Genomic DNA, 144,179 nt, shown 5'->3' with positions numbered 1-144,179 from the left:
GAAACAAGTAACAGAAAAAACATAAGCATGGACATATGAAAAAAAATGGCACAAAAAATGGATATAAATAGGCAAAACACATAGAATGATTACATATAATTGGGAACAGTAGGACAGGCATGGTAGGCATGCTGGTGTGCTTATGCACGCCCCCTTAGGGACCCCTTAAAAACATGAAATGTCCAGTTTAAGGTAAAAGGTATGAGGATTAGCGAAACTAACAACAGGATCAGGTATAGTGTTCCAGACATTTACTACTCTATTGCAGAAGTCATATTTCCTACAATCAAGATTGGAGCGAATTACATTGAGTTTGAATCTATTGATAGCCCTTGTGTTATTACGGTTGAAATTAAAGTACTCATTTACAGGTAGAACATTTTGATAAATAATCTTAAGCACAGGTCAGAATGTAGACGGCATAGTTCAAGGCTATCCAGATCTAAAATTTCAAGCCTGGTGGGATAGGGAATTTTATTTTGAGCAGAAGGGTTGAGTACTTTTCTAGTAAAATATTTCTGGACCCTCTCTAATGTATTGATGTCTGAAATACAGTGAGGGTTCCAGGCAGGTGAGCAGTATTCAAGTATAGGTCTGTCAAAGGTTTATTTATACATGGATCTGGAGCATATCTATTTCAACAGGGATATTATAGGGTGGGAGAGAGTAGGAGAAACAAATGGCTGATGACATATGGTAACAGGAAGGCAGAATGGATGCATGGAAGAAGTGGGGAAACAGAAGTTGTGGCTGGGTTGGGATGTATGATAAGAGGATGCGCAACAACCATAGGCAATAAAATATATGCCATGCTTGAATGCCAGCGTGGTAGTGGAGGGAGGGAGAGAGAGAAGGGAGAAGAAGATATTGGGAATATTGGCAGGCAGGGTAGCAACAGGCCATATGTAGGAAGAGAGCGGGAGCTTACTAATCTTGTTCCATTTTCCAATAAAGGGTTCTTCAGATATACTTCCATCAAAACCCAGATCACCCTCAGCGATTCATTTTGAGTAGGCCTGATTGAATGGTCCCATTGAATTTAGGAGATTCAGTGTGTTTGGTCTATATACAAAGAAAGCCCATTTTTCACTCTGTGCACATTCCTACTTGATATTATAATGATTTTGCGTGAAATAATATCTGCTTATTGTATACTTTCCTATCAGAAAAGGCATGAAGCTACAACATTCTTGCTTTGTTATCAGGAAGACGAAACTACTATGTTTCACTGTTGTTTTTTTGGGTGGGGGGCAGAGGTGGGTTTTGGCAGGTTCTGACCAGTTCTGGAGAACTGGTAGTGGAAGTTTTGAGCAATTCGGAGAACCGGTAGTAAAAATTCTGACTGGCCCCACCTCCATCTATTCTCTGCCTCCCACGTCCCAGCTGATCGGGAGGAAATGGGGATTTTGCAGTAAGCTTCCCCTGGAGTGGGGACAGAATGGAGATTTTATAGTATGCTTCCCCTGCCACGCCCACCAAACCAAACCACACCCACCAAGCCACACCCACAGAACCAGTAGTAAAAGATTTTTGAAACCCATCACTGGTGGGGGGTGATTCATGCGCTCAATTGGAGGAACTATGACCCTCCAGAGTGGAGAATTTCTTTAAAAACACCCCCCCACACACAAAGCAGAGTGAATAATCGAAAGTAGTACAACAGTCCCTTATGCTTTGGAGATAAAGTGAAGCATTGTTTGACCTTCTGAATTCGGATTCAAACAGATGGAAACTTTGCTTGCGTATCAGCACAATTTTTAGATATGTACTGGCTTTGCAGTAAACTGCTGCTGATGGTGTCATTCGAAGACGTGTAAAGCGCCAGCCCTCACAGTTATTTCTGGTCTGACAACAGTGTTTGTGGACATTGGAAGAAGAGACAGAGGAAGGCAGAGGCTGCATAGCACAGATGCCACAGATTGACGATGAAATGCTTTGGCAGGACAAAGATGAAAAACTTGGCACCTGTCCGCTGCATATGAACCTCTTAGTTTCATATCCACAGCTTAACATTCTAGAAGGCAATTAAACCGTAACTGATAAATTTCTCCCACTTTCATATAACCTCAGATACAGAAGTCCATTAATGATACCTCTTTATGTAAAACATGGTTTTTAGTTCATTAGTTCAACCCTAACCCTAATCCTAACCCTAACCCATCTCCTTCCACTTATGACTGCATGACTGTAACTTTGTTGCTGGTAATCCTTATGATTTATATTGATATTGATTGTTTCCTGATTGCTTATTTGTAGCCTATGATTATCATTAAGTGTTGTACCTTGATGAAGGTATCTTTTCTTTTATGTACACTGAGAGCATATGCACCAAGACAAATTCCTTGTGTGTCCAATCACACTTGGCCAATAAAAATTCTATTCTATTCTATTCTAAGTAGGGTGACTTTTCCTGGAATTTTTTTTTTTAATCCCCCCAAAAGGGACAAATCTGAAATAAGTTCAGGATAAACATTTCATTGTTTACAGCTTTGCTTTACAAAGGAAAATTCAAGAGCAAAACCAAGGAAAACTGTACAAAAACATATCTACTAAAAATATATGAAATCAAACAGCATATGTAAATATATTTAAAACAGACAATTCAGTTTCTATATTTTTCACATGAATGTGAAAGACTGTAGTAAGTGGCACCATTTGTACGGTAAAAATTAAATGAACACAATAAAGGAGAAAAATGATTTTTTTAAAAAAAATAAATAAATATAAATGATCTTTCTGAGATAAAGGACTATCCTTTATAATAAAAGATTTATGATCACTGGGATTATAAAACAAAACAAAGATTAAGTTCCAAGAAGCTTGCATTCATTCTTAAAGATCTGTCTATTTGTGGATTTATAAAAATGCTTAAAAATTGAGTAGATTTCTCTGTAGAAACAGGACATTAACTTTCTTCAAAGCATTTAAAATATGACTGTAACCTGGTTGCTGGTATCCTTAAGATTTATATTGACTGTCTCCCTATGACCAGTGGTGGGATTCAGCCAGTTTGCACCACTTCGGGAGAACCGGTTGTTAACTTTCTGAACAGTTTGGTGAACTGCTTATTGGAAGAAATCATTAGGGCAGAGAACCGGTTGTTAAATTATTTGAATCCCACCACTGCCTATGACTATCATTAAGTGTTGCACCTTATGATTCTTGATGAATGTATCTTTTCTTTTAGGTACTCCGAGAGCATATGCACCCAGACAAATTCCTTGTGTGTCCAATCACACTTGGACAATAAAGAATTCTATTCTATTTTATTTTATTCTATTAATTGTAATTGCATAAATCAGACAAGATGGTTAGGACTGGCAAATTAATGAACTATATCAAAACCCACCAAGTTATAACTTGGTGTTATTTCCTGCAATAAAATGGTTTAAACCCATAATCCTGACTTTGACACAAGAATACTTACATTTTTATGCTAGCAAGACCCATTTAGAGTGTTAAAATGTAGGAGCATATGTTTGTCTTGTGCTACAGTGATGTAATTATATGGCATGTGAACAGAGCTCCATATGTTCAAATGCATTGCCTTTTCCTTATATAAGTTTGCGACATTTTTCTCTGCACAGATATCTGAAAAGTTGCTTTCCAATTAAACTGTATAATCATTATTTTTGGCTGCTGTAATGAGACATATATTTATGCAGGTCTGTGGCCGAAATAAAAAAAAATCATTTGATATGCAATTCTGTGGATACAAACTCATTAGCTATTCCATTTTGACATTTTGCAAATGGCACAAAGAGTAATAAGGAAAAGAGATTAGATGGATAAAGGGGAAAGAACTAATTAGTTTATATCTCTCCGTAACTTTGTATCCTTGAAAATTATCCTTGTTTCTACTTATGCCTATATTGTTTTCTGTTCTTTAAATTTCTCACTATAATGAGTTCGGACTGCTGTAAATTCAGCTGGGTATTTTTTGTAATTGCTAATCGTAACCCAAGTGATAAGATGTAAGATTAATTGCCATTAAAGCATTTCTATTATTCTGACAATTTTGGGGACTGAGTTGGAAGGATCTGGAACAGGGCTGTCAAATTCCCAGTCCACAGGCCGGATGTGTTATGCACTGGCCACGCCCGGTTTAGCAAAGGGGTGGGGGAGTCCTGATATGTCATGTAACACCGCCGTGACACAGCCAATTTGACACCCCTGATCTAGAAATAAGAAAAGGCAATAAATATTACCAGAGCTTGACAGTTCGAAGGTTAGCAAGCAACTAAAATTAGATCATTACTTATGAGCAAATGCTTTGAGAGTGTGACTTTTCCTAACAATTTCTCATCTCATCCAACTATGATTCCCTTTCAGTCTACTCACTCTTCTGTCATACATTTGTTCTGTGATTCAGTTTTAATTCATTCCCTCATTATGATATGACCAAACCACCTCAATTGTACTCAGTCATTTATGTATTTGGTTCACATTCATTCATTTAATGTGGGCCATATCTCTTGTTGTTTTCCTTCACACCAACTGAAGTATTCAGTGCATTTGTTTGTTTGTTTTCTCCTGACACACCCAACTCTCATTTACAAATAATAAAGACAAAAACACATGCATATATACAGCTCCTTTTAATTTCATATAATTCAATCACTCATCCATCATATGGGTAAACAGGAAGTTGTGATTAAATGGCATCAAAGCCTTGTACATAGAATCCACCAGGTGGCACTGTGTTGTAGTTTTTAATACTTTCTGTGTGCTTTTCTTTTTAAAGACTGCTTTTATGAATTGAATACCAAGAAGAAAAATACTGAAACAATACAGAAAGTTATAAAGAAAAGAGAAAGGAAAAAAGGGGGGGCAGTGGTGGGTTTCAAAAAATTTTATTACCAGTTCTGTGGGCGTGGCTTGGTGGGCATGGCAGGAGAAGGATACTGTAAAATCTCCATTCTCACCTCACTCTGGGGGGAAGAATACTGCAAAATCCCCTTTTCCTCCCCATCAGCTAGAACTTGGGAGGCAGAGAATAGATGAGGGTGGGGCCAGTCAGAATTTTTACTACTGGTTCTCCAAATTACTCAAAATTTCTGCTACCGGTTCTCAAGAATGGGTCAGAACCTGCTGAAACCCACCTCTGGGGTTGGGGGGGAGCGGGGAAGGAGAAAGAAAGAAACCAAAACAGATGACAGCCAGTTTGGTGTAATGGTTAAAGGTACCATGCTAGAAACTGGAAGATTGTGAGTTCTAGTTTGCCATGAACATCTCAATGAATTATAGTCCTATTTCATTATTATCACACATAGCTCATTTTCATTAATAATGATTCATTCATACATATCTAATAACATTGTTTCCATATTTTTCTTATGCCGAAGTGTAAGTCTTTGAACCAGTGATGAAATCCAAATTTTTTTACAGCCGGTTCTGTGGGCATGGCTTGGTGGGCATGGTGTGGCTTGGTGGGCATGGCAGGGGCAGGATACTGCAAAATCCACATTCTCTCCCCACTCCAGGGCAAGGATACTGCAAAATCTCCATTCCTACCCCACTTTGGGGCCAGCCAGAGGTGGTATTTGCTGGTTCTCCAAACTACTCAAAATTTCTGTTACTGGTTCTCCAAACTGCTCAAAATTTCCGCTACCAGTTCTCCAGAACCTACTGGATTTCACCCCTGCTCTGAGTAGGGTATTGAGAATCTGCTTTCTTTGTCCATTATTATTTCAATAATGCATTCCTGAGGGGGAGGGAAGCATGCATGTCTCATGAGAATACTAATTTGCAGGATATGTGGGTGTACTACTCTGCCACATGACTGTGGTAACAAGAAAGGTACAAGGTTCCCACTTGGAAACCACTTCTGACTTTTCTACTCTAAAGAAATAAAAAATGAAAATTTGATTTTGGGTTCTGATGATTAAATAGGTTGTTGGTATATTAATGGGTAGAAGGGACGCAGTGGCTCAGGGGCTAGGACGTTGAGCTTGTCAATCGAAAGATCGGCAGCTCGGTGGTTCGAACCCCTAGTGCTGCCGTGTAATGGGGTGAGCTCCCATTACTTGTCCCAGCTTCTGCCAACTGAGCAGTTCAAAAGCACATAAAAATGCAAGTAGAAAAATAGGGACCACCTCTGGTGGGAAGGTAACAGCGTTCCGTGCACCTTTGGCGTTGAGTCATGCCGGTCACATGACCACGGAGACGTCTTCTGACAGTGCTGGCTCTTTGGCTTTGAAACGGAGATGAGCACCACCCCCTAGAGTCGGCAATGACTAGCACGTATGTGCAAGGGGAACCTTTACCTTTTATATTAATGGGTAGTACTTCACGCAAATAAAAAGCTGAGATTATAATTTTATTATGTAATTTGCTTATTTATAAGTCACTGCTTTTTTCCCTTCTCTATTTCTCTTTCCTTTTCCCCTTACCATATTCCCCATTGTTTTTATTTTTGTAAGAAAAAAATTAATAACAATAATCACATTAAAAAAGAAAAGTGTGCGTAATCTTTCTCATTTCTTGTTGTTTCCAGGAATAGATGGATATAAAGAGTGTTTTTTTTTAAGTTGCAGAATGTGCATTTTGTTCCCTGTGCAGTCACGGAATTATATCGTATTGTTGTGCAAATCGACATACATGACCTCTTTCATTCCTGCGAGTGTGATGCAATTTGATTTCTATAATGTTGGTTCTTTTTCATAGAAATTTACTTGTTTAGTTCCATGGAAAGAATCATTCATATCATTTTGCCATCTCTACATTAAACTTTTTTTTCCTGGATATATTCCATATAAATACATAATTTGCCTCTTGAGAACTGTATAACTTAACCAATAACACTGTAGTATTCCATTTCTTTTTCACATTTGTGAAATACCTGAGTGGCAAGCTACCATACATACTTGCAGATAAGCTAAAATTTCAGGTGCCAAAATACACTCAAAATACATGGATTCATCTTATCTGCAGATGTGTTATCAACAAGTACAGGTAGTCCTTGACTTACAACTGTTCATTTAGTGACCATTAAAAGTGACAGCACTGAAAAAAGGGACTTATTTTTCACACTTACGACCACTGCAGCACCCCCATGGTCAAATTCAGATGCTTGGCAACTGGCTCCTATTTATGATGGTCCCGGAGTCCTGTGATCACCTTTTGTGACCTTCTGACAATGGGGAAGCCAGATTCACTTAACAACCGTGTTACTCACTTAACAACTTCAGTGATTCACTTGACAACTGTGACAAGAAAGGTCGCAAAATAGGGCAAAATTCACTTATTAAATGTCTCACTTATCCACAGAAATGTTGGGTGAAACTGTGGTTATAAGTGAAGTACTAATTGGTATATAGCAGTGATGGCTAACCTTTTTGCCATCATGTGCCAGGAGCAGGGGAGTCCTACCGGAAGTTGGCAAATAGGCCATTTCTGGCCTCCGAAGGGCCTCCGGGGTAGTGGTGGGGAAGACCATTCTCGACCTCCCCAGACTCCGAGAAAGGCTCTGGAGGCAGGGAACAGAAAAAAACGGATCTTCCGTTCCCACCAGAAGTTAATATACTCACCATAAACCTCCCAAATAGGTCAGACAGGAAACATGACAAGATGAATTAATTCTATTTTATTGTAAGGATACATTAATAGAATCTTACACGTCTGACAGTACAAATCCCCAGTCTTTTTTTACTACCATCTGATAAGTGGGCTGCTCTTCATTTTAATTGATCCTTCCTGCCCCTCAGCTGCCAGTCTTCCAAGGTCATTCTCACGTTCCATCACACTCATAGATAATTCAATCCATGTATAATCAAACTCTGCCATTGACAAATAAGCCTATTGTGAAAATGGAAACATTAAAATTCTGATGGTTGGCTTCTGCCTTTATTATCTGTCAATGAGAGTTAGTTATGTCAGGAGAAAAAGGAAATAAAGGCAGTGGAAATATATATTTCAGTCTAATTGGAGGAGAGCAACAGGATTTTGTCCTGTATTAAATGGATAGTGAATAAGAGTTGATACAAAAAGTTATTGACTAGTGATTAAAACAGTACATTGAGGTGATCTGGCCATATAGATGAAAAGAATGAATGAAGATTGAATTACAGAACAAATGTATGACAGAAGAGGGAGTAGATTGAAAGATAATTCTGAAAAAAAAATCGTAGTTGGATGACATGGGAAATTATTAGAAAAATACACTCTCAAAGTATTGTTCATAGAACAATAGAAATGATAGAAATGATTTAATTTTGGTTGCTTCCCAATATTAAGAGCTGTCAAGCAATGCTCTAGCAATGCAACACATGAATTGTTCATGGCGCAAAGTGCAGCCAAAGGAAGCTTTAGCAGAGTGTAGAGGAGGGCTAGGAACCCAGCAGAAATCTCTTCTAAATAATTGCTATGTATATTCTAAGAAAAAAATGTACCACTGCAACTTGAGAGTGGCAGTGTTTCCTATTGATCCTATTGATCTGATCCTATTGTCAATGGTATATTAATTCTTTCAAAGTCCAAACTTGGTAACCGTATTCTCCAAAAGTTATATATACATATAAAATATGTCAACATTCTAATGCAATGTTGGCATGTAATGCAAAATATGAATTCATCCAACCATTCTATTGATTTACTTATTTCTTCAAAATATTAACTACATTTTATGACTAATTTGCCTAGGATGATTTATCTATAATTTTGAAATAATTACTGTTAGCCTCTTGTATTGTTATTTTAGCAATTAAGCCAACTTTTGTAATTTATGGTACATTGGATCATATAAACTGCAATAGGCCACTCCACTTGATCTTTGATACGTTAGTTTTCAATCCATATCCACATGCAATCTGACTTTCATTGCAAATCTATCAGTTTTGAAAATAGATTTTCATGTCCTCAGTCAAAAAATATTCTGTATACGTTTTGTCCTAAATGCATTAAACCACCAAGGGGATGTCATACTTCCTTGTAATACACCCTGATCAGTTAACCATTTTCTAAGTATTGCATTTGTTCTCATATATGCTTTATTTTATTTAATCAAAATTATATAGCTACCCATCTCATTAATGTGATTTTGGGCAGTGTCAATAAAAACAGAATAAAACACAGTTTACATAACTATAAAATTATTATGATGGCTTTCCTTCCATCATAACCTTCTTTTTGCACCTATCAATTAATTCTTCATAAGCATGCCTAACATTCTATAATTCAAGCTTATTCATTTTGATAAACCAAAAGGTATCCAGTAAGCTTTCTCACATTCATCCATTGCTAAGATCTCCTGAAGATCTAAGATATTCACAATCTCTGACTGGCATGAAGTCACACGGTACTTTCCATCCTTTGCTCATTGTTTACTTCACATACTCTTCAGATCAGAATTCTTCCAAACTCTTTTCAGGCATTTTTAACAAGTCAGTCCCCCATGTCGTTTTTACACTCACTCTTACTATTTTCTACATTGTAAAGGATCAATAATCTTATTCTTCCAATTGCCAGACACAAATGTAATCTTAAAAAGCTGTCCAGGTCTTCCATAAACATTCCTATTTTAATGCTTGTCCAGTTATATCAGTTATACTCACAGCCTTAATTTTTTTCAGTAAAAAGCTATTATTTTATGGTTTTAATCCGGGTCACAGAGAACTGTAGAACAGGAGACGTCCTTAGGCTACCCTATAACGGGGATCAAGCGGGAGGTACATTTCCAGTTATAGATGAGATATCTATGTTCTTTTTGCATTCATGAAAACTTCGAAGGATTAAAGTGTGACCAGGCAGTTTTTAAAATGGGATTACCAATCACAGAAAAACTATGTCATTCTCTTAATGTAATCCAGAAGGACTGTTCCTATTAGGGTATTGTGGAGCAGCCATTCTGAGTTATGATACTATCTATTAATAACATTTCTGTCTCACTATTTTTAACTTCAGAGATAAGAAATGAAGTCCCTAGCATCCCTCTGCTTTCACTGGCTTTACAGTGAGAGAGATGTTAACAATGACAGTGTCATCAGTAAAATGTTTGCTAATCCAGAGAGCTGGCCTCAAGCATGACACTGCCTGATCATTACTTCCTGTTTACTTTGAACATGGCAGTTTTTGGAAATGAAGTCAGAACTTGTGCTGCGTCTCTGTAGTCATTCTCCATTTATCCAGTGTCTCAGTCATTTTAATATTTTTATCTGATGATTTTTAAAATCCACTTGATATTCTAAGACAGCAATGAGTACAAAGATTCAAAGGCACACTAAAGGATTACAACATTCATGTAGAACAGAAAACCTTGATCCACACCCTCACGTATTGGTCACAGTTCAACAGAAGCGCATAACGTTTTGGTTGTTCCAGGTTTTGACAGAAACAAAATTGGGCAGAACTCTGGGAGATTTGCTGGGCAAGTTGGAAAGACTAGAATGTGCCAACCCTTTCCCCACATCTCTAGGGATGCGGTGGGGCAGAAGTTTAATGATGTTGGATGTGCTGAGAAATTGCCAGCACTCAGGTGGTTCGAGTCCAGTTCCACAAGACAGAGTGAGCTGAGCTCCCATTTCTTATCCCTAGCATTTACCCACCTAGCAGTTTAAAAGCATTGTTTGCAAGTAGATAGATAAGTACCCCCATTTTGGTGGTAGAAAACTACAGGGGGAGTTGGAATCGGTGCTGGATCTACCTGGATGCAATCAGTGGAGGAACATGGAAGAAGTCCTAGATGAGCTCCCTCTGAGAATGCTGCAGCCCAACCAGTATGAAGCTAGTTTTCCCTCTTGTGGTGCACCGGTGCAACAAACAGATTAGATTTCTACTGTGTGCATAATATTGTAGCTTCCCTGGCCTTGTAGGCCATACCCTAAATAAATAAATCTGTTGTGGCTCGCCCGCTGCCAGCTGAGCTGGTGGCAGACTCGGAGGATGAGAAGGTTGGGGAGGAACTTGGGCCAGTTCTGGAGTGTGGGGAAGGCTCTGATGGATGCTCTGCATCAGACGCAGAGATAGACCCAGGGCTGTCCGACATTTCCCAGCCACTGGAGAGGCAGCTGCCTTTGGAGGCTGATATAAGTGAGGAGGAAGAACAGCTGGGGCCTGTTCCAGATGCATGTATGTGCAGAGCAGTTAGGAGAGGTGAACAATGGAGGACAAAGAGTCAACTCGGGAAGCAAAGCACACATGGATGCTGAATGGCCCCTCCCTGGCTGGGAATAAATAGAAGGAAAGGGGAGAGGTTGTCATAGGAGACAACAGTTAGTATTTCTGAAGATTTTGCTCATTGTGTTTTGTGCCACAAGGCTGCTTGCCAGAACTTAATTGCGGCCTTTCGGCTGGGAGCTCACGGCCTTACAATGATCGCAAGGAACTGATAAGGTCTGTTACTGCAGTTAACTCCTTGCAGAACTATTGCCTGGACTTTTCGGTGGGTGAATGCAATTAATTCACAAGAGGTAAATAAAGAGGAGTCTGTTTCTTGCTTCTGCTAAGGCTGGGTCAAAACAACCCCTTTGCCCTGCTGTATGCCAATCCCTATATAATCAATAATTATAATTTATATCTTAAATTATAATTTAATCAATATTAAAAACTTCCTACCAGGAACATACAGGTAGCCCTTGGTTAGCAACCACTTTTTCAGCAATTGTTCAGTTATGACAGCTAACCGGTCCTTGACATTGCAGTTGTCAGTGCCTCCCCTGAAGGCACTCCCCTCAGTTCAGGAATTCAGCAACCAGCATGCGATTACGAGTCACTGTTGTGACTTAGTCTTCCTGAGTCATGAAAACACATGAGTAGTCCCAAAAACCTTTTTTATTGCAATGGCTGTGAATTACGTTCATTCACAGCTGAGTCCCAATTAGTTGCAAAAAGTCCTTCTGGAGAAGTCTTTAGAAATAACTACCAACCTTTATCTCCCTTGACAATCTGCTAAAGACCTACTTGGCAAAGCCCCACAGAGTCCAGAATCAAACAGAGATGCCGACTGGGAACAGAATTAACAACGTTGCTTTCCTGCAAAGTGCCCACGTGCCTTTGCTGCTCTTTTAAGCCTTATGGGAGGGGCCAATCATCTCCAGGTCTTACTCCAGAGTCATCCCTTTTGTTTTAACTGTTTGTGCCTTCTGGCAGCTCTGCACATGCACGCTCTAGGAACAGGCTCCTCCTGTTTGTCTGCCTCTCTGCTGTCTGACTCTGGAGGCTGCAGAGTCCATACATTACTCTCAGATGGCCCTGGCCCCCTCTCTGCCTCTGACGCAGAGCCCTTGTCTGGGCCTTCCCCAGACTCCAGGACTGGCCCATGTTCCTACCCAGCCTCCTCACTATTGAACTCTGCTGCCAGCTCCGCAGGCTGCTGGCGAACCACAAAAGTCACATCATGTTGCAATTATGTGATCGCGACTATCACCGTTCACCCAAACCGGATAGAACCAGCTGAATACCACCACTGCTGTAAAGCACTATGAAGCAGTATATAAGTCTTATTGTTATTTCTATAAAGCAGCAAGAGTTGCTAGTCCCAATTATGATCAGTAAGTGAGGACTATATGTAATTCATCATAGGGGTGGAGGGGTGGCGGTTGTTATTAAAGAGAGTCTAGAGCCGAGGGAGACCACTGTACCTCAGATTGCCGGGTGTGAATCCCTCTTTGTGAGGTGGGGTCGTAGATGTCAGTTGGGCTTGCTGGTCGCGTACCTGGCTCCTTGCTGCGTGACAGCTGCCCTGCCCGAGCTTCTAGAGGTGCTTGCCGGGGTGGCAGTGGAGACCCCCAGACTTTTAGTCATGGGGGACTTTAATCTGCCATCTGCTGGCTCGTCATCGACGGTAGCTCGGGAGTTCTTGGCTTCCATGACGGCCTTGGACCTGACTCAAGTAGTGGATGGCCCCACTCACATCGGGGGAGGCACACTGGACCTGATTTTTGTCTCTGGTCAGTGGTTGAGAGATCTGGACTTAAAGGAAATAGTCATTGAACCTTTGTCATGGTCAGATCACTCTCTCCTTCGCCTGGACTTTCTGACCGCTACCCAACACCGCGGGAGGCGGAACCATTACGTTGGTACCGTCCCAGGCGCCTAATGGACCCAGAGAGGTTTCAGGCGGAGCTTGGGCCACTTCCTGAGGTCTGGCTCACGGCACGGCGGAGGACCTAGCGGCGGCCTGGGAGCGGGCTGCGGCTGGGGCCTTAGACCGTGTCGTGCCTTTGCGGCCTCTGACCCGGCGCAGATCCCAACCGGCTCCTTGGTTCTCCGAGGAGCTGAGGGGATGAAACGCCGGAGAAGGCGCCTAGAGAGTTCCTGGAGGTCCAGCCGTTCAGAGGCTGATCGGACACTAGTTAGATCCTATACTAGGACCTACCTAGTGGCACTGAGGAAGCGGCGTTGCTCGCCTCCTCCCTCATTGCGTCGGCAGATAACCGCCCAGCTGCCCTGTTTGGGTGACCCGCTCCCTCCTTCACCAGGGGCGGGATGACCCGTGCAGGGGCGTGCTGAGAGTTTAACGGTTATCTATCGATAAAATCGTTCAACAGGGCGGTCTGGACCAAAATTGTGGCGATTCGGATGGGGCGTCCGAGGCGGTCTTGGTGATGTTGTCTGGGATGAGTTTGACCCTGTGACTCCGAGGACATGGACAGGTTGCTGGGTAGACTGAATGCCACCACGTGTTTACTGGACCCGTGCCCTCCTGGCTGGTGCTGGCCACTCGGGAGGTGACACGAGGCTGGCTCCAGGGATTACAGTGCTTCCTTGTTGGAGGAGTCTTTCCGGCCGCCTTGAAAGAGGCGGTGGTGAGGCCCCTCCTCAAAAGCCTTCCTGGACCCGGCTGTTTTAGGTAATTATCGTCCGGTCTCCAACCTTCGCGGCGAAGGTTGTAGAATATGGTGGCATATCAGTTTCCCCTGCACCTGGAGGAAACTGTCTATCTAGACCCGTTCAGTCCGGTTTCCGGCCCGGTTACAGCACTGAGACGGCTTTGGTCGCGTTGGTGGATGATCTCTGGAGGGCCAGGGATGGGGGTTGTTCCTCTGCCCTGGTCCTATTAGACCTCTCAGCGGCTTTTGATACCATCGACCATGGTATCCTGCTGCGCGGTTGGGGGATTGGGAGTGGGAGGCACCGTTTATCGGTGGTTCTCCTCCTATCTCTCCGACGGCATGACGGTGTTGACGGGGGCAGAGGTGGGCCCGCGGCGCCTCACTTGTGGGGTGCCGCGGGGTCGATTCTCTCGCCCTTCTGTTCAACATCTATGAAACGCTGGGTGAGATCATCAGTGGTTTGTGTGAGGTACCAGCTGTCGCTGATGACACTCAGCTGTACTTTTCCACACGGGCCACCCCAATGAAGCTATCGAAGTGCTGTCCGGGTGTTTGGAAGCCGTCGGGGTCTGGATGGGGAGAAACAGGCTCAAGCTCAATCCCTCCAAGACAGAGTCGCTGTGGATGCCGGCATCCCGGTACAGTCAGCTGAGTCCACGGCTGACTGTCGGGAGCGAGTCACTGGCCCCGATGGAGAGGTGCGCAATTTGGGCGTTCTCCTGGATGAGCGGCTGTCTTTTGATGAACACCTGGCGGCCGTCTCCAGGAGAGCTTTCCACCAGGTTCGCCTGGTGCGCCAGTTCGCCCTTTCTAGACCGGGATGCCCTATGCACGGTCACTCACGCCTTGTGACGTCTCGCCTGGATTACTGCAATGCTCCCTACATGGGGCTCCCCTTGAGGGGCATCCGGAGGCTACAGTTAGTCCAGAATGCAGCTGCGCGGGTGATAGAGGGAGCCCCTCGGGGCTCCCGAATGACACCTATCCTGCGCAGGCTGCACTGGCTGCCTGTGGCTTTCGGGTGCGCTTCAAGGTTTTGGTGAACGCCTTTAAAGCGCCCATGGCATAGGGCCGGGCTACTTACGGGACCGCCTGCTGCTACCGAATACCTCTCACCGACCCGTGCGCTCTCACAGAGGGACTCCTCAGGGTGCCGTCGGTAGCGACAGTGTCGTCTGGCGGCGCCCAGGAAGGGCCTTCTCTGTGGGGCTCCCGCCTCTGGAACGACCTCCCCAGGACTTCGTCAACTTCCGGACCTCCAGACCTTTAGCATGAGCTTAAAACTTACTTATTTATCTGCGCTGGCCTGGGTTAGTTTTTAAATTTATGGGTTTTTAAATGGGTTTTAGTTTTAAATTTTAATTGTGGCCAATTTTAATAAGTTTTTTAAGTGTATTTTAAACTGTATTTATATATTGTCTATTTTACTTGGCTGTGAACCGCCCTGAGTCCTTCGGGAGAAGGGCGGTATACAAATTTAATAAATAAATAAATAAATAAAAAATAGCAATAAGGAAGCATGAATGCATGCTTACATTGTGCTCATCTATCTGGTCTCCATCATTACCCAGAGGAAGACCAAAATACAATGATGGCATATTCCCTGTAGCAGCAATTGGTATCCCCATTTAGTTACTTCCTGTTCACCTGAGTCACTTACTGGAGCTGTGAATGTCTGCATATATGCCCCACCTTACCTTTTCATCCCTTATCATAAAATAACAAGGAGTACACTTCAATACATTTTCTAGCCCAGTTGAAGGATATATTTCTTTGAAAGAAGCAGCCAGATTTTAAGCTGAATTTCGAACACTCCTCATTTCCTGGCATCTGGGTTCCCTTTCTTGCCAGTTGCAAAGACTGAGTGTGATACTTCTTGTAAATATTTTTACATTAGGTGTAGGTATTCTACAATACTTAGAGATATGTCTTTGAAAACAATGTTCTTTATCTTTACTTCTACATAAGCACTCTTAGCTGTCCAAGGACAGTCTGCTCCAATATCAGTAACTAATCATGGCAGTATGTTGACATGTTCAATCCCAATGGTTCCTCTAGACATGCATGAGTTTAGAAACTCCATTGTGAATATGTGTGTGTGTGTCAGGGTTCCAGAAAAACCTCTTCTGCATAAAAAAACCTCAGAAACCATTGTCTTTCAGAGTTCTTTACTAGCATAAGGAAACTGGCACACGATGAGTGAAATTCCAAAACTGAACTTCCGGATTCTTTTCCCAGTTATACAAACCCCAAGAGTCCCACCCACCTAACCCCTTTGCTGGTCACATGGTCCCACGTTCTCCCAGTTCATTCGAATATCTTCCCGCCACTCCTCCTGCAGATGTGAACACCATCCGACCTTGACTGCTTGAAGAATGTTACCATATCCCTCAACCCCCCTTCTTCCCCTCAGGGGAAAAATGTGGCAGCGTCTGGAACCCTAAGGCCTAGTATGGGTTCCAGGCCTGACAGGGTGTGTGTGTGTGTGTGTCATAAAGAAAAAAGTAGAAAATATTCTGTGTGAAACCTGAGAAAGCTATCAATTTAATGAGCCTTTGTGATTAGCAGAGAAAATTATAGAGCTGGCCCGAGTGTTGCTGCCAAGGCTGTCTGGAGGTCACAAGAAAATAATTATTATTTTTTTCCGAGAGAACATTCAAATTAGTCATCCTTGGAGCAGCACACAAACGTGTTTCCTCCTTTAAAAGCCAAAGTTCAGTGTTTTGTCTATGATAGTTGGATGTCCTTCTTCCATTGGAAGAACGGAGGCGAGAGTGTGAAGGTGTTTTCGGTCAGGGGTCTCCAACCTTGGCAACTTTACTACTTGTGGACTTCAACTCCCAGAATTCCTCAGCCAGCACATGTTTGACTTTACAAGTTGTAAAGTTTACAAGTTGTAAAGATGCCAAGGTTGGAGACCCCCGTTTTAGGTCCATGCAGGTATCGAAGCTTATAAATGTGCCACCAGATAATAATAATAATAATAATAATAATAATAATAATAATAATAATAATAATAATAATAATAATAATAATAATAATAATAATAATAATAATATTTTAATTTGTATACCGCCCTTCTCCTGAAGGACTCAGGGCGGTGCACAGCCAGAATAAAAAACAAAGAAAACAGTACATATAATATTAAGATCAACCCCTTAAAAAACTTATTCGATTGGCCAAAAATTTTAAAATACACCCTATAAAAATTTATAAAATTTAAAACCCATAAGAGCCAATTAAAAATTTTAAAATCAAGCCAGTCCAGCTAAACGGAATAAATAGGTTTTAAGTTCGCGGCGAAAGGTCCGAAGGTCGGATGGTCCAGAGAATACATTTGTTTCAGTTTTTCTCTAATGCCAATGATAAATTAAAACTGATTCTGATTTTTATGATGTACATTATGACTGTTGATACTGAGGCATCTCTTATCTTATTCCATCTCTCCTCAGCTACACTACAAATGCTTATCAATAATTTGTCCCACGGAATGAGAAGAGAATGAGAGTCAGTTTGGTCTTGAGATTAGGGCACCAGGCAAGAAACTGGGAGACTGGCAGTTTTAATCCTCCCGTAGGCCTGAAAACCAGCTGGGCGATCTTGGGTCAGTCACTCTCTCTTTCAGCCCAACCCACCTCAAAGGGTTGTTGTTGTGGGGAAAATAGGAGGAGGAAGGAGTATTGGTATGTTTGCTATCTTGAGTTGTTTATAAATATAATAAAAATTAGATATAAATAAACAAAAATAATTAAGGATGAGAGAATAATCTGCAGATCAAAATGCACTTGTGCTATGCAAATTAACATATGCTTATCAAAATGTACAAGACATTCCTAACAGTAAAAATCAGTGTGAGTATTACAATTGGAATTTTGTCTATAAAAATTTTGGAGGCATAAAATGATTTCTTCTATATTTTGAATGGTTCAAACTCAGCTATCATCACATTTCTTTTGTATCTAAAAAAAATCGACATGAAAAGAGTCACAATTTCCAATGTCCATACTCTAGCTGCCAGGTTTCCATGGTTTGGCAGCCAGATAACTATTCCAAAAGAAATTTAACATTTCTTCGCAGTACATAAGCGGCTCACAATTCTGAATTTAGGCCTACCAGAGACGAAAAAAGTGAACAAAAAACTCCTTCAGGAATTTCAGCTGGTTTTGCAACTGGCTAGAGTGATGAAAAGCACCAATTAATTCTTTGGGGTCACTTGGAAGATACAGATTACAAAAAGTTTAGTGCAAAATGTTCATAGTCTTACACATTAATGCTCAGCATAAAGAAAATGAGCAAGATGAGTGTGAGCTCTTTAAGTCAACAATCATATTTAACAGATAAAAAACAAAGACTTTGTGGGAAAATTCCCACAAAGTGAATAGTGGGATAATGCAAATAAAGTGAATAGTGAATAATGCAATTTTTTTCAAAACACACAGAACCAATTGTTTAATTTCAGTTTCTGTTTCCAATTTAATAAAGTCCAAAGTATTTGAAAGCATAACTGAGCCCCATAAATGTTGTCTGTTATTGACTTGACATATTGTGCAAGGAGAAGAGAAGTGAAACCTTTCTCTAAGAAAAAAGCCATTAAGTAAGGCATGAGATTGTGTGTGTGTGTATTTGTGTGCATGCATCTGGGTGTTATGGCTAGTAGAACCCTATTGTAAATTGGTATTAGTCTCTTTCCAAGATGGCGCCGACAAAGGCTGCCTCGGTGAAATGCTCTCTAATTGTTTCTTTATTTCTAATTGTTCTCTGTGACTCACTACGGATTTCCTACTCATGAGACCATCTGCTAAAAATTAAGGAACATTTCTTTAAGGAGCAGCTTTCTTTAATCTCACCCCCGCCTGTCTTTACAAACACGGAGGAGATTCTAACACAGGAGGAGGCAATTCCCACGGAGCCATGGATTACTAAAAAAACCAAACGACGGAAACAAAGGAAAAGAGGTAAGCGATCTGGGATCTTAAACAGATTAAGAAGTCGCATTAAAACTCCTCTGCCTTCAATTTTCCTAACAAATATACGCTCACTTGCAAATAAGATGGATGAAATACTCCTCTTAAACAAATACTATTCTGATTTTTGCAATTCAGCAGTCCTATGCTTCTCTGAAACCTGGTTAAATGAATCAATTGAAAATAGCAGCCTGAACATTCCAGGATTTCAAATTGAACGATCAGACAGGATTCCAGAAACATCTGGTAAAAAGAAAGGAGGAGGCTTATGCCTATATATTAATTCAACCTGGTGTCAAGATTTTAACATAATTTACAAATTCTGTGACAACAATTTAGAGACTCTAATTATCAACTGCAAACCTTACTATTCGCCTCGTGAATTTTCCTCATTTCTTCTAATTGCTGTTTATGTCCCACCACAAGCCTGTGTAAACAAGGCATTACGAACTCTAGCTGACCAAATCATGGAGGCTGAAGCCAAACACCCTGATTCACTGGCCATTGTTTTGGGAGATCTAAACAAGGCAAACTTAAGGAAAGAACTACCAAAATACTTTCAGCATGTCAATTGTCCCACCAGAGGCAAGAATACTCTAGACCACTGCTACACAACACTAAAAGATGCCTATCGGTCTTTACCACGTGCAGCTGTAGGACACTCTGATCATTGCATGATTCACCTTGTACCTGCTTACAGGCAAAGACTTAAAGCCACAAAACCAATAATTAAATCAGTGAAAACCTGGACGGAGGAATCAGAATTAAAGCTACAGGCATGTTTTGACTGCACTGATTGGAATATTTTAAAGATACCTCTGCAGACCTGGATGAACTCACAGATACTGTAACATCATATGTCAGCTTCTGTGAAGACCTATGTGTACCTACAAGGAACTTGCGAATACACAGTAACAACAAACCTTGGTTTACACCTAAACTTAAGCAGCTACGACATTCCAAAGAGGAAGCCTACAGAAAAGGTGATAAAATGCTGTACAATCAGGCCAGAAATGCACTAACAAGGAGATAAGAGCAGCAAAAGAAGCTACTCTGAAAAGCTAAAGAATCAATTTTCAGCAAATGAACCAGCAAACATGTGGAAAACTCTTAAAAATACCACCGGCTATGGCAAACCTCCTTCCCAGGCTGAAGGTAATCAACAACTGGCAGATGACCTGAATGAGTTTTACTGCAGGTTTGAAAGGAAACTACAGCCACCTATCTCCACAACCCCCATCTCAGACACACCAACAACAGCCAAGCCTCCTACAACTGACCCCATTTCATTGGGTTCACAACCCCTAGTGATCACAGAAAAGGAAGTGCAGGACCTATTTCACAGACAAAAGCCAGGAAAAGCTCCAGGCCCAGACAAGATAACTCCTTCTTGCTTAAAAGTCTGTGCTGACCAATTGGCCCCATCTTCACCCATATTTTCAATAAATCACTAGAGATGTGTTATGTTCCTTCTTGCTTCAAACGCTCTACCATCATCCCAGTGCCGAAGAAGCCCACCATCAAGGAACTGAATGACTACAGACCAGTTGCTCTAACATCTGTAGTCATGAAAACCTTTGAAAGGCTAGTGCTTTCCTACCTGAAAACCATCACGGATCCGCTGTTAGACCCCTTGCAATTTGCATACCGAGCAAATAGATCAACAGATGATGCTGTTAATATGGCTCTGCACTACATCCTACAACATCTTGAGTCTCCAAAGACCTATGCAAGGGTCCTTTTTGTAGACTTTAGTTCAGCATTCAATACCATCATTCCAGACATTCTCCTAACTAAGCTAAACCAGCTACAGGTACCGGAACAGACATGTAAGTGGATCACAAGCTTCCTAACAAACAGGAAGCAGCAGGTGAAGCTAAGCAAGATCACATCAAATACCTGTACAATTAGCACAGGGGCCCCCCAAGGCTGTGTGCTCTCCCCACTTCTCTTCTCTCTGTATACCAATGACTGCATCTCCAATGATCCATCTGTTAAGCTACTGAAGTTCGCAGATGACACAACAGTGATTGGTCTCATTCGAGACAATGACGAATCCGCATATAGGCGAGAGGTCGAACGACTAGCCTTGTGGTGCAACCAAAACAATCTGGAACTGAACACACTCAAAACCGTAGAAATGGTGGTAGACTTTAGGAAAAACCCTTCCATACTTCCACCTCTCACAATACTTGACAACACAGTATCAACAGTAGAAACCTTCAAATTTCTGGGTTCTATCATATCGCAAGATCTCAAATGGACAGCTAACATCAAAACATCATTAAAAAGGACAACAAAGAATGTTCTTTCTGCGCCAACTCAGTAAGCTCAAACTGCCCAAGGAGCTGCTGATCCAATTCTACAGAGGAATTATTGAGTCTGTCATTTGCACCTCTATAACTGTCTGGTTCGGTTCTGCAACCCAACAAGAAAAACACAGACTTCAGAGGATAATTAGAACTGCAGAAAAATAATTGCTACCAACTTGCCTTCCATTGAGGACCTGTATACTGCACGAATCAAGAAGAGGGCCGTGAAAATATTTGCAGATCCCTCGCATCCTGGTCATAAACTGTTTCAACTCCTACCCTCAAAACAGCGCTATAGAGCACTGCACACCAGAACAACTAGACACGAGAACAGTTTTTCCCGAAGGCCATCACTCTGCTAAACAAATAATTCCCTCAACACTGTCAGACTATTTACTGAATCTGCACTACTATTAATCGTTTCATAGTTCCCATCACCAATCTCTTTCCACTTATGACTATATGACTATAACTTGTTGCTGGCAATCCTTATGATTTATATTGATATATTGATCATCAATTGTGTTGTAAATGTTGTACCTTGATGAACGTATCTTTTCTTTTATGTACACTGAGAGCATATGCACCAAGACAAATTCCTTGTGTGTCCAATCACACTTGACCAATAAATTCTAAATTCTACTCTATTCAGTTTTTCTCAACCTGGTGTTGGAATTGGACAATTCTCCACACCTTCTCTAAAGTTGTCCAACTCTTAAGTCTTCAATGGTGGAATTCCTCTATATTTGCTCAATTAGGCGAGTACTTAACAAGAAGTTTCCTGCCCTAAACCTCCTTTAAAAGGTAAAGGTTCCCCTCACCCATATGTGCTAGTTGTTCCTGACTCTAGGGGGCATTTCCATTTCAAAGCCGAAGAGCCAGGGCTGTCTGAAGACGTCTTCGTGGTCATGTGGCCGGCATGACTAAACGCCAAAAGTGCACTGAACGCTGTTACCTTCCCACCAAAGGTTGTCCCTAATTTTCTACTTGCATTTTTTACATGCTTTGGAGCTGCTAGGTTGGCAGAAGCTGGGACGAGTAAAGGGGACGTTACACGGCAGTAGGGATTCGAACTGCTGAACTGCCAACCTTTCCATCGACAAGCTTAGCATCTTAACCACTGCGCATTCAAAAAAGTTAAAAATAACAAAATTATTTTCTGTTTAAATTATGTTTAGACTGGCAGTCACATTAGCCTGTTACAAAGAGAAAAAAAATTGCTAATGTGTATTCTGCCATAAGCTTCAGCTTTGCAAAGGAAACTCTGCCTTGATGTGTAGAACAGATCAAACGTTACTTTAAGTCTTTAAGTCTTTAAAGTTGTTACTTTAAGTAACTTTAAGTTACTGTGTTTAACACACAGAATCATCTATTGCAATGTCCTTCCTGTTAAAGACTACTTTAGCTTCAATCGCAATAATACAAGAGCAAACAATAGATTCAAACTTAATGTTAACCGCTTCAATCTTGATTGCAGAAAATATGACTTTTGTAACAGAGTTGTTAATGCTTGGAACACACTGCCTGACTCTGGGGTCTCTTCTCAAACTCCCAAAAGCTTTAACCAAAAACTGTCTACCATTGACCTCACCCCATTCCTAAGAGGACTATAAGGGGCGTGCATAAGAGCACAAAAGTGCCTACCGTTCCTGTCCTATTGTTTCCTTTCATTATATATACGCTTGTATGTTGTATGGTTGTCTTATGCTTATGCTTATATATACTGTTGTGACTAGAATAGAGAATAGAATAGAGAATAGAATTTTTTATTGGCCAAGTGTGATTGGACACACACGGAATTTGTCTTGGTGCATATGCTCTCAGTGTACAACGCTGTTGATGTTTTCGTACGAAAAAAAAAACCGAGTCCCCTCCCGCCCCTCCACATCTTCTATCTAAAGCAACCCCATTTTATACCACGGAAAGGGAACGTGGTTTTATCGCAGTGGGATCTGTGTGTGTGTATGTGTGTGGAACAACCTCGCAAGTCCGTCCAGCCGCCCTGCGACTCATCGCTTGGGTAGCGCGCCGCGAACCTTTCGGGCTTGCAGCCCCGCAAACACCAACCTTCCGCTCCCGGGCAGCTAATTCAAGGGGCGATGGGGAGGGAGGGGAGAAGAGGTTGCGGAGGGAGGGGCTGCTCTTTCCTTCACTAGCGGTCGCCCCCCTCCCTAATCCCACCCGCCCATTTCGTCCACTCTCCCGGGGCTTGATAGGTCTTTGCCCCGGGCAGGCGAGAGCCGCGAACGCGCGCGCGCAGGAACTGCTGCTTTTTTTCAGCCTTGGGTCAGCTTCCCCAAAGGCTCTTTCCTCATCCTCCCCCCCCCACACACACCACTCCGCCGCCGTCCCGAGGGCGGGTGGCCCAGCCAGTCGGCGAAGAGAGGAGGAGGTGCGGAGGTGCCAACGCATCCCTCGCTCAGGCGCACCAGGGAGACCGGCTGGAGACCGGCGAGGCAGGCCCAGGAGAAGCTTAGCGCGCCTTTTCCAGGATCCAGGCGTTGCTCGGAGGGCAAAAAAGCCCGGTTCCTTCTGGGCTTTCTCTGGTGGGTAGGCACGCCGAGCTGTCGAAGGCTGGGCTGGGGTCGGGCGAGGGAAAGATGCTATTTATTTACTCGCGGATCACGTGTATAAGCTATCGACCCCGTGCGCTCTGCGAACGTGCCCTCTCCGAGTCAGCAGCGATTTCTTGAGAGGAGTGGAAGGACGGGGTCGAAAGGTTTTGGGCTCGACTCTTTTCTCCTCAGGGTTGGGATTGGGGGAGGCTTCCCCGAGGCTCAGATGGAGCCTATCCCGATTTATCTGCTCTTGCAGCCTTCTCGCCCTCCTCGGGAATCGGCGGTTCGGTTCTTCGCGTGGCTGATGCTACTCGGATGGTTCCGCGCTTTGGAAGAGCCGGGAGCCTTCGGGCGAGGACGCGCGCTGCAAGATGCTTCTTTGCAAGATGTCTATGGAGGTTCTCAGTCATCTGGGTCCCGGGTGTCTCAAAGGTGTTTTTTTTTTTTTTTTAAAGAGGCGACTGGATTTGGGGGGTTTTCCTCCCCCTTTGGGGAAGATGTTTCACTTCTCATTCTAGAAACTTCGTCAGTTCTGACTGGAGGGTGGGGTGGGGTGGGGTGTGGGGAGTGGAAGGATTTTGACCAGATCCCTGTAAAGGAGGTAGTCCTCGACTTTCGACCACAATAGAGCCCAGAATTTATGTGGCTAAGTGAGAAATTTGCCAAAGTGAGTTTTGCCCCATTTTACGACTTTTCTTGTCACGTTTATTTAAGTGAGACAATCGCTGCACTTGTTAAACTAGTAGCAAGGTGGTTAAGTGAATTTGGTTTCCTCATTGACTTTGCTTGTCAGAAGGTCATAAAAGGTGATCATGTGACCCGGGGACACTGCAACCATCATAAACGTGACCCAGTTGTCAAGCATCAAGTGACCATGGGGATGCTGCAAAGGTTGTAAGTGTGAAAAAATTGTCATAAGGCACTTTTTTCAGTGCAGTTGTAACTTTGAATGGTCACTAAATGAACTGTTGTAAGTCGAGGACTACCTGTATAAATCCTTCCATTTCCCCCCCTCATCCCACCCCATCCAATCAGAAATGAAGAAGCTTTTTGGCTGAGAAGAGAAATGTCTTCCTCAAAGGAAAAAAAAAACGTAGTCCAGTTGCCTTTTGAAAAAAGCACCTTTGAGACCTTTTTATAAGAGTGCCTGCTTAGGAGGTGTGTTATAATGGTGAAAGAGGCTATCGCTACAACCTCAGTGCAACTGGGGCAAAGAGCCACTCCCTGAACTTTGACCCTTTTCTCATTACATTTTCTAAGACTATTCTTTTTTTTTTAATGATTTTATTGGTGTAGTAATGAAATGCTGACCCTAGAATTTTAGTCCCATCGTAGGCATGAAAGCCAGGTGATGATTCTGTTCAGTCACTCTCTCTCAGTCCAATTCACCTCGCAGGGTTGTTATTATGGGGAAATTAGGAGGCAGGAGTAATAGGTATGACCATCACCTTGAGTTGCTAATAAAGTAATTAAAGAGTAATAAATAAACTCTTTAACAATCTAAAGAGTGAATGAAGAGAGGTCTTTAGTCATCCAGGTCATGGTGGTCCCAAAAATGCATTTTCAAGAGGCAACTGGACTTTCTTGTTTTTCTTTGAAGACGTTTTACTTCTCATCTAAGAAGTTTCTTCAGTTCTTGGATGAGAAGCAAAACTCCTTCAAAAACAAAAACAAAAACCAAGAAACTCCAGTTGCCTCTTGAAAAAGCACCTTTGGAGTAAAAGGTGATATATAGATATCTTTATGAGAACTCTCTAAAGGGATAGTGAGGAAGACAGCAGCTATCTCAAAATCTTGCTGATGTGGGCTCTTCCATCTCAGGGCCATTACCAAAAATGGTGTCCTGGGAAATATCATAGATCTTTGCTATTTGCTTTTAAATAATATTGAGTGCATTTTAATTATTATTTATACTGCTTATAAGTCTCTTTTGATAGAATATAACAAGATATAAATAATTATAAAAATGAATAAATAAAGTATCCATCTGCATCAGGTACTATTGAAATTCCCCTAAATTGCTTGTTGGTACTTGAATCTTTTCATCATATATTTTGGATTAAAAACTTTGGTACTGAGATGCAAGCCAGGACTAATACTCAGGACAAATTAAATCCTTCACTTGTGGGTCAGAATCAGGGGCGGGTTCCAAATTCCGTTGCTACCTGTTCACTCGCAGACTCGTGTGTGCTGTGCTTCTGCACAGGAGCGTCTAGTTGGGTGGGCGGAGCCTCCCACTGCTTACACTACCAGTTTGCCCGATCTGGTGCGAACTGGTAGCAACCCACCACTGGTCAGAATACTTTAGACTCAACTATGAATTAAATTTGTCACATATATGTTGAATGGTTGTACGGTGGGAATTGTCCATAGGAAGACAATGGTTCTTGAGCTAGAAATGTGACTAACAGATTCAAAAACAGATACATTTGGAGTATTTTGTAATTGCCCTGATTGCAGATATCACAGATGTTCCTTTGTAGCCAATTGTACATGTTGTTACTTTCATGGAGATGGAAATTGGAGAATATCCGTGTATAAGAAAATCTACGGTACATAAGAAATTAGCTTTTAGGATAGGGCAGTATCTCTGCCCTTTAGCAACTAAGATGCTAAACAAAATGTAAGTAGGCAGTAAAACTGTAGAGGAACACTTTTAAGCATTTATAATTAAAAAGAACATTTAGTACATCTTAAATATATAAATACAGTTCAGTTGTCCTTTATATTTGTGGATCAGACTGATATTCAACCCTGCCTTATGCCACGGTAGCTACTCATTTCCTCAAAGAGTGAGTTTGTTTTTATGTAGCCAAAATGGCACCATTCACTCAAAGATGGTTAGGCTTTATCTTAAGAAGGTACTTCATATTGTAGAGATTAACAAGGGACTTTACATCATTTCCATCTCAAAATCCCTCTGGCAATCCTTGTATGTGCAAATATATGCTGAAACATCTTCTACTTAATGGAACTCAGGAGCTTGGGGAAATCAAATAAGATGCTTTGATGTTAGAAGAAGAGTTGCATACAGATAGCCCTCATTAGTTTTTCTTCCTGGCCTGTCCACCTTGGTTCCTTTTGGACAGACTCTGGTACATTAGCAACTATAGTGGAGCCTGGCAACTCAGTTGTTAAGCAAAGCAGTTGCCAAGTGAAACTGCATATGTGTTTATGATCTTATTTTTTTAGCTTTCCTTCGCTTGCAGACCTGCAAGGCAAGGACTGGTCATAAAGTTACTTTTTCATCACTGTTGGAACTCTGGAGAGTCATTAAATGAGTCTATCACTAAACAAGGACTACCTGCAGATGTTGCTTCATGCAACAATTTTAAAACCATGCAAAAGGATGGTATTATAATATGGCTTGGTTTGCAGAAATCACCCAAAGAATGGAGGGAGGCAAGAGCCTGTAGGGCAACTATCCTCCAAAAGAACTTACATGTTGAATGGCAAGCCCAGTGGTAGATATTATATGTATCCATGTGAGAAAAGAGAGATGGGAAAAAGAAAAGAGATTTGAATATTTTGTTGGAGCTGGAATTCTGAAAAGAAAATTTCAGTCTTGCAGCATTTTTGAAGGTTGCTGTTAATGTAATGAGTTCCAGCTTTTTGAAGAAAAAGCTAGATTAGTATTCTTAGAACTTGAATGAGTCATCTTCTTGGCTTTCAGTACCGATCATCTAATATCAGAATGAGGATTTGGAAGTTCTCTTAGAACATGTTCTTGCTGGGAAAAAACTAAGATTGAGGTTTTTGTTTCTGGTCTGTAGAGAATCATTGTAGCAGCTCTGAGGATGTTTCTGCTTAGCTCAACAAGGCAGCTTTTCTTGCTGGCTCTTCTGGGCATGGTCTTTTCAGCTCCTGCTTCAGACAATAAGAAAAAAGAACAACCCCAGGAGATAGTTCTAAGCTTTCCAAAGGATGAAACTAGCCTGAATGAAATGCTCCAGGAAGTCGAGGAGTTGATGGAAGACACTCAATACAAGCTGACCAATGCAGTCAAAGAGGTAAGACTTTTGTCCCAAGAGTTGGGAAAAGAATTTAATGTTTTAAGCTGATGGGGAATCTTACTACAGTACAGAGGTGGGTTTCAGCAGGTTCTGACCAGTTCTGGAGAACCCGTAGTGGAAATTTTGAGTAGTTCGGAGAACTGGTTGTAAAAATTCTGACTGGTCCCACCCCCATCTATTCTCCTGAGTCCCAGCTGATCGGGAGGAAATGGAGATTTTGCAGTAACTTTTCCCTGGATTGGGGTAGGAATGGAGATTTTACAGTATCCTTCCCATGCCATGCCCACCAAGCCACGCCCACCAAGCCATCCCATGCCCACCAAGCCACACCCACAGAACCAGTAGTAAAAGTTTTTGAAACCCACCACTGCTACAGTATGCTTTTTAAACTCAGGGGTTTAGATTAACAACAAGAAGATTAAAACATAACATAACATACTTGTGCTCCTGAAATGATTACCATTTAATTGATAATTGAAGAAAAGGTATGTGTCTGTCTGCATAATGAGAATAATGAGGTGTAATAAAATGGTGGAGAATCTACCTGCTCAGCCTAATATGGTTGTGTAGGTTAATTTGAGTGACTTGCAGACAGGGTGAAACATTAAGGGTGTGAATATTTTATTTATGTATTACCAGTATCAACTATTTTTATTCGGCTATTTATATAGTTTTAGACCTCCAGGGGTTAATTCATACTACAGGGCATGCTTTATAGTCAGTGGTATTTTTGAAGGGCTGAAATGTAACAGCATTTTCTAATCTGATCAAAAGATTTAATAAGTGTCAAAGGCAAAGACAGTAGGGAGAATGAGGCAGAATAAAAAGAGTATGTGTAACTCTAAAATGCACACCAAAAGAATTTATTCATCTTATATATGTAGAAATTTAATTGCAAATCTCTTACAAAAAAAACCATTATGGTAAGTTTTGTTTGTCATTCATAGAGTAGGCCTGCAATCTTGTCTTATCTGTGCTTTTATTTTATAGAAAAATACAAAGAAAAAAATATCACTTTCAGCTTGTCTTTCATTTTTCTTCCCCGGGAATCACACACATATTTTCGGGCCAGTAATATTAAGGTGGAGTATAGTTTGAGCTTGTTTTCCATCCTGATTAACTGTTTTCATGATGTGAAAAATTGAAACAGAGTTTTCAAGCATTTTTATGTATTGAAAAACAGATCTAATTTGGCACATTTTCCTGTTGCTGATCTTCTAATGTTAAATCAGTAACTATGTGGAAGGAAATCCATCTGCTTCATTAAATAGTACTGGCAGTTGCTTTACAGACTAATTAAATATACCGTATATACTCGAGTATAAGCCGATCCGAATATAAGCCGAGGTACCTAATTTTACCACAAAAACTGGGAAAAACTATTGACTCGAGTATAAGCCGAGGGTGGGAAATGAGGCAGCTACTGGTCAATGTAAAAAATAAAGATAGAGCCAAGTAAAATAACATGAATATTTATTTGAACGAAAAACAATAAAAGTGCAAAAGGGGGTCCCCAAAAAGAATATGGTATCAAAAATACAGTATCTTTAAAAGTAACAGCAACCAAGCTAACGAGAGCTAAAATCCCTCAAAACTGGAGTTCTCCTCCTCATCATCTGTTTGTCCAAACAGAGCTTCAGCTACTTCAGCTTCTGTGATGTTATCCGCATATACGTTGTCGTCATCACTGAGTTCACAGTCGTCATCATCACTGCTGTCACTCTCATACAATGCGCTGTCTTCACTGCCATCCATAGCATTACTAATGCCACATTTCTTGAAGGCACGTTGCACCATGTCCTCTGGAATATCTTCCCATGCATCACGAACCCACTGTGCTATTAGTTCTATGTCTGGCTTTCTCAGATTTCCAACTTTTGTCAGACGAGCTTGACCAGATGTCATCCATTCATGCCACATCCTTCGCACATGGTCCTTGAAAGGTTTATTTAAACTGACATCTAGGGGCTGCAATACAGATGTAAGCCCACCTGGAATAACGGCCAAAGTGACTTGAGATGACTTTGCCAATTTTTTTATGTCATCAGATGTGTGGGCTCTGAACATATCCCAAACTAACAGTGATCTTCTAGTCCAGTCCCCACTCCTCAAGCAAGAGATCCTATACTGTTTCAGACAAAGGATTGTCCAGTCTGTTCTTTAAAAACCCTCCAGGAATGAAGTGTCCAATAAGGTTCAAATTGCAAGTACCGGTAGTCCTCAATTTAAGACTGCAATTGAGCCCAAAACATTGTTTTGTTATTTTCCCTAACCGTGTATGTATCCCCTGCCCCCATTTCGTCAGGCTGCCATCAAAGCGAAGCACGGCTGAATATTATTATTATTATTATTATTATTATTATTATTATTATTATTATTATTATTATCATTATCATTATCATCATCATCATCATCATCATTATTATTATTATTATTATTATTATTATTATTATCATTATTATCATCATCATTATTATTATTATTATTATCATTATCATTATTATCATTATCATTATCATCATCATCATTATTATTATTATTATCATTATCATTATTATCATTATCATCATTATTATTATTATTATTATCATTATCATTATCATTATTATCATTATCATCATCATTATTATTATTATTATTATTATCATTATTATTATTATATGATGATGATGATTTTTACATTGGACAGAGCGAGCTTCAGTTTACCAAACTTTGTATCTTTTAATGAAACGTGTTAGTCTGGAAGGGACTGTTTGAACTCACAAAACACTTGCAACTTTTAGTTCCGTGCTGAGGATTTTTGGAAAGCAGCCCAGCAATATTTATTTATTGCTCGGACTGCTCTTATTTTCACTCCCCCTTTTCTTTTCTTTTCCTTCCTCCTCCCTCCTTCTCTGCCTCTCTTTCGTCCCCCACCTCCCGGGATCCTTGCGGGTCGAAGGTTCTGCCCTGCCTTACACCAGCCGCCCACCTATGCCAAGGTCTCCCTGGCTCTTTCGCTCTCTGTAAGCAGCGGCTTCTCGGCAGCGTCGCCCCCCTCCCCTCCATGGATCGGCTCCTTCCCCAGCACTGAAGGCATCCTTAGGAATACACCTCCACCTCCAGGAAAATAAAAGAGGCAGAGAAGGTAAATCGCCCGCCCGTTCGGAAAGGAAGGAGAGGACTCCAATGGAAGAAGGAGAGGAGAATTACCAATAACAAACACAAAGCGCTGGGTTAGAGGTGCCTTGTCATGTACAAGGAGATCAGAGAGGGCAACCACCGAAACAATAATCAGACTCAAAGCAGGCTGCTTATTTGCCATTTGCTCTGGGTAGAACGGGTTTTTAAAAAATTGGTTTGGAGAAGGAAAGCTAATTTGCTGATCTGCGCGAGGTCGGTTTCTTTTGCCTCCTTCTTCTTCCTCCTCCTTCTTCCCACCCTAGCTTGCAATGCCCCATCTCTCCTCCTCCTCCTCCTCCTGCCCCCTCTCGGGAGAAATTGTTTGTTCTTGCCGTATTTCTCCGCTTTCCAAGAGGCTTTTCTTTTCACCTCTTTCTCCCCACCTCCCCAATTTCCATAGGGAAAAAAAACCCTGGGAAAACTTGGCAAAAATAAAATAAAATAAAAAGTACTGAGTGCAAATGTTTTTTTTATACTGTAGTTGGAGTTTTCCACGTTTCTTTTCACATTCAAGGCAGCATTCTCCCCATCCTCGCTGCTTTTCCAAAACATGCTTTGAAACCTTTGCATTTTATTGGGATGTATTCGTGACAACGCCCCTCCGCCCCTCCGAGGCGAGAGGAGGACGAGTAAGAGGAGGCGAGTGACAAACAAATAAAAGAGAGTTCTTCTCGCCTTGGCGTTTGACACACTCGCCGTCCTCTCCGAAAAGCCGAAATTGAGTGCGGCGGCAGTGGGGGTGGGTGGGTGGGTGGGGAGGCCGCCGTGAAGTGCCGGCTGGGGAGCCGGGATTGAAGTGCCGGCATGCTTTGCCAGCTCGGCCGGCTCGTTTTGGGCGGCGGCTGGCCTCAGCGTTTTCTTCCGCCGCTTTTGATGGCGGCGGCGGCGGTGGTCGGCGGAGGCGGAGGGGCGTTCGACATTTCGCCCCTCTCACTCGTCCTCCTCTTGCCCGCGGTGGGCGGAGGCGTTGTCACCTCGCCCTCCTCTCCAGCCGAAATTGAGTGCGGCGGCAGGAGGCCGCCGTGAAGTGCCGGCTGGGGGCCAGGGCCAATCCGGGCTCCCCAGCCGGCACTTCACGGCGGCCTCACCCCACTGCCGCTCGCACTCAACTTCGAGAAGGCGTGCAAGCGAAGAACTCTATTTGTTTGTCACTCTCGCCCAGCGGGCGTTGTCACCTCGCCCTCCTCTCCAGCCGAAATTGAGTGCGGCGGCAGGGGAGGCCGCCGTGAAGTGCCGGCTGGGGGCCAGGGCCAATCCGGGCTCCCCAGCCGGCACTTCACGGCGGCCTCACCCCACTGCCGCCGCACTCAATTTCGGCCGAGAGGAGGCGAGTGACAAACGCCAAGAAGAACTCTATTTGTTTGTCACTCTCGCCCAGCGGGCGTTGTCACCTCGCCCTCCTCTCCAGCCGAAATTGAGTGCGGCGGCAGGAGGCCGCCGTGAAGTGCCGGCTGGGGGCCGGGATTGGCTCCGGGCTCCCCAGCCGGCACTTCACGGCGGCCTCACCCCACTGCCGCCGCACTCAATTTCGGCTGGAGAGGAGGCGAGTGACAACGCCCCTCCGCCCCTCCGCCCCCTCCGAGGGCGAGAGGAGGACGAGTGAGAGGGGGGCGAAAATGTCGAACGCCCCCTCCGCCCCCCGCCCCCCCCCCCGGCCACCGCCCCCGCCCCCCTCAAAAAGCGGCGGGAGAGAACGCCGGGGGGCCGCCGCCGCCCCAAAACGAGCCGGCCGAGCTGGCAAAGCATGCCGGCAGCATTTGGGCTCGTCCTGCCGGCCCAGCTGTTCCCGAGGGCAAAAAACCCTCTCCCTGGGTCGGCTCTGCAAGGGTAGACTCGAGTATAAGCCGAGGGGGCGTTTTTCAGCACAAAAAACGTGCCGAAAAACTCGGCTTATACTCGAGTATATACGGTACACACGTGGAATTTTGAAAACTTTTTTGTGTTTCCCCCCTTTTTTGATATAGGAGAAATTTATTGTCTAACAATCTTGTATCTCGTATTTTTCCCACCTCCAAAATTCCCTTTCACAAACATCTTGAACGTGCCATTTTGGAAAGAAATGGATCTGATTTTTTTTTTTTTTTTTTTGCCAACCTACAATTGACTATGCATGGACAGGACTGGAAGCCATACATCCTGGTTTACAAAGCACAGTGGTTTGTTCATATAATCTGTATCTAAATAAACTAAACTGACATAGCACAATGTGCACATCAAGCTAGTGAGTTTCCAACCCCATTTGATTTGATTTGGAGCACTTTCATACTACTGGTAGTCAATTTTGGAAAAATAGGCTGCATGCCAAACCCTCTTAGAAGAAGTAAATCCTGTTAAAGAGACACTTTATACAATAGTGTATTTTCTAGTTGTTGCCTAACTGTCTGTGTCTTTTTAAATGTTTGCCTTTTTTTTTTTTACTTCTGAATCCTAGACCTCTTATTCATCAACATTGCGGGAGGGCGGGCTTAGCTCATTGTGTCCTTAAGCTGCTGCTTTCAGGTGCTCATGTCAACTTCTCTTAGCCAGCTAAGAAAATTCTATCTGGAGTGAGATACTTGGGCAACAGCTTGCAAGATATTTAGTCCAAACATCTTCCTACTCTTCTATACCTCGGAATTAATTACTGGAGCCTAGCTGCTAAGAAAATAACAGCTGAAGCATAAACTGAAGCAACAGCTTGGAACAGACCCAGTGGCTGGCTTCAGTGTGGCTTAGATGTTACTGTTTTATAAAATACATCACCCACAAGATTCAATTACCGTATATACTCGAGTATAAGCCGAGTTTTTCAGCACGTTTTTTGTGCTGAAAAACGTCCCCTCGGCTTATACTCGAGTATATACGGCTTATACTCGAGGTTTTTTTTTCTTCTTTTTTTCACATTATACCGGCCGGCGCGAACTTGGCGGGCTTTTGCTTTAGCGCGGGGAAGCCCTGCCGGTGCAGTGAGAGGGCGGGGCGGGGGAGCCGCCAGCCTTCTCGGCCGAGGGAGGGAGGGTTTCGCCGACCGGTAGCTGCCTCATTTCCCACCCTCGGCTTATACTCGAGTCCCCAGTTTACCCCAGTTTTTTGGGGTAAAATTGGGGACCTCGGCTTATACTCGGATCGGCTTATATTCGAGTATATACGGTAAACTCTTTATTTTTTAGTAATTTTTGTATTAATTCAACAACTTGCCCGCCACTTATTCTTAGGCAACAATATTTTATGTAATTAGTCCAAATAATTAAGCCATTTTCTTGGTGGCATAATAAACAAATCTCAAAAATACGTTACAACTGCAGCAAAATAATTTCTTATGATAGAAGTCATTACTCAATTTTCTGGATTTTCTTATTTATTTGAAACTTCTGTATACCACATTTCATTTAAAAACAAACAGCTCATCCCTTGATGTGGTTTTTGAATAAAATCCAAACAATTCAAATACATTAAAAATAACTGGAAGTATATACTAAAATATTTTATTAAACATATAAAGGAAAAGACAAAGAGAAAATAATAAAACAGTAACTAGATCGAGTAAAAACTTCAGTAAGGAAGTAAGGCTCTAAATGAAACAAACAAAATGTTAAAAAGTGATGATACTTACGTAGTTACTTACCAAGCACATCTAAATTATATTAAAGTAACCCAAATATCTTTACAATCCCCAAGGCATGTCACAACTTTCGAGCACCCCTAATGTTTGGAAATAGAAAATAGAAAAATTTGTCAAAATTGTCAAAAATTTCTTTTTGTTTTTAAAAAATGCTTAATTTTTTTTTAAAAAAGAAAAATTTGACATGCCCTACTTGATGCTGGGAAAGAGATGAGGAGCTTGATCCAGGAGCAAGGTGATTGAACTCAATTACAGGGACAATGACTGCACCATTGAGATACTTGAAAGAACAGATTAGGGATAGATCTTCATGGAGAAGATCTGTCTATAGCAGGGGTCTCCAACCTTGGCAGCTTTAAGACTTGTAGACTTCAACTCCCAGAATTCCTCAGCCAGCTCTGATCTATAGGGTCTCCTGCTTGAGCAGGAGGTTATACAGATTAACAGAGTTGGAAGGAACCTTGTAGGTCATCTAGCGCAACCTCCCGCCCAAGGAGACCCTATACCACTTTTGACAGATGGCAGTCCAGTCTCTTCTTCAAAGCTTTCAGTGATGAAGCTCCCACAACTTCCAAAGGCAAGTTGTTCCATATATTGATTGTTCTCACTGTCAGAAAATTTCTCCTTATTTCCAGGTTTAATCTCTTCTTCAAAGCTTTCAGTGATGAAGCTCCCACAACTTCCAAAGGCAAGCTGTTCCATTGATTGATTGTTCTCACTGTCAGAAAATTTCTCCTTATTTCCAGGTTTAATCTCTCCTTGTTCAGTTTCCATCCACCTGTCTGGCCTTCGGGTGCTTTGGAAAGTAGCTTGACCCTCTCCTTTCTGTGGCAGCCCCTCAAATATTGGAACACTGCTAGTTGGACTAGAAGACCTCCAAGGTCCCTTCCAACTCTGTTATTCTGTTATTTATTTCTCTACAAATCAGCTAGAGGGGATATTGCTTGAATATCTGCCTTGGACACGTCAACCCCTACTAACATGTGCACTATTTATGATACTTGAGTAGGAAACTCATTCTTTTCTGTTTGGTTTTGAATGTCATGATGTATGCTTCCCTCCTCTTCTCTGCTGCTTCCTTGGTTTGTTTGTTTGTTTGTTCATTCTTCATTGTGAATGATCTATCTGCCAATCACCTTGACTCTTTATGTCTGGGCTTCTAAAAAGAAGTATTTATTCTGATGATCCTGAATCTCAAAGCAGATTTGTATCTGTTATCCATTTTCTTTTTCTCTGCCCTTGCCTTGGCCATATCTGGGGAAAAATACTTTCATGATTTTTAAAAGCATCATGTTTTTAGGGAATGGAGACAAGACAAAACAAGGTCCTGCTGTGTAAAATCAACTGTTCTTTTTTTAAAAAATAATTTGTTCATGGATTTATTATTCTCTCTCTCTCCTCACATACTCATTTATTCCGACCAAAAAGGCTGTTAAGTCTGTCTTCAGTATTCTTGATATTCTGGTATAGCCCAGCTTTTGTTTACAGAGCTGAAAGTGATTCAGCTGTTTCAAATTTGCTTTCCTGACAGGCTGAAAAAAAATGTACTTGTGCTTTCCTTTGTTCTGAGATCTAGTACTTTGTACTTTCACAGTTAACTCTTCTACTTAATTTTCTGTTTTCCAAGTATATGTTGTGCTTGAGGCTGCAGTTTGCCTCTGGATCTAGAGTCAAGGCTTGGATTTGGTGGCCAGCGAGTGCTGTTGACTAATAGCAGAGTTTCCTCTCACTTGTAAATGGAAACAGTGGCATTATCTGGGATGAAGCAAAAACAGCTTCCTATCAGAAGACCTGTCTAGGCATGATGGTGCCAGCACTTCATTTTGGAGATTAAGCATAGCCTGTTTATAAACATTCTTGTGTTTCTCTGGGACACAGCCAGTCTTGATATGATTCTGCTTCTGATTTCTGTCACCAGCACATTGCGCTACTCAGACAAATGTCACAGGAATCAATGTATTTCCTTTCCATTGATGTGCTGAGAATTTTTAATTGCCATGGAAAGCTAGAATTGCATTGATCTTCTCCCACCTTCCATTCTGTCTTATGATAAGAAGCAACAGGATAGACTTATAATAAAGAGGGTCTCTGTATTGATACAGACATTCTCACTAAACATTGGAACATAATGGTTTGATTTAAACTTCTGGAAATTATACTTTATAATTATAATTATACTAATTAATTATTATGCTGGTCCTGTTCACATGAACTGGGCTTTTAGTTATGTGTCAATGCATAATCTCATATTTTGATTCTTATAGGCCAAGCAATGTTTAAGTATTGTAGCTGAATCAATGGTGCAAGTCAAGCTTTTTAATTTGCTCACAGTTTTCAGCCTTGTGCCTAGTTTTGTTTGACTCTACTGTAAAATGAAAGTGAAAATTGACTGCCTAACAGCCTTAAAATGAGATAGGAGATATGAGCAGATAGGATGTGCCAGTTCTACTTATAAGAGATGGTCATGGACATACCTAAAAGCCAAGCCACGAAGGACTTTATTTAGTGTTTGGTAATAGATTAAAGATGGATAGTAAATTCCTTAGTTTACCAATCTGGCTGTGTTCCTGCCTCAGATAGCTCAAAATAACCAGCTTTTGAGGGATTGTCAGATTTTTCCTGATGAAGAACAGTTACTTCTGAATATCTTTAAGCAGCTCTTTTTCCTTGATTGGTTTACTGCGTATTTGCTAAAGGCAAACACGATATGTGCATTTGCTCTTTTGGACAGGTACCAAGATTTAAGAGAAGGTGTGGACTGTTTTGTCCTAGAGATCTAATAACAGATTCATTGAAAGCTGTTCCTTTTCAAAGATTGAATAAGATAACAGCAATGACAAGAAAATAGGTGTGATTGTAAAAGCCTTTGCATTCATTTGTCAAAGAAACATATTCTAGACCAGTGTTGGTGAACCTTTTCTGCACTGAGTGCTGAAAAGGGGGCATGCACAGGTGCGTGTGCGTGCCAGAAACTGGAAGAGCAGGCGTCCAGTGTGCATGCACGTGCCGGGAAAATAATCTTCCGGTTTCCAGCGTGCGCATGCACACCAGCCACCTAGTCTTCTGGTTTTTGGCATGCATGCAAATGTGAAGACCAGCTGGATGGTGCACATGCGCGTGCCAGAAACCAGAAGATTATCTTTCCGGCATGTGCATGTGCGCTGGGCAGCTGCTCTTCTGGTTTCCGATGCTCCTGCACGCATGACGTCCAGCTGGCTGGTGTGCCGGAGCCTGACAGAGCAACAGGCGATGGCTCACGTGCCTGGAGAGATGGTTCTGCATGCCACTTCCGGCATGCGTGGCATAGGTTTGCCATCACGGTTCTAGACTGTTCCTGTTTCTTAATATTGTTTTCTTTACTGTCTTTCACGAATGAACATTTATTTAACTCCGTGTCAAATGTGTTTTCCTCTATGATGAAAAGTATAAATTGCAGTATTTTTAGTTTTATCATGATTGTTATTGAAGTAATAATATAAATCTGTATTTCATATTTTTGAGTTTACACCAAATATCTACATGAAATAATGTTTTTGTTTATAATCCAGACACATATTAATTTCTGGAATAAAGACTGGAGAACAACTTTTGATTATATCTATTCATATTCATAAGGATAACATAGCTGCGTAATTTTACTAAATTGGTAATATAGCATCAGGAAATTGAAGTTTAATCAGGTAATTACCATGGGTGTAGCATAGACACTCAGAATAGTGGAGGAAGAATTGCAGTATCCAGAGAAAATAATTAGGAATAGAATCTTAAGAGAAAATTGTTCCTGGCTTAAAATTTGTTATTGCTGCCAACTTGTTCTTCCTTTCCAAAAATATCACCTTTCACCTTCAAAAGGATTTTCCATATCCTCTCCCACCAAAACTGCATAACAAACTTCTCTGTATTGTAAAATAAATATTCTGCAGTTTCAGACAAGGCAGACTGTACCACAAATAGTAAAGTTTTGAATGATCTTTGTGCATGTGTATATTGCTCTACAAGTTTAATAACTTCACGTGGATAATGAAGTTAGTCACTTGTCCTATGCAAAGCTGAGTCTATCTGGACTCAGATAGACTCATGTAGATGTTTACAAAGTATTTGTAACTTTAATCATAATTTTTCTAGATGGAAGCAGAGGAAGAAGGCTCTAAAAAGATAATGGGAATTGAATTTCAGAAGCTTCCTGCCAATTACCATAATGAATCCTACACAGATACAAAAGTTGGAAATAAAACTATACATAGACACCAAGAAATTGATAAGGTGAAATGTTTCCATTTTATGCATTTTTATATGTGCCATATTTCCTATAGTCTTCATGGATTTCTTCAACTTAGTGTGCACCAGTAGTATTAATTTCCAAATTCACCCAATTGTAACTTTTTAAACATAAAAAACAGCGTTCCGTGCGCCTTTGGCGTTGAGTCATGCCGGCCACATGACCACGGAGACGTCTTTGGACAGTGCTGGCTCTTCGGCTTTAAAACGGAGATGAGCACCGCCCCCTAGAGTTGGCAATGACTAGCACGTATGTGCGAGGATAACCTTTACCTTTACTAAAGATACGTATGGGTTAAGAAGTTGCACAGTTTGGAGGCTTATTTTATCATATACTCTGAAGCACCTTTTTGCCTTCAAATCTAAACTATTGTATAGTAAAATTTTGTGGCTTGGCCCTCCAGTTTCTATTGAGATCTCTAGAAACTATTTTAAAGCAATTATGGGTCAAGTTTTTTAACTGACTGCATACTTCTTACTTGTCATGGTTCCAAAGGCTATAGGAGAAAGGTTTAATAATGGTGGGGGTGGGGATATTGGGGGCATCTTGACAAATTCTATGGGTAAAAGTGAAATGTTTTTCCTCAGAGGCTTAATGTACTAATTCCAGCTTAATTTTTTTTTCTAAAAACAGCATAAAGTTGCACAGCTAAACCTTGGCCATTTTTATAGATTAGAGATGTTGCATAGATTCTGCAGGCTGCTCTAAAAAAACTCTCTCCAGTTGAATCAGACCACCACCTGTAAGAGATGGCTGACATCAAGCAGCACATCTGGAGGGCGCTATTAACCCATTTTTGACAATATTAAACAAGTAAAACAGTCTTGGATTGCCATCGATCCCTTTCTACAGTAAAATAATAAGTGGTTTCATGACAGATTAGTTTCTTTCTTTCTTTCTTTCTTTCATTCTTTCTTTCATTCTTTCTTTCATTCTTTCCTTCTTTCTTTTGCAAATGGTGGTTATGTTTATAACTTCATTAAGTGTAGTTCCTTCAGATTTTTAATATATAATATTACGTGTAGGGAAATTGGATGGGGTTCTGTAAGATATTAAGATTAAATTTCATTTCCCTGTCTCAAACCCAAATTCCACCAATTTCATGTCACAATTCAGAAGTATTTGTTTTATAATAATTATAAAGTGATAGTTCCGTTCATAGAACTAAACCAAAAAACAACAACAACAGCACTGGAACATTATTTAAATGGATTAAAACCATTGCTTTACTGTGTACCTGTTTTTCTCTCTAAGGTAACGGATAACAAAACTGGATCTACTAGCTATTCTGAGACTATTCTTACATCAATACAAGAAAACAGAAAGAGAAATCATGTAAGTAATTCTTGTTTTGAAAAATACCATATCAATAAATGAGTAAAAGTTGTTGAAACCTATATGGCATGACTAAAACGTAGGATTGTTTGACAGTTTATTATAATATGTATTATTCATATTTATGAGCTACTTTGGTGACTGTAATTTGTCATTGGTTGTCATGCATACCTGCCAGACATACTGTCATGTGTTTTAAAGTAATTATCATTACATTCCCTAAATTCTTGGGATGTTTGGTGTTGCAGACTGAAGATACTTGGAGGGGAGATTGCAATGTAATTAATACTTTTAGTTTGCTTGTGGCTTTGATATGTAATTTCTGATTGTATGGATAAGAAATCTTAGTGTAAACATTAGTATTGCTTAAATCAAGTGAAGTTATATTAATGTAATAATTTACTACAATGCATATACATGATCAAAAAATAGATTTATACTCCTTGCTTCTGATTAAAAAAGAACCAGTAAGCTTTCCTCTGTGTTCCCTGATAAGCAGAGAGTTGTAGAAAATCCATACATCCTTAAATCTGTAACTTGTGTAGCTTTCATTCACAGGTTTTAATATAGATTTAATCATGCTGTTTTTATTTGGAATTCTCTTGAATTTATTTGCTTTCAGTGTCAATTAGAACAATTGTTTAGACAACTATCTTTGAGTTTGACAAAACCTGTGTTGTATCTTATGTTTCTGCATATACTGATAAAATTGGTGAATCGGACAACTGCCCCTGTTTATCATTTTCAAAAATAGACTTTATAGGGCCTATTAAAAATGAACTATTTCATTACATGTGAGAAGATCAGTCACTGGAAAAGTTATTAGAATTGGTTTTTATGAAATGACAGACTTCCCCCAAGAAGCTAAATTACCGTATATACTCGAATATAAGCCGATCCGAGTATAAGCCGAGGTCCCCAATTTTACCCCAAAAAACTGGGGTAAACTGGGGACTCGAGTATAAGCCGAGGGAGGGAAATGAGGCAGCTACCGGTCAGGGAAAGCCTCCCTCCCTCAGCCGAGAAGGCTGGCGGCTCCCCCGCCCCGCCCCCTCACTGCACCGGCAGGGCTTCCCCGCGCTAATGCAAAAGCCCGCCAAGTTTGCACCATCCGGTATAATGTGAAAAAAAGAAGAAAAAAAAAACCTCGAGTATAAGCCGTATATACTCGAGTATAAGCCGAGGGGACGTTTTTCAGCACAAAAAACGTGCTGAAAAACTCGGCTTATACTCGAGTATATACGGTATATATAATGTAGGCTTTAATTTACTTGAGAGATGCTATTTTTTTCTTAAAATAATTTAAAATAGGAAAATTTTACTAGATTTTATGAGAATTATCTTTTCAGTCTAATCTGACTTTCTTAGGGAGATTCATCTTTAACCCAGGCCCATCTTTCTTTCAAATAAATAGGAAAATATTCACCAATAAATAATTAAGAGTGTAGCAGTGTATTACCTTATTTATAGTATTAAAACTGATGGGAAAAAAGCACTAACGTTTCCATGCATTTATTGCTTACTGTTTACCTCAAATTTGAATTAAAATCTGCAGGTATAAACAGTTTTGAAAACTGCAGCTGCTGTAGTCCAGCAAAATTAATGCTGTCACACTAAAATGTTTTATCACTTGCTGCTTTCATTTTAACAAGAAGCCAAGAATGCTGTAATATACTCTCAGAGTAGTTAACAAATCAGTGCTGAAATAGAAGCAATAGATACTAAAACAAGCAAATTACAACCATACATTCATGTATTTTTTAGAAAGATGCATATTTGATTGAATGTAATTAAGATGGATAGCACATGGAGGAGAAATTAAAAAAACACCAGAATTCTTGCCAAGGAATAAATAATTACAGCTGATTGTACCATCCTTTGATTGTCGCTAGAGCAGAATATATGTAGCTCATGATTGAACAGTGGAGTCCATGATGCTGTCTAAACTTAGCTGTTTTATTTGCAGATGTTTCACTTCCCAAACATCTTCAGTGCTTAGAAGAGAGCGGTGCTGACTCTTTGGCTATGTACAGTAGTTTGTTCTGACAGTGTTGGTCGGGGTATTGTTTTCTCCTTGGTAGTTCCTTGCTTAGGTTGTTGTTTACTGCTTGATTGTGTGTCTCAGTTGGTAATTACTTGATTAAGGTATTGTTTATTGTTTGATTATTGTTTGAAGTGGCCCAGTTATATCATTTTTTTTTAATGTTCACAAGTCATGTCATTTTTCTGATGACAGCATGATGCACATGTCATCATTGTCTGCCTGCTTGCTTTCATTACCAAACAGGAAACTTTTAAAGTACTTTCAGTATGATAAGGGTGTATATTAAAAGGGTTAAATAACGTTCTACTTTGTTCCTCTGTGTTTCTTTACCATATGGTTACAAGTAACCTGTTCTTGTAACCTATACATTTTAATATAAAATTACAACAATATATAAAATATATTATATATATATTTATATATAAAATTCTATATAAAAGTATATTATAAAATATATAATATAAAAAACAAAAATTAGAACACCAAATACAAGTTGGGCAGATACGACCTCATAGACGACCCTCACTCTGTCAAGGACCTAGGAATACTTATCTCAAACAATCTAAGCCCCAGCTCTCACTGTAACAGCATTGCCAAAAAGGCATTAAGAGTTGTTAACCTAATTTTGTGAAGCTTCTTCCCCAGTAACATTGTACTGCAAACTAGGGCATACAAAACCTTTGCTAGACCAATTCTCATATACAGCTCATCTGCCTGGAATCCACACTGTATATCGGACATTAATATAATTGAACGGGTCCAGAGGTATTTCACGAGAAGAGTACTCTACTCCTCTGCTCACAATAGAATCCCTTATGCCACCAGGCTCGAAATTATGGGCTTGGCCGACCTGGAACTATGCCGCCTACGGTCTGCCATAAGCATAGTACACAAAATTGTTTGCTACAACGTCCTACCTGTCAACAACTACTTCAGCTTCAACCTCAAAAATACATGGGCAAACAATAGATGCAAATTCAGGGTAAACCGCTCCAAACTTGATTGCAGAAAGTACAACTTCAGCAACAGAGTGGTCAATGCCTGGAACGCTCTACCTGACTCAATTGTTACATCCACAACCCCTCCCCAGCTTTAACCTTAAACTGTTTACCGTGAACCTCACCCCATTCCTAAGAGATCCGTAAAGGGGGCGTGCATAAGTGCACCAGCATGCCTACCGTCTCTGTCCTACTGTCTCCATTTATTTGTACTCATTTCCTGTGTTCATGTCCATGCTTATTCTGTTATCTGTTATCTTGTACACGTTTGACAAACTAAATAAAATAAACATAATCCCTATTCCCTGAATTAGGCTTAATTCTTAGTTACCATGTTTAGAATCATCTTTGCCTGCCCCTCTTATATGTCAGAGTTAATCTTTTTTATATGATTTCATTTTGCACTGTTACTTATTTTTGTTCTCATATTTTCCAAATTACATAGGAAGAGCTTAGAGGGGGAATTTGAAAGCAGTATTTTGCTGACTGAATGCAGTCTGCTATATTATATCCTGTTCTTCTTTAAAAGAAAATTTTATACTATTTGTGGATGTCACAAAGTGGTTAATTAAAATACAAATTTTGGATTAAAATAATATACTCAACTTCTAAATATTGTTGAATCAAAATCTCAGTAACTTTTTCCATGTTTGTTACTGTTTTAACTTATTTTCCCCACTAAAAATACTGAGAAAGTGTTTCCCCTTGTTTGTGTTTTCTCTCTCTTCTAATAATGCTTTCATTCCCCATTTTTAATAAGAAAGGAAATTAATAATGTGAGCTTACTATATATTACTTTTGCATTTCTATCCTATCTCTTTTGTAAGGATGCATCTTAATATTCCTTTAATAATTAAATAGTGTTTTCAATAAAAGCAAAAACTTTCAAATTTTATTTCCATCACATCACTATACTTTGATTTTTTTGTGTTGAGTTCTGGAATGTAGTGAGATTTTTACAGAAGAAAACATGTAAAACATAATAACGGGGTTGCATGGGTAATGCATGTGTAGAAAAACAGCCTTTACACTTCAAAGTTAAAGGTTTTAGATCAGCTGTTATAAATATGCTCTGGTATTAAATTTTTAGTCACATGGTTTCCATTTTATATCCATTAAAGGATACCTCTGGAGGGCCCCAAATTCTTATTGATTACAGGATCTGCTATTCATTGCCTGAAAATACTGTCATATTTGTGTCATAGAGCGGTTCAACTTCCCTTCTCAAAGTGATTCTAGTTATGATCCATTTCTGCTTACTCTTTCAATGACTATTCTGTGCATATTGTGTTTCTGAGCAGAAAGAACTGGTATGTTGATTTTGAAAAATAATGTTTTGAGTTAGGCCGGACCAGATATTTAGGATTTGAAAGCAAACAGCTCTTCCGCTGTGACTCTGTCTTTCAAATCTTAGTGTTCGTAAGGAAGGTGTCCTTTCTTCTGACCTAGGAAATAAGTTGGAAACCTCTTTTTTGACATTTAACCTATACTGAAGGAAAGTAAGGGCCAACTTTTTGACTTTGCTAAAACACATATTCAGTTTAATGGTTGAGGGAAAGGAAATTAGAACTCTGCTCTTATTGATTTAATGGTAAATCACTTTGTTAACAACTCCACGTTTGACTTTGTTACTAACTTAGGCAAGCTAATCAGACATAACATTTTGATGTATCTTTACAGGAAAGATAATTTTTTATTTATTCCAAGAGGCAGTCGCCACACCTGGATTCTGTGACATGATGCTATTGATACAATCAGCATAATGAGCAACATGTTTATGCAGCCCAGCAGTTGAACAAAAAAATATAAAGTCATAAAATATGGAAATATTCTTCATGTTCTATATTTTAGGGAATGTAGCATTGCAAGGATCTAAAAAGTCAATTTCTTATTGCAACCAGAAGCTAAAACATTTAGGGTAATTTTTTGTAAAAAAAAGCCTTCATTTTCATTGCTTTCCTTTTCTGAAAGGAATAACGCACAACTGGATGACAACCACTAACTTAGTTGTGTCTCACTTATGGAACTGCTTTGAATTGAGCACAGTTGAGACCAGGTTTTTATTGGTTTCTAGATCGTGACTATCATGTTTGTTTTGTCCATCCACCCAGGATCAAGCCACAGTAATTGTGCTTGTAATTTGGTCATTAGTAGCAACTATACCAGCGGTCTCCAACCTTGGTTCCTTTAAAACTTTTGGACTTCAACTCCCAGAGTCCCTCAGCCAGCAAAGCTGACCAAGGTTGGAGACCCCTGAACTATACTGCCTCAGCAGTGGCAACTTCTACCTGAGTTCAGATGATCTTAGAAGCTAAGTAGGAATCAGCCCTGGTTAGCATTTGAGTGAAGGATGCCAGGAATTTTAGTGGAGTTAGCCAATCTGGGAAGTTCTAGAAACCTTTTAAAAGAAGGCTGTGGTAAATCTTTTCTGTGGATGCCGTCTTGTGGAAGTAAGCTTGATATTGAGGGTGTTTTTACTTGTTTCTTTTAGTGAACACATTTGACTTTTATCCATGTATGAAGTTCTTAATACATTTTGCAACAGGTTTGGGGCAAGACAATTTTTATGCTCACTACATAGTTCATAGATTTCTCTGTGGAGACTTGCTGTGACCCTACCTTTCTTTAAAAGATCTTGCAGCTAAAGTACTTTTGATTCTTACATGAAACACAGCATATTTCCAAATATTCAAGGCAGTGCCTAAAAAAACAATAAACCAGAGAAGGAAAGGCAGGGAAAAACACTTTAAAGTTACTGTGAAGACCTAAAATATTTAGTCTTCAGATGGGTCAAGCAGAATGAGTGGAAAACAACAGCTATCAGCAGGAGACTTTTGGTCAAGAAGGAGCTGCTGCAAAGAATTAAAACCGACGTGGTTGCTTTTCTTCTGTCTGAAGAGAGATTGCTATTGAGACTGACGGCATGAATGTTGGCCATAGAATTGAGTGCATCAGGAATATAAATCAGACTTTATGGGAGGAGGGAGTTTGGCAGTAACCATTACTTTGTGGCAGCATGGCTAGGAAAGCCACAGATACTCAAACGTGCCTAAGTAAGGCTAATAGTAACAGGAGTAAAAGTTTAAAAGGAGAGCCAAAAGTCTGCACAAGGGAGCCACTGTTCAGTGGGGTAAAGACCAAGATTAAGACTGTGATTGAGACCATATATCGTCTTCTAAACATCATTGGTTGGCTAGACTGGCTCAGAGGAGAGTGACTGATTCGATTGGGTGTCATCTGGACCTAGGACGAGTGGTGGCCGCTGGGTTTGGAGATGGAGTAGCGGCCCCATGGAGCCCTAGATGTCCGTGGTCTGTCCTGCCAGCCTGAGAGCCCGTTCTGCTGTGGTTGACATCTTGACCGGCTTTGATGGGCTGCTTACCGTACTTTTTGATATGCGAAGATTTTCAACTGCGGACCTTCTTGCCCTGCGAGATTCCCCTCTCTCGCAGGTTTGGCCCTCCACACTACCGAGGGCCCACCTTGAGGACGGGTTTTGGAACCCCGAGAGTTGGCATGCTAAATCCAGGAGACTTAGGGGATTTTTAACTAATTGTTTTAATAGATTTTTTAAGGGGAGTTTTAATGGGGATTTTAAGGGTGAGGGATTTTTAAGGGGTGGGAGGGGTAGGGCGGGTGTTGGGGAAACTACCGGTGGGAGTTTTAATGGAAATTTTAAGGGGAGGAAACCGACGGGTTTGGGTTGGGGTGGGTGGGAGGGTTAGGGTGGGTGATGGGGTAGCCCGTCGAGGGAAACCAGTTCCAGCGCATGCTCGTGGCGACTATCAAATCGGTTCGGAGGTTATGGGGGGGGAGTGTGTTCCTTTGTGTGAGGGTGAGTCCATCTGCACGGTAAGTGGGAGGGGCAGATATAGCGGAAGGGGGGGATCTCATCGGTTTAGGGGGTCATGCGTTCGATGTATACAGGCGATTGCGTGCCCCGATCCCCCTGACTTCTCCCGTTCCCCGGATGGTCAAGACCCTCAGAGCCTGGGCCTTCGTCTGATGTTATGCAACGCACGGTCCGTGGCCAATAAGGCCCCCCTAATACATGATCTGATTCAGGGGGGTGCCGCGGATATTATAGGCGTTACGGAGACCTGGCTGGGCACTGAAGGGGGCGTGCCCCTGGTCGAGATGTGCCCACCGGGTTTCCGTGCATTCCATCAGCCGAGGGCCCAGGGTAGGGGTGGGGGGGTGGCGGTTGTTATTAAAGAGAGTCTAGAGCCGAGGGAGACCACTGTACCTCAGATTGCGGGGTGTGAATCCCTTTGTGAGGTGGGGTCATAGATGTCAGATGGGCTTGCTGGTCGCGTACCTGGCTCCTTGCTGCGTGACAGCCGCCCTGCCCGAGCTCCTGGAGGTGCTTGCCGGGGTGGCAGTGGAGACCCCCAGACTTTTAGTCATGGGGGACTTTAACTTGCCATCTGCTGGCTCGTCATCGACAGTAGCTCGGGAGTTCATGGCCTCCATGACGGCCCTGGACCTGACTCAAGTAGTGGATGGCCCTACTCACATCGGGGGAGGCACACTGGACCTGATTTTTATCTCTGGTCAGTGGTTGAAGGATCTGGACTTGGGAGATATAGTCACAGAGCCTTTGTCATGGTCAGATCACTCTCTCCTTCGCCTGGACTTTCTGACCGCTACCCAACACCGCAGGGAGACAGAACCATTACGTTGGTACCGTCCCAGGCGCCTGATGGACCCAGAGAGGTTCCGGACGGAGCTTGGGCCATTCCCTGAGGGTCTGGCTCACGGCACGGCAGAGGAACTAGCCGCAGCCTGGGAACGGGCTGCGGCTGGGGCTTTAGACCGTGTCGTGCCTCTGCGGCCTCTGACCCGGCGCAGATCCCAACCGGCTCCTTGGTTCTCCGAGGAGCTGAGGGGGATGAAACGCCGGAGAAGACGCCTAGAGAGTTCTTGGAGGTCCAGCCGCTCAGAGGCTGATCGGACACTAGTTAGATCCTATATTAGGACCTACCTAGTGGCACTGAGGGAAGCGAGGCGTTGCTATGCCTCCTCCTCATTGCGTCGGCAGATAACCGCCCAGCTGCCCTCGGGTGGCCCGCCTCCTTCACCAGGGGAGCGGGATGACCCGCTGCAGGGACGTGCTGAGGAGTTTAACGGTTATCTATACGATAAAATCGCTCAGCTTCGGGACGGTCTGGACCAAAATTGTGGCGATTCGGACGGGCGTCTGAGGCGGTCTTGGTGATATTGTTTGGGATGAGTTTGACCCTGTGGCTCCGAGGACATGGACAGGTTGCTGGGTAGATTGAATGCCACCACGTGTTTACTGGACCCGTGCCCCTCCTGGCTGGTGCTGGCCACTCAGGAGGTGACACGAGGCTGGCTCCAGGGATTACGAGCGCTTCTTTGGTGGAGGGAGTCTTCCGCCGCCTTGAAAGAGGCGGTGGTGAGGCCCTCCTCAAGAAGCCTTCCTGGACCCGGCTGTTTTAGGTAATTATCGTCGGTCTCCAACCCGCCGGCGAAGGTTGTAGAGAGTATGGTGGCATATCAGTTTCCCCTGCACCTGGAGGAAACTGTCTATCTAGACCTGCTCCAGTCCGGCTTCCGGCCCGGTTACAGCACTGAGACGGCTTTGGTCGCGTTGGTGGATGATCTCTGGAGGGCCAGGGATAGGGGTTGTTCCTCTGCCCTGGTCCTATTAGACCTCTCAGCGGCTTTCGATACCATCGACCATGGTATCCTGCTGCGCCGGCTGGAGGGATTGGGAGTGGGAGGCACCGTTTATCAGTGGTTCTCCTCCTATCTCTCCGACCGTCGCAGACGGTGTTGGCGGGGGCAGAGGTCACCGCGGCGCCTCACTTGTGGGGTGCGGCAGGGTTCGATTCTCTCGCCCCTTCTGTTCAACATCTACATGAAGCCGCTGGGTGAGATCATCAGTGGCTTCGGTGTGAGGTACCAGCTGTACGCTGATGACACCCAGCTGTACTTCTCCACACCGGGCCACCCCAATGAAGCTATCGAAGTGCTGTCCCGGTGTCTGGAAGCCGTACGGGTCTGGATGGGGAGAAACAGGCTCAAGCTCAATCCCTCCAAGACGGAGTGGCTGTGGATGCCGGCATCCCGGTACAGTCAGCTGAGTCCACGGCTGACTGTTGGGAGCGAGTCATTGGCCCCGATGGAGAGGGTGCGCAACTTGGGCGTTCTCCTGGATGAACGGCTGTCTTTTGAAGACCACCTGACGGCCATCTCCAGGAGAGCTTTCCACCAGGTTCGCCTGGTGCGCCAGCTGCGCCCCTTTCTAGACCGGGATGCCTTATGCACAGTCACTCACGCCCTCGTGACGTCTCGTCTGGATTACTGCAATGCTCTCTACATGGGGCTCCCCTTGAGGGGCATCCGGAGGCTTCAGTTAGTCCAGAATGCAGCTGCGCGGGTGATAGAGGGAGCCCCTCGTGGCTCCCACGTGACACCTATCCTGCGCAGGCTGCACTGGCTACCTGTGGCCTTCCGGGTGCGCTTCAAGGTGTTGGTGAACGTCTTCAAAGCGCTCCATGGCATAGGGCCGGGCTATCTACGGGACCGCCTGCTGCTACCGAATACCTCTCACCGACCCGTGCGCTCTCACAGAGAGGGACTCCTCAGGGTGCCATCGGCGCGACAGTGTCGTCTGGCGGCGCCCAGGGGAAGGGCCTTCTCTGTGGGGGCTCCCGCCCTCTGGAACGAACTCCCCCCAGGACTCCGTCAACTTCCGGACCTCCGAACCTTTCGTCGCGAGCTTAAAACTCACCTATTCATCTGCGCTGGACTGGGTTAGTTTTTAAACTTATGGGTTTTTAATGGGTTTTTATTCTAAATTTTAATCGTGGCCAATTTAATAAGTTTTTTAATTATATTTTAATCGTATTTATATTGTATTATTTTGTATTTTTTATCAGGCTGTGAACCGCCCTGAGTCCTTCGGGAGAAGGGCGGTATAAAAATTTAAATAATAAATAATAAATAAATAAATAATAATAAAGCCTTGTTTTATCCCGAACTGATGGGTGTGGGGGGTGAGTTCTGATACCACCACTTTGTCCCAGGGATTGCCAAATGGAAATGTATTTGCACAGCCTGGCTGAGTATGTTCATAGTAAGGATGCAGGAGTTGAGTGGAGGGGGCCCACTCTTTGTTTAATAAAATCCAAGACACCTTGGGTGGGTCTGCCAAATCTATTATTTCCTTGGTTTGTCCTGAGGGATTAATCATTGGTTCAACATGTGCAACAATAGATCAATAACTTTGAATCAATAACTTTGATTTCTCCGTGAAATTCTTGGTCAAGTTTAAATATGAGGCAAAAATATTTAAGGTTTTAAAGAAGAGACTGGACATCCACTTGTCTGAAATGGTATAGGACAGTGATGGCTAACCTTTTTGCCGTCACGTGCCAAAAGCGGGGGGAGCATGGGGGGAGTTGCATGCATGCATGCACCCATAATTCAGTGCCCCCCTGTGCCCTGCCCCCACCCATGTGCTCATGACTACCCCTCCATGCTCCCCCTGCTTTTGGCACGCGATGGCAAAAAGGTTACCAATGGGCTCGGTAGGCCCGTTTTTCATCCTCCCAAGGCTCCAGAGGCTTTCTTGGAGCCTAGGATAGGCGAAAATTGCCTTCCCCACCCCCTCCGGAGCCCTTCGGAAGCCAGAAATAGCCTGTTTCCTGACTTCCTATGGGCCCAGAAGGCCGGAAAATCATCTGGCCGGGCATGCATGTGCGCTAGAGCTGAGCTAGGGCAATGCTCGCGTGCCCACAGATATGGCTCCACATGCCACCTGTGGCACATGTGCCATAGGTTTGCCATCATGGATGTAGGGTCTCCTGCTTGAGCAGGGGATTGGACTAGAAGACCTCCTAGGTCCCTTCCAGCTCTAGTCTACTTTAGAAATTGTTTCACTTGTTTGGTATAATTTGGAAGTTTAGACTTTATATTCTTCAGTGCTAGAGAAAACTGATTTTCTTTCAGTACAATATGTTACTGTGAAATGTATTTGCTACATGCAGGTAATTCTTACCATAATGACCACACTGAAGCCTGGAATTTTGGTCTAAGTTGTTGCAATAATAAGTTGAGGCACCTTTGATTGGACTTGATTCTATGACCAGTTTTAAGATGGTCATAAAGCAAGCCTTCACAGATGTTATGTAAAATCACATGGTTGTTAAAACAATTTTCTGAATGGGCATTTTATGCATTGCAAATTGTAATTATGTAACCACAGGTCCCTCTAAATGTGAGTTAGTTGCTTGGTGCCCGAAATGCGTTCATGTGACTGCAGTTGGGGGCCTTGGAGGATGGGTTGTAAGTAGCTTTTTAAAAGATTTGTCTGTAACTCAGACCAGTAGTTAGGCTATCTATAATTTTTTACTTATTTGATATCTGCATTGAAAAAAGTGTAACAAACTATTAGGTGCCTTTGTGTTGGAATGTTTGATTTTGGATGATTGAATAAATTAGTCCGGTACAGGATTAAGCAATCAGTCAGGGAGAGCCATATACACAAACTAGTTTTTCTTGTTTTCATGTTGGAAGAAATGTTGTGTGCTTTCTATGTATTTGGTCTCTAGTCTATGTATTTGGTCTCCAAAGCACTTTTGCAACATTAGGACCAGCTGGGCTGATGGAACTCTGTATATAAACACTGTATATACCAGGGGTCTCCAACCTTGGCAACTTGAAGACTTGTGGACTCTAGCTTTGCTGGCTGAGGAATTCTGGGAGTTGAAATCCACAAGTCTTCAAGTTGCCAAGGTTGGATCCCCCTGGTATATACCACTTATGCCGGCAGAGGAGAGGCATGTTGGAAATGGTTGATTAATAAAAAGAACCCCCCACATCCCTCACTCTGTCCCCATTCTCCCCATGTGTCTCTGGCTGTAAGGTTTGATATTAACATTTTAACATTTTATGTTTTAACTATGGTGTAATTGTAAGCCACCTAGAGTTACCCTATGGGAAGATGGGCAGCCAATAAATTTTATAAATAAAATATAAAATAAATATAAAATGAAATAAAAAAATAATTTTAAAAATAAAATAATAATGGGCCTCTTGTGGCTCAACAGGCTAATGCAGCCTGTTATTAACACAGCTGCCTGCAATTACAATTACTGCAGGTTCGAGTCCCACCAGGCCCAAGGTTGACTCAGCCTTCCATCCTTTATAAGGTAGGTAAAATGAGGACCCAGATTGTTGGGGGGGCAATACAAGTTGACTTTGTATATAATATACAAATGGATGAGACTATTGCCTTACACAATGTAAGCCGCCCTGAGACTTCGGAGAAGGGCGGGATATAAATTCAAATAAAAAAAAATTAAAAATGATATTCAAAATAAAATATAAATATAAAAAGTAAAATATAAAATTAAAACAAAATATAAAAAATAATAAGATAAAAGATAAAATAAAATATAAAAAATAAAATAAAAGATAAAAATAAATTCATTTTATGAATTTATAAATTATAAATTCATTCAGAGCCGAGGTGGCGCAGTGGTTAGAGTGCAGTACTGCAGGCTACTTCAGCTAGCTGTAGTTCAGCAGATCGAATCTCACCAGGCTCAAGGTTGACTCAGCCTTCCATTCTTTCGAGGTGGGTAAACTGAGGACCCAGATTGTTGGGTGCAATATACTGACTCTGTAAACCGCATAAAGAGGGCGGTAAAAACACTATGTAAGTCTAAGTGCTATTGCTATTTTGAGACATCAGGATTGTTTTCTGACTCTTTATATAATTCAATATTGTGAGATTGCTATCCTAGGTGCTTTGGGAGCAAAAATGGATCTTTGGTTGTCTGCAGTTTTACTGAATAACCACACTTTTCCTTTTACTGAAGACTTGTTACTCTTCTTCTCAGGAGTGCATTATAGATGAAGACTGTGAAATTGGAAAATACTGTGCATTCTCTGATTTGGAATACAACTGTCACATTTGCAAACCTCAACACGCAGTGAGCATTTAATCTTTATCCACTTTCTTTTTCTATCTGTAAGTTGATAAGTTAGAGTTAAATTGTTAAAAAATTGAATATGAAGCTGTTCGTTGCATTATGCCTACACACGATGTCTCATCTGAAGGCTCTAGGACCTGATGATTTTGTGCATAAACTAGACAGTTTCTAAAGTTGGAAAAGCATGAATAAAATGGCTTCTGAATACTCACACTTTATTACCCATTTCTGTAAAATGTAAAATATGTCAAAAAACCTTCTAGATCAGTGATTCTCAAATATTTTGCCTACAGGCCCTCTTTATATGATCAAAAATGATTGGAGACCCCAAAGAGCTTTGGTTTATGTGGATTATGTTTAACAATATTTTTTTACTAAAAATTAAAACTGAGAAGTTTTAAAATATTTATTTATTTGCGTTTGTGGTTTGATCAACCACCAAATTCTGATGCCTTCCATATATATAGTCTTATGAAATAATCAGCAATGACTATGCTGGCCAGAAGATTTTTATAGTGGAAATCCATAGATCTACAGAAGATCCAGATGGGGAAAGGATGCTGTAAGTTGTATTTAATCAGTCTGTTTTAATATAATTTAATAAACTTTCATTTTATTCTTGTCAGATAAAATGAAACTTCTGTAGGATGTATGGAGAAGTATTCTTTATTCTGGTTTAAACTGATTGGAGATTTAGATTGGAGACTTAGACATTCAAGGGTCTATAGGAACTTTAATTACTTTCATATACAAGCCATGGCCTAATCTTTTTTTTTCTAATTAGAATCTTTGTATTTTGATACAATTGTATCAAATAAAATAGATTAGGGCTTGAAAAATTCAACAAGTCCTTTTTAAATTTTTTGCTAAAAAATGAGTTTTACCTTGGAATATGACTCATGAAAATATCTTGTTAGTCTTATTTAAGAACTGATAGTTCAAATTGCACTGAAATAGTTTGAAAAATATTTTAGTAGATATTTAATCTACTAGAGATAGATTAAGATATTTGATGTCAGAGTAGGTAGCCTAGGATCTAGAAGGCAAAACTCAATATTTCCTGTCACAAATACAACTCTTTAAAAATTCTTCAAATATAACTTGACTTCCATTTTGCACAGCTATCTCGTACTGTAGTGAATGCTTAAATCAGTTTAGCAATTAAAATAGCATATTACTTTAATCCATTGGAGTATAATTCTCTGGGTATTATTTTATGAACATGTTTTCTCTTTTCCACAAACAGACTGTCAGATGATGGCTTCAGTATTTTGCCTCTGTTTCACTGCACTAACATTGTGTCACTGCAAATTTCATCATATTCTGTTCTAAAACAATAAAACTACAGGCACTTTTAAAATTTTCAGACTTTTTTGAGATTTGACATGCATTGTTGTTACATCTGTTTGCCTATAAATTTCATTTTTTGGGGGGGTCAGAAGAGAGAAAAAAGCAGGTTATGTTTTTATTTATTTAGATCTCACTGTAGATCTATTAGATCAGATCAGAATGCTTCCAATAAATTATTCCTGTGGACATTTTCTTATTTTTTTTTATTTTTTTAAGCACTGTTCTCGGGATGTGGAGTGTTGCGGACAACAGCTCTGTGTATGGGGTGAATGCATACAAGCTGTCTCAAAAGGAGAAAATGGAACGATTTGTGAAAATCAACATGACTGCAATCTGGGTTTGTGCTGTGCATTTACGAAAGGTCAGTCCTTTTTATATATTTTTTAAAAATTGTTCTTCTTGTTTCCTCTGGATAATTAACAGAACAAGTTACAATATCTGCATATATGAGTTTGTATTTCTGTTAAGATATTAAATGGTGTTAATATTTAAATACTTTGTATCAAAGAGAAATGGTCTAATGTGACGTTCTTCACAAGTAAGCATCTTGTTTCAAAGGAACCTGTTTTTATATCTTCTAAGATTTTATTTCAGCGAAGAACAGATTCCTTACAGAGAAACTGAGTGAATAAACAGAGAGAACTAGTGGATTTGCTTAGGGAGTTCAGCAGGGGGAATTTAAGGGGGATTCCATAACAATCAAGACTTTGTGCTTAACCTGAAAAAAGGAGAAGAACAAACAGTATACAGCCAGTAGAAAGATTCTTAAGAAGTGAAGATGAATGGACAGAAATTCCATTCTGACCCACATTGCTTATAGCATATTTTGCTGCCTGAAAAAAACACAAACCTCCTGGAATATATTTGCATCAAATCATGCTTCTTGCTTTCCTTGAGATAAAAGTCCAAAAATTGGATTGATGAGTGATAATAGTTCACTTGTAAAAATGCAAAGTGGATTTATCAGTTCAAAGAAAAGCTCTATGGCAGAAATATATAATGGACGCATTCTTCCATTAAAAAGGCAGATAAACAGAGCTGTGCAGCAAATGAAAATAACAGGCAGAAGCAAGAGACGGATGATATATTCTTCACTACTGGAAATCAGGAATGGTTTCCAGACCCTTGTAGATGAAATAGGCTCTCAGAGGAGGAAAAAGACAATAGAAAGAGAGGATCATAAATCTCCAAAGTATAGCTATATCCTAAAAGAAGATAAAGGCAAGAGTTGTGATAGCTGGTGATTTACTATTGTAAGAAATTGTATGGCAGCTGGAACCATTGGCTTGTGAGATTGTTGTCTGCCAGAGCAAGAATAAAGGCATAGAGAGAATATTTTTCAGATTTTATCAAATCCGGTGACAGTTATTTTTCCCTGCTGAGAAATGTGAAGACAAGTGAAACTGCAAAGAACAGGTACAACTACATTAGTCTAGAGTTCTTGGGAGAAAATCAGGATATTGACAGCTGCTTACCATCCTTCCAGACCATCGAAGATGCCCAGAAAGACAAAACCTGGGTAAGCAGATTATGTCAGCGACAGCTAGTCTTTGTTTATTGATCATAATTGAGCCTAGAATTTTGGTTGAAAGTTGTTGCGGTCCTTAAGTAAGATATCCACATGACCAGTTCATTCAACAACTGTTATCCCAGTTCCCTCAGTTGTGGTTGTTAAGCAACCAAGCGAGTCAATAAGCAGATGGAGTGAAAGAGCTGCCTGCCAAAGGAGAACTCTTTCTCTCCTGCACAGAAGGGAACCCTTTGCGTTGGCAAGTTGAATGGGGCTTGGATCTTTGGGATCCAAGTTTAGTTGGCCCAGAGCTGGAGTTCCCTCCCCACACTCTGTGTGCAGAGAAGGACCCTTTTACCCAGACTATTTGACAGCAAAAGCGCTGCCTTCCAGATTGATTAGGCCCTGTGTAGGATGGAATCTCTCTGCCAAACAGCTCTTTCGCTCTCAGAGGTTGGCTGAAAAAGATCTGTCTGAAATCCAAGCAAAAATTCAGACTTGAGTTTTCAGGGAGGAACTTCTTCAGCCAGCCTCCAGGAACCAGTCAAATGGCTGTAGATTACAACCTTGCCTACCAGAGGAAGCTGACAGGAAATATTGCAAATGGCAATCACATGATTGCAGGACTCTTGGCAACCTATTGTTAAGTATGAAGGGTTGCCAAGTACTCAGATTGCAAGCATGATAATGGTGTGTGTGTATATGCTGCAACAGTTGTAATTTTGGGTATGGAGCACAAGTCCCTTTATTCAGTGCTGGTGATAATTTTTAATAGTCACTGAACGGATGGTCGTTCAGCAAAGAGTTGTATTGCATGTTTGAATATCCATCCTTGCTAAGAAGTCTGAATGAATTAATTTGGCAATGTTATAAATGTGTCCAACCAAGGTGAACACATGTTGCAGATATTTCAAAGATTCAGGAAGGAAGGGAGGGAGGGAGGGAGGGAGGGAGGGAGGAAGGAAGGAAGGAAGGAAGGAAGGAAGGAAGGAAGGAAGGAAGGAAGGAAGGAGAAACTGATTATAGTCAAATGCAATCCTGGACCTAAAAAAACCCCAAGCAGATGAAAATTCCTAAAGAAGGAAGTGGCTACTCAAAAAGCTTAATGAAGCTTGAAAACAGAAAGAGAGTAGATCACAAAGCAAGTCACATAGGCCAGCATAGTGGAGCTGGTGCAGGTAAATGAAAACTCGGAGATTAGCAAAAGATTGTAATAATTAAAAAAGGCTTTGTGAGAAGACAATACTCATTGATTCCACTTATCCCTCACATCATTCACAAACAGTTTAGCTTTAAAACCATGGACAAGGCGAGAGAGAATTGAACCAGGCATAGCATGGGACTCAAGCTGCGGTCAAGGTTAAATCACTCTGTGGATTTGAGGAAATGTCAAACTATAAACTGGCAGTCAGCTGAGCCAATGAAAGGAAAAGGCTTTTATATTTTGAATAGTTATGGCCTTGCAAGCAGAAGTTGAATATGCCAAGTGGGGAACAGCTGAGGCCACAGTAGAGTCAGCTTACACAAGTCTCCAGTTGGGACCAGCTAGAAGCATCCTTGATGAAGGTAAGAGATGTTCAACTAAAGTAACTAGTCACAAATACAATCCAACAGCCTTCCAGTCCCGCTAAGCAACTGGGAGCATCCACTGACAAGTGATAAAGAAAGGGATATTGAAGGGAAATAAAGAGCTCCAAGAAGTCCCTTGCTGTAGACCCCAAAGATTGGAAGATCCCTAGAATGTATAGCCTTAATAATAGTAAATAGTAGCCATCTACTGTACATGAGAAGGAATAAGGCTAGAGAGAAGAAAATAAATAAATAAATACATAGATACTAGCATGGAGAAAGCCAACTTCTCTAAAAATCAGGTGCTCACTCCAGTGGTGGCAGCTGTGTAGATACCACCCTTCAGGAAGGAAAGAGAATTCTCTTAATCTAAAAGCTCAGGGGCAAGAACATCCTGAAGTAGCAGGCTAGTTATCTCCATAACAAATATCCAATGGAATTAAGCAAGCTACCTGCAAGAGGATATCCTGGTTAAGTTTCTCATCCTTCATGAATAGCAGTAAAGTTTAGCTTCTCAGTAAGAAATGCAGTCTGGGAAAACAGCCAAGAGCGAAAAGGCCCAGAAAGAGATGAACAGGTGCAAGTTTGGAACATTTCCCAGAAAGTTCGTTCAAAGTGGAAACAGAAAGTTAAAAGCCTTCTTCGTGTCTTTATAACAACAGAGGAGAAAGAAAGTTTAACTTAGAGCTGGTCTGTGTATTGCCTGAATTTTTGTTCCATCCTGAATCTGTGACAGGCTCATATATTGTCAGAATAAAAGGAAAATAATCAATAGATTAGCAGCTCAGCAAGAAAGACAAAATACCAACAAGTAACAAAGGAAGGTAGATCTATTCAAATCTTATTTTGGCTCAGTTTTCTTCAACAAAAACTTAGTGTTCCACAAGACAATGTGAAGGGCAAGGAGGAAAGGAGAAAAATTCATAGAAATATAGTTAGGGAGTGCCTCTTCTGAATGAAGTCCATTCTCAGAGACCACATGAATTGCATCCTAGGTTGCTGAAGGAACTAATAGACTAAGTGAAAATCCATATATTATCTGTGAGAAGTATTGAAGAACTGATGAAAGACCAGATAACCAAATTTGTATGTCTATCATCATACTCCCAAAAAGGGAAAAAGAATGATCCAACAAACTGCACTTTATTTTATTTTATTTATTTTATTTTATTTACATTTATATCCCGCCCTTCTCCGAAGACTCAGGGCGGCTTACAGTGTGTAAGGCAATAGTCTCATTCTATTTGTATATTTACAAAGTCAACTTATTGCCCCCCCAACAATCTGGGTCCTCATTTTACCTACCTTATAAAGGATGGAAGGCTGAGTCAACTTGGACCTGGTGGGACTAGAACCTGTAGTAATTGCAGGCAGCTGTGTTTTAATAACAGGCTTCTTACAGCCTAAGCCCTGACATTAGTTACTCTGACATTGATGTCTGGGAAGAATCTAGAGGAGGCATGAAGAGATTGATCTGTAAGCACCTTGTCAACCAGGTGGTAATTACCAGAAGTCATCATCATGGATTTATCAATAACGCATCTTGCCAGATTAATCTTGTCACAATTTTGAGATTTCTTTCTGAAATAACTGTCAGAAAACTGTAGGCATGTCTGGTGTTCAGTAAAGCATTTCATAGAGTCAGCTGTGGCATGCAAATTAGCAAGCGATTTAAACATGTACTGGATGATTAAATGGGCAGTTCAGCGGATAGATGCTAACTTGAAAATTGTATAGGTAGTCGTCAACCTATAGCCATAATGGAATCTACCCTTTATAACTATAGTAGTGGTAATGACCATTAAGGCTGGACTTGTCCTATAGAACAGGGGTCCCCAATCCTGGTTGGTGGACAGGCACTGGTCTGCAGCATGACAGAAACTGGGCCATGCAAACAAGTGAAGCCCCATCTGTGGGATGCAAGCAGAATGTGAAACCACATCCCCTCTGGTAAGTGGAAAAAACCTCTTCCCATGGAACTGGTCCCTGGTGCCCAAAAGGTTGAGGGCCACTGCTATAGAATGTAACTCTTCTGTATGCTGATTGCTTCTGCTGACCAGCTTTAGGCTCCCTTCTATGGTGGCCAGGTTGAGAGCAGGCGGGATGGATGGGGGAATCTGCATCCCTGCGGTTGGGTCATAAGTGTGTACAAAGATGGGGGGCACTACAGTGGCCATAACTTTGAAACCAGATGATAAGTATCTTTTGGGCAGTCTGTTGTAACTTCAAACAGTCACTAAGCAATCAGTTGTAAATCAAGGACTGTCTGTATTCTCTGAGTACATACCACTGGTTCATTACCAAACTGGACAGCCATAGCAAATAAGTGCCATAAAAACCGCCCTTGGATCCTTGATGCTTTGGTATGCTTATTAAGATTTGGATGAAGAGGTAGTAAAGATGCTCATCAAATTTACAGATGATACTAAATTGGATGGGATAGTGAATACTCTAACTCCCGGCCCATGGGCCGGATGCGTCATGCACTAGCCACGCCCACACTCGGTTTAGGGAAGGGGGGGAAAGTCCTGATATGTCACGTGACACTGCCATGATGATGTGAGTTTGACACCCCTGCTGTAGACGAATAAATTCAAAATGTTCTAAAATAGCTTGGAGCAACATGTTATCAGGAACTGAATGAAATTTAACAGATGTAAGTGCAAGTTTACTTCTCTAAGGAAACTAAAAAAATATTGATTATAGAATGGAGGACGGAGGATACCTATAAAAAAACTCTTGTAATAGTAGTTAATTCCACAGCTTGATATTAGTCAGCAGAGTAATGTGGCCGCAAATGTGACAAATCCAATCTTAGGTGGCACCAATAGAAATAGAGGATCCCACAGAAAGTAATCTTTGCCTTCTATTCTGTTTTGGTTAGATTCCACTTCAAATGCTATACCACCTTTTGGGTACCACACTTGAAGCAGAATTCCAAGAATTCAGAGAAGTGCAGTGAATATGATTGGGGACTGGAAACAAAATCTTGCAAAGAAAGGTCAAAAAATCAGGATGTGTGTAGCTTGAGAACAAATGATTGAAAGGGAACAACTCTTCAAGTAGATGAAAGGAAAGATATGGTCTATTTTTACTCATTTCAGAGTGTGGGATACAGAATTCCACATTTTAAGTCCCAGGGAGGCATTTTCCAGTTTAATATTAGAAAAACCTCCCCAAGAGTGGGAATTTGATAAAGGAACCCAGACAACGGTAGGTACTATTTCATTGGAATGTTCAAAGAAAAGCTTAAAAGATTCCGGCACTGAGCAGGGGTTGGATTTAATGGTTTAAATAGCAGCTTCCATTTCTCTGATTCAGTTAAGTTTGTTTGTAACAGGAACATTATTAGTATGTAAGGCTACATAGCAGTTGTGAAGCTAAGTATGTGTGTATATGTATGTGTCAATGGCACTTCAGGGCAAGATTTCCTTTGGGCTTCCTTGTCATAAATACTGTATTGTGTCTGTAGCTCATGTAGACTCAAAACGTTTTTCTGAAATTAATAATAGTTGGATAAAATAGCTACCATTAATTTGCAGTTATAACGTGTTATGGTGTAATTTTAAAAGTGATATAATAAGGAAAAAAAGAAATTACAGTAAGGCCTTAATAATATAATAGTTCTCTCTCTCTCTCTCTTTCTCTCTCTCTCTCTCTCTCAAACACACACACACACACACCTTTCCTTCATGCAAAATGGAAAAAATTGGAAGCATAGTTCTCCCAGTGCTTCAGGAGCAGGATACTACTGAAGTTTTTAAAGATCATTATCATAGCTAAGAAGTCCTTAAAGAATAACTATTTTTGCAATGTTCTTTTGAGCTATCCTTTCATAATACTCTTTTTGATGTTTTAGCATTTTGGATAGAATGCTTGTTATTAGGGGAAATAACAAATACTAGTATTTATTTTGAGTCACCTCATAAGCCAGTCTGGGGAGTCAGCTTGAAGCCTGAAGGATGGTCCAAATTAAGTAACATGAATAATACAAATAATTCAACTTTTGCATGTAATAAAAATAACCAGGCTCTTCCACTTTTCTCGACAGATCTTCTGTTCCCCATATGCACCCCATTCCCTGGCGAGAGAGAACCTTGCCGTAATCCTTCAGATGGGCTTCTCAACCTAATTACTTGGGAGCTGGAACCAGATGGAGCTTTTGATCGTTGCCCATGTGCCCATGGGTTGATTTGTCAGAAGCAGAGGTAACATTTCAGATTTAGAAGGATTAAACTCTCCTCATAACTTCATTGGAAAATTAACATCAGGCTAAATATTTCAGTTTTAAGGAACACACCAGTGCTTATTAATTTAGCATTCTGGATAAGACTTCACAAGTGTGTTGGAAGCTTGCAATCAAGGCAAAGCAGAAATCAGATTAATTTCTTACTATCTGCACATGTAAATATAAAACAATTTGAATGCTATAGGAAATGATTCAAAAGGCAAGGTAAATGTTCATATGAAATACAGTCCCCTAAATCCCGAGAGTTAAATTGCCTGTAGCAGTCTATGAAATATGTGTATTTGAAATGTTTCCTAAAGGGTTTCAGATTATAGCTCCTGACCAAAATCATTGTTTCCAACCACAAGCATTAAAGTTGTCTTAGATTTTGGAAGAATACAATGGACACACATAAATTTGTAACTAGCAGTAATCAAGAGCAATTTTGTGTAGTTTGAGATAGTAAGAGAATGTGACGGAAGAAAGACATTTCTTTGTCTCGCCACTTTCTAAGGCTGCTGTTTGTATTTCAAGCAAAGTTTCCATTACTGTTGATTTTCAGGAGTAACATAATCATAAATAAAAAAATAAAAAAAGCATTGAAACGACACACAAATACACTCTGGTTAAATAGTAGGAGGAGTTTCCTATTTCGCTGTAACCAGAGAAATAGGTTGCCTCATGGAGATTTTCAGAGGATGGAGAGCCATCCATACAAAATGCTTTAGCTGACTTATTTTTATGAGTCAACAAAATGGGGAAAATAAAAGTGAAATACTATTTTTCTATTTACATAGTCCTGAACCTGCCTAGATTGTTAGTATGTAACAGAGGTTTGCATTTGTACAGATTGTACAGTTCAATAGCCAAAATGGTTTAAGGGCTGCCACAATACAATGTGATCATTACTCAGAGTTTGCCAGCCTGAACTAATCCTTCAGTTTTCTTGGTAAGGCTTTTCAGAATTGGTTAATCACTGCCACCTTCTTCCTAGAACTGAGAGTGACTGACTGGCCCAAGGTCACCTAGGTGGCTCCATGTCCAATGTGAGGCTGGAACTCACTCAGGGGTGAAATGTTACCGGTTTGCTCTGGTTCAGGTGAATCAGTAGTGATAAAAACTGCAGGTTCCAGCGAACCGGTAGTTAAAAAAAGGTACCGGTTTGGTTGAACCAGCAGTTTAAAAAGCTGCAGGTTCCTCTGAACCGGTATTTCCGACGATCAGCTGTGTAGAGGGATTTAGCTTTGCTAGAAAGCAGAAAATTTAGCAAAGCTAAATTGCGCGCCACAGCTGATTCCCCCCCCCTCACTGTTCTACTTACTTTCCCAAGCCTCCTTTTGGTGCAAAGCAAACCAATTCAGATTTCACCACTGAACTCCCTTCTTTACTTTCTAGTTTTATGCTTTTAGCCACTACATCAAACTGTCTCACTTTGCTTAGGAACTATAAAAATACTTCATTGAAAGGTAGTCGATACCTAGTTGATCATAGTTCATGAATGAAGCAGCATTTTATAACATGGGGATTAGCAGTCTTAGCTTGTTCCTGTAGTTACGTCTGTACTGAATACCCTTGGGAAACTGAGGGGGAGATGTACTGCATGATTTAGGGTGATAGATAGGCCTGGATTCATTTCATGATATGGCAGGCTGAAAGTAGCCCAGCAGGGAATTATTATTACTGGGTTACAAATCAGACTAAGCTTCATAGCCCTAAATTTTCAAACTGAGTCAAAGGTAGTGATTGCTAAGAGATATAATTTTATTTTACTGGTATAAAATTTCTGAATATGCTATCAATCCCAGATGGAAGATCACTATTGTCACTTGCATCACTGTCCACAAAAGTCATGAAGATTACATTGAATTGCTTGGAAGGATTAGTATGTGACTGTCATGACATTTTTAAATTAGTAGTAACAACTCCACTTGAAGGCCATAGCCATTGATTGTAAAGAGAAATCCTTCTCTTAACATGGTTAATTCACTGGACTGTTTTCTATATTGCTCATTATGTTGTCTACATTTTATAAAGTTAAATTTCAGTAATTATCTTCGCATCTAATGTAGCATGAATAAATTATTTACTGGTGTAGAATGATTTCAGAACTTGCCTATGATTTAATCCGAGTCCGTTTATTTGCTCGAGTACAAAACTTTCAAAAAATCAACATAATAGCCTGCATTACCCTATCCTGATGGCAACTGGTATCATGAAAATGCAGTTGAATCTCATTGATCCTAAGGGGTATGTAATGTGTGGGAACATGTAAAATAAGAATGTTTCAAGAAAAGAGGCGTTACAGAAAGACTGGAGAATCCCCCCTCCCTCCTTCCTGTGAAAAAAACGAGGCATTCCCTATTAATCCTGTGAGGTAAATAGATCAGTCTCTGAGTTGCTGCACTGAGGTTTACTAAGGGCCACAATGGATGCAGTTTCCATTTGGGTAGCTCTTGTCATGCAACTCAGATTTTTAGTATGGATTATTGTTTGCAGATATGGGTTGTCAAGATAGGGATCGAGTGGGCCATGTAAGACTAAAAGCTGCCCAGTACAAACAAACAAACAAACCTGAAATCCCCCAATTCATCTTTTAGAGAGAAGCACATGGTCAGAATATTGTTAGGCACCACTTAGTTACATGAACTAAAGCAGTGATTTTATTAAGCGGCTGGAAAGAATTCCAAAAGGCTCTCTGTAGTGCTTTCCTTTTTGTGCTTTAAATCACAACATAACCAGTCCAATTGTCAATTCATTTTCAGTTTTGAATGACATGTATTCACGATTAAGGTTCATGTCTATCTAAATTGTAAAAAGAATGTTTAAAGGACATAAAGACAGTTTAAATGTTGTCAGAATGTTTAAATGCAATTTGTAATCATATACATATTTGTCCAACTAATACCAATATGATGCTGAAACCTGGAATTTGTTTTTTCCCAGTTATAGCAGCGACTCTCTTTGTGAATTATCATTGAATAAGACCCAAAGTGAGGACAAAAAACAACTACTAGCGGATGAATTATCACTTCTGGACTTTGTAACCCAAGATATACCTGGTGAATATGAAGAGAGACTGATCAAAGAAGTGCAGAAAGAACTGGAAGATGGAATGGCTGATTCAGGGAAATTAGCTATGGCTAGTGACTTTTTTGGAGAGGAAATATAAGTCCAGTAAGTTAATTGATCACACGTGCACTATTATTGCTGTTTCAAGAGTTATCATACGCACATGGTATATCTGCACCTTCTCTCTGCTGCATAGAAGTGCAGTTAAGTCCACTTAGATTCATGAAAATATATTCCTCTTCTAAAGCTCAAGCTAAATACAATGGGTAGAGATCTCTACTTTTTAAGTACTGTTTTGAGATGGTTAAGAATTAGGGTTGAATTAATGTAAGCTGGGTGATTTGAATTATGTATTTCTTGTATATATTGCTCCTTTAAAAGAAATTCCAGCTATTTTTTCCTTCTTAAAGCTCAACACTGAAGGCTACTATGTACTTTGTGACCAGAACCTAAAGGAAATTGGTATCTAGTATATGCATAGTGTATATACAATTAGTTATATTGATTACACCTGGTAGAAGTAGTCGTCTATGAGCTGCACATCTTGGTTTGGAATGAACATTTCCTGAATGACAATATGGCTGAAATTGGGTGGGTTGTAACTGCAATAGTACAAGTGCTGCAATAAAGCTGAAACACTCATGGCATGACATGTAAAACATACATGTGTATCTATAAATAGCACTTACAACTTATATACCGCTTCAGCGCTTTACAGCCCTCTCAAGTGGTTTAGTCAGCATACTGCCCCCACCAATATGGGTCCTCATTTTACTGATCATGGAAGGGTGGAAGGCTGAGTCAACCTTGAGCTGATGAGGATTGAACCACTAGCAATACACACACACACACACACAGACAGACATAAAAAGCTGATCATTTGAGTGTTTTAGGATGTATACCTTTTCCACAGTACAGCTCCAATCAGCCTTAGCTTCTTCAAATCCTCAAAATTTAAGTGCAGTTCCATGAACAGGAAAATGAATTAGTTTGTTTTAGTATCTGAATACTGGAAGAGTAGAGCTTTTCTTCATTTTCTTTTAAATAACCATCTTACTATGCCATAGAAATCTTATTTCCAACCCTTGTATTTTTAGCAGCATTGTCTAATCCTTAAAAATATATTGGGGTCCTGGTCAAAATTTTGTCTGAGGGAGTTTTAAACCGTGTAGGAATGAATGTGCATACTGGCCTTGTCTACCACATCTGTCTATATTCTCCAATCTTTGGTTGTTATCTCAAAAGGCCTCACTAGGAACTGTATTCATGTTTTCTCTGAATATGTATGTACCCCAGTTCCGGATCCATCATGATTTAGAAAAGAAATTAAACACAAACTATTCAGATCTTGTGCAGCACTGGCATCTGTGCAGAATAAAGCTTCACATATTCAAATACCTGTGACATCCTTCCACAATTAGCTGCAAGTGTCATGGCAATTTAAGATTCACCAGCAAAGAAATATTTGAAAGTCAATTCAAAAGGCTTTTCTTCCGTCCACGTAAGAATTTCTTGCAAAACAATCCTGTATTTTGACTATTACAATAAATTTCAAAGTGTCATTAAAGTAACAATAGAATGAACAAATGTTTTATTTGCATGTTCATGGTTGTAAACAGCATCTGGCATGGAAAAATTTACCAAAACCTTTGACTGATATAAATTAGATAGCATTTTCAAAAAGAGAAAAGAAAAAGAAAACCCTCTATGATATTGTTTGTAATTGCTCTTATGTAGCAAATTAAATCTCATATATGCTTTGCAATGAAATCATATGCATCAATCTGTACCACATTTTGAACTACTGCAAACTATACTGGGAGGTGTTAAATGAAGGCCATTCATTTAAAAAAAGCTACATATAAAAACTATGAATCAACTCTCAAGAAAAAGTGTGATTTGCAATGATGCTAGAAAAAGCAAACTCGAAAGAATCCCAGTCCAAAAATGTACAAAAATAAGTAGCTAACCAAACAAAAAGCCCTGAAACTCATTAACAAGGAAACTTTACAAATCTAAGTACCCAACGTTGCCCCCCCCCCAAAAAACAAAAGGGATACAAATTTAAATAGCCAGCTATACTCTTAAATGTACATAGTGAATATTGATATGTGGAAAGAAATACCATAGTAAGCAGTTGAAATGTATTTCTGGTAATTCAGGAAAACAAAATAGTATTTACACACTGAACAGAATAGTGACATTGCCATTATTCATAACCTAACTAAAAATCAGTTACAACACTTCTGCAAAATAAACACCATCTGCTGGCAATGGTAACTTTTACTAAAAATACTTTTTCTCCAGGTGTCTTCGCTTCATGGAAGATGAGTCCAATGAGACTTAAGTTAAACCTGTAAGCTTTAAGGGATGAGTTTTGCCAATTACATCACATTTCTAGTCCATTTCCACATATTTGCTTTTATAAAAACCACTGTCACATTTACTTCAGAAAACTTCTGTGAGGTAATGTGTGTATCAGTGAAAAAAAACAAAACAAAAATCATTCATGGCCTTTGCACAGCTTTTATTAAGCTATGAATATCCTGTCTGTGGCTAGTTGACTAGCTACTGCTGTGTGCACATTTATCTCCAATTTTTGCCAATTAGCCTCCCCGCTTTTCTGGGTTTTTATTTGCACATCCTTTTTCTCTTTACAGTACATTTGACTATAGTGCACAACATGATTCCAAGTCAAACGGGGACTTGACTGGGCACTGAACTGGACTGGGCTGTCTTTTACCAATCAGTGCTGGTGCCTCTTCTTTATACCTAATGTCCTGCCATAATGGCACTACACAGTAGTTGTGTACCTTTTTCACACTTAAGAAAAATTTCCCAGAGAAAATGCTGAAATAAATATCAGTCTTGAGTCAAATCTTTATTTGGCGCTCCATCAAGATATATTTTTAGTGCTTTTTCTTTACGAGGGGAGTAGGTCACACGATGTCCAGTTTTCTGAAGTCTACTGCTTTCTTTTTTCATGAGTTCATTTCTCTGTTCTTCAGTTAGTTCTACCATTTCTTCGGTTTTATCCCTTACATTAAAAAAAAAAGGATTTAAATTCTACAACAAACACAAATTTATACATTTTTAACCAGACAGTATACATTTGATGTCCCTAACACATAAAACACCTTCTGGACAAGATAAAATCACCCATATTTCACATAATTTTGGGACAGAGTCAAGAACTTACAGCTCTTAATGCCAAATCAATGCTCAGAATGCACTTCAGAACTTCAGTTCAGAGGAGACGATGGAAAATTAGAAAAGATCTTTGCCATTCAAAGATCCAACAGGAGCAAGTTACCAAACTGATAACTAGTTATTCTTGTCAATAATGTAAAGTGGTAGATCCCAAAAACACTATATAATTCCGCATATTTGTAAAAAAAAAAAGTAATTTTAAAAATTATTTCAGTACAGCTGGCTTACAATCTGGAGGTTTTCTAGAATTCACAGTTCTTGCTTGAGTAGCATATGGAGACCATGGCTAGTAGGACCTTTGTATTGCTGCTGTTGTTGTTAGTCATGAAGTCTTGTCTGATCCATTGCAACAATGGACAATGTTCCTCAATATTCCTGCAAATTGCTTCGGAGAATTGGAGAGGAAAATGCCAGAAAATGTAATGCATGGAGGCAGTGCTCTTTTTCCTCTCAGATTCCCCAAAGCAATTTGCAGACCTGTGCCCCCTCCTCCTCCTTTTCCACAGTCTCACTTTTTCTTTCTTCCTGGCCAGATCTATCTCCCGGGCCAGGACCAGAAGCTGACTGCCCTCAGCCTGGGTCATCTGGAGAAGGGGCAGGCCGGTTGGCAAGCACCTTCCCTTATGCTTCTCATGCAGAAGCACCTGCTTCACAAGAGCATCGCCTCCATGCATCACATTTTCTGGTGTTTTCCTCCCCGATTCTCCAATGCAATTTGCAGAGGCGTGTGCCCTCCTCCTTGGTGGCTAAAGGGGAAGAAGAAAACTCTGGGCACGTTGAGAAGATACACACTCTTGTTGCTGGAAGAAGGTCAAAATTGGTTGTTGTCCCCCTTGCTCTCTTAAACTGAACTACACTGCTTTTCGGATTTGTTGATAAATTATTCTGGGAGAAAGCAGCAGCCGGCCACTGCAGAGGCAGCGCTTATCCGTTTTGGGTGATCAAAACACCAAGCGGCTGTGGGGAACTGAGACATTTCTCCTTCACACCGCCTCCCCAGTTGCTCAGTGCAGTTCAGTTTAAGAGAGCAAAAGGGAGGGGAACCAACCTTGACTGCGGATGGATCCCCTCTGGGCACAAAGACCATTTGGGAAGGAGAAGGTGGCTGAGGAGGGAGGAATGTAAGCGCAAGGGAAGGCGCAAGGACGGGGGGGAGGGGGGGAGAGACGGACTGCAGAAGACGCAGCCCTTCTCCCCTTCTTCCAGCAACAGGAGTGTGTGTGTTCTCAACGTGCCCAGAGTTTTCTTCTTCCCCTTTAGCCACCGAGAGTTCTCCCAGAACTGCTGGAAGCAGCTCCAGCAGTTCTGACAGCTGCCTCCACAACTTGCGTGAGGACTGGAGATGCCCACTCCCTACAGCGGTAGACTTCTCCTTAACCTCCTGAGATTTCTGCCCCCATTGCTGCTGTGCGGCATAGGGTGAGGGTGGTCAGTGCAGACCACCTGCAGGCTTCAGGTGTGCTGAGTGGGCTTGCATCTTCAAGGAACTCATGGCTTGCTGGGCACTGCGCAGGAGGTGTAAGGCAAGGCGCTGCCACCCGAAAACTTGCTGCAATCTCCGCTGCCTGGAACTGCCCAAAAACACAATACTCTTTCTTTGCTTCTGCACGCCCCATTTTTGGAATTGGGGATGCAGCGGAGATCATGGCAACAGTGTTTTTGGGTAGCAGCACCTTGCCTTATGCCCCCAGTGCAGCACCTGCTTCACCAACCAAGTCCAGACCTCTGCGCTTCCCCGCGCTTCCGGAATCAGCTCTGACCAAGGCAGCAAAGGCACAAGATGGCAGCATCCAGGAGAACTGAAGTGCTGCGTCTCTATGGGGCCTTGCTGCGAGAAAGCCAAGCTTTCAACACCTACAGCTATAGGTAGGAATATGGGGCGTCCTGAGATGGAGCCTTTTGTTGTGTCTGTGCCCCCTGAGCCGGGCCTGCTGCCAGAAAGTGACTTGGACAGTGAGGGGGAAGGGCTGTCAGGGCTTACCTCAGGAGCACCCGCTTGCCTGGCTCAGCTCCAGGAGCCAGAAACAGGCCAGGTGGAAGAGATAACGGGGCCTCCATCCCCTGACTCTCCCCCCCCCCAGGCCACGCCTGCAGACCCAGCCGACGGCAATTAGGCTTGGTTTCGTAGGCAGGAGAGGAGGGAACAACAGAAGCAAGGGGTGGGGCAGGCCTAGGAAGTGCTGAGTCAAGGAGCCATATCCCACAGGATATAAAAGGCAGCAAGAGCTGCTGTGTCTCTTTGTAACAGGCAAATCCACTGATTACGAGCTGAAGTTTGTTTCTGAGTGACTCACCAGTGTCGTGGAAGATAACGGAGGCTCTTGGCAGACACTGGCTATTCTGCTGCCAGAGCTGATAGTGACGGCTAATTAAGCCATCATTTGGACGGAGGCGAGGGAGGACAGAACACCTTTGGTGCCAAGTCCCTCTTCTGCCCCCATGAAAATCATTCCCCACCCCACCTTATCCACTCCAGTTAAATACAGTGATAGGATTTGTTTTAAACTGATAAAAACATCTGTGCTACTCGTTATCAAAATCCGAATGTAAGTGAGGACGCCGCTGATCCTGATGCTGGTAGGCAGAGGCATAATTCTTTTTTTCTTGTTTTCCTCCCCAAAAATTAAAGTGTGTCTTATACTCCGGTGCGTCTTATAGTCCGAAAAATACAGTGATGGCCACCCTAGGTTTAGTCATGTGATACAAGTACAACAGGAGCCAGTTTGGCTGCCAACCTGCTTCTGGGTGAATTAGAGATACTGGTCATCACCTTGAAAACCCTCCAAGGGTCAGACCGGGGTGAAATCCAGCAGGTTCTGGAGAACCGGTAGCGGAAATTTTGAGTAGTTTGGAGAACCAGCAAGTACCACCTCTGGCTGGCCCCAGAGTGGGGTGGGAATGGAGATTTTGCAATATTCTTCCCCTGCTACATCCACCAAGCCACGCCCACAGAACCAGTAGTAAAAAAATGTGGATTTCACCACTGGGTCAGACCCTGGATACCTTGAGACTATTTGTACTGAGCTGCATCTTCCTGTCCAGTAAAAGCTATGAGGCTTGTTAAGAATCCCTTCTCTGAGAATATAGCATTTACCAGGATCTTGCAGTCAAGCACCACATACATCTTTTGAATACTGATTAAATTTATATTAAAATTATATTATTTCTGTATTACCTTTGCTTAGCTTCAAATCCAGTAGGAGGCATAAAATCTAAATTATTTTAGACTGTGCTAGCCTACAGCTATATGTATCTTGAAAACATTGAATAAAACGTTTTCTTCTTAAAAATTTCACTCCTAAAGAGCAACATGCTTTATACTCAGCTTACCTAAGTAAGCAGTTGAAATGCAAAATTCTGACAATATTATAAAGAGAATCAAACTAATGCAGTCAGAAAATGAACAACATAGCCTTCCTTGCTGAGTCATTTCTCATTTCTGATTTATTTAAAGCACTTTTCTACAATTGCTGTTTTTTTATATTGGAAATTTTTGCAGGGTTTTTCATATATAGGAGGTAATGACATAAAAGGATATACCTATAAAATATTACTGCTCCATCGTCACAGATATAGAGAGGCCATACATTCAGTGTGGAAACCTTCGGATTCCAGTCCAAATCTTGATGTATCTCTAGAATGGAGATCTCACATGGAAATGTCCCTCTACCCTGGAAAGGATAAACGGAGTATCTTAGTAAAATATGTACATATACCTATTTGTTTGATTTATATGGCCACCCAAAGGCAAATCTAATTAAAGGCCACATACTATAATTAGTACTATATTAATACTATACTATTATACTATATTAATACTAATACTATAGTATTAATACTGTTAATACTATAATTAGTATGTCAACACAAATATACTCAAAATGTAGGTGTGCTATGACCATAACCAATACTGTTTTTATTTATGTCTCTATTTCCAAATCAATCCTTTCTCAAACACATGACTTAATCAGTTACGTGTAATAAATCCATTCCCCAATCTCCCTCAGTCCTCCTAGGAAACGCCAATTTGACTCCAAATTGATCTGATGCCATTCAGTCAGGCTACTTTCTGTACTGTAAAAGAATTCAGGCTTGAACTTCAAAAAGATGTAGATGATCAGCCAGGACTTCATTACATTTTCCAATGCTGTATGAAATCAAAAATTAAATCAAAATGACTACTACTATTTTACCCGCTCATATATTAAAGAGACAAGCACTTTCATTCTACTTGGAAGAAAGAAAATTGATAGGAGAGAATGTCTTTTCTTTTCCCCCTGCCCAATTTCACCAATATCTCCTTCAGAGGATTCAGGTATTATAGCAGAAAAAGGGGATATACTCATTAGTATTTGATCAGCATTTTCCAAACAAAACTCAGCTGAGAGGAAATCTGAATCACATTCAGCAGCTTGAAGAAATAAGTAACAACTTACCTTTGCAAATTCAATATTTTCTGAGACAATTCCACTTATTGCACAAAGCTGTGAAAAATATATATCAAATGAGTTTATTTCCAAAAGTCAGGTATATGAAGTTTCATATATTCTTGCTGGCTGTTCCCAATTTATATTATGTGCAAAAACTAGCATCTCAATTGTGTTATGTGCAAAAACTGGCATTTCAAATGATAACAGATTCCTAGCTTTTATTATTTTTAAATAATCTAAAAAATACTTGTAGTTCACTAGTAGTTTCCAAACAAAAGCTAGATGTCATCTTTTATAGATGCTTTTTATATCTATTTTATTACTTTTAAAATAATAGAAAAAAGCAAAACACAAAAATATACATTATTCAAACAAACAAAACGTAAGTGCTTAAAGAACAAGGAATAGATGATGCTTTAGCAGATTTTGAACTGAGCAGTGGCTTGGACTACAGCCTTCTCACTCTGACTTGCATTTCTATCAGAATGTCTTATCAGAATGTCTTAAAAGTAAGCAAAGTTTTATTTAACTTGTATAACTTATTAAAGAGTTCAGCAATTTGAGATAACAGCTTTGCTGCTTCTGCTCAAATTCTATCATTTAGCTCTTGCTATTCTACCACCTTTGGTATTACAATCTGTATATTACTACCATGTTTCCCCAAAAATAATACACTGTCTTATATTTTTTTGAACCCTGAAATAAGCGCTTGGCCTTACTGCCATGCGCTCAAAAGCCCGATTGGGCTTATTATCAGGGGATGTCTTATTTGGGGGGAAACGGGATAAAACTCTTATCTGTAATCCTCAAGTAGCCCAGAGGCTGCATTATAGTGCAAACGTTTTTTAATCAAGGTATCTCAAATCCACTGACTTAAAGAATTTGTGCAAAATTCACGAATCATTATTCCCATGTATTTGAAATTCAAGGATCTTCACACTGCTTGTATTCACAAAGTTTGGTCACTGCAGTGTCATCATGATTAGCTGTAATCATGTGATTCTGATTTCCAAAGTTCCCTGCTAGTTCCCTCCAGCAAAATCAATGGGATAGCCAGCAGGAAGTTGGAAGTTGTTCCTGTTCCCATTGCTTTTTTGTCTGCCAAAAGTCATTCTATTCTTCTGTTTAGGTAAGGAAATGTCTTCAAAAGGATGACCCAACAGGTGATGGGTTATGAAGTGTATTTTTAAAGTTGAACATTTAACCATTAGTGCCTAAAGCTTAACAGATAAGGTTCTTTCTAATCAAATTACAATGTGCGAATATGGAATAAAATATGTACTGAAAACACTTTGGAGCACATTGTTTTTTCATAGACAATAGCAATTGGATCTTTCATTCCTGAACTCATTCATGGTAAGTCTTTAGCTTTATCTAATGTAGATAGAAATGAGACACAATCATATGGGTGTCTAAGCAATAATCCTCAGCTGCATTTCTCCATCTACTTAGGCTACAATTCCCACTGGCACTGCTCACTTGGGCTGCTGTGAGTTGCAATTTAAAACATCAGGAAAGTTAAGCTGAAAAAGTGTTTATTTAGGCTTGATTTCTTAAATTATGTGAAGTAGAAGTGATCATTCTATTGTACTCTAAAAACCTAATTTATATCTTTTTAGGAATAAATGAAGCAGGTAATTTATAGCCTAAAAGAAAATTGGTTTATACATTGGGCTGGAATATAGTTTCTTTAATCACGGTTTATGAATAACCCACATTTGACTGGGTTTACAGTACAGGCTAAGTCACATTATGGCACAGCATAGCAACTGGGCAGACTTTAAATACCAGAATTCTCAGAAGTGGCTACACTGGTTGGAGTATTATATAATATTATATATAATATTAATTAGTATTATATATAACATAACATAATATATCATATATATATATTATTCAAAGTTAGCTTTGCATATTATATAACTTTTGCTACATTGTGGCACAGCATACTGTTTGAATTTGCCAATAAACCCCAAAATATTCTTTTAATGATCACTGTGATTCTATTTAAAAACTTTTAAGAGTTTCCCAAAAAGAAAGTAACTATGAATTCTGTAAGAGAAGGATATTTATATAAATGAGGTTAATTTACCTTTTCTTTTAATTCATCAACACTGCTGCTCTCTAAAACTACTTCTTGAAAAGGATCCAGTTTCATCTCTGATGGCCTCCATCTTCTTGACAGAACAGCAAGTTGTGACATAGATTTCATTTTTTCTGCTTCTAAAAGTTTATTTGGAATGTAAAGGTATTCAGTAAAATATTTCAGGAAGTGATGTTTAAATGTTTATTTACAACATTTTCTTGTAAGTGTGAAGATTGTCTTGCTAATTGTGATTGTATAAACTAAATACATAAAAAAAATAAAAACAAATGTGCTACTCGTTATCAAAATCCGAATGGAAGTGAGGATGCCGCTGATCCTGATGCTGGTGGGCAGAGGCATAATTCTTTTTTTCCTCCCCAAAAATTAAGGTGCGTCTTATACTCCGGTGTGTCTTATAGTCCGAAAAATACAGTAAGTATGCTTTTAAACAAAGAAAAGCGTAGCTCTGTCTTTATCTAGTTTGCTTTTTCTCTCATAGGAAGGACGAAGCGTCTTTTCTTGGGCAAGTTCCAAGTCAGTTAAGTAGTATCCCGATCTCCAGGAATTTGGGACTGGAGATCCAGTAAAAATATAACTATCTAGGAGACAATGAATCTAAAAGCAGATTGGAAAATCTCAATTGATGTTTTATGGAAAATAAATGTTTAAAGTCTAGAAGTTTTCTTCAGATCTTGGATGATGCTGTATTTTTTACTAGATTCCTATTGTCAGTTTAAGACATTCTTGTTGAGGGCTCCAGTGACGTCACCCTCCTGCTCTGACTTGTAAAAGTCAGTGAAACAGAAAATAAATCACTGTTCACTGAGCTTAGCATAACCTCTGGGTGAAAGAGGTTATCAGAGTTGTGGGAGAGTGGCAGGTCTGACAGGGGGTTTGCTCTCAAGAGCGAATTTTCCTGGATTTATGACCCCACCGAATTCCACTCCCTCCAACTTCAGCACGCTCCTGTTTTTATCAGGAAAAAGGAGAGGGAATGTCGCTTCTGCTCTAAAGGACTTATTAAATTGATTGATATTCTAAGCAGACGGGAATTTCACAAGCGTTCGATCTTTGATGCAGAATCAGCACGGCAAGTACCGACTCCCTTTTTGAAACTTGAAACCTTTCTTTGTCTTTGATTAATTGACTTTTAAAATGGCGTCTGAAAGTGAAAGTAAAAATTTTTAGTACGATGAAGCAGCGTTATTTGTGGATTGTTACAAACGGAGTTTTTTATACTGAAAGGAGGGAAGGAGAGTTATTAAGTTTGAATTCCTGATTCTTTTGAAGAGAGAATGGCAGCTAAACCTTTAAAGGCTTCTGGAAGAAGGGGATCTGAACCAAGTCTTGAGGAAATATTGAAAGAACAATTAAAACTTTCTGAAGATAGGCAAAAAGAGATGATGGAGAATTTTAATGCAAAAATAAGAGAAGATATTCTTATGGCAGTTCAAGGACTGAGTAAAAAAATTGAAGGATTGGAAGTGGAAATGCAACAGATCTCTCAGTCAAATAAGCATTTAGAAGACGAAATGAAAGGTGTTCAGAAAAAAGTGGATCAAAATGAAGATCAGGTTGTGATATTACAATATAAACTTATGGAAGGAGCTCTTAGAATTCGTGGTATGCAAGAAGAGCGTGGAGAAGACTTAAGAAAAATTATATCAGAAGCATTGGCTGAATTTATTGAAGTGGACCCCCAAGAGGTAGCTTACCAAATTGATAAAATATATAGAGTTAATTCCTGGATTGCAAGACAGAGAAAGCTTCCTCGGGACATTGTGGTTTATTTTGTGAAAAGGACTATGAGCAGGAAAGATATTTAATTGAATGGAAAAAATGGATTGATTATCTACAAAACAGATATCAGATTAAGAAATATCAGATTGCCTTTGAATAATTAGAAAGTTATTTTATGTAATGGGGAGGGGGTTGGGAGATGAAAAGCTTTGGATGTGGTTATTTGGATTGGAAGGGAAAATTTTATTCTATGTTTGGTTTATGTATAACAATACCTTTTGATTGACCCGGGAAGCCGGGGAGGGGGAGGGAGGGGGGGAGGGTTTTTTTTTTTTTTGGGAGGGAGGGGGGAAAAAGTTTTTGTTTTTTAAAACTCTTTCAATAAAAAAAAAAAAAAGACATTCTTGTTGTTAGTCGCGAAGTTGTGTCTGATCCATCACGACTCCATGGACAACGTTCCTTCAGGCCTTCCTGTCCTCTACCTTCCCCCAGAGTCCATTTAAGCTCATGGCAACTGCTTCAGTGACTCCATCCAGTCACCTCCTTCTCTGTTGTCCCCTTCTTTTGCTCTCAATCGTTCCCAGCATTAGGATCTTCTCCAGTGAGACCTTCCTTCTCATTAAGTGGCCAAAGTATTTGAGTTTCATCTTCAGGATCTGGCCTTCTAAAGAGCAGTCAGGGTTGATCTCCTCTAGGACTGACTGGTTTGATCGCCTTGCAGTCCAAAAGGCTTGCAGGAGTCTTCTCCAGCATCATAGTTCAAAGGCCTCAATTTTTTGGTACTCAGCCTTCCTTATGGTCTAACTTTCAGAACCATATATCAACTGTTGTGGTCCGTTGGCAGCAGAGTTGGATAGTGAGGAGGTTGGGGAGGAACATGGGCCAGTCCTGGAGTCTAGGGAAGGCTTGGATGAGGGCTCTGCGTCAGAGGCAGAGAGGGGGCCAGGGCCATCTGGGAGTTATGTGCTGCCTCCAGAGGTGGATATCATCGAAGCAGAGGAACAGGAGAAGCCTGTTCCCAGTGCATAAGACATAAAGGAGGAGCAAAGGCATGTGAGCCTTTGAAGAAAGAAACTTTGTTCGTTCTGGTTGATTTAAATTCTGAAGCTCCATTTTGACTCTGTGCTCCATGTGGCCTTGCAAAGCTAATTGCCAATTAGGAATTTGACAGCATATCAAGGGAAATAAAGATGGGTGTTTATCAGCCTTATCCCGAAGGACTGTGGCAGACTTCTGTCAGACTTTTTACAAACTATTTGTGACTCATTACGGGCTGGGAATGAACATAATCCACAGTCGTTGAAATAAAAAGACGGCTTTTGGGACTAATCATGTGCTTTATACTGTCTCAGGAAGCCTAGGTCCTAACAGTAACTGGGAAAACCATAGCCTTGACTATGTGCATTTTTGTTCGCAGGGTGATGTCTCTGCTTTTTAGTATGCTGTCTAGATTTAAGACATTCTACATGCAACCAAATACTTTCCTAAAGCCTCTCAACTTTACATTCTGAGCAACAATAAGATTTTAGAAACATACTCTGTTGCTTCACTAAATCTAACCTTAATATTTTGTCACCAGCTAGATTTATTTTTCATGACATGTATATGGAATTGCACTGTAATTTCCCCCCCAAAAAGTTTACTTTTAAGACAACACAATTACCTTTTATATAATTTAAAAACATTGTAAAGCTTAATTAAAATAATTGACTTCGAAGTATTGATACCTTCAAGTATTTCTAGGAAAACCTCCCAGTTACTTGAAATATTAATATCTTCTTCATAGACATGATAATCTAGAAACACAGTCCCTGGGTTTTTCCAAGTCTTCTTTCTTAGGCGGAATCTATTGGAAAAACAAAACAGTAGTTGAAGCTATTAGTATATGTTTATAAACTAATGTATAAAATCTAGTTGCAACCACATTTAATTTAGATATAGTGCTTTCCTGAAATAGGCACAGGACATGTTTTTATCAGAAGAACTTAAGAAGCCAGAGCTAAAAGCATCAAATTAAAATTGTCAGTCAGGTTCCAAAAAGAATTTTTGTCTTAGAAAATCTATAAAGTATTGGTTGTTTAAAACTAAAAGACTGGTGCAAAGATTACTACCATGTGCTATATATTAGAAAGTGTAAATATATGCTGGTTCATTTCAGTTATGAAATGAACCCCGTAATATCAATAAAACAAAACACAAGTATAATGATTTATTTGTAGCAAAAGTACAAAAGAAAATAAATGTATGACTATTTTTTTTAAACATGATAAGGTCAACAGAAGAATTTTGAGATTCATTTTAATGATGTTTACCTGTCAACAGTAACATTCAGCCCACATTGCTCCCTGAGCTGAGGAAGTAACTCCTCTTTTGATTGCCGCACAGTCATTCCCTTAGCAAAAACTGAATCTATAAGAAACTTGCAGGGCTGTGAAAACAAATTTTAAATAGATAACTTGTTAGAAAGCTTTCATACTGTGAGTATCCCTTCTTTCTCTTTGCACAAAATGTATCAACAAAGATTTTTTGCCTGCCAGCAGCAGTGAATTTTGTGCTGTCCATGTGCGCTTGAAGGGGAAAGGAAAATATATACAATAGTGTATCAGGACACAAAAAAGGAAGTAAGTATGGATTGCCTATTTGACTTATAAATCTGCTCATTACAGATCATCTAGGTAAAAACAGTACAGCACACAACATAATATAATAAAAAAACCATTCAAAACTGAAGCCATAATAGTGTGGATATTTTTCTAGTTATTACATCTTCAAAGGCCTTCTAGAAAAAAACCTTGGTTTTAATTATTTCATTATTCTCTGAAAGGCACTGAGACTGGGGAAGGCATTCTTTTCTTGGTAAACTCTTTCTGTGGTAAACTATTTCAAAAGAAAAGAACATCCACCAAGAATGCCTACCTCTGCATGCCCTGCATGCATCACACTTCAAGAGGTGCGCCCTGTTTATCCAGACTGAGGAACAGGATATACTTTATATTAGCGCCATCTAAAATACCCAGGTATTGAGCCATATAAGGCTTCCAGGCAATCAGAAAAGTCTTAAACTGTCCTCAAAAACAGAAAGTATCAGATTGAAGTTTTCAGGTGTTCTTCAAGGACAATCCCATGTACAGCAGATCTCAGAAATACAGGCATGATAATAGGCAAGAATATATATTCAGAGTGTCCTGTTCTAAGGAAGGCCACAACTGGTGCATCAGTCAAAAGGCCCTTCTGGCCACAGACTCTGGTTTGATGGCTTAACTGGTTTAGAATTTAGCAATCAAAGAAGCTTCTAATTTTAATTATGGCTTGTCTAAGGACTAGTAAAGAGATTGCTATATAGATAAAAACTTATGCAAACTATTTTATGTGCCAATGTTATGTATTAAATTTTATTAATAGTGCATCTCAACCTTCCATTAAAGGCTCAGTACTCCTGTGCATCGGACATATATGTCCATGATTCTTTAACAATGAAAAGAAACTGATTATTATTATTTTGTGTAGCTAGAAAATATTAACAGAGAAGACCTGGCACTTAAACCAGGTAACAAAAAAACCTGAAAGTCGGGATGCCTTATGATTCAGGTAACTGCAACTTCCTTTCTTTAAAATACATTTGATTCTGATCACTTAGCTAAATAATTATTTTGCAAACATTTTATTCTAGCAACTAGTTTTATGTTTGAATTCATGCAAGACACATACACTTTTTACTTAAAAATGCTTTCCAATTACTGCTTTAATTAACATTTCACTCGTATTTTTGCTCACAGAATTGTTTAAATATCCCCATAAGGAAGTGGGGAGAACTTGGGAGTCTTTAACCAGAATATCCTCCTCATGGAAGGCTAACAGATGAAAATGGGATGTTCCTTACTTTTATGAGAGTTGTCAGAAGTTTCTTTTGGCAACTCAAACAACATTTTTCTGCTAAAGAGTTGTTTCCCATCAGAACAATATGTATACATATTGGAAAAAATGTGAATTGGAGCGTAAGAGTATATTTCCCAGAGAATCTATTTTCTAAAACTTGCTAGTAATATGATGTCCATATTAGAGCTGTGCAACTTTTGCTAAATCTTACTTTTCAGCTATTGGTTATATCAGATGTAGGAGGTTCACTTTTTAACAGTTATGTTGTTCAAGATGTTTTAGGAGTTTCACATCTTACTTACCTCTGGATCATTCACCAAAAGTTGGTAAACCTTGACTCTGTATTCCCCTTTTTTCAGTGCTCTTCCAAACCTGATAGTTATCTTTAAATTAAAAATAAAAAATAAAAAGCTTGCAAGATATTACCTGTCTCTTATCCTTAACACAGAATGCTGGCAGTTAAGCAACCATTAAATGTTTGTGTCTGTGTCAATGTAATGCACTTCAAAATTCAATAATCAAATTTGAGAAAACTGGATGCCTTTATCATCTCAGAAATTGTGAGCACAAGCATTTTACACTTCTGTCCCTATAAAAATATTGAATTACTCTTGAATGAAAACTTTACAGGGAAAAGAATGAGATGCAGGCAGGCATTAACTAAATTCATTATTCACCATTGTGACTTTGAAAATTACTGAACAATTGAATGTTAAATGAGGATTGCCTTGTATACAAAATGTTAAAGATATTGAGTTGCGGATGGTAGATTTTTAAAAAGATAAATACTACTTGACTATATTAAAATAACAAATTATTTTCCTGAAAAATAATTGAATCAATCATTACATTCTAACTGCTTTCCGCTAGGATTCAATAGCATATTTTGCTAACCTTGTTATCATCTGAGAAGGATGAAAGAGTCTCATTCAACCGGACACTCTCGAATTCTTGATTGCTGGCATAAATTCGAAAGACCTTAAACTGAGAAGATGGAACTCCAACAAACGGCTCTAAGAGTTGTTTGAAGGCAGAAAGTGTAATTCTTTTATCGACATGAATCAACAACCCTAAAGCAAGAAAAAAAATTACCCTGAAAAATGAACTCAGTTCTTATGCCACATTGGTATGTATACCAATACAATTTCATTCATTCATATTATTAATAAATACACATATTCCCTTCTCTTCTTTAGTTTCAAGTTATAAGACTTCAAGTGATCAGAGACAGTTATCACATCCATGAACACTATATTCTACAGTATGTAACTACACATATAAGGAAATTGTACAGCAGGTGATTGGGGCATGTGAGAGATTATAAATAATAATTTATTAAGCTATACTACTTAATATTTTAAAAAGAATGAAAAAGTGGCATGTCTTAAAATATGCATTACAGTTAAACTGCAACTTGAAATTGCCTTCTTTTTAACATTGAATTTATACTCAATGCTGTTATAAATTTTCAGAAAGTGTCATTTTTAGCAACTGCACATGGTGTGTCACAGATGCACAATGGTTTTGTTAACAATTTGCTGGCAAAAATCTATCTTCCTCAACATAAATAAATTGCTAAACTTTGAACAATTAACTATTCTTGCCTTAAAGTTTATTGATTTAGACTCTGCATTTCATTTAGTTCCCCAAAGTGGTATGTACAGAACTGCTTCCTCCTACATTTTTTACAGCTTCCTCTGCTTATTAAAAAAAAATGACTGGACTTATTCTCTGATTGTGGATCAGATGGAAGCAGCAGCTTCCTTCTGGTAGTATTACACAAAGTTTTTCTAATCAATAGAGGAAGTCATAAATCAAAGCCTCAAGATCCCAGCATTCTCTACCGATGAAGGAAAATGATGCCGTTTTCTTTTTCTTGAATTTAACTTGATTCTACTCCAATTCCTTAAATACATGTGTATGTCTAGTAGTATAGGTAGTCTTCAATTTATGGCCATTAGTTTAACAATGTTACGAGGGTGCTGAAAAAAGTGACTTTCATCTGTAACTTATATCCTGTCCTTGAAGTTACAACCATCACACCATCTTCGCGGTCTCATGATCAAAACTTAGGTATTTGGCGAGCAGCTCACATTTACAATGGTTGCAGCACCCTGTAATCATGTGATCATGATCTGTGACTTTCCCAGTCAGCTTCCATCAAGTAAACTCAATGGGGGAAGCAGCATTTGTTTACTAACTGCATGATTCATTTAATAAACAAATGATTCACTTAACAACCACATTATTTAATTAATAACTGTATTACTTACTACCTTAAATTCCGGTCCCAGTTGTGGTGGTAAACCAAGGAGTACCTATATCTAAGCATCTAAAACTATCTTTTATTTAATGCAAACAAACAGCAAGCTTGCATGTATAAATGTATTTTGTGGGAATGTATACAACATATATAGACATAAATAAACAAGCGATCTACATTTATAGAAAAACATCTTGCATGTTATTGTATTGGATACATACATTTCTGCCCCTCTCCTGAACCTTCTTCTGCGATGTAGGGCTCTGCCTTGAAGTACATAAACTGGGCTTCTGCCCTACTTTTCCCACTTTCATCATATTCACTGTCGGTTCCAGAGTCCTCTTCAGCCGTATCCCATGTTTCCTTTTTCCCTTCGTTGGCTTTGGATCGCCTACTGCTTGTTATACTGTGTGAATCAAGTCCATTCGCCAAGGATATAGCAGCATGATCCACATTGCATAACGTGTCACTGCTGTGGCTGGAACTAAGAATATCACTGTCCACTGAACTTGTGCTCCTGTCATTGTTCAAATCGGAATCTGACCGCTCCTCCGACTGAAAATTATCTGTGTCAGAAACTTGTATTTGGTTTTCGAGTTCCTGGTTTTCTGTTGATGCTGATGAATCTGCCTCATTGGAAGGCGATTCGATATTTTCAAAGTCACTGGCCTCTGTGCTCCTGCTGCTGTCGCCATTATCGCCTTCCTGCTGCTGTTGCTGTAAGGAGAAGGTTTTAAGTTTTTCAGTGCTCTCTTCTAGGATAGCTTCTACAGATTTGGCATTAGGTAAAGATCCTTTCCCTGCTTCACAATTTGCATCTAAATTGCCTGAATCTCCACTCGCCTTTTGAAATAGTGTCCTTCTGAACAGTGATCCAGGAGACTGTTCTGGCAATGAAACATACAGTCTGATTGTATTTGCATGGCGATCTAGAAGTTTCCATAACTGTGAATCTGTAAATGGCAGCTGTCTATCTTGAGAATCTGAACTTTCAACAAATACCTAAAATGTAAAAAAAAGTAAATCCACAAGGAAAAATTTACAGAAACTATCTTTAGCACATAAACTACAGATAAATGTGACTTATCTGGAAATCAAGAAATTCCTATTGAACAAATAAATTATTGTCTCTCTGACATATTGTACATTTATTATTTGAAATTATTTTGTAAAAGCATTTTATTATGTTTTTGCAGACAATCCGAGACTAATACAACATTTATATTTATACTTTGAAAGAAAAACTAAAGAAAAAAAAATCTTACTTTATTGCTCCTAAAAAAGCCTTCAGCTTTAAGTGTTTTGTTAGCCACATTGAGAAGACGCAAATCATTATAGCAACGTTCCAAAACAATCCGCATTGTTTCAGCAGGTAAATGTACAGCCTATGGTAACAGGAAAAGCAAGATAAAATGAGCACTTTTAATACCCTAAAGAAAAACTCAGAAAAAAAGAATAAAGTGCAAGTTATTTACCTTCGAAATGAGATACTTGAATTCTGAAACTGTTTGGTTCAAATAAGCACGGACACTAACTGGAGGAGCCACTGTGTCCTGTTTTAGGTCAACAACATGAACCTTTACCATGACTTCTGCCAAAATAATAAATATAAACCATGAATAAGATATCACAATCTTAAAAAGCTTAAAAGGAACACTTGCCCCAGAAATAATTAATTTAAAGATAATATACTTACTATAAAATACACACTATAATGTATAATTATCAAAAATAATTTTGTTCTGCATTCATAAAATCACAATTTTGTAAAGTATCACTTACCACCAGGTTTGTAACATTGGAAAGACTGATCAGGTCGCCTGGTTTCAAGAAGAAGATCAAACATGTAGGTTGATTTAACACCACCAAGCAAGATTCCCATTGCAGTGTCATCTTCTCCTTCATAGGATCGTTCCAGATAATCATGGAACTCATCATATTTAACAAGACGACAGCAATTCAAAGAAACTGCCTCTTCTAAATCCATTATCTATAACCCATACAAAAGTGAAAAAGTGTTACTGAAATGCTATTCAAGTGTTTAGTCAAAACTGCAGAAAAACATTCTAATTTCAACTTCTCCAGACATGTCATGTTTGTTAACAAAAAAAAATAATCTAAGAACTACATGCATAGCCACTAATCTAAAAATAATACCAACATTATCTTTACTGTCTATTAATACGTAATCTGGTAAGATTCTTTGGCACGATTGCCACAAATGCAGTAATTTTGTTTTATTTGTATCCTCCCTTCCCTCTAGGAGTTCAAACACTCATCCAATACCTTCATTACTATACCATAATGGGTTTGTTATGGCTTTCAATTAATAAAGAATACCAACAGAAGCTACAGTAAGACTAAATATGAAAAATATTTATTTAATGATTTTTTATAACTGCCCTATACATGGCTCATGACTCAAATAACCAATGTCATTCTATCATTGCCCAATGCAAACAGAAAGCCAATAATAAGCAGACAAATAGCATCAAAGAACCCCATGTATATACTGAAATTTCATGTAGCCCTTGAGATCTTGATCTATTTAGCAATTACCCTGTAAAGTATTGTACCTTATAAGCTATCTCCACAGCTTCCTTCAGAGTCTTATCTTTATGAACTTCCAGTTTATTTTCCATCATTATTTGTTTTACAGGATGCATACAGAATAATTTTATCTGTAATTGCCATTGACAGAAAAAAAATCAAACTGAAAAAATCTGGAAAACATAATCATCTTACATGCTTTTACATTTTAAAGACTCTTTCAAATCAACAAATTATATCTCACAGATGATACTATATCAATGAATCAACAATACACGATTCTGTTCAAAAGGTGAAATGAAGAAACAGCATTAGATTAGCAAAATTCCAGAATATGTATTAAGTTAAGAATATGTATTAAGTTACTTTACCTAGGTTCTAAAAATATGTATTTTCAAATGTCTAAAATACATTGAAAACATAAGCCAAGTGTAAAGAAAAAACTTTTTAAATTTTAATCCATATCAACTGAAATATGAAAGAATACATATTGGCTTACGCCAATGTTATGCCAATGCAGCATATAATCATAAACCAGACCACTGCTGTCAGAAACTTAATATTCTCCACTCAGTTTAGAATTAACCTTGTTTAATAAAGAGTTTTCTCCATCTATCAATATGTATAAAATCATCTGCTCATCTTGCTCTAAGCAAACATTTGAGGTGGAATATGCCAAAACATACCTTGCAAGTATTGCGTTCTATTTCACGCTGCCTCTTTTCTTGTTCTTCCAGTTCCTTTTCTTTTTCTACTAATCGTTTAATATGCTCTGGATATTCATTGACTTCTAAGAACTCTATTAATGCAATAAGAATGTGAGCTTTTTTTAAAAAAAATACTTGGTTTTGTAGTATTTTGTTATTTTGTAAATGAATCTTACTTTAAATTACATATACAACTTTAGCCTGAGCCGTGGACCACTACCAGGCCATGGCCTGTTTGGAAACGGGCCGTTGAAGCAGCATGTGAGTGTGCAATGTTTCATTTGTGAATGTGCAGCATTTAAGTTGCATAAGTAAAACCATTCCCCGTTTGCTGCCTCCACCATCGGTCTGCAGAACCAAAAAATTTGGGGACCCCTGCCTTAAGGAATGCTGTCTAGGAGCATTTGTGAAATGGACCCACTGCTGAAATGGACCCAGTTACTCCCTTTTACACACTCTCTCTCTTTCTCTCTCTCTCTCTCCCTTTCTCTCTCTCTCTTTATGCATAGTCTATATATATATTAAACTATTTATCTGTAAAAATAAGCACCTCACATATCAAGCAATAAAATCTGTAGCTCAGTGCATGAGATTTAATAAACAAAACACTGCTTTACTCTTTCTTCAAAAACAGCTAATCTGAACCAATATACTTCCAACAGTCATTTTACCTGCATTCCAAATCCATGTTCACAAAAATAGCATGCTATCAAATTCAAAGAGGAAAAAAAAAACTATATATGTCTTCCCAATAATTTGGATTAATTTTTCTCCTTTCATGAATTTGAGAAAAGAAAAGCAATTTATTTATTTATTTTGTCACAACATCATACAAAAAGATTATATAGTATATAAACATATATATGAGTAAATGTTAGGAGGTATAAGCATATATATATATAGGAAGAAGAAAAGAAAAACAATAGGACAGTAACGGTAGGCACGTTTGTGCGCTTATGCACGCCCCTTATGGTCCTCTTAGGAATGGGGTGAGGTCAATAGTAGAAAGTTTTTGGTTAAAGCTTTTAGGATTATGGGAAGAGACCACAGAGTCAGGTAATCTAGATTTTATAGAAATGAGATGATTCAATCACATCAGAAATATCATTAAAACCACAATCAACCTATGAATAATGGAATGTGTACTTACTTGCATTTCTAGTTGTATCCTTTAGTCTATATATAAGCATGTATGCATTTGTTGAGCTATTGGAGTGATATAAAACAAACAAAAAATAGTATTTATATCTTGCATTTTAAAATACATATGCATTTAATAGCCCAAAATAAAATGCATAATTACATCTTAGTAAAAGTAATTATATGCATTCAACCTTTATAATCAAAGAATCAAACAGCACATTATTCAAATCCAGAAGCATTTCTATAATCTTCAAAGAATAAATCTTAAAGGTACAAGAGTCCTCTGCTTCAAATGAGTTACATCCTATTTGTCAAGGCAGAAGATCTGGAGCCTCACTTTTCACAAAATGATAAAAGCACAGCTGCCATTTCAAAAGTGACAAGTATTCAAGGATAATGCTGGATAATGAAAACAGAAGTGCACTTATAGTTGCTACACCTGGCTGCTTATAAATGCAGCTGGACTGGTCTTGGCCACAATATATCTGCTCCTTAAGGCTGACTTCCTGAGGCAGAACCGATCACTCTTGGATTGATATAGCTGAAGCTCTTCCAACTGCCATTCTGGGCACAGTTGCCAGGACAATACCTGCTTTTCTCAAAGTCTGTCAATCTGCTCTAGGTCTTCCTAATGAAGGCTTCCCCAGCTATGGATTGAACACTGCTTTTGACATGCTGAGATATTTTTTGTTCCTCATTTTGAACAAATGTCAAGGTATTTATGGATTTTATGTTGCTAGTTTTTAAATGACTACATATAGGCTTTTAAAGGTTTATATATTTGCATTGTAAACCAACTGGAATCATTTGTGAATGTACAACATATACATCTACTAATTATTCACTAAAACAAATAATTGTATTAATCCATTAAAAGGGCAAAGTTAATCAGCTCCAGAAGTACAATCTGCTACCTTGCAAAAGCACTGGAATAGTAGCCACGGCTTCCAGATGATCCACCATAAGTTTTCTTAATGTCTTCATGAGTTATCTAATTGAAAAATTAAGGTGATACACATTTAGTATATTTAAATGAATTGCATATTTTTAATATAATATTCCAGGAAACATAAGCAAGCCATACATGGAAATCATATTTCTCTGTGAACTAGTAACTTGAATTGAAGCAGAGAAAAAGAAAACAGGATATTGCAATGTTGAACAATGGGTAACCTCCCACAAAAAGACAAAATCTCATGAAATTCTTTACATCAATTTGACCTTTTAAGAATTGTAAGTTTTTTATTTCATTCATTTCATTACAGCTGCTGTTTTCTTCCATTTCCTGAGTGATGGAAGAGTAATATGACCTTCGGACCTTTCGCCGCGAACTGAAAACATATTTGTTTGTCCGCGCGGGGCTTTCTTAAATTGGGGAGATTTTAAATTTAACTGTTCTTAGTTTTAAATTGGGGTCTTTTAGATTATATATTTTAATTTATCGGCCTAACTGTATAATAAGTCTTTTAATTTATTTTTAATTGTACATTGTTTATTTTTATCTCGGCTGTACACCGCCCTGAGTCCTTCGGGAGAAGGGCAGTCTAGAAATCTAATAAAATAAATAATAAATAAATAAATTAAGTCCTTTAGAAATATAGTCCTTTAGAAATATGTGTAGTTATTAGATACAATCAGCAATGTATTATACAGGTAAGGACAAAGTGGAAGCAAAACTAATATGCGCAACCATTATAATATATACCAATCAGCAGAAATTTCCTCTCTGAAAAATCATATTCCATTTCCCCCTTCCTTTGCTTCAGCAGATAAGATATTTTGTTCTCAATCTGCCTGCTTATTTTTCTCTCCCTTCCTAATGATTTTCTTAGCTTGTGTAAATCTTGAGTTTCCTGTAACCATGCTAAAGCCACAGAGATGAGCCTGGAAAAACCACGCAGTGACTGTTACAAAAATATGACTGTATCCCCCCCCCCCCCCCCGCAATAAAGAAAACATTAGGAAGAGATACAAACTGACTTTAAACTCCCTGGAGTATAAGGAAGAGGAAACAGAACATCTAGTTAGGCTTTCAAAATTCTATTATTAGAGCTCAACGAGTAGTCTTTAATGGGTCTAAGTCAGACCTGGGCAAATTAAGGCCCGCGGGCCACATCCGGCCCTTTGTACGTCCCTGTCCGGCCCGCGTGAGGCCAATCATAAAAACCATAAATTAAACTTTTTTTAGGTGGAAAGCATTACAAGTTATTGTTTGTGGAGATTAACAAATTAAAAAATAAATTGCACTGGTTCAATAATTGTTTTTCTTATTTAACCAATAGACCACAGTTTCACATAACCTAATATACATATTTACAGAGTGCTTTACTCTTCTGATTATCAGTACCAGCTATTCAAAATATTTAATTTAAGTATTTTACAATGAAAGAAAGTTGGTGGCCCTCTGACACAATTCAGGCTTCTCATGCGGCCCCTGATAAAAATTAATTGCCCACCCCTGGTCTAAGTCTACATGGAGAGAAGTAAGCAGTGGAGTGCCACAAGGTTCGGTCTTAGGCCCAGAACTCTTCAGTATCTTCATAAACAACTTAGATGAGGGAATAGAAGGGGAACTCACCAAATTTGCAGATAATATTAAGCTGGCAGGAACACCCTAGAAGATAGGCTCAAGATCCAGATGGATCTTGACAGACTTGAACACTGGGCCCTATCTAACAAAATGAAATTCAATGTAGAGAAAAGTAAAGTCCTACACTTAGGTAAGAAAAACCAAAAGCAAACATATAAATTGGAAGAAACCAGGCTTAATAGTAGTAATTGTGAGAGGGATCTTTGACTGTTAGTGGATAACCAGCTAAATATGAGCCAACAGTGTGCAGCGGCAGCTAACAAAGCCAATGCAATCCTAAACTGCATTAACAGAGGGATACAATCAAGATCAAGTGAGGTACTAATACCACTCTATAAAGCCCTAGGAAGACCACACTTAAGAGTATTACATCCAGTTTTGGTCACCACACTATAAGAAAGATGTTGAGTAGAAAAGTGCAGAGGAGAGCAACCAGGATGATTAGGGGATTGGAGGCTAAAACATATGAAGAACGATTGCAGGAACTGGGCATGGCTAGTCTAGTGAAGAGAAGGACCAGGGGAGACATGATAGCCGTCTTCCAATAGTTGAGAGAGGCGGTGGTCAAGCTGTTTTACAAAGCACCTGAAAGCCAGACAAGGAATAATGGATGGAAACTGACCAAGGAGAGATTCAACCTAGAAATGAGGAGGAACTTTCTGACAGTGAGAACAATCAACCAATGGAACAGCTTGCATTCAGAAGTTGTCGAAGCTTCATCACTTGAGACTTTCAAGAAAAGACTGGACTGCCATTTGTCAGAAATAGTATAGGGTCTCCTGCTTAAGCGGGGGGTTGGACTAGATAACCTATAAGGTCTCTTCCAACTCTGTTAATTTATTAAAATCTGTTTCCTGACCTGGCTTACTTTGGACAAGCTGATGCCACTTTTTAAATCTGCATGCAGCTTAAATTTAAATCTATATGCTGTTTTGTTTCATTATAGACATCCTTGTTGGGATCACTATAATAACTTACCTTGCTAACATGTTGATCATTGAAACTGTACCATTGATCATCACTGAAGGATTTTATGCATGCATAATAGTGACCGCCAGCTGCACTTCCCGAATGAACCATAACAGAAAATAATTCATATAGTAATGAATTCTGTACAATAGAGAAAATAGCAAATACAGATTGGTCAGAAAATATTTGTAACATTTATTTATTTTAATTCTTACTAATTAATTTATTTTTCATACTATTCATATCTAATGCCCTTTGATTTGTACTTAAACCCTCAAATATTAATACTAATATTTAAAAGGATCTCTTGTTCCTTGTCCTATTTATATCAGAGCATATTCATTACAGTCACATTTTGTGAAATAACTAACTCCCCTGACAAGAAACAAAGCAAAGCAAACAAAACAAATCTGAACATTTATAAGAATATTTAAGTAGTAACAAATTTTTATAAAAATTAAATATTAAATTATCCCCCAAATCACTCTAATTCTAATATTTCCTGCTCATTCATTACTTATATTATTACTTCTAATAATATCTGTTCATTTTTATTTCTTGCCATCTCTTTTGCATTTCAAGCAGCATCTTGCTATGGTACTCTCAACAATAGCAATTGGCCCCAGAATGTATTTCAGCAACTTGGATATGGCTATGAAAACAAACATTCTATATTATATTTTTGTTTCTTCCCTCGCTGGAAATTGTTAGCTAATACTATTTTTCTTTACCTGCAAGTAGGCAAAATAACTGCTATTTTAGAAAATTTTCTTACAAATGAAATTAGCTACTGACATTCATTTTTCTAAAATCATGCAATTCATGTTCACATTATGGTATTGGTAAAATGTCTCTTGTAAGATAGATAGCTGTCTGTAAGACAGACAGACAGACAGACAATTGACATAAGGCTATCTCTATTACAGGTAGTCCTCAAGTCACAACCACAATTGAGTCCAAAATTTATGTTGCTAAGTGAAACATTTGTTAAGTGAGTTTGCCCCATTTTACGACTTTTCTTGCCACAGTTGTTAAGTGAATAATTGCATTTGTTTAGTTAGTAACATGGTTGTTAAGTGAATTTGGCTTCCCCATTGACTTTGCTTGTCAGAAGATCGCAAAAGGTAATCATATGATCAGGGACACTGCAACTGTCATAAATATGAACCAATTGCCAAGCATCCGAATTTTGATCATGTGACTATGGGGATGCTGCAAGGGTTATAAGTGTGAAAAATGGTCATAAGTAACTTTTTTCAGTGCCATTGTAACTTTGAATGGTCACTAAATGAAATGTTGTAAGTCAAGGATTACCTGTATGTGGCCACGGTTTTTTTTAAAGCTTTAATGGCCTCCCCTCAGGTTATTCTGCAATTAATTGAAAAATCAGCTAACCCTGACAGGTTTTGGTAAGACAAACAATATTTTGTGTTACTGTGTACAATACATAGTAATAATTTTAACAACGTAATTTTAACAACGTAACTATGTTTATAGGTATAATTTTACCTTTAAAAGGCATATTGAAATAGCATAAAATTATATAAGGTACCTTTTCACTGACAACTTTTGAAATTCTTTCAGCAGCACTATTATTTTCAAGACATATTCCTTCATCAATGCCATCGTCATTAGAAAAGTCATTACTCATCTGATCACTGTGACAACTGCCTTCATTCTCTGCTCCACTATCAGTGCAGCTCTCTGTTTGAGGAGACTTCTTAAAACAAGTCATAAGGATTAGTTTATAAACAATAAAGATTTATACAAAATAATTATCTAATTAAAGAAAAAATTATAAGACAAAATAATTGCCTTACAAAATAATTGAAATTGTAAAGTGGAGTCAACAGTGCATATCTTGTGTACAACGTGAGAATTAAATTCCTTTGTAAAAGTATGCTACAGACTTATTTTAGTTAAACAATGAATGGATTCTTATGTTCTCTCTTACTACACACTGATACTTAGAGATGAGCATACTTTACAAATACACAGCAAGGAGGCACTTCAGGGAATATAAGGCCTGCATCTTCTCCTTATTGCTTGGTACCTTGCACTACGGCATGTGTATCTGTATGCATGCGTAGCAGTTACAAACAAAGTCTAGGTTTTACATTTAAGAAGTTTGAAAGGAGAAAGGGGAAATCCCGATTCTGTGAATAAATTTCAAATTAATCTGATATGAAATAAGTTTGTAATTTAGAGTCAATTAAGGTATTTCTTAAAACATAATCCAAATAAATACTGATTATTACCTCATCTTCAATATCAATGAATGAGCCCATATCTAACTCCTCAGGAAATGTCATACGGTCATTAAGTTTTATCCTATGCATAGTGGTATAATCAAAATCAAATCTTTTTAATTGCAAAGTCAGCAAATAAGGAAAATGCAAGAATCGCAATCCCTGCAAGATACAAAGGGAAACCAATTGTCAATGATTAATTGCACTGCATATATGTTAATACACTCACCTTATTATTTAGGTTAAAATGTGTTTACCTTCCTTGCATCACATTTCTTCTTGCATCGTTCACAGAAATACTGATTGGCACCATCAAGGATCTCAGGCTGAATAAAAGCATGTAGAGCTTCCTCCTAATCAGAAATTTTTAAAAGACCAGCTTTACACACTATGCAATATTTAATACCTAGGCATCAAAGATTCTTGAATTTTATAACACAAGCCAGTGGAGAAAAGTATCTAACAGGTGACAAGTTATTTTATATTTTCCCTTCAGTAAGCAGCCAAATCATGATCTGTAAAATATTATTAAATAATTGATGGTTCCTGTGTTTAGATATTGTAATGTAAACAATTGAAAACAAAATCTGTTATCTTGCACATCACATTAAATCGCAGAGGCAGTCCCCCATCCATAAGTTCCATATCCTCAGCCATTTTATTTAAAGCTGGCTTTATTTTAATGGGAACAAGTTCTTTATCAAATATATGGTATATTTTTAATTATTAAAATTCTATCTACGCTAGAGAATATTTCCACATTAACCTGAAAACTTAACATGTAAGTTAACATTATTAAATAATTGATGGTTCCTGTGTTTAGATATTGTAATGTAAACAATTGAAAACAAAATCTGTATTTCTCTGTACAAGCTTCATTAAGTACAACTGGTTTCCCTATAAAATATGACTTGAGAATATATCTTGCTCTTACCAAAGAAACTTGACTCATTTCTTATGCTTTAATAAACTCAATTCAAGGGTTTTCTGTAAAACCCTACCTGGCTTGAAATTCACCTACATGCAGAAGTCCGCTTAGCATGTCAAATACCCTGATGTCCCCTTTAGAACATCCATACTATCTAACAAGACACAAGTTATGAGGCGGGGAAGAAATATTCTATCCACTCCCCATTATACTGTCTTCAGAAAATGAAAGAGCTAATATAGAACAAGACAAGATTATAGTTTCAGTTGATGTCACAGAACATTTTACACCCACAGACACAGAACTAGTGATAAAAATGGCAGCAATACTACATAACACACCCAACCTAAGCAAATATATTAAGTTTGAAATAGCCAGGATTATGGACTTCTGCCTCTTTTCATCAACGTATTTTTAATTTTATGGACAAACACAGTCAACAAATCAGAGGAACACCGATGGAATCATCACTTACAGGACTCATAATAGATACTGCAGCATCTAGAAACTCTAGCATTTCCAACAAAAATATGAATCCAGTATGTAGATTGCATCTTTTTATAAGAAAAAAGGACAAATGGACACATGCAAAAATCAACAGCATCTTCAAAAAAGGGAAAGAAGAAAACAATAACTACTTTTCTTGGATATCCTTATCAGTAGAGAAAATAATGGCAAATTAGAAAAAGAAGTCTATCAAAAAAAAAAAATCATCCACACTAACCAAGTGCTCAAATACCAAAGTAGCAACCCAACTTTCCACAAGAGGAGTTTGGGACAAGCACAAATGCACTGCAGCAACCTAGACACTAGAAAAGGAAAAAGCGTGCCTATACAACATCTTCTAAGAAAATGTATACCCATGAAACTTTTCAAGTAGAATGTGACCACTCAAACCACAACACAGCTAATACAAGCTATAAAAAGGATAACATTGCCAAACATCAAAAACAACTCAGAAACAACCAACAGACTATTTACAACCACATGGCATCACAACATGCAAGCCAACTAAAGTCCTCCAAAGCATCTTAAGTGACTCAAAAGAGAGCCACTATGTTGGACAGACAGGTAGAAGACTAGCAGAGTGCATCCAGGAACACAAACTAGCAATCAGACATAATGATGAAATCTCCTTAATTTCACAACACCTGGCCAATTTAAGCATAGTTGCAGTTGAACATCCTAGACAATGCTAAATCCAAAAACACTAGGGAATTTGGGGACGCCTTGCATTCAGACAAATCAGTCATGAGTAAGCACATAAACAAGGTAAACAAGTTCCGCATACTATTCAAAGGAGGCAAAAGCTAAAAAGGAAGCAAAAAGATCATAACACCTCCTTGTCAGCAATCAAATCCCAGATAAACAAGAATTCACACCAGGACTAATACCAGACAAACAAACAGTAAACAACAGTCTAATCAAGGAACTACTAAGGAGAAAATAACATCCTTACCAACATTGAGAAGTCAAGGGTATATAGATAGATAGCTAACCTCACTCCCTTCTAGCACTGCTCAGACAGCACCAAGGATTATGCATGTGTGTGTGTGTATGTGTGTGTGTGTGTGTGTGAGAGAGAGAGAGAGACAGACAGACAGAGACAGAAGGACTGAGAAAGAGATATCTTATTTTCAGAAGTTCTCTATAGAAAAGCTTACCTTTTTACTCCAAAGTATTCCTTTTGCTTATCCTTATCAGGTTTATAAAATATATGTTTGGAATATTTTAATTCATGGCTTTTTTTTTTAGCATTTTTGTATTATTTTTTTATCATTTTCTCAGTAAAGATTTCTGAAAAATGGATGCTAAAGGATATTAAAATATTTGAAAAATCCTTTAAATATGTAGTCTACTATCTTGCAAAGCTTAAATGTGACTGGAATATTTGAATATTTTGTAAAAAGCACTTAACAAAATGTCCATCTAGATTTCAATGCAATAACCCATTTTTTTCATAACAAATCTTTTTAATAATGAAAATAAATTCAAATAGTACCATAATCAGTTATAGCAAAGATACTAATGAATATGGAGAAGAAAATTTAGTGTTGGTCTAAATTCAATTCAGATATTCAAAAAATTCAAGACACTGTACCAGATAAATGTGAAAGTTGAGAGGAAATCAAGGTTACAACCTATATAAGAACCTTTGCCCACAAAGGTTAAAACAGACACAACATTAGCCTGCTATCACTGTGTAAATTTCAAGGCAAATGTTATCATTTTTAAAAAATAAAATAAAATCCTGTGACTCAATTTCTCTCATCAACAGTTGTTCCCTGGAGTCTAAATAAATAAAAGGGGGCTTAGTTGGGCAGAAGACTCACCAATTGCAAAATGACTGGTGCACAGCTTATAAGACTACTATCTAAAGCATGTTGTTTGATGGATCCCACTTTGGGAGGAGATCAAGGATAGGGGAAGGTCTTCAAAAAGCCTCCAATTCACCCCTTCTCCCTCCATTTCTGAGAGCTCAGAGAAGCACTAAGAACAAACAAAACAAAACATTTACAGCCCTCACTTTTTCACATGGGTAAGAATTCTGTCACTGCTGAAACAGAAGACACTTTTTAAAAAAGCTCCTAACTCCCAATGGCGGAGCAGAGGTGGGATGGTGGTCATGAGGCTGAAGTAAAAAGTAAGATGCTGCTATAATTTTCTATGATTGCTTTTTAAAACAAAAACAAAAAAAATATAGAAAACGCATACTTCATCTAAAAACCATGAAATGGAAAAAATATTTTTGGCAAAATGATTTTTTTTTATCAAAAGGGGTTGCTACTGAAAATTCTAAAGTGCATGTCAATTTGAAGTTTGACCCCACATTACACATATTAAAATCTAAAGCCAACATGCACATTTCTTACACATACTGTAGAAATTTTGATTGTAACTATGGCTTAAATATTTTTAGGAAAAATGTCCTAATTACAATTCTGAAGTTGTGCATACCATAACATTTATATATTTTTTCTAGAAATATTGAGATAAACAAAACTATATCTCTTTAATTAAGAAGTAAATGATGTGAAAAAATAGGCATGTGAAATTTATGTAAGCTCTGTGTGATGTGCAAGTCAACAAGGAACCATACTGTGCTATACAGAAAAAAAAAGAAGAGGGATGCTCCTAAAGATCTTCTAAAACTAGATAAAAATCCATGAATGGTAATGCATTATTTAATGGCTTTATTGCTTACCAAGGAGAAAATTAAACCAAGTATTTTAATCTTTTTACAGATCACCTTTAAAAAAATATATTTACATAGTTCTTAATAATCTTATTTTTCATTCTGGTATTTTTTTTAATTTCTAGAAGCATTGTAATTTTATAATTACAAAATGTGTAGGTTTTTTTTATTCTTTTAGTTTTATAATCTTAATAGTCCATGAAATTATCTCTATAAATATACAGTCAGGACCAAGTATTTACTTCCTCAAATCAAGTGCAACCAGTCAGATCCAACTTGCTGTATTGCTCTCACCTACAGATCATATTAATTGAAATTAGTCGCATTGAAAAATCAGTGGAGTTAGTGGCAGACATAATGGTAGGGAAGAGTCCCCCTCCCAAACTTAATGGGAAACAGTATTCAACTAACACTGATAATGATTTAATTACAAGAGCAAAATGCAACATAAACACAGTATTTACTGTCCTATAATAAATTACACAAGCTACTGTAATACATGTCAATGCAAAAGGGTATCTTACAAATTGTTGTGATAGAGAGACCGACTTTGTTTTTTAATTGTTACAGCTTCTGTATACTCTGAAAAGTCAGTGTGTGTCAGCCCCAGAGCAGACTAAGAAACAGATACCATGTAAACCTCTTAGGATAGCTATACTGTAGTTAGAGAACCTTACAAATCTGAATGTGCTTCTCTTCCTCCTTCTTTTATCTTCAGTCTTTGCCTGGATTATGCCTTATTTATCTGATCAATGCCAATTATCTGATATTTCCTCTGCCCTATTTTATAGTCACTACAGCTACTGCTGCTTCAAAAACTTTTTTTTCTCTCTTCCCACCCCCACCCCCTCATGCATGTAGATAACATAGCCGGGATGAGAGAAAAGTAAAGTGACTTTGGAGAATTTTAAAACTTTCAGGACACGTCTTTCTGAGACATCCCTATACTGTTAAAGTATAAAACAAGCATTATGCAAAAAGCAATCATCATGTGTTCAACAAACTAAATTTTTTGAATTTAGAAATTTTGGCTTAACATTGTTATAAATCTTATCTTGTTATGTAAGATTTACTACTTCTGGCTATTTATAATGTCATTTTAGTTTTTTTCTATGATATTCAAAATGGCACTTCAAAAGTCTAGTAGGTCTCTTTTTAGACTAAATCTAAATATGCTTAACAATGTGTTCTTAGGGCAATTACGAATAGTTCTCGACTTAGGACCAGACTTTTCAAAATTATGACGGTGCTGAAAAAAGTGAGTTACAACTAATTCTTCCACTTTCAATCACCACAGCATCCTTGCAATCATGTGATCAAAATTCAAGTGCTTGGCAACTGCTATACATTCATGACAGCTGCAGGTTCCCAAAGTCACATGATCACTATTTGTGATCATCACAGAGGGGTTTCAACACGCAGAGTCAATGGGGGAAACCAGAATTACTTAACAATCACTTAATTCTCTTAAAAACCACACCGAAAAAGTTGTAAAATTGAGTACAATTGTTTTAACAACTGCACTGCTTAGTGAAAGAAGTTCAGGTGCCAATTCTGGTCATCAGTCGAGGACTATAACATTTAAAAATATTTACACAAATATATTTCCAAAACTGGAAAATTGTTTGTAACTTTTATTCTAGGTAAATGTTTAGGCAAGCAATCAGATTGTTTAGAACCTGTCAAATTAAATATGTATACATGGCTAAACTTATTGTATCATAGATCAATAACTCCTGTTGTTTATTCTGAAGCTGATTAATTATTTGTGTGTAAAATGTAACTATTTGGGCTGATTATTTTATGTAACATGAAAACAAGAAGCACTACAGTGATGATATACCTTGGCTGGTTTAACTTGATTATCATCAACATGATTAAAAGACTTGTGTGGACTTTTACTCTCCTAAACAATACTTTTCTTTGAAGCTTATTTTTTATGGTTTCTACTGGTCTAAAAAGGGCACTTCAAACTTCTATTGATCAGAATAATTAAATATTATTAAATATTAAATAAAGGAACTGATCTTTTCTAAGATGACATTTAAATGCAAATGACAAATAGTTCTATTTCAATCCTACATTTAGGATTAAATGTACATTTAGGATTAAAGCAAACTAGAGCAAGTTAACTTTATAAACTTTTGGAAGATTCTTTTTTCAAGTTCAAGGATAAAATATTCAAATTAAATATTTAGACAAGAATATTTAATGCAGCAGAGCTACTATTTTAAAATAGAAAAGGTCTACTGTATTTCTTCTGCAGCTAAGGTATTGCAAAAATAGCAAAAGCAATAGCACTCAGACTTGTATTAGCACAATAGCACTTAGACTTAGCTTCATAGTGCTTTTACAGCTCACTCTAAGTGGTTTATAGAGTCAGCGTATTGAATCTGGGTCCTCATTTTACCAACCTCGGAAAGCTGGAAGGCTGAGTCAACTTTGAGCCTGTGAGATTTGACCTGCTGAACTACCGCTAGCAGTCAGCTGAAGTAGCCTGCATGCTGCACTCTAACTACTGCGCCACTTCGGCTCTTACCAAAAATAACAATCAGCTGCTGAATGACTGCCAGATATATTTTCATAAGGGTTCTGGCTCATTAAGATGGCTTAGGCTATATTTTTAAAATATTATTTGCAACTTCTCATATGTTTAATACATTTGCAGTCTGTCATGGGGAAAACATGAGGCTTGAGCTTGCATCTGTGTGGGGTTTAATTTTTCCCCCCCATATTCAACTTTGTTGAACATTTTCAAACAACCTAGAACTAAAAGAAAAATTATGGTAATGTAAGTTCTTCCTTGAGCTGTTTTCATTGGCATTTCACATAGCAGAATTTACGTCTCGCCTGGATTACTGCAATGCTCTCTACATGGGGCTCCCCTTGAAGGGCATCCGGAGGCTGCAGTTAGTTCAGAATGCGGCTGCGCGGGTTATAGAGGGAGCCCCTCGTGGCTCCCGTATGACACCAATCCTGTGCAGGCTGCACTGGCTACCTGTGGCCTTCCGGGTGCGCTTCAGGGTTTTAGTAACCACCTTCAAAGCGCTCCATGGCATAGGGCCGGGTTATTTACGGGACCGCCTACTGCTACCGGATACCTCTCACCGACCCGTGCGCTCTCACAGAGAGGGACTCCTCAGGGTGCCGTCAGCTAGGCAGTGTCGTCTGGCGACGCCCAGGGGAAGGGCCTTCTCTGTGGGGGCTCCCACCCTCTGGAACGAACTCCCCCCAGGACTCCGTCAACTTCCGGACCTCCGTACCTTCCGTCGCAAGCTCAAGACACATTTATTCATCTGTGCAGGACTGGCTTAGATTTTAAATTTATAGGGGTTTTAAATTGGTTTTAATATTTATATTTCTATTTTTAATAATTGGGCATTAGAATAAGTTTTTTAATGTTTATTTTAATTTGTATATAAGTGTTTTATATGCCTGTGAACCGCCCTGAGTCCTTCGGGAGATAGGGCGGTATACAAATATGAATAATAAATAAATAAATAAAATAAATTTTCAGACATCATATTTGGAATTTTGTGTAAAACTCCAAAATGATTCAAGTGTGGTTTCTAATGGTCTCAGGGGGAAAGGATGAGTTTTGTCGTTTATGTCATTGTTTACATTTTTTTACAAAGCAGCAATGTAGAGTCTGCAAAGAGCAAAACAAAGATTTTTTGTTTTGTTTTGTTATCTTGTCAGCAGTCTTAAAAACAAGTATCAAAATATTCCATTTTATGGGTACATGGGCGCTTGGAGATCATAGTTAAAAAACCCCTCAAGATCTATTTTGAAGAGTCAGCAGGAAACAGCTAAATATACCTAAATAAAGTTAATTATTAAAAAATTCTTTTAAAATACTACTAGAAATTGTAAATATTTGCAGTGACAATTAGAAACAATGACCAGATTGACTTTTGGGAAAGGGCAACAAAGATTAGTAACATTCATTATATTTAAAAAAAATATAAAATCACTTACCTCTAACTAGAATTCTTTCAAGGTAATATCCTCCATAGATCCTCTATTTTGGATAGTGTCGTCTGTGACAAGTCCCCTCAGAAAAACACTAGCAAGATCAAAAGAACTTTACATTCCCTTCTACAAGCCCTATTAGCGCATGTGTTGATCCCATTATGATTATTTTGTTCTGAGTCAAATTCTTATTTATCCTTTTTAATGGGGGATCAATGGAGGATACTACCTTCAGAGAATTCCATTTAGAAACAGGTGACTTTTCTTTTCTCCAAAAGAAAGTATCCTCCATAGTTCCAAAATTCTGAAAACTACAACTACAATATTTTTCTAGAGGATCAGCTTTGCAATCTAATGTAGGAAAAATCTAGTATTTCAGATGAATAGATTATTAACACAGTAGGTAAAACAGCACATAATATTGAGTCTCATGTTTGGATAATCGTAAGGAAAATAGACAATACTGTCCAAACTAAACAAGAATAATACAGGTACTCCTCAATTTATAACCACAATTGGGAGTGGAATTTCTGTTGCTAACTGTCACAAAGTGCGATGTCATGTGACCACACTGCTTAGTAATGGAAATTCCACTACTTCTGGCTGCCATTGTTAACTGTGGTCATTAAGTGAGTACCCACCCCAATCTAAGCTATTCTGGGCTTGGTTCCTCCCAGTCCTGAGCCTTGGTAAGTGCCTCCTTTTCAAATCCTGCCACCTGCCTATCTCCCCATCTCTGTTCCTCTGGCTACCCTACTCCATCTTGTGGGGTAGCAAGTAGAAAAGCCCCAGCTGATCTCATCCATCTTCTTGCTCTCGATTCTGACAAGGCCATTCGTGAGGCAACTGTTGACCACTTGAGGCTATCTTCTCCAGGTCTCATGAGGTAACAGCAGTTGCCTTAGAAAGTGCCAAGTCAGACATGTTTGGTCAGCAGAAGCAGCAAGAAGATGGTGAAGGCTGGCTAGGACAGTAGGGGCTGCGGACTATACGGAAGGAAAAGGTAGGAAGAAGATAGATCTATGACTGTAACTGCCAAGCGCCCAAATTTTGATCTCATGCAGAGCTGCTGCAGTGGCCATAACTTCAGGGACCTATTTTAAGGTCTTTCATTCAGCACCACAAAAACTTCAAATGGTCATAAGTCGATGACCATCTGAAAGTCATTTGATATCAGGCAATTTTTCCTTAGTTAGAATATATGGGGGAGGGGGGGAGAATCATATGTTATTTATATACAAAACTGCTTCTTTGTCTAGGTACCAGCCCTTAATATTTTACCTGTTAGAAAGACAACACAGACACAGCATTTTATCCAACTAGCTCCCATTATCCAAGAGTATTTTCCATTTAAAAACAAGAAACAAATCAGAATATGAAGGCCCTAAATATTCTATTTATAAGAAACATTTTATAGTGATGTTATATACATAAAAATGTACTATTTGCAATTCTGCTAAGTTGCATAGCATATTAAACTTAACAAAGCATAAAGGTTTCTAAAAACTGTTCATTTAAAATCAGAAAGATTATCATACTCCTCTGGCTATCTAGCAACTGATTAGCTAGTAAAGATTATTTCAAGATGACCTTGGCTTCTGGTGTTATTATGTCAGTGTCATTTCCTTGGCAACAGTACAGAAATGATTGCCTTTGTCTTCTTCAAGGATATTTTTTCAACTTCTTGTCTAGCTTATCAGTTTGCTTTCTCTCGGTGGTCTGGCATGGAATGTGCCTATGTGACTCTTCCACAGGGCATATCCATTAGGGTAGAGTAGTTTAGGTTAGATTCTTTCCAAATAATATGTGCAAATAAAGAACTGAACTTTGGCTGGAGTGTTTTACATAGTTTTTTTGCTAGGCCTAACAATCTCTTTAAAATAGCAACTTTATTTTAAAATACCTCTAACTCTGTCTAAATGTTCAAGATGAACAAAAGTGGGCTAGGAGCAGAAGCCTAATTTGGCAAGAAGTTAGCATTTGCTTGGATTGAAATTCTTGTGGAAAAAGTCTGGGCAACACAAACCTACTACAACATGTTATTAGGCATCCATATCTGTATATATCTATCTTGTATCTTAACTGAGATTATAAAATATACATTCTTGGGTTTGTTTCTTTTTTAAATGCAACTGGAAGACCAGACAACCAAAGAAATTCTGGGTTTATTTGTTCAATAGGCTACATCACTTAAATCAGTGTAATCATTTTAAATAATAATTCATTTCTTTTTAAAACTGCCTATACAACCTTGTTTTAAAACCTGAACCACACAAACTCTATTGGTAAAAGAAAAAATCAAATAAATTTAAGTTATATACTGCAAAAAACATCAATTTAGGAATATCATTTAAAAAATTACAGTTCAGAAAAGCAGATAGGGAATCCTGCCAGCTCTCTTGGAGTGGCAAACTTCTGAAAATATTGACAGAAAACTATATGAATCTGCCCATGTTTTCAACAGGAATCAGATTTGATTCATGACTTTTTTAAAAAAATCCACCCTTTGTTGCTTGCATAGTGCCATAATTGAAGGTAGTTAGGAAAACTGGAATGATCAGCATATCTATTTTCAATTCGAAGTAATCCTTCCTGTCTCACTTAGTCAATGTAATCAGAGTCTCCTTTATAAACAGATAATCACTGGTTATCCCACTCTAAGCATCCTAAATAAAACTAGATAGCTAGTACGAGAGGTTGGAGGGAACTAGATAGGGCTCAATTACTGATTTGGCAATGTGGGTCCAGTCAGAGAGATACAAGTACCACAGAAGTTGGTCTCAAACTGCATGCACAATAGTTTATTGGGGCTTTAAGGAAATTCCAGAGGCGTCTTAATACTGTCAACTTAAAATTCTCCTTCCCCAGTCCAACCAAAAGCCTATCTGGAATTCCAAATAGGAATTCCTTTCCTGTTTGGGAATTTGAATTAATTATTAATTCCATTCATTATTGGAATTAATTATTCTGAAACTATTGATAAATATTACATCAAATAGGAATTCCTTTCCTATTTGCTGCAATATTTACCAACAGTTTCAGAATAATTAATTCACATAAAGCCCATATTACATTTCAAAAGTACGTTTTTCTACAAGAAAGGCAGAACATGTGTTGTTTTATTGCATTTGCAATGTTAAGATTTCACATGTTAATTGACTGCTTTTCCTTTTCTCAAACATGCACTAGTAGGACTTATTGAAGGGTCTTCTAAAGCTTGCTAGCTGGTCTACTGCACAAAGACAGACAACCCAAGATGGAGTTTCCAGGATGATGCTTACCTTTAAAGAAGTAACAGTACTGTGGCATTATTACATAGAAAGACGCAGTAGCATTCATGTTAACATACACACCACACTAGCAAAGGCCTGATTGGCGCCATAAGGTCGAATAACCAATGGAATATCCAGGTAAGTATCAATTCTCCAGCTCTCATAGCCACATTCCAGGCATCTTACATAGTCCTTCAGCTTGCCTTGGTAGAGCTGATTTATGAGATCAGCCTGCATTTGAGGGGGAAAAAAAATTCAATATTCCAAAACCAATTTTGTTTACCTTTATGAAGCATTATTTCCTGAAGAATTTAAATCTAGCTGGCTTACATATTCTAAACTGCAAAAGAATACTTTATAATAGTAGTTCAGGATATGTATTCTAAATTCTGCCATAAATCCTTAAACTTATTAATAGCATTCTTTAAACTAAAAAGAAATATAGAATATATTTAAAATTCATTGCTATTTCTCTGGCTATTCATTATCTCAGCCTATTTTCAGCTACTTTTTAAAGTGAAAATAGAATTGAACATAAATTCATGGCAGATATTTATCCAATTTTTCTTAATCAAGTTTAATGAGAATTCTGTTTATTTTTATTCCAATTAAAAATATATGCCTAATTCTACTGAAAGTCCATATCAATTTCACACATATTTATAAAAGCATATCGTTTTCACATTTTAACTCTTTTTTTACAGCCATATTCATATATAAAATGATTTTAATGTTCTTTTTCTTGAAATATATGCAGATATATTTAACCAAATATATACATTTCAAAATGTTATTTGGTACATTCTTGAATTGGACAAGAACCAGTGGACAATTAGTAAAGACTGGTGTAATGGATATATACAAGAATGTGAAAAACAGGAGTCATGTGATACAGATTCAATGCTGAATTGCCACAAGGAATCTAGGTCCATCTCCAGTCACTTTTTTTAGTACTGTTTTAACTTTGAATGATAGCTAAACAAATGGTTATAAGTAAAGGACTACCCATATACAGATTTCATGAATATAAAGGACTCACAAATTACAGCTTTTAAAGAAATCTCTGTATAGTTGCTAAATATTAGTCTACTGACTGGTTCAGACACCTTTAAATAAAGAACAGAGACCTCTTTGTGCTAGGGGTCTATCTTATGATTAAGATGAGGTAGAAGATATTGCAGGAGATATTGTAAGATCTCCTTTGGACAACAGCTATGGCACTATTTTGCATCTGTAGAAGTGTAAATATGTTAAATGGAAATCATTTATTTGAAGCACAACATGATGGAGACAGTGCTGAATAGCCTAGACCAGTGATGGCGAACCTATGGCATGTGTGCCAGAGGTGGCACACAGTGCCCTCTCTGTAGGCACACAAGCTGTCACCCCAGCTCAGTTCCACTGTGCATGTATGCGCGCCTCTCGCCGGCCAGCTGGTTTTCAGGTCTCTGCTGCACATCCAGGGGCCACATGTGCATGCGTGGGACCACATGTGCATTGCATTTTGGGGGTCTGCGCACACAGGCATGCGCTTTGGGCACTTAGTCCAGAAAATGTTAGTTATCACTGGCCTAGACCACCAGTTTTCTGTGAGCAATATCACAACTGAATTGAATTGCCTATTAGTGCTCAATTTGAGTTATGTTATCAACTGTTTCCTCTAGAAACAATGTTTGCTTTTACATTAGAGTTTTGAGACTGCTCTTTCTGAAAACTGATGGTAGTGGTAACAATTGGGGGTCGTCTCTGGTTACTTTAGGCATGTATATACAGAAGTACTATGAGACTCACAGAAACAAGTCTGGAAGCAGCAAGTTGCAGCTTTTGGCAAAAACAAGCAAAAAGGAATAACAAAGTTCTTTTTATGTATTTTTTACAAGATAGACTTAATTTCAGAGGTTGTAGGGGCAAAAAAAGATAAGCTGAAAAGAATTAGGATGGCTCCTGAATAAAGGGGATTTTACCAGGAGACTCCAACTTGAAGAAAGGAAGTAAGATACAAATTCCAGAAGGATCACTTAACTCTTGCTTTCCCTTGACTACAATCCACTTAAAGATGCCTCACAGAGTATTATATTGTAAAATAATGACACTTCATGTAAGATGTATACAGAATGAATTCCTCAAATTTCAACTGTTCAGGGTAAACAATGCCCAATTTTTCCATTTCATCCCAGTGTTTAAAACTAGCCTTTAAATCTAGGATAAGTATAGTACTGTTTTATTAATATGGTTTTATTCTAATTATTTGTTATTTCTTGTTATCTCATTACCACAAGAATAACCCCAAAAATATTATACCTGCTCTGTTTGTTTCCATTTTTGTTCCAAAGCATCAAACATGACTCTACAGAGTTCCTGCACATCATGCTGCTGCCATGCTATTGTAAAACAAAAGTAATCTTATTTAATTAATACAGGCACACATCCCATCATAGCAATTCGTTGGCCCAGTTACAAAAGCACATTGCACTAAATTTATTTTACTGCTAGTTTTAGACCATATTAAACCATCTTCAAAGAAATGTCTTCCAACCTGCTTGGAGAAAATAAAAGTCCACCATCTTGACAGACAAATTGGTCTGTTCTTGGACAGTTCTTACTATCAAGTAATTTTTTCTAATATTAAACTGTAAATTGTCTTCCTATATTTTTATTATTTTGTTACTATGAGCTGAGAATTTTGGCTAATGGTTTGTATTAAGAATAGGTTATTAAACTTTATTAAATTGGTCAATTCTCAACAGCTATGTAAAATGCAAAAGCCAATTTTAAGCTACTGATATCCTTTTTGAATGCTATTAATCAGAGATATTTGAGATATGACAGCATATCATATCTGTGGCTTTTTCTTTCTCAGTTATACAGGAATGCTAAGGGATTGTTCAATATGTGACCAAATAGGAGTCATGCATATTTTGACCAAGTACATGACTGATAATCAGGACACCGACAATGTCAATCAATACATGTCCTAATATAATTATAATTTAACCAAATATTTGGTTATCATTACCCTCACTACTATCCCATCCAAAGCTTCGTGTAACATCTGTAGTTTCAATTGCTCTCTTTTTGCTGGTCTGCAATAAAACAAACAATCTTTGAAGTTGGTAAGGGATGCTTGTCACTGGATCTTCTTCAGAGTCTTCAAATTCCCATCTATTGAAAAAAACAAACAAATGAGCATTAGTACCAACAGACAAATTAATTATTTTAGTGCACCCTGTTGAAAATGAAACGTTCCTAACATTCATTTCTACTAAAAAGTGATTATCTGAAAGGAAAGTTGTTATGGAAATATTTCTTCAAGATACAATTTGGAAAAAAAAGGCTAGATATATGATCTTTACAGCCTGATATTGAAACTTTTTAGAAGAGATAACTCCTGTGCTTGAATATTCAATTATTGCATAATCAGAACATATTCTGTTATAAATACTATGACATGTCATCATTCATCAAATCATACTGAACTCTTACAGATATTCTTGCAAAAGTTAACACTATCCTACATTCCCAAAGGTGCTTTTTCAAAAGACAACTTTGGAAAAACAAAATGCAGTTGCCTTTTGAAAAAGCACCTTTAGGACAGCCATGACCTGGATGACCAAGAATCTCCATAGACATACCTCCATACTATATTCCAAAATATAACTACACAACCATATAGTGGATAACAGGTAAGTAACTACCCCAATTTTAATTGTACTAAAAAATAGAGGAAATATTTACAATAGGACTATAGATAGTCCTTTAAAATCCTTTTATAACAACCAACATTTTAGTTTTTATAATTATTTGTTATGAATCATTTTTAATATTTCTCTGCAATTCTAAATTCTACATGAATCCACATTTAAGCTTAAGGAGGAAAAAGACTGCAGAGGAAGTCTCCTTATCACTGCATCTGTCATACAACTAATGAGATATCAAATAGTTTTACAAGTATGTTCCAGGAAATCCTTGCCTTGAAAATTAATGATGATATGTCATATTCTGCTTTAAAGAGGATTGATTAAGTCCAGAAGTACATCTATTCTCAACAACAATAGTCAAGGTTAGAACACTGAATAGATTGCAAACGACTATGTAAATAGGTGAAATAATTTGTTAATTGCAGCGGTCTCTCAGGTGTTTAGTAAGACTTTCATAACCCAAGTAAGGCAATAACAAAATTAATGAAATCCATCTACTTACCTATATAATGCATTTCTAAATTCAGGAGTCATATAAAGAGTTTGTAGAAGACTGTTCAAATAACAGGTCATTGCCTGATTTACTAGACCCACATATCCTAAAAAACAGTATAATATTAGTAATAATGTTCATCTTAAAAAAGAATAAGACTAAGATTTAAGAGGAATTAATATTACATTATTGAGCATATTTATTATTATTTCTATTTCAATTTTTCAAAATCAGAAATTTTGCTAATAATCTCTACTCAGAAAAACAGTACTTTAAAGCTTAATTGGATATTCAAAAAACACATTTCTTCAGAATTCTGAAACATATACCAATAGCAAAAACATGACTTAAACAGGACTTCTGAATAAACTACAATACTGGGTTAGAATAACATATTAAATACCTTGTAATTTAGCACAGTGTGACTATTACTTCAATGCTAATTAATTATTTATCTTTATTTGCCCGGCAAACAACTTAGAAAAAATACTAGATACTAGCAAATTTCATTTCCTTCTAATATGATTGCATTTTTAGAGTACTAGTTATTAGAATCTAATTATTAGATTCACAACAGTAAAAATGAACTGCGTAGGGGAATATGAAAATTGATTTCTTCTAAGTAAGAACTATTACCCTATTACTTAAATATTGAAAAATAATTTTGTGCTCAATTGTTCTTACCAGAAATAAACACCTGCATTTCATTAAATGGAACAAAATGAAAGCTTTACCTATGACAAAGAGGGGTTTTTTGGTTTAATAATAAAAAAAAAACCTAGCAGTTACAACAAGGATTGGATTTTTAGATTGCAAAGCAATCACAAGGTTGTTAAGCAAATCCAATCAGCTAAAATTGCTGGAAACTGGCAAACTGCAAATCATGGTCACATGACTATGAAGCACTGCAATCAGCTGTAAATGCAAGCTGGTTGTCAAGCACCAAAAATACAATCACGTGATTGCGGGGTGGTGAAGATGCAGTGGCAGATGCAACTACTAGAGCGAGTTATTAACTTTTTAAAAGCCTGTCATAACTTTAAATGGTCATTAAATCAAAGATTACCTGTAACAATCTGTAGGAGAAAAAAAAATAAACCACATCCATTGTGGTTCTGTCACTTCTCCTTACACATCTGCAATATTCTCAACAGCAACTATAATACCCCAGTTCTGCAACCCTTATCCCTCATTCAAAATCTTACATGAACAGTGGGATTTACAACTTGTTCTCCTATACTTAAATTGTTTTTAAGACAGTTTTATAAGTTGTTTTAAGATAGTATAATATTGCTATATCCAGTGGAAAGGACAAAAGACATCTCCATACCTGTTTCCGATTTGCTCAGAATTGATGAATAAGAGTAATTCTGACTGACATAATCACTGGAACAGCCAACTGAACCTTCTCTTGGTAGAGGACCTATAAATCTATCAGGATTGTGGTCATCTGATACACCAGACTCCTCCTAAAACATTGGACACATCTATTAATGTATGTTTCAAGTTTATAATTAACTAATGAAAAATAGACTATTAAAGAAAGTCCATGTTCTCACAAGACATTTCACAACAGGAATCCCATCCTTGGCAATACAGGTAGTTTCAAACAAAGACACAAAAAGGAAATTTACAGAAGCAGATGGGGAACTGAGTATAGAGTGAATCTAAGTAAGGATTGCAAGAAGCACCTATGCTACTTTTCCTATCTATAGAACTCCTAACACACGAGATCAAACATTTTGGTATTTTTTTAAATAGACTGATTAAGCTTAAGATTCCAAAAGCCAAAACAGTTACCATGAGAGTGCCAACAGAATTGCACCTTGTTGGTTTAGCTCTTTAGGTTCTGCCTAAAATGCAGTACATAGCCAAAGTGTGCAGAAACATTGCAATTCTTAAACATTCTAACCCTGGGAACTTCTGTTTCAAGATCAGAACAAGCAGATTCTATTTAATAAGTTCAATCTGAAGTCATATTATGCTGTCCAAACTGTATTAGAAATGTCTGCTCTTCGATGTGTTTGAGAACCAGACTGGTTTTGTTTCTTAGAAAGGATTTACTTAATGGCCATGAAAATCAAAGATAAGCATTACAACACTCAGAACAAAAAGAAAAAAAACTTAACAAGTGATAAGAATCAGCAAATTAATATGTCATTACCAATACCACTTGAGGTTGTTCTCCATCTTTATCCGTCAAATGCAGAAAATTCTTTTTCCCAGGCTCAAAACCAGCATCAACAACAGATTTATCACTCGAATGATCCAGTGGTGTCTACAGTAAACAAAGTACAATTGTTTGTTTATTAGAATTGTTAGTATACATTTTCCAAATTCAGGCATATAGATCAAAATTCTCTCAATAAGTCAGTTAGAAAGTCCAAGCAGTGGAGCTAAGAAAGAATAAGTCTCTCTTGACTGACTGAGTTAACAAACTGGAGCTCCTAGGAGGAAAGAGGCGTATTTATGCAAATTTTAACTCAGTCTCTGGCCAATCAGATGAGATTAAACCCACTGCTTGGATTTTCTAAACAGCGCACAAGAGAATAGCTGTGTATTCCTTTAACTCTATAGAAGTAATATAAATACAATGAAATATTACTGTCAATTAACACATTTTCTTTATGTTGAGCATAAATTAGATAACAAAATATTTTTCTTAAAAAGAAAATCCATATTTTTCAATATTATCAAAATTAAATAACAACTTAAACATTTATTACAATATATGCCTGCCTGCCATTTAATTTACAATGATTATTTAAGAAATCTCCTAATGACCTAAACCAGGGGTAGTCAACCTTTTTGTACCTACCGCCCTTTTTTGTATCTCTGTTAGTAGTAAAATTTTCTAACCGCCAACGGTTCCACAGTAATGCACTGTGTATCATCGTCTGCAGATGCCTCCTGCGCATCGTGGATTGGGTTGGGGGGGGGTGCCGGCTACCAGTTCTGCTTGTCTGTTACAGCTGGGTGGTGGTGGGAGATGTGGAAGCTATTCTGGGACGAGGCTCTTTTGTTTGCGGTCGCACTATAGCGCCATTTAGTTTCACTTATGTAACTTGAACTAAACTTATGCGTGGGCGATACAAATAGTATATTTTCAGAAATTTAAATTGTCACGGGGAATTTTAAGAAAATCTAATGAAAATGTTTTTAAATAATGCTATGAATTTTTTTTAAAAAGTCAATTAAATTAAAAAAAAGGAAAGTGGTTCAGTATCGGACAAAACCCTACCGCCCACCATGAACGCTGGAACGCCCACTAGTGGGTGGTAGTGGGCGGTAGGGATCAGGTTGACTACCACTGACCTAAATACTGGAACTTAAATATTAAAAATACAAGTTCACAGGTATTAAAAGTGCAGTATATCTAAGACCCACAATTAGAAGGTAAAAGAATAAAACTACAGGTCAGAGCATTGCTTTCTAATTATTTTATGTTTTAAATATAAACATTGATTTGATCCTATTAAAAACAGAAAGATAAAAATAAATGAATAAATAATCCATCCCATTCTCTTCAGTTCATAAAAGATTTTGCAGACTTTATACCATAGATAGATAGACTGACTCAGGGTATGCAACATATGAATTTAAAATGATAATTAGCAGAAACATATTAAAACTTAGATGCTTTCAGTAGAGTTTACCAACTATTTTTAATGTCTTGATTTTAAAAAAATAATCCAATAAACTGCAGTTTGTTCCTTCACCCAAAACTACTTCAGGATTATTAAACTTCAGTTGTGTTTACACCCACATTAATGCAAGGCATTATGTTTTTAAGATAATCAGAAAAATTTTAGTTAGCTGTTTTCATCTTCAGAAAACAGTAAGTCAGAAAATAAAAATGAATTAAAGAAATAATTGAAAATAGATAAATATTTTATCTGTTATGTTATTTGTTATATATTATTTTATAATTGCATTAGATTGCATTAAAATATTTTTCCCCATCATATCCAACCAGAGAAAATAAAAGCAAGCAGTCTTGAACAAAAAAAGGATTATTAAGGGAAAACAACTGCTAATATGAGAAATACCATGAAAATGAACAAAAATATTGTACATCAGCCATTTAAAAGTATTCTATTAAAATGCATAAAATAAGTAGATATTTGTTTTTACCGTATTAGCAACATTGACTCCATTTCCCCAAATTAAATCAAATGTTCCATTAACATAGCCCACTTTGGAGGCTATATCTTCAAATAGTTTTTTTACTGGTGTGGAAGCTGGCAAATTCAATGTGATGCGCTCATTCACTGTCTTAGCATTGGTAGTATCTTGTATTATACAAAGCACTCTAAGTTCATCAGCAGCATTTTCAATCTGAAATGAAAGGAACAAATAGATCAAAAAAGTATGTTCTATTTTAGAAAGTAATTTCTCTTAACTATGTAATTTCAGTTTTTAACACAGATGGAAAACTGTAATTTAAGAAATTTAAACAAAATAATATGAACTATTTTCAAAAATAGAAGAACATCAACAGGTTACCTTGAATACAGCTATTTGGCCCTAGTTGTCCTTGTTAAAACTATATCATCCAAGCTCTACAGCTTCAATCAGAATATCTGTTAACCAATTTTATACTACCATTCCTATAAAACCTAAATTCCTATAAAACTAAACAGTATGAAGCTGTTTAAATGATTATTAAACGTAGACACGATTTCATAGAATCTGCATAGCTTATACTATAAAAACATATCTAGATACAAAAGAAAATGTAAATGAATTCTTTTATGCAGCTTTTTCCGTACACAGCATTAGTATAGGGGAAGTATATACAAATATATTAAGAAGACACAAGCCAGAAATCAATGCTGAACAAAGCACAGAGTCATGCCTGTTGGCACGAAAATCCAAGCATAAACTGAGTTCATGACTATGACATGTTCAAATGTAGCACAGACATTCTATATTAAAACACCATGCTGGATTAAGCTTCTAATTCAAAGAAAGATATTGCATAAGTTCCAAAACCATAGCAGCTGTGACAGTGGCAAATATTTTGTAATTGCTATGCCCATGCTCTAAAAAACTGTTTTGTTGCTTTGTTAAAGCAATTAATTATTTAAATTAATTGCTTTAACAATGCAATGAAAGTTTTTTAGATTTTTGTTAGATTTAGATTAGCAATTGCATTTATGTCTTATAATAGTTTTAAAAATACAACCATTCTGACTTTTTTAGTGTAACTGCATTCTGAAATAATGTAAATGAACAAGGTAGTCGTATTTATTTAATTTATATGCCGCTCATGTTGTTGTCTAAGCAACTCTAAGTGATATCAAAACTTACCAGCATCATAAATCTTTTAACATAAACCAGGCCTGCAGTTTAAACCAACCAAACACAGCTAGACTTGCTATCTAATTACAGTCCATTAATAGGCTTATTTTTATTATTATCTGAAAATTCTATAGGCCAATAGAATTTATGATTCTGCAACCTATCTAGAACTGACAGTATTATGGACTGTGAGTCAAAACTTCACAAGCCTTACTTTACCTCTTAATATTTTGTTAGTCCAAAAACTGCTTGAGATGGCTTGGATATCCCAAGACTCATAGGCTCTAGAGATAAAATCAACAAATATTTTTCTCGCCCTACTTCTAAACTTTTAATTTTGTGAATCTTTCTTGTAGCTATTATTAATTATTCCACAACCAAGTGAAAAGGAAAAAAATAATGAAAAATAATAAAAACAGCTCTGATCAGTATCCCTTGTTAAATATATTTTATATGAATTCAAGGAAGTAATGCTACTGATGGTTAATAGATTAGGTACATATTTTTTAAAAAATATGGCCAAATTTACAAAAATGATTCGAAAATACATCTTGATCTAAATTAACCAATTTACCAATTACTGAGTCTATTTTCAATTAGTTGAATAAAAATTTAAAGTCTTTAAAAGAGAAGTAAAAATTTGTCGCAAAATTTTATAGGGGTCAGGAATTACAATAATTATTATTTCCAATTTAGGAAGTGAAAAATCATTCAAGAAGTGATTATATACTCTATATATTAATAATATTGTACTAACAATGTATTAGAGCTTTATCTAAGAGGTCTCCACTCCATCTATCTCCCAATGAGTGAGGACATGCACCTTGCTCTTTCTGTTGACTGTATTAGGCAGGCATATTCCATATGGATAAATGTCTCAAAAATACCCAGGATTCAAATCATATAAAGTTTTATAGATAATATCCAATATGTTGAGTTGTACCTGCCAACAAAGTGGCAGCCATAAAGTTGCTACAATAATATAATATGGTTGTAATGGATCTCACCTTCAAGCAGGTAGATGCATTTTGTACCACAAGAAGTTTTAAAAATGTCTTCAAAGGCAGTTCATGGAGAAGGAATTGCAAAAATGCAACCAACAGATAACAAGAGCCTAAATGAACATACCTAATTCATCTCATTCCAAGATTAGTGCAGCTCTTGGCCACAACTTCCACCTGCCATTGTAGCAGGAGCTACAAGATGAGAAGAAGGGGAGGAGAAACTTTAGGCTGCAATGGAAACTGATTTCCCTCCCTCTGCAGAAGCTGATTTGCAATATGGGTGAACTGTGTTGGGATGAGAAAGTTTCTCATCCAACTGCCATTCCATCTCACTGGAATGAGGTTTTTCCTCACATCTAGTCCTTGAAGCCTCTAAACCACCCAGTCAAGAATTTTATCCAGGGAGATATAGGAGAAAATCTACATTTTGATACCTTACATATGCCAATGGATGACCTCTTCCCTAAGCTTCATACAGAGGTCAATATAAGGGAGGGGTGGAACTAGAAGCCCATCACAATGAAATGGCCAATGATTTCATCTCTCATTCCATCTTAACCCTGCAGAAAAGCTCTTCTAACCCTTAACCAATGCTGACAACTCAGGAAACTACCAATTTTCCACCCATTCTCATATCCTAAATCTTGAATGGATCTAAGTACTTGGCATCTATGTCATTCTGAAGAAAGAAGATCACTTTCTTTAATACCTTTTCTAAAAAGGAAAGATCAGGCAGAAGTTGTTCAAGATGACTGGATGGGGTGGGAGCCTCTTAAGGAGTGTACCACTGCCTCTTTGAAGAATGTTCCATTTGAGAGACATTCACCCTCTCTTGGATCCATCTTCATATGTCTCCTCTGGTTGAGCTAGCATGGACAAGTATCCATTCACTCAAGGTAGAGTATCCCACTGAGAACCCTATACATTTCAGGATTATGTTCATTGTCATACTTTGTTTTTTTCTAATTTGAAATACTATGTTATGACACATTAAAGCTATCAACTCTTCAATAACAGCATCTCATTTAGTTTTTGTTTAGCGACTGTTCAGTTATGATAGTGATGAAAAAGTAACTTTATAACCATTCCTCACATTTACAACCTCTATAAAGCAAAGAAAAGTTGAAATGAGATCATAAGCACAGTCGCAATTTCACTTAGCAACCACTTCGCTTAATGAAAGAGTTGCTACTCCCAATTGTGATTATTAAATGAAGACTATCTTTAAAATATTCCAACCATAAAAAAAATAGCACAGAAATTGAAAAAGCTGATAAGTAAGAGAACGGTTATTTTACTTTTAAATATATATAATGTCTATTCTGTTGGTAGAAAAGTCCCGCATCCAACAGAAAGAGCAGAAGTATTTGTGACTGAAATATAAGTGTGAGTACTGTAACTTTTGGGAAAAGTTGAAATAAAACACACAAGGTACTTTCATCAACTATTTCATATTTCACATTTGTCAGTTAATTGAAATACAACTTAATATAAAAAACAAAGCAAGCTGTTTTGACTAGAATTCCAAAAACGGTATTAGAACAGTACCTTTGCTAAATTAATTGAAAAAGGTGCACAATTTTTAAATTATCCAGAATACCTTACATTAGTATAGGTTTTCAAACTATAAGTTTCAAAGTTGAAGTCATGCAAATTATCATTTATTAGAATTTTCAAATCCATGCTTTTGATTTTTGTAGATATTAAAATGAAGTCTTAGTTTCATATAAGATACCAAATCATCCTCCACTCTTAGAAATATAGTAAAAATTAGTACTCTAATGCATTTGAAAACCATTTTATTTACTCGTGCACAGTGCTAATTTCATGCTATCAAAACTGAGCTGTTTTAAACATTCACTTCAACTAACTACCTGTGAAAATTTCTTCTTCATTTCATCAAATATATTCTGTCTGCATCTCCAAAGCATCTCCTAAGATATATAAACACAAAATAGTATGATTATGCTATCAAATATTTATTTAAAAATTCAGCTTTTAAAGAAGCTAACGTTTAGTCAATGTAAAATTCGTTTTCTCACACAAATGAATATTTAATATGTATATAAAAAAGAATGGTTTAATTCTTCAAAAAAGTAGATGGGAGTATAATATGGAACTAAACAGCTAAAGACATACAAAATTTACTAAAATCAATACACTAAAACGTATTTGTCTAAGTGAAGAAACTGGTATCCCATATGACGTACTAAACTTCCTAAAATACTCATATATTTTATGTATGTCCTCCAAAATGGGTCAGGAAAATCCCAAAATGTATTATCAACCCTAGTATTCTATATGTTTGAAAGAATTTGGATAGCTTTTTGAACTATACAGAAGCAGCCATTCATCTGTCACCACCATCATAACGGAACTAAACAAGTCAACTGCTTCAGCAGACCTTCTGGAATAACCTTAAGCTCCCTCTAGAACCCAACCAGGTCTACTAGCTGTCTGGAATGAACTAATACAATAACTCCAGCCTCCCTGTAGGGAGGGGTGGGCGACACCAGAGAACTGCAAATTCAGAACTGTGATCTGATTATGATAGAGGAGAAATTAGTATCTCCCCCAAATCCTCAACACCTTGCTACTATTCAGACATAAATAAAAGGTGACATGTATGACCACTATTATACACTGGCCATGGATGACTTGCTACAGGCCTATGGCTGTCATAATGGCCATGAACTTCCACACCTATGGTAAAGCCCCTCAAGACCATAAATCTGAGGAACTCCACCACTAACCTGGAGTCAAGGAGATCAGAAAGGAAGATTGCCACACAGCAAGGAACTGGGAGAATAGCAATAATCCCAACTAAACCCTAGAGCCCAACCTAATAAATAGGGTCTCACACCCAGTAATCTATTGGATAGTGCCCCTGGATGTCTCTCAAGTATTTTGGATGAGCACTGCCACTGCACCACCCGTATCTGGGGTCTCAGGTGATGTCACATACCAAACCCAACAGGGCATATCTCAGAAAAGGGAACCTCTCATTTTGGTCCTATCCTGATTTCGGTGATACCGACTAGGTCAATGTCCTTGAAGCAAAAGTCATGGTTTGAAGCTCCAGTCATGGTTTGATTACTGTGTTAATGCCAAAAAAGCTCTTGCTAACATTACAGGTTTATTTATCCAATATTATGTTGACAATTGCAGCGGACCTCCTCCAGAAGAAAAGATACTACAAGCAACTTCTGGCATACAACAAAAAAGAAGCAATAAAAAATAACTGACCCAACTCATTGAAGTAGTCAAATCCAATGGCCCATCCTCATTTTGGCATATCACATCAAGCTTCCAAAGAAATAGTCATTCTATGGTGGACTCTCACATCACCCCTGCAGGACCTGAAAGCCACATTTTCAGGAATTCTACATGGCATCTCTGTTGGAAGTAGACATCCTAGTCAAACTAAGAACATTTGCCAATATGGGCACCAGTGACAATAACAGATATCAAGAATCTTGTTTCTTAACTAAGACTACAAAAGGTCTTAGAAGAAGATCTAATCATTTCAGAATCCATTAAAAAAAAACTTGGGGTTCTATGCCCCAACCCATCCATCCATCTAATCTATCTATTTATCGGGTTTCCCTCAAAATAAGACCCTGTATTATATTTTTCTGCCACCAAAAAAGGCACCATGTCTTATTTTCAGGGTGGTGGTGGTAGTGGTGTTATCCACTGATTCACCTCACTTGCATGTGTTGCCTCCGGCCTCCTTTTCGCTGTCAGAGGCCTTCAGGAACTTCTTTGGCTGGCAAGGCCAGCAAGGCTTTCCTGAAGGCCTCTGCAGCAGATAACAGAGCTCCGGATCAATCCTGGGCAGGATCTTAATTAGGGCTTATTTTTTGGGGAGGCTTATATTGGGCACATGTGTAAAAATCAAGCTAGGACTTACTTTCTGAATAGGTCATATTTTTGGGGAAACACTGTCTGTCTCTCTCTCTCTTGGTTTATCTAAAAGATGAAAGCATGATCCCGCTGATTATAAATGGATCAGCCTCCTAACACAATCAGCATAAGTCAGTGCTTGCTTCGGCAGCACATATACTAAAATTGGAACGATACAACACAATCAGCATAAGTTTATGCAAGACATCTACAATGGAAATTCCAGGACTGGCTGGGACAGGAAAACATAGTTACAGAAGAGCAAGCCAGGTTTAGGGAAGGCCAATCCACCATTTATTACTGCCTAGTATTCCTACATCTGCTTGAAAAATATCCTCCTGCAATATGTCTCTTTATCCTGCCTTTACAAACTTTAAAGTAGCTTTTGATTTTGTATTCTGAACTAAATATAGGAAATACTCGGGAAACCTTCAATGCCAGATGCTTATTATATCTAATACATATGCTATATAATACATTGCAATTGTAACTGATCATCAAGCAAAGCTGCATATTGGTCACAGTCTTATTCAATTTTTAGATTAACTTAAATGTTTATATTAACGGTTGTGTCTCAATGACTCAGCCTTCCATCCTTCTGAGGTCAGTAAAATGAGGACCCAGATTGTTGAGGGTAGTATGCCGACTCTATAAACTGCAGAGGGAGCTGTAAAGCACTCTGAAGCAGTGTATAAGTCTAAGGGATATTGCTAAGTGCTATTAACTTCATGGTAGGCTATCTCCTCAACACAAACTTTCATTCCTGAAAACTGGAAGACACATCTCTGTTCTACTCTATGCAGATGATACTGTAATACATTTAATCTGCCATCCTTAAATTCCTCAAGATATATACCTGCGGCACTCATATTATTCAAAGCCAAACCAACTCAATAATTTCTTTATGGCCTTTTCTCCAACTCTGCACTATTAGAGCTTGTTCAATCCAAATTTCTAAGACTGGCTCTTCAAGCCAAAAAGGTGTGTATCTATAATGCCTCTCAGAGACTAGAAATAGACCTCATGAAAGTGGAAGCTATTGTGTGGGTGTACTCTTATCTGATAACCCAGGTGTTCTACTCAGCATGGGATAATTGGAATGTGACCCGTTCAAAGCACTCATTAAACAGCCCGCAGCAGCCACAGAGCACCAATTTTATATAGACAAGTTCCCATCTTTATTGCCAGTGAATCCAACAGATACTTTACTCCCCTATGAAATACTTAACTAAACTGAAGTATTTAACCACTGGCATAATGTCATGGCCTCCCTTCAGCTGTCCTTGAAGATTCCGATACAGGAAGATTGCCTACTCACAGAGACAATGTTCCTGTGACTGGACACACAGAAACAACAAATCATGTGCTTCTCCAAGGTCTATTTTACAGACATTCATACTAGCCTCATCTCACCATTACTGCGTAAATGCATAAAGTATACAGAACAATTCTACACTTCCCTGGTGCTATCAAATACAAACCCCACTACAACATATGATTGATACTAGTTATATAAAGGTCTCTCCTTTTTAATATATAGTGGTATTTCTTCTGATACCTCAGAATTTGTTAAGCTTCAAAAAGAAATCAGTAATTTATTTTCATTCATGTTGTGGAACAAGCATTCAAAGTTTAATACATGAACTCTGAATGAATGCTTAGGAATTAATTACATATGAATAATACAAATAAAAGCATTCTTGGTTTTTATGAAGTTTTTTACCATATTTCTTAAGCAATCATTAAATGGAGAAAGTAAGGTATCATACTCCATGTTTTTCTTGTCATTATCATTACACAAATATGGAATAGTGTACTTTTCTATTTTCCTATATATAAAAATACTTTTAACACTAGGTTGCATTCATAAACATACATACTTGAAAAATAAACTCTGCTGAATTTAAAAATGCTTTTTATAAATTTATGCTTTTTATAAAAAATACTTATGAATTTATAATTCATAAATTCAGATGTTATTTCTCAATAAACAAACATGAGATTAATTTCAAAGCAGGATTACTCAAATTAAGAAAACCAGAAAGATAAAATTATGTAACACTATAAAGTATTTATTTCTTTATATTATTTATAGATATAAGTAACTGTTTTCTTCAAAATATATGATTTGGGAAAATTATTTCCTGTTTTCCCCAGAATCCTTTTCACAAAAAGGGAAAGCATTTTAAATCCTCATGGCTCATGTTGTTTAAATTGATTCTCTAAATGCTATCTTTTATAACTAGAAGCACAATGCTCACAGCCAGACTCTGCCATTAATCATTCCAGCCTAGGCTAGTTATCTATAATTACTGCCAAACACTCCCTTTGCTTCTTGGACACCAAGTAATGCTGAATTATTATTCTTTTCTCTTTCATTCAGTAAATACCTGTGATCTATGTATGTCTAGATAATCATTACATATTATTAGGATTTTAAACTTTATAGGCAGAGCTGTCGATTACTTTTAAAAATAAAACTGCCGCCAAAATAATGTCCTTGCTATTATTTAGTACAGCATTGCCCAAGTTGGACACTTTCCAGATGGTTGGACTTCAATTCTCTGAAGTCCCCATCTAGCATGGTCACTGCTGAAAATTCTAGAAACTGAAGTGCATACACCTGCAATGAATCAAAGTTAGAGAAGAATGATTTAATACCAATGTATTGAATTAAGTCTTAAGGAAGAAAAATGCTGAATAATGCTGGCTAGGGTTTAAGAAATATACAAAACTGCAACATCAAGATAAACAAGATATAACGATATTATGGTGGATAGGGTAGAATAACAGGACAGTATTGTTTATAGAAACAGCTACTTTATGTGCTTTTTATGAAGTTAGTTATTTACATTAATACCATAAAACAGATGTATTATACTGAATATGATAGTAAGTTTAGAATCAGGATTCCAGTACAGCAATGAATTGTGATTATATGCTGTGTCACCACTCAAATATTAAAATCCCCGCCCAAGTTTTCTCTGGTATCAAAATAATTAAACATGACACTATTTTTACAGTAAAATTCACTTCTTATATTAAGCTGCCACAGATCTTGTAAGCTGCTTCAGTATCAAAACCCAACATAAGATTTCTTCATATTTCTGTATACACCTGCTACCGTGCAAGGGTATTGACAGTAGTTCTGCACACTTAACTTATACCTTCTTTTAAAGTGGTAACATATTTAGTCTGATGTACCAGTGATATCTACAGATGATTAAAACTTTAAACTGCACAATTTTCTTTATTAACATATCTACCAATCTGAAATTTGCTTAAGAGAACCAGAAATTATGAACAACAAGATTTATCAAATTTCTACTCCACGCATGTCACCTAAGTGACTCTGGGCAGTTTACAAATAAAAAAAGATTAAATCAGGATAAAATAGCTTTCCTGAGAATTACATTTGTCTAGACTGTTTATTTTTCTATATGATAAAGTTGGAGACGGAAAGTAAACTGAGAGTCAGTTTAATGTAGCGGCTAAGATGCTAGCCTAGGAACTAGAGCCGTGATGGCAAACCTATGGCACGCATGCCCGAAGTGGCACACAGAGCCATGTCACCTGGCACGCGCAGCATTCCCTGTTCCTCTTCTGGGTTTCTGGCACGCATGCACATGTGACAATCAGCTGGTCTTTGTGCATGCGGCAGTGCCAGAAATTGGAGGAGCTGAGCATTCAAGGCCTCCCTTTGGTATAGAAGCCTTCTGGGTGACTTTGGATCAATCATTCTCTCTCATTAGAACACACTTCACAGGGTTATGTGTAGAAAATAGGAGGCAAGGAATTTAGGTATGTTTGTCACTTTGAGATGATCTAATATACTGTCTATCAAAAAGATAAAAATCTAATAATAAATGTTATTCACTAAGTCATGTCCACCTCTTTACAATTCCATGGATCATAGCATACCAGGGTCCCTTGTCCTCCACTATCTTCCAGAGTTTACCCAAATTCATAGCATCTCAATGACACTATATAACCATCCCATGATAATATTACATGTCAAATACAAGATGATAAAGTCTCAGAGCCTAACACGTCAGATTTAATTGTGGTTGAAAAGAAAAAAGTGTGGATAATACCAGACAATGTAGAATAGGGGAGAGGGAATTGGAGAAGATCACTAAGTATCAATATCTGAAAATCAAAATTGAAAGATTATGGCATAAATTGGCAGTGGTTACAGTGATTATCAGCAACTAAGTGCCGTATAAAAAAATCTTGGATAGCACTTAGAAAACTTGTGCATTGAGAAAATTTCCATCATTCAATTACAAAAGGTCATACTGTTTGGAACTGCAAATATATTAGATCAGTACATTATGACATCTTAGGTTCCTGGGAAGAATTCAAGGTAAATTCGAAGCCAACACTGGTTAAAGAACTGGCAGCTGTGTTTTTACATTGTTGCCTACAATAATAATAAATATTGTCTTCTCAAATGAACTTTCAAATCACAAGGGACAAGTATGAGAACCACTAAGCCTAATTTCAACCCTGTGATCTAAGCATACATTCTATAGGCAACAGAAGAAATCACAGTATTTTTTTACTGTGCATAGTGATTCTATGGCAGACAAGTTGAACGGATAAGATTCCTTCAAAAGATAACATTTGACAGCTACAGTTCTATGTGGAACACTGCTGCGGTCGCTGCTGCTTCTACTACTATACTTCTGTTGTTATTGTCTATCAAGTCTGATTCCCAGTGACTGCAGGAACAAGTCCATGCAGTTTTTTTCTGGCAGCATTATTAGAAATGGCTTGCCAGTATCTTCTTCCTAGGGCTGAAAGAGATAGTCTAGCTCAAAGACATCTAGTTGGCTTCGGTGCCTAAAGCAGGATGAAAACTCAAAGCTTCCCTGGTCTCTCAACTTCTAATCCACCATCTTAACCACTATTAGACCAATCTGACTCCAAACCTATTACTGTACCACATCATCCAATTGTCCATAAAACTATCCCTGATAAAATCAATAACCTTAGCACATAGTAACACTCACAAAAGTAAGTGCAACTTATAAGTCAATTAAAATAGCTTCAAATTCATTTCAAGGACCCTGCCACAGCGTGGGAACGCTAGCAAGAAGAAAACTCATTTTAATAGACCTGGTAGCAATTGCAAGATTATATTATAATCCTATATTTAAAAAAAAAATAATAATACAAACACTATTGGCTCCAATGCACGAAACTCAGTTCTGAAAACTAACCGAAAAGAAGCTCTCCTCTTTCCAACAGTCCTTCAACTTTTAGCCCACACCTGCAAAAAAACACCTGCCTCCAAAGAGAGCGGACCTATATTTTTTCTCACTTAATGATGGTTCGTTCTTACTTAACTATGATGCCTTCCCACCCAAGGATGCTTTCTATCTCTTTGGGGGCCGAACGTAAAGCCAGCAAAAACCATTCTCTCCCTATCAAAGCTGCCCTTGAGGAGGAAAAAAATGGGGGGGGGGGGGAAGAAATCTCCCAAAGGACTACCACCACCACCCGCAAATAGCCGGAATGACAAACCTTCAAATCTCTGCTCACCCCCAGGCTTCCCGCGACTGACAGCTCTTCTTCTCCCCCCACCCTCGACCCTAAACCCTCCGGCCCGCCGCCGCCTCTTGCCGAGACCTTGTTAAATCGTCCTTTCCTAGCGCCTCTGCCGCAGGGCCTTTCCAAGCGGCCGCTAGGCCTTTCCCTAAGACGCCGCTCGTTGGAAGCCACCCGCTTCTCTCTCCGCCCGACCTGCCTGCCTTTGCGGCGAGACCGCTTCGACCACGGCCGGCTCCCTTGCGGCGGGGGATTCTCCTCCGCCTGGCGCTCTCTTTTAACCTAACTCCCCCGACAAGGAGGCCATCGCCGGCCGCCTCTTCGCCCTTCTCCGGCACGGGCAGAGGCGTCGCGTTTGCCTCTCCTCCTTCGCCGCTCGCAGGCGCTTTGGCCCCGTCCGAAGAAGCGTGCGCGAAAGGAGCGCTCACCTCTTTAGGGACCAGCTGGTTGTCTTCGCTGGGCACCATGGCCAGTGGCGCAGCCAGCTTGGGGCCGGCGGGGGGGAGGAGGAGGACTCGGGCGGGGAGTCGTCGTCAGCAAGAAGAGCCTCCGGAGGAGGAAGAGGAGGAGGAGGAGGTGGTGGTGGGAGAAGGCGGCGAGGGGTGTCGCGGGAGACTCATCCTCATGTTCCTCCCTCCGCTTTTCTCTTCTCCTAACCGTCCTTTCCCCTCCTCCCCTATCGCCCGGCCCCCTACCCGTCCACTCAGCCAAGGAGCCCTCCCCCCTCTCGCCGTCTGCGCCAATCAATGGCAAAATGGCCGACGACAAGTTTCTCGCGAGAAGTCGCCGGAGTCGTTTCTCACGGCGTCTCCGGTTCTGCCTCTTCCTCCTCCCTCCTCCCGCCTTCTGCGTGTTCGCCGAGGCTCCGAAGCGCTCTGGCTTCTGCGGAGTCCAACTAATTCCGCTGCTGTGTGGGTGGCTGGGAGGCGCGCTCTCTGGAGGAAAAAAAAATGACAAAAAACCAAACACTGGCGGGTCGGCCTCGTTTGCTGATTAAATAAACGCGATGACATCTATCCCTCCCTCAGGAGAACAAGCGCACTGTTTTGTTTTGGTTTTGAGGGGAGGGATTTTCTCCCCGTCCCTTTGACGCTCGCGTTAGGATACCTACCAAAGTTTCCATGTTGCACTGCACTCCCAAGGAAAGCGCTATGCATGTCTTCAATATGTTGCTCAGGATTAGTTTGCACTAACAATTATTAGAGAGTTAAAATTTTGCACACATTTTTCAAGTGCAAGTAATGGGAGAACCTTCCCGCTTTCTTTAGCATTGGCTGTTTTAAATGATATTATTACACGGTAACTTTTCTTACAGTAAAGGCTGGTCCTTTTAAAAACATAATTGAGATAATGTTGTGGTTGCCCTACAGAAAACGTTTCGCAAGCTCTAGCAGACTTGTGTTTGTTTAATCGCACGACGTAATCTCACCTTTAGTTCTGACCTGCCAAAAAGGTAAGGGAATCTGCTCCCAGGCATCCTGCCGGTACTTGCGTTGGCTTTCTTTTTTTATAAACTGGGTTGTCCCAAAGGTGCTTTTTTAAGAGGCAACTGGACTTCCTTGTTTTTCTTCGAAGATGTTTTGCTTCTCATCCAAGAAGCTTCTTCAGCTCTGACTGGATGGTGGGGTTAGCACTGAAGAAGCTTCTTGGATGAGAAGGGAAACATCTTCAAAGAATAACAAGAAAGTCCAGTTGCCTCATGAAAAAGCACATTTGGGACAACCATGACCTGGATGACTGAGAATCTCCATAAACATATAAACTGGGTTTATATAACATGCTAATTTATAATAATTTGTCCAGTTTGTATGATCCCAACCTATGTGGCTTGTGAAGCATTGTTTATAGTTTCAAATATTGTGCAAACCCAACTAATGCAGATTTTTATTGTATAAACTATAGTTAAGCACTGTGCTTTTATTTCTTGCTCTATTGTTGTGGCAAATCATCGGAAATAAAAACACAAAGCTATATATAGCAAAGGGATCCAAATACACTTTAAACATTTTGTATACATTAAGATGTGCATGTTTGGGAGGATTAGATACACTTATATGAAGGGATGTAATGAATGGATGAGTATTTTTTCTATTTGCCAGAAGGACAGCTGTTTTTCTGTATGTATTGTGTATATACTGTATAAAGGGTATATTTTATAGGAATGCCCATAAATTATGGCTTCTGTCTCCAAGGATGAGTATAAGGACTTTCTTGTTTCAATAACATTTAGAGTAAACTAATGCATGTATCAGAATGAAGAGTACCAATAATGAACAAGACCAAGGTTAAAGTTTTGGTACTGTACTTAAAATGAAGAGAATAGAGAAGAGTTTCAAAAGGATTTTTCAACACTAAGGAATTATCATGACGATCAGAGGTGTCAGTCAAATTAGCAGAACCTGAAATTAAATCAATAATAGATTTTAAACTGACGCTATGGCTCCAGAAAGCAATTTAGGATTTGGCAATTGTAAGCAATACAAAAAAGCAGACAATGAATGTATTTGCATGTTTTACCTTAAAAATGAGTAAGAAAGGACACAATAAAACTTTACAAAATAATTCATGATAACAAGAAAATTAATAGGATTCTGCAATGTGGCTGAAAATAGGGAAATTCAGGTCAAACAGAAGTACTTTAAAACAACAAAATCATTCATGCTGGATTAGACATTCCTTTTGGTTTAATCTACAGCAAGTGTGTGTGCATCTTGAAAGAAAATAATAATTTGTTTCTACATTAAAAAAAATAAGACTTATATCCTTCAAATAATTTATTCTGTTTCTCAACTTCAAACAGTTCTACAGTAGGGTTTATCCACAAGAGAGGTATATTTTTTGAAGGAAATTGTATCTTCTCTTGGAGGACTTGAATTTACCAGGCATTCTAGTCATAGAAGTCAATCAATAATTGATTCTGTATAATGCATCCAACAAAGTATAAATTTCTTCTTTGTAACTGAATGATGCATAGCAAAGTGTGAAGTTTCTTAGTACCTTTCATAAACAATAAAGGTCCTTGTTTTCCAAGTCTAATAAGTGAAAGCTCAGCTAATTGGAGAAGGGAAGGGTGAACATAATCCCTCAGACAAGAGTACATACAACGAATAGAGAAGATTAAGTTGTTTTTGATCCACAGAGAGGAATATTTCCCTTGAGGCAGAGTTGTTGGAGCCAAATTCCTCTGCAGTCCTTTAATCAGAATAAAAATCTAGAGGCCTACAAACAAAAGAGCTAGTGGTGAGTAGCAAAACTGTTGCTAGTGTTTTGAGCCCATCCAGACTTGTATAATTCCTATAATTCAGCCCGTGTGTTTAGGCAGCTCAGTCTCACATTATCCCCCATATTCACAGACACACGCACATATGTCCCCCTTGGAAATACAAAAAACACCTGGAGTGGATCTATGCAAGACCAATGGAGCTGTTACGGCAGAGTGGGAATGAGTTATGAAACTAATTCTGCCCTACATGTTCAACTCTTCCTCCAATGCTACAACTGTCATTAAATTTGAGACCCCCAGGTGGGTCATGATGAACAGTTTAAGAAGCCCCCACACCACCTAAATTTTGTGCCAAGGTAACACCCTTCCCCAGAAGGCACATTATAAGACTTGTGCCTGTTCATTAGGGCATATCCCCCTGGCATGACAGTTTGTTATTTGGCCATCTTCTTCTCCCCCTTCCCCCCATATTTAGATGCTGAGATGTAGGAAGGGAAATGAATCTTTCCAATGACTATATAGGGCATCCCAGTCAATACTATCATACTTTTACAGCAGAACTTATTTGATTATAATTTGCTCAAAATTTCTAGGTTGCCAAAAGAAGATGCCCGGACATGGAGCACATTGCTCAGTGATGATGAAAATAATACAGTGAAGGGTTATGTTGATTTAATATGCCTCCATTTGAAACAACAACAACAACAAAAAGATGTTGAGACTATAAAGAGTGCAGAGAAGAGTAACAAAGATAACTGGGACTGGAGGCTAAACCATATAAAGAAAAGTTGCTGTAACTGCTGTCTGCTTTAATGAAAATGAGGACTAGGGATGACATGATGGAGAGTTCCAATATCTCAGGGGTTGCCACAAAGAAGTGGGAGTCAAGCTATTCTCCTGAAGACAGGACAAGAACCAATGGATGGAAACTAATCAAGAAGAGAAGCAACCTAGAACTAAGAAATTTCCTGATAGTTAGAACAATTATTCAATGGAACAACTTGCTTCCAGAAGTTGGGAATGCTCCAACACTGGAAGTTTTTAAGAAGAGATTGGACAACCACTTGTCTGAAATGGTGTAGGGCTATGTTGGTGAACTTATGGCACGCATGCCAGAAGTGGCACGTGAAACTTTCCCGTGCTGAATGCGTGGCCTCGCTGGCTCCTCGCCGTGTTCCTGTGCTCAAACATGTGTCAGCTGGCCGTCGTACACGCGGTGCTAGTGGACCCCAAAAGTGTGGCGGTCCATCGCGCATACACGAGCCAGCCCCCATTTTTCCAGGTTGGTGGCTTGTGCATGTACAATGGACCGCTGCACTTCCGGGGTTGCCGGTATCACGCACACAACAGCCAGCTGACTGGCGCACATTTGAGCACAGGAACGCGATGAGGAGCTGGCGAGGCCACACATTCGGCATGGGACGGTTTTGCGTGCCATTTCCAGCATGCGGCCCGGCAAGTTCACCATCACTGGTGTAGGGTTTTCTGCCTGAGTAGAGGTTTGGACTAGAAGACTTCCAAGGTTCCTTCCAACCCTGTTATTCTGTTATTTTCTGTTCAAAATGAAAGCTAGTCACAGTTTTATCAAACAGTCTATTTTGTGAATATTGTATTCTTTTTCAAAAAATCTTAATGACCTTTAAAATGTTTTTGATGGTAATATTATATTTTTAGAACTATGGAGTCAGACATTTAATTTATTACTTTAATTATTTTCTTTAATTCAATGTGGGGAAGATAAAAGAGAGAGTGCTACATGATGCAATTAAACTAAAACGTTTGATTTTTTTTATCAGTAACACTTAGACTTACACATTGCTTCACAGTGCTTTACATCCTTCTCTAAGCGGTCTACAGAGTCTGCATATTGTCCCCAACAATCTGGATCCTCATCCTCAAACTCTGATGGGCCTACAACAATTTAGAGCAGGGGTGTCAAACTGGCACCCGGGTGCCAGATCCGGCCTGCGGAGTGCTTAAATCTGGCCCGCGAGGCTACCCTGGAAACAGCGAAGGACCAGCCCACAGTGCCTCTGCCAGGATAAATGGAGCTCAAGACGATTGTGTGCAGCCTTCCAGAATTCTGTTTTCTCTGGCAGAGGGATGCAGGAGACTGTCACAGCCAAAAATGGAGGTTGGGAACCCGTTTTTTGCTGGCAGAGAACTTGGGCCTCCACAAGAGTCCCTAATATGAGTAACATCAAGCTGGCCGCGGCCACCCTGGCCACACACCCCCAAGGTCAAACATAACCCTGATACTGTCCTCAATGAAATTGAGTTTGACACCCCTGTTTTAGACCATCCATGATCATATTGGTTCATTTCACTGAAAAGCAAGGTTAGGATTAGAAAGACTTGGAAATATATGAACCATTATACTTAGTTTTTCACAAAATTTGTTTTAAACTTTATAGATCCTCAGGTGATATGATGGAGCATATAAGCCAGTATATTAAATATATGGGACTAAATTCATGTTAATTATTATTATTTATTAACTGTATCTGCTGACCAATTCCCAGTAATTCTGGAATATTTTAGGCCCTATTTTGCTTTATGGTATGATTAATTCAAACAATGGCACAGGTTTCAAATGATCAAATACTTTGTGATTTAAAACAGTGAACTACATTCTGGAATTTTAAAGGAGATATTGACAATGTTCAACACTTAAGGACATTCAACATTTATTTAAGATACTCCATGCAACATCTTGAATGAAAAGCAGATCCCGAAGATTCCCAAAATCTGTAAGAATGCTGAAAATTGGCAAGATTTAGATATTTTCTCCCAATGCATCCTGAGATTTGTCAACTTCCTGAGATCTGGGCATATTTTAAAAAAATAATGTTTCATTTTAAGACTAAATAAATGACAAGTCTATACACATCTCTCTTGGCACTTCCCAGGCCTCGCTCCCCATTTTTTGAACTATACTTTTAATTAAAAATAATAATCGTGGAAGTTGTAATGATGCAAAGAAAATTGCCAGCCTTTAGCTTCATTTTTATCTACAAAGATGCCTCTAGGTATCCCCTGACTTCAAACACAGTCTTATAGTTTGCTATTAAGAACTTTTAACTTTGGGAAACAAAGTTGATTGTAAGAAGCCTTTGTTTGTGACAAATATTGTAAGAGCTAAAGAATTAGTAGTAATCTCTTTTGTTTGCCTGTTGTTAAATAAATGCTTTGTCACTGACCTCACTCAGTAAAGCCCAGTGACAGGAGCTATTTTGTAAGAATACCTACAGTAAGTTTTAAAAATTCCAAATATGCTCAGCAGCTGAAAAATGTTGCTATATCAGCCTAAGGTTTGACAGACCGATTTCCACATATTAAAATTCATAAAATACTATCCTAGATTGGGGATGAAGAGAGTAAAATAGCAAAAAATATGATGTGAGAATTTGTTAAATCAAAAAGTTCTCATGAGTACTATCAGAAGGTTACAAGCTCTGTTTATGCACACTTGGAAGCATTTTCTGCTGAACAGGAGAAATTTGGCTGACTTTCCAGAAGCCAGAGGGCAAGAATGGTTGTGCTGTGTCAGATTGTCATAAATGAAATGTTGGCATAGGTATCAGTTGAATAAAACCTGAAGGTTTAAATTACCCAAAGTCATAAAACTCAGGGACCGGATTCACGTATCCTACAAGTCACACTTTGGTTAATGAAAAGATAGAAGTTGCATTCATACAGCATGCGAGCCAGCTTTCAAACTTCAAGTTCACGCAACATGGTTAAGTCAAAAGTAAATTTACTATCATGTACATATTCAGTATGGCCACTCATAGACACTTCTGCAGGATCATAATGCCTCTTTTGTATGTGTGTGATGTCACAATATACACAAAAAAGAGCTGGGCTTCTTCCAAGAGTGATCTCATTCTGCCTTACCTAGTTCCTTTCCCCTCTGGATCAGGGGTCTCCAACCTTGGCAACTTTAAAACTTGTGGACTTCAACACCCAGAATTCCTCAGCCAGCAAAGCTCCAAGGTTGGAGACCCCTGCTCTGGACGCTTATTGACCATGTGTCATTGAGTTCCTCACAATCCATCCAAGAAGTCTTTAAATACTCTTTACCAGAATAATCTGGATTGCGGTACTCACCCCCACATAATAACCTCTGTGCCAACATGCCTTGATCAAACTGTTATTATTGAAGGGATGCACTGACAAACACATATGAACGGTGGTGAATTAGGACTGTCAAACAAACAAAACAAACAAATGGCTTCAAAAAGAAGCAAAGAAAGCAGGCGTTACTTCTAACCATCACTTGTACCAGTAATGGAAAGCAACATCTTCCAGGGTTATAAATGCCTTGCCAGGGTGCAAGACACCACATGCAGGCACAAAAAGAGTTGCATGGACCGTTTTCAAACTTAGCAGCCACAACACCTTGTTCCCGGCAGAGCTGAGTCTCAGGCAGGCATCATAAATCACCCCAGCACTTTGGGAGCTCTGTGCAATCCACTCAGATGTTAAGAGTATTGTTCTTGTTGGACTAGATTTGAAAATATGAGAATGAATGATATATTATTCCCCACAGCAAGGAGAGCTGAGATGGTTAAAATGTTTCTCTAATCCAAATAAGAGATTATATTTAACTTTGTCTCTAGTTCAAAAATTGCTTCTGGATTTTGTGTTTGCAATGAGGGAAAAAAAATGAAACGTTGATTCTCTCTTTGTAAATTAGACAGGCTTATTGTTATAGAAATGGCTTGTACATATTGCTGTCTAAAAGCAAAAGGTTGTAGTTGTAATGTTGTTACCTTTGAATGTGCCAAAGAGAGTTGGAAGTTGGTGCCTTTTTTCTTTTTTTCTCCCTTTACACTATACCCTCTCTTTCCCCCTTCCTCTCTTCTTACTTTCCATGTTTTTTTTCTTTTGTATTTTATACTTTGATAAACTAATTTAAAAGTTTTAATTGCAAAGAGTATTGTTCTTGTTGGAAGGGGACACTTGTCTGCCAAAGTGGCTGCCCTAATAAATCTGTTTGGTTTTTCAGAGGTTTGGAGGACTTTGTTAGAATTCTTCTGAAATAAGCAATAAAAGGCAAAGCCGGTGTATACCCTCAGGCTAAAAAGAACATCTTTATATAAAACATGCATAGTTTTGCTTAAAGAAAGTAGTAAAATAGCTTTAAGCTAAAACAACAACGATCATACTTATTACCATATCCAGGAAAAAACTTTTGGCCTGTATTTCTTCTCCGTTTGAGTTTCATTGTTTTCAGGCTGGTTCTTTATTTTACTAACCTGTGAGTAATAGGGTTGCTTCCTGAGTGAATCCATATGTATCACAGTATTTTTATAATACCATTAGAAAATGTCGTTCTCCCTTTTATGATCATATTATATAGGGCCATTTAATCCAGACTGCAAAAATCTGCATAAAAAGATAAAGATTCCCTGTGCTCATATGTGCTAGTCATTCCCGACTCTAGGGGGTGGTGCTTATTTCAGTTTCAAAGCCGAAGAGCCAGTGCTGTCCAAAGACATCTCCGTGGTCATGTGGCCGGCATGACTAAACACCAAAGAATAGAATAGAAGAGAATAGAATTTTTATTGGCCAAGTGTGATTGGACACACAAGGAATTTGTCTTGGTGCATATGCTCTCAGTGTACATAAAAGAAAAGATACGTTCATCAAGGTACAACATTTATAACACAATTGATGGTCAATATATCAATATAAATCATAAGGATTGCCAGCAACAAGTTATAGTCATACAGTCATAAGTGGAAAGAGATTGGTGATGGGAACTATGAAACGATTAATAGTAGTGCAGATTCAGTAAATAGTCTGACAGTGTTGAGGGAATTATTTGTTTAGCAGAGTGATGGCCTTTGGGAAAAAACTGTTCTTGTGTCTAGTTGTTCTGGTGTGCAGTGCTCTATAGAGTCGTTTTGAGGGTAGGAGTTGAAACAGTTTATGTCCAGGATGTGAGGGATCTGCAAATATTTTCACGGCCCTCTTCTTGATTCGTGCAGTATACAGGTCCTCAATGGAAGACAGGTTGGTAGCAATTATTTTTTCTCCAGTTCTAATTATCCTCTGAAGTCTGTGTTTTTTTTGTTGGGTTGCAGAACCGAACCAGACAGTTATAGAGGTGCAAATGACAGACTCAATAATTCCTCTGTAGAATTGGATCAGCAGCTCCTTGGGCAGTTTGAGCTTCCTGAGTGCACAGTAAGGTGCACAGAATGCTGTTACCTTCCCACCAATGATGGTCCCTATTTTTCTACTTGCATTTTTATGTGTTTTCGAACTGCTAAGTTGGCAGAAGCTGGGACAAGTAACGGGAGCTCACCCTGTTACGTGGCACTAGGGATTCGAACCGCTGAACTGCCGACCTTTCGATCGACAAGCTCAACGTCTTAGCCACTGAGCCACCGTGTCCCTATAAAATCTGCATGACTTCCATCTAAAGGTAATCCGAGTAGAACCCGATTGCTTACTATGGTCTTCGTTTATTTAATATTTATTTGCAATATTTATAGTCTTCCCAATGAATGAGCACTGGGCAGAGTATAGACAAGTTATTAAAGTACAATGAGGAAATATTTTAAAGGTAGACAATGAAAATCTCACAAACACCCAAAGATTATATTGGATAGAGGTCATCTGTACTTTCAGGGTGAGAATGTTTCATAAAGTGGGGTACCACTGAGAAGGCCTGATATTTGTAAGGGGAGGCTCCTCAATGATTGGATTGCATGGTGGAGTCAAGTCAGGTAAGGTGCTGCTTAATATATCCTGCTGCAATGTTGTACAAGGCTTTAAGCAGTGGTGAAATCCAAATTTTTTTACTACCGGCTCTGTGGGTGTGGCTTGGCGGACGTGGTGTTGCTTGGTGGGCGTGGCTTGGTGGGTGTGGCTTGGAGGGCGTGGCAGGGGAAGGATATCCCATTCCCTCTCCACTATTGGGGGAAGGATATTGCAAAATCTCCTTCCCACCCCATTCTGGGGGCAGCCAGAGGAGGTATTTGCTGGTTCTCCGAACTGCTCAAAATTTCCGCTATCAGTTCTCCAGAATCTGTCAGAACCTGCTGGATTTCACCCCTGGTTTTAGGCTAATAAACGTTGATTTGGAGTCAGAAATTTATTATCAAGATTGCAGCTACTTCAGTGTGATTCTAACCTCATGGAATTATCCAACGATCTGGTTACTGTGGCAAAAGTCAGTTGTCACTTCCAGGTCAGCTCCGAAGATTGGCTACGTAAAGTACATTGCAGTGATCAAATCCTAATATAAGCCTTCATGGGCAGTGTGTTATCAATCTTTTCTTTAAGGTGATGAAGCATAAAACTGGAATAGTTTCAGCTGATAGTATATTGAGTTCTTCCTTTTGTCAACTTGGCCTTCTGTCTTGAGCTTCTTGGATATGATGTTAGTTTTGGGGGAGACAGTATGCTTTAGGAATCCTAACCAAATCTCAAAAATCATATCCAAACATTTTTTAGCCTCCTCAATGTTAGTGAATCAAATGGTAACTATAATCTTAATTTTCAGATTTTTTTTAAAAAAATGTTCAATTTATGCCCAGATTTGCTAACATATAAAATGCAAAAGGCAAATGTCTTTCAATGATAATCAGGAACATAACTGCTAAGTGCTGTCTATATGTCTTGGCATTATATGTTTTTTGTTTTTTTTTGCAAACATTGATGGGATTAAATCAGGGGTGAAATGCTCCCGGTTTGCACTGGCTCCCCCGATTAGGTAGTGATGGCAGCTGCTGGTTCGGAGGACCGGTTGCAAAAATCCCTGGCCCCGCCCCCCTGCCTCTGCTGAGCCGCACTATCAGCAGAGGGTGTTTTTTTTTTACTTTTAAAAATTTTTCTTCAGCCGAAACATGCCTTTAAAAGTAAAAAAAAAACCCTCTGATGATCGTGGGGGAAAAAAGAAAAAGAAAAAAACCCCAGGATTTAAAAGCCTCCTCTGGCGATCCCAGAGGAGTTTCCTGATCCTCACAGGCTTTTAAACTCACTTTTTAACATCCCCCACTTACAAGAGCCCCCACCCATGCTCACCCAATGCCCCCTCCTCACTTACCTATAATTACTGCTCTTTCGGGCTGGCAACGGCATGTTTTCTTCAGCTACTGAAGAAAAAAAAAAGCTTGCTTTGACTTCCTGCTTTGCTGGCTGAGGAACTCTGGGATTTGAAGTCCAAAATAAAATAAAATAAATAAAATAAAATAAAATAAAATAAAATAAAATAAAATAAAATAAAATAAAATAAAATAAAATAAAATAAAATAAAATAAAATAAAATAAAATAATAAAATAAAATAAATAAAATAAAATAAAATAAAATAAAATAAATAAAATAAAATATTTGTGCAGCTTTCTGAGATTTGGTGTGTTTCTGTAGTGTTTCACTCTAACTACACAAACACACAAAATCTCAGAAAGCTATATGTGGCATTTTGTGTGTGTGTGTGTGTGTGTGTGTGAGTTGTGTGTGTGTAAAGTTTGAAAGTTGGTTTTTTGAGCTTTTTGGGGCTGGGTGAAGTGTGAAGTGCAGCTGCTTTTACATTGTGTGTGAGTCAGTTGTGTTGTGTTGTGTTGTGTGTGTGTAAAGTATGAAAGTTGGTTTTTGATACCTCGTTGTTTTTTATACTTTGTTTATTATTTTTATTATTTATTGTTATTGGCCACACCCACCCAGTCATTTGACCACCAAGCCACGCCCACCAATTAAGCCATGCCCACAAAAACGGTAGGGAAAAATTTTAGATTTCACCACTGGATTAAATAACTAATAATGTGGACTTTTTCTTGTAAGATTATTTGGTATGAGTCTAAGCAGGTTGAAGCTGGTCTTCTGTGCCTGTTTCCAAACTATCTTGATTATTTGGAAATGCCTACAAAAAGTGAAAGAACATAGGTAGAAGTCGAAAACAGCAAACGCTCAGAAGAAGTCTGTTGCTTTGATCAGAAAATTTGCTTCAATGTGAAAGAATCATAAATGACCCATTTCTTAGATAGAGTAGATTCCTTCAGATCAGTGAAAATCATATAGAGGAGTCAAACTACTTAAACCATACTGACAAAGAGATTTGCAAGAAATCCATTTTTTCAATCCTGGAAATTTTTTTATTAAAAAGGAGAGCAAAAAATAAAGACAGTTCCCATGATCCTGAATTTATCAAAGATTATAAAAAAGTCTTCAAAACTCCAAAACAAAAATAATATTATAAAACATGGAAGGCAGTTCCAAAGGATCAACATGTGGGGAAGGAACTCAGTTTTCCCTTATAGCCAAAATCCCTGTTTAAATGGCAGAGGCAATCAGAAAGGATTAAAAAGGAGAGGGCAACTTTATGGTTTTTGGCACCTTTTCAAAGAGCAAGCCTTGAGTCCACAATCTATGATGTTGATTGTAGCTTCATAAAAGGCTTTAAACATGCAAAGACCTTTCATATGGAGCTAGTGCTACTGTAATAAATAGCTGTGCTAGTAATACAGAACCCCTTTTGTCCATGGAACTTAAACCAACAAATTCCATGTGGTAGAGCAAAGGTATGACAGGCCTTCTTCTGTGGCTTCAGATCTTGAAGCAATAGACAGTAATTTTAATACTCGAGAACTGTTCATAACTGGAAAGCTGCTTTTCTCAGCAGCTACCTCCTTATTCAGCTATCCAGCAATAATGAAGAGAGCTTCCACAGCAGCAGCATTGACACATCATTGAGTTCACAAGTGTCTGCAGAAAGAGAAATGTTGGAGATGTGCTCGCAGCTGAGTCCATGTTTTTTGATCCCAGGTTCCCAGAGTGAGGAATCTTTTCCAGTTACATGAGAATGTGCAATTCAGAGAGAAAATTTCTTCAGCTCCTGGGCAGTGTCTTCCTCTTGAAGGAAAATTTCAGATTGTTGTGAGCAACCTCTGGATCTTAGCTCAGGTAAAATATTGCAAGTGTAGAATTGATTCCCTGTTTTATGGGAGAAGCTGATGATGATCCTCATATATCCTCCAAAAGTTTAGAGCTTCCCAATGTGCTACTCAATGAGGAATGGGAACCTGTCACTGTGGTATTTGATGAGGAAGAAGAAGGTTTTCTGCCTTCTTAGTTACAAAAGTTTGAAACTCATGATTTCCGGCCTAAGCATAATGGTATTGCCTCTACCAATGCCATGCGTACTACAGGTTTAAGGTCAAATGAGTTGAGCTTTTAGTTTTATTCTCTTACTTATTCACTCTGAAATACATAAAAGAGGAGGAAAATCATATGAATGTTATCGGCTCTCCAATTCCCCCAGCTTTCTCTCCTCTTAGCATATTCAAATGTTATTTCTTAAATAGAAGAACACTATAGGTAAATATAGTTCTTCTTAACTGCTCATTTGACTTTTTATTTTTGCCTTCAGGGGTTCATATATTATTCAATATATATGAACAAGTTAGTTGTCAATAAATATATAGGCTTTTCCAACTCATGTACCTTATTAATTACAATTTATTTAAAAAGGTGCAATTATTTTCTTCATTCTAAATACGAGCTTTTTGAAAACACCACAAGCACAGTGCCAAATTATTTGTGGGATTGTGCCCCTTCAAGGGTAAATGCCTGCCTTAAAAGGTCAGATACGATACACAATCCAGGTCCCCTGTCATCTGATTACATGTTATCATCTGATGGCACCTCAGAAGCTTTCCTTCTCTGAAGTTACCCTCTTTGGAATAGTCCTACCTGATGTTTGAGCAGCTACCCTTTTAGCCTTCTGGAAGTACATGAAAACCTAGCTCTTCCTTAAATGTTTCCTACAATTAGGGGAAAAGGTATGTTAGGTGACACGAATGAGTGAATGCATAGGAACAAGAAGATATATCACAAAACGTCCCATTTAAAGAATGAATATGACTGGTGATTGTTTAAAGAGCATTGTTTCAGGAAAAGTCTGCAGTTGTTGTTGTTTTTTGAATGAGTAGAAGGAATCTAAATCTAAAAGTATAGATTTTAGTAGTAGAAGGAATCTAAATGAGTAGAAGGAATCTACCGAATACCTCTCACCGACCCGTGCGCTCTCACAGAGAGGGACTCCTCAGGGTGCCGTCAGCGAGACAGTGTCGTCTGGCGACACCCAGGGGAAGGGCCTTCTCTGTGGGGGCTCCCGCCCTCTGGAACGAACTCCCCCCAGGACTTCGTCAACTTCCGGACCTCCGAACCTTCCATCGCGAGCTTAAAACACACTTATTCATCTGCGCAGGACTGGATTAGTTTTTAAATTTATGGGTTTTTTAATGGGTTTTTATCATTTATTCTAAATTTTTAATCTCGGCCAATTGAATAAGTCTTTTAATTGTATTTTAATAGTATTTATATTGTAATATTATTGTTTATTTTATCTGGCTGTGAACCGCCCTGAGTCCTTCGGGAGAAGGGCGGTATAAAAATTTAAATAATAAAATAAATAAATCTAAAAGTACATAGTATAGTGTGTATGATGAAAAATTTATAGAGAATAGGGAAAAGGTAAGGATGATGACTTTCTGAATATAATATAAATAGCATTCATAGTATCAACAGTGGATCATGGGAAAATGGCTATAGAAGGAAAGAAATGAAAAAAAAAATCTAAAGTGAAAGTAGTCCTGTAATCCTAACCCTCCTTTAATTTTCACTGGCAATGCTATTTTCCCATGCATTTTACTGTGGTCCACAAACAAGTCCAAAGAGAGAGGCGTCCCTTCTAAGGACCGCTTAGAATCTATCTCTGACATCAGTTTTCAGCCCTGAATTTAAGTAGACCTAACCTTAATCCTAACCCTTATTTTGTCCCTACTTCATTTTTTATTCTCAATGGGATTTTCCTATGTAATTTACTCTGGTCCACAAACAAGTCCGAACCACTAAGAATCTATCCTTCATATCAGTATTTGGCTCTGAGTCCAAGGAGACATAACCCTAACCCTAATCCTAACCCCACTTTAATTTTCACTGGGAACGGGATTTTCCCATGCATTTTACTGTAGTGCACCAACAATTCCAAAGAAAAAAGTGTCACTTCCCCTTTCTTTAGAGGAATTCTTAGAATCAGTTTTCAGCCCTGATTTCTAAGGATACCTATTCGTAGCCCTAATTCAAGCTGTACTTTAATTTGCATTGGCAATGGGATTTTCCCATGCAGTTTATTGTGTTCTACAAACAAGTCTGAATGAAATGCTGTCAGCTAACCTTTACTAAGAAAACCTCTAAGAATCTATCCTTGACATCAACGATCAGCCCTGAGTCCAATGAGACCTAACCCTAACCCTAATTGTAACCCTAATCCTAATCCTACTTTAATTTTCATTGAATAGAATAGAATAACAGAGTTGGAAGGGAGCTTGGAGGTCTTTTAGTCCAACCCCCTGCCCAGGCAGGAAACCCTACACCACTTCAGACAAATGGTTATCTAACATCTTCCTAAAAATTTCCAGTGTTGGAGCATTCACAACTTCTGCAGGCAAGTTGTTCCACTTATTAATTGTTCTAACACAGGAAATTCCTCCTTAGTTCTAAGTTGCTTCTCTCCTTGATTAGTTTCCACCCATTGCTTCTTGTTCTACCGTCAGGTGCTTTGGAGAATAGTTTGACTCTCTTTTGTGGCAACCCTTGAGATATTGGAACACTGCTATCATGTTTCCCCTAGTCCTTCTTTTCATTAAACTAGACATACCCAGTTCCTGCAACCATTCTTCATATGTTTTAGCCTCCAGTCCCCTAATCATCTTTGTTGCTCTTCTCTGCACTTTTTCTAGAGTCTCAACATCTTTTTTACATTGTGGCAACCAAAACTGAATGCAATATTCCAAAATCCCATTGGAAATGGGATTTTCCCATGCATTTTACTGTTGTCCACAAACAAGTCCAAATAAAAAGCTATCACCTCCCCTTTTCTTAAAGACCTCTTAGTATTGATCCCTGATATTAAGGTTTTTTTTTTTTTGCATTTGTATCCCGCCGTTCTCCGAAGAGTCAGGGCGGCTTACACTATTTAAATTAGGCAGCAACTTTGGAGGGGTTCTGGAGGCCACAACAAACACTTCCAGTGGGCTCCAAATATCTTAATTGTAAAATCCACAATGAACTGACTTTAGGTGGCTATCAAGTCCTTTTATTCATAGGAAGCACACTGAGCAGCCAGTACACACAAAACAAAAGTTGATACAGTCTGTCTGTCCACCTATCTATCTATCTATCTATCTATCTATCTATCTATCTATCTATCTATCTATCTATCTATCTCTTGGTGTATTCGCGTCTTTTCCCGTGTAAGGTTGAGAGTATCTTGATGACGTTTCGACAAGGTCTCACTCATCATCTTCAGGCTGGTCAGAGCTGCCGTCTCTCTATTAATACTGGTGGGGTGGGGTGGGGAGTGTTGCTGTAAGCGGTTGGTTGGCTGTGTGGTTGCATCTTTTTTGGTAGGTGGAGTGGGTTTTTGCAGATTAGTCGGCTGTTTCGTAGCATCCTGTGTGGGTGTGGTCCTAGTTGTGTGCCCATTAGTCTTTTGTGTTCTAACGACCTGGTTAATGGGCTTTCTGGAAATGTCCTGAATTCTGGGAATGTGACCTCCTGAGTCTTGTACTGTAATATCTTGGGTGATAGGTTGTATTGTAACATCCTGAGCTTTGGTTTTGTGCTTCTGGAGTTCTGTGATGTGATGTCCTGAGCAGATGGCTGTGATGCAGCATCCCGGGTTTTAGTTTGGCTCCAAGTTCGAGGTCTTGTCATGTGTTCATGGCGTGTGTCATATACCCGTGAAAACCTATGAATATATATATATATGTGTGTGTGTGTGTGTGTGTGTGTGTGTGTGTATAAAAAACCAAACTTATAGGTATTTGCTGATTAACAATTTTAACTAACAACAATAATAATATGACACAAAAGCAGTCCCCTGCATTTGGAAATGGGCATGATTCCTCTGTTGTAAATCAATTCTATAAACTGCCTTTGAACAAGTGCAAAATTAGAAAGTGCAACCAGCCTTCAATAATTTGCAGATCTTATATGGTCTGCAGCAGTGGTGGTTTGGACTGGTTCTATAAAATCGGTAGTAAAACTGGCGGGAGGCTCTGCCCACTGACCCGGATGTCACAATAGGTGATCTGTGCACGCTTGCACAAGTGAAGCGAGCGTTCATGTGCAATCCTGTTGTGATCTGGTAGTAAAAGTAAGTGGAACTCACCCCTAGTCTGCAGGGATGTTCAGATAGAATTGCTGTTAGCTGAATGTATATTATTGCATCCTTGAGACTGGCTGTATATTTTCCTTATGTTCCGAAAATAAGGTTCTATTATTGTGTGTTAAAGAAAAAGAATGTAAATGATCCAAACTATTTTTGAGTTACTGTATTTTCCCAAAAGGAAAAACAACTCCATCAAATAATTAAAAGCCTTACTAAACATTTTAAATGGTTTGAATGTTTTCCACTCAGCAATTCCTAATAGTTATTCTTTACTGTAGTTCAGTATTTCTTAACTTTGGCCACTTTAAAATATATGGACTTTAACTTTCATAACTCCCTAGTCATCAATTCTGGGAGCTGCAGTCCACACATCTTATTTATTTATTTATTTATTTATTTTATTTATTTATTTTGTCACACAGTATATATGAGTGTAAGCATGAAATAACTATACAGTATATAAGTATATATATAAGTATGAGTATGTAATAACTAAATTGATTGAATATAAAGAAAAGAAACAATAGGACAGGAACGGTAGGCACTCTTGTGCTCTTATGCACGCCTCTTAGGAATGGGGTGAGGTCAATAGTAGACAGTTTTTGATTGAAGATTTTGGGATTTTGGGAAGAAACCACAGAGTCAGGTAGTGTATTCCAGGCATTAACAACTTAAATTAAATTAAATTAAATTAAATTAAAATAAATTAAAGTTGCTAAGGTTGAGAAATATTGGTCTAGTTTGTTGTGGTTATAATCTCTGTAAAAGTTATGCTATTTGTTTGCAGAGCTGAATTATTTCTGATTTTTAGTTCATTTTTCTAACATTTTATTGATTTATTTATATCCTGCCTTTTTTATAAATAATTCAAAGCAGTAACAATAACCCTGTGAAGTTGGGTTGGGCTGAGAGTGACTAGTTCAAAGTCACCCAGCTGGTTTTAATCAGTGGTGGGTTTCAAATTTTTTTTACTACCGGTTCTGTGGGTGTGGCTTGGTGGGCGTGGCATGTCTTGGTGGGCGTGGCATGTCTTGGTGGGCGTGGCAGGGGAAAAATACTGTAAAATCTCCATTCCCTCCCCAATCCAGGGGAAGGTTACTGCAAAATCTCCATTTCCTTCCAATCAACTGGCACTTGGGAGGTAGAGAACAGACGCGGGCAGGGCCAGTCAGAATTTTTACTACCGGTTCTCTGAAAGTAATCTGATGCCTTAACCACTAGACTAAATTAGCAATTTATTTCCATGTTTCTTGTTAGCTGGTTATTTTCAGGGGAACACCATATGATGATTGACTCTTTCTTGTAAAGATAAAGCTATTGAACTGTTAATTCATGCAGGTTTTAAAATAGATTTTATAAAGATACACAATTAGACGTATTCTTCATCAAACTCTATAAAAAGCTTTTTGGATGGTTTATTACCTCATGCAAACAGAAAGTCTTTAGATCAGCTTGTATAGGTTCATTAAAAGATTTATTTGGACTTTACTGATTTTTCTTTCATTTTTATTCCATTGTAAATTTATTTGCATTTTCATTCATTTTAGCACTTCTGCATAGCAATTTTAAGTTTTTTTCATTTTTAATTCATTCATATTGTCTATTTTTCATCTTATTTAAATTTAGAATATTCTTTGTTTAGTTCCTTGTCCTTTGATTTTTCGTTTATTTTTCATTACTTTGTCATACTCTGCAGATAAAGGTAATTTTATTTGTTTTTGCATTTTTCAACAGGCTTATGCCTATGCAAATCAAGTTATCAATATTTATTTAATGCATTTCTTAGCAGCCTTCTACAGTAGCTTTCCAGTATATGATTACCATATATGATTATCATTATTATGACTTCTTGATTTCTGTTAAAATGAAGGGAAAGCATCTCATGAAATTTTGGAGAGCACAGGTTCATAATTCCTGCTCTGTTTTTCTTTCCATGTAGTCAAGGAACTTGGGCTGTCTTGTTTGTATTTTTGCATGAGTAAAATTCTTTGAAGTAAATGACTTTTATTTCTCACTAAGTTTGTGTAGGATTGCATTTTTGTTAATACTGATTTATCCTGCATTCCAGGAATGAATCACAACACAGCAAGACCTAATTTTTATTTAATTTTATGCATGAATGTATATAAACAAAACACTCTCTAGGGAATGAAAAGTGTACCCATTTATTCTTTTATGCAAACATGCAAACTATATCCTGATTTTCTAGCAATATTTAATAGTTGTTTATTATTGTTCAAAATAACATACTACTGCTATTTCTCTGCATGTATTTGCTAAAATATTTCTTGTGCCTTCACTATGAAATTGCCTGGCTTTTGTTTTTTGGGTGGGGGGAGGTATAAATTGAATAAATAAATAAACAAATCCAGATTGGCTTTCAGTACATACATTTTTATTATGTCTCTGCACTTGCCTCTCATTTTATTGATAAAAAAGATTGTTATTACAATCTGCCCAATTACTGAAGGTCTGTAGATAAACTACACAGTTACTTAGAAAAGGAAAATTGTAAATAAGATAGCTAAGTAAATAGGAAAGATTTTTAAAACATAAAAGCCACTATCCCAGTACCGCATGAACACATACAATCAAAATTAAATATAAAAACTATTAAAATATGTATTTCATAATTCTAGTCCATAGGTTTTATTCAGGACAGCTAAAAAGAATTATAGCCATTGCAAAAGATATTAAAATTCCCAAAGAGTTCCTGCAAATTACATGGGCTCAGTGAAGGCTACCCAAACTTAAAGGACACCCCATGTAGCAATGATAGCAAGAGGTAGAGACTGTTGGTGTGTAAGTGGTGAGAAAAACCTGGTGACTCTAAAACTCTCAGGTGAGACAACACAGATGAGCAGGTTGTGTCTTCTCGTAGCATGCCCCTCTGGGATGA

The 144,179-nt window shown here is 38.5% G+C and overlaps 2 protein-coding genes across 6 annotated transcripts; one reads left to right on the top strand and one right to left on the bottom strand.

Annotated features, from left to right (window-relative positions):
* The first annotated feature begins 23,370 nt into the window (after positions 1–23,370).
* Positions 23,371–66,298, top strand: DKK3 (dickkopf WNT signaling pathway inhibitor 3). Its single transcript, XM_058160147.1, has 8 exons — positions 23,371–23,591; positions 27,377–27,613; positions 38,505–38,642; positions 39,913–39,993; positions 52,911–53,003; positions 54,570–54,714; positions 61,484–61,640; positions 64,604–66,298. The coding sequence occupies exons 2-8, from the start codon at positions 27,401–27,403 to the stop codon at positions 64,827–64,829; spliced, it is 1,053 nt and encodes a 350-aa protein (XP_058016130.1). The 5' UTR covers positions 23,371–23,591; positions 27,377–27,400; the 3' UTR covers positions 64,830–66,298.
* USP47 (ubiquitin specific peptidase 47) lies at positions 66,298–124,605 on the bottom strand. 5 transcript variants are annotated; one of them, XM_058160054.1, is made up of 30 exons: positions 124,297–124,605; positions 116,284–116,343; positions 112,236–112,439; positions 110,266–110,379; positions 109,432–109,570; positions 108,111–108,207; positions 106,927–107,072; positions 106,212–106,291; positions 103,992–104,141; positions 92,800–92,895; positions 92,552–92,704; positions 91,846–92,013; positions 90,303–90,434; positions 87,649–87,725; positions 86,742–86,797; positions 85,571–85,683; positions 84,911–85,015; positions 84,117–84,324; positions 83,810–83,925; positions 83,600–83,719; positions 83,178–83,336; positions 82,556–83,051; positions 80,966–81,141; positions 80,374–80,454; positions 78,508–78,623; positions 77,923–78,041; positions 74,462–74,592; positions 72,376–72,423; positions 71,480–71,610; positions 66,298–67,766 (listed from the first exon to the last, which is right to left on the bottom strand). In XM_058160054.1, the coding sequence occupies exons 1-30, from the start codon at positions 124,333–124,335 to the stop codon at positions 67,592–67,594; spliced, it is 4,005 nt and encodes a 1,334-aa protein (XP_058016037.1). In that variant the 5' UTR covers positions 124,336–124,605; the 3' UTR covers positions 66,298–67,591. The 5 variants fall into 5 exon arrangements, with proteins under 5 accessions (XP_058016037.1, XP_058016003.1, XP_058016011.1 ...); XM_058160020.1 differs by having other exon boundaries at positions 82,556–83,336; XM_058160028.1 differs by having other exon boundaries at positions 82,556–83,336; positions 91,846–92,010.
* Between the last annotated feature and the right edge of the window lie 19,574 nt (positions 124,606–144,179).

Source organism: Ahaetulla prasina, chromosome 1 (genome assembly GCF_028640845.1).
Source record: "Ahaetulla prasina isolate Xishuangbanna chromosome 1, ASM2864084v1, whole genome shotgun sequence".
Taxonomy (NCBI): domain Eukaryota; kingdom Metazoa; phylum Chordata; class Lepidosauria; order Squamata; family Colubridae; genus Ahaetulla; species Ahaetulla prasina.
This window is presented reverse-complemented; position numbering and strand designations above follow the sequence as displayed.

Excerpts from the sequence above, each read along its gene's own strand:
- USP47 (XM_058160020.1), bottom strand. The coding sequence starts at position 124,335 with ATGGTGCCCAGCGAAGACAACCAGCTGGTCCCTAAAGAG. Across the intron at positions 116,344-124,296 it reads ACCAGCTGGTCCCTAAAGAG|GAGATGCTTTGGAGATGCAG; the intron begins GTGAGCGCTCCT and ends TATATATCTTAG. Across the intron at positions 85,684-86,741 it reads GGATACAACTAGAAATGCAA|AGTTCTTAGAAGTCAATGAA; the intron begins GTAAGTACACAT and ends TTGCATTAATAG.
- DKK3 (XM_058160147.1), top strand. The coding sequence starts at position 27,401 with ATGTTTCTGCTTAGCTCAACAAGGCAGCTTTTCTTGCTGGCTCTTCTG. Across the intron at positions 27,614-38,504 it reads TGACCAATGCAGTCAAAGAG|ATGGAAGCAGAGGAAGAAGG; the intron begins GTAAGACTTTTG and ends TAATTTTTCTAG. Across the intron at positions 39,994-52,910 it reads AAAACAGAAAGAGAAATCAT|GAGTGCATTATAGATGAAGA; the intron begins GTAAGTAATTCT and ends TCTTCTTCTCAG.